Genomic DNA, 144,179 nt, shown 5'->3' with positions numbered 1-144,179 from the left:
GACAACCGAACCTTCTCGATCCACGTGGAAGCCACAAAAGGGACGAATCAAACCCTCAGCAGAGGAGTGCCACATTTGGTATCACCGGCACTCTTTAATATAGTAATGGCCACCTCGCCTTTGAGCTCCACAGGCAGAAGGACCTCGGTTACAACATTTACGTGGACGACATCTAAATGTGGTCAACGAGATGTACAGTGGAAGAGCAACAAGAATCCCTGCAGAACGGACTGGATGCAATTCGAAAGTTTTCGCAATGCGTCAACATGGAGTTGTCTGCGGAAAAGCCAAATTACACTATAATTGCCAGCGTAAGAAAAAAAGCGAAGTGCGACACTTATGCGACTAGACGTAGAAGGGAACGCTAACCAGAGGACGGCGGACGTCAGCATTTTCGGTGTGGTTTTCCAACCTCGTACAACTTTGTAGCAGGGCTACAAAGTGGTACGAGGCAATAAAGAAATATTGAAAGAGCACCATCCATACCGTTCACATGGTCACGAACCAGTCCTGGGAGCCCAGGTGCAAATCCTCTGGAAACTGGTAGGTGCGCTACTGGTGTCCAAATCTATGTATGGCTGGAATTACCTTTCCCTTCCTAGCGCACAGAAGGAAGGGCAGGAACGGCTCAACAATAGTGCACGGGGGTTCATAAGAAGGCTTTCCAATTGTACCAAGGTGGGGGATCTCGAAGTGATTGCCGGCATTTACAAACGCAAGGAAATAGCTCCCGAAGACAAGCAGAGCCAACTCCTCCACCTGCAAAAAATGCTATCAGGAATGAAGATCCTGAAAAAGTTGGAAAGAAATGACGACTCCCCTTCCCCCCCCCCCCCCCCCTTAGCATATAAAGCCTCAACCCTACCCAGGGAGGACACAAACATCAGAAACTCAAGAGCCATCACGCAAGGCATGTAAAAGCAACATACTCAACGCAGGGACACTAGGACAAGCAGTCACCCAAGAGAAGGGAAATGAGAGAAAACTCTGGCAATGCTATTTATTACACTGGTCTAGTGACGATCAACGCCGCCAACTGAAAATTGGTAGTTTCCAAGCTCAAGGAGACTATCGCTCCCAGGGAAGCAGAACTCTGAGCTATCCTTATGGCTTTCGACAACGCCGATCTACAAAATGACTGCCTCACATACACAAACTAAAAAATCCGCATTCGAGTTGTGCATAAACAGATTCATGTGCAACGAAACAGTCAAGGCTATCAAGCCTAAAGCCACGTACAGACCCAGCGAAGTACACGTGAAGTGAAGCCCAGGCCGCCAGGGGATACCTGCGAACGAGATAGCTCACGCTGCAGCACCGCGTATTCTTCCATCGCCCCCTTATAAACTCGGTCATGGTGGCCTTTTTCCGTGCTCCTCAGAAAAACAAGATTCACCAGCACTCAAGGCCACTGATCGGACAGCACGCGGGGAGAGACTGCAAGTATTCTGCAAGAGCGTCCCGCAACCTCTGCCAAAAGATACATGCTCCCACTGGGATAGGGTATGCCTTAGGAGCCAATGCACAGGGACCGCCCCCCATAACTAAAAAAAACAAAAAAAAAACGGCTAAGTTTTAGCGCTTCAAGAGAAAAAGAGCGGCCCGGGCAACTGGGTTCTGACAAGGCAGCACAGACTTTGTATATGATACAGGGCAGGTCTATGCAAACACTGCAAAGTAGACGCCACAAAAGAGCACATCCTCTGGGAATGCAGGCAAAACTCCACCAAAAGAACCGAAGTCCTACGGCGAATCCCCGCGGACCACAGACCAAAAAGTTGGGAGTACTGGGCTAGATTGTCCGGGCCTCCCAGGCGTCTCACCCATTTTATCTATTCGCGACTCCAGCGACCTATAGGAGGCGCTACCACCAAACAAACATGGCGGCTGAGTCCAGGTAGCGTCGGCTCGGCCGGGCCGCCTGTACAGGTGGCGCGCTCAATTTAACAAATTTTCTTTTGTTTAATACCCAATTTTATAGGTACTTGAACTCAGACGGTTAAGTGTAGCCGGTGCACATCAACTTGCAAAGCATAGCTTTGTTTTCCCGGTGTTTTTTGTTCTTTTCATGTCAAACTTTCGTTTCGAAGATTTCGTTCAAAACCGAAACTATGGGCTCCGGAGAGACGTTAATAGGCTCTAAACAGTTTTGATCATCTAGGGAAAGCGGCGATGACTACAGAATTGTTGCACCGAGAGTAATTTTCAGCTAACCCGCATACCTCGACAATTCGACTTATCCAGGGGTTTCCCCAGGATTCTAATCAAGGGGGGGGGGGGGGGGGGGTGTCCCAATGGCTCGGGGGGGGGGGGGGGGGGGGGAGGGGGGGAGGGGGGGTAGGCGATGCGAGGCGAGGCTAGATAAAATATAAAACTGTTTCTTTTTTAGTCCACTAACTTAATTACAGACGTCTATTAACCGAATGCTCATACCCGTAATGTATGTTTCCCTTTCTCTATATATACACCTGAGAGGTGGTGTTTTCTACTTAATCTGAAAAAAAAATCTTATTTTATTTTTTCCTTTTCCTTTTTTTTAGATTAAAGGGGGGTTTTCCAGGAAAACTAGGGGGGGTCCCAACCCCCCTAGGGGGGGTCTAGGGAAATCCCTGAACTTATCTGTCCGCGAAATCCAGCTTGTGTGCGTATCCGCGTTAAAGAAACAGCTCCAGTCGTCTGCTCGGTGAACAACACAGGCTGCAGGACAATTACGAAAATTAAACAAGCGCTTCTTGAGCCCAGAACCACGTTAATCCGCCGGCGCCCCACTAAGCAGCTGATACTCGTATTTCATTCAGGTTTTAGTAGCAATCGAGAAGTAATTTTGACGGGCGGGTTATGTATTATATTACGTAGTATAGTCCCACTAAAGCGATATTATTATATTCTTCGGGTTGAAATATCAGCCTAGTAGACTAGCAATTAGTTGAACTGCTGAATAAAAGCATATTTGACTAGGGATGCCGCGAACTTTTTTCGAATCGAAGTTTCGATGATCGATTCAAGCGATTTGAAAGGTTCGAAAGATTTCGAATTTTCGACCTTTCCATATCGAGAAATTCGACAAGAGTCGAATTTTCGAACTTATTAAACCAGGAAGTTCGACGCCTTTCGAATTTTCGAACTTATTACGCTGCAAAATTCGAGGCTTGTCGAACTTTCGAACTTGATCGACTAAAAAATTCGATGATTTTCGAACGTTCGAACTTCTTGCACTAAAAAGTTTGAAGCTTTTCGAACTTTCAAACTTCCTACGCTAAGAAATTCGATAATTTTCGAACTTTCGAACCTATTAATCTAAAGAATTCGAAAATTGTCGAACTCTCGATTCCTGAAAAGTCAAAAGTTCGACGAAATTCGAACCTTTAGGGTAAAAGTTCGAAGCCCGTCGAACTTCAAAAGACCGGCGGGTGGTTTCATTTGTATTCAAGCAGTAAGGTACATTCGTAATTTTTTTTTTTTCGTAATTTTACATGGGTGACGCATTCCTTGCGAAAGACAATGCCGTTTATTTCAATCATCTGGCATGCTTGGTTTTAGAAAAATAGATTCCCGAAGGAGCGAGGAAGGACGACGGGTTTTTGACAATTGTCGTTTGTGCCATATTTGAAGCGCGCTATAGCCGGAGGTATTTATGGTAGAGATGCTAAACTCTTTAAGAATGATCTATATATAGCCTAGGTGAGTGTCATCTTAAGATATGATTATTGTTGTTCAAGGCGAGTTTCGAATAAATATCCAAACATGTACCTACGGACAATGATGCCCTAAACTTGGTAATTTTTTTCGCCTACATTGTTTGGGTATCGTATTTGAATTAATACCAGAGACAGTACATATCATTGCCATCTGCAGAATACAAAATAATGTATTTATTGTTTTTTTAACGTTGAGGAATAAATTAACTCATGGGGGAGATTTCTAAAATTGTTAAAGTTCAGCGCGTCATAAAAAAGTTTTTTTTTTTCTTATTTTACGTTTTTGGGACGTGTTTTTTTTGGCCTGTGCACATTTTGGTCGAAGAAACTTGTTTCATAGTTCTGGGCCTCTGAATATGTAAGAATACAACACTTCCGGCGGGTTCTTGACAGTTTTTTTTTTTTTTTCTCCAGCTTTTTATTTTTGAATTTATTGTTGTGTTTATTTATTCATTATTTTTTACCAATGGCACAATTATTTAGGTCGAAAAGACATAGCTTTGAACTTTCGAGCCACCGGGCATGTGACGAGTAGTGCCTTCTGACAACGAGTTTCTAAAGACGTGTTCACACTAGGGTGCCTTCATGTGCGCTTTGCTTAGGGTGGAGACATGTGGCCATTTTATCCCACACTTTTATTTTTATTTTTTGTTCAGAAGCGCGTGAAAGAGCGTGTCTCTGCACGCGTTTGTGGCGCTGACTGTGCTACGGCGACATTTTGTTTTCGTCGATTTCTTTGTATTTTACCCGTAAGCGCGTGCTGTCGGCATCGGGTACTACAAAGGGTGTCATCACCCTAAACAGAAGGACATTGAGGCACCCTAGTTCACACATGCAGCGGAGCGCAACAAGCATAGCGCTGACCTCGTGATAAGCACGCGCCGACGGGAGCGTTCACCAGCTTTGTATCGCACCGACAAAACTGTTGCTCATGGCATACGATAAGTACCTGACGGCACGTGAGCAGCGTTACATCGAAGAGAAGAAGACCGAGCTCTGACGAACGGAAGGTATTTTGACTTCCTCTGTGCTTATTCTCAATAGGCCTTTATTTCTGACCCGTAGGCCTACGGGTCCCTTGCGGACCTGGCCGCAGCCTTGGGACACCCCTACAAAGGCGGTGGACCACAACAGTCAATGCAGGGCACGCCCGGCATTAAAATGACCGACCTTCCCGAAAACCAACTTTTATCCGAAACTCCGTTTTCCGAAGACGGCACTGGACAGCTGGAGAACACTCCGCTCTCGATGCAAGTCAATCTACCCTACCACCAAGTATTGTCAACGCCGGAGGTGAGTCAGCTTTTTCAAGTTCTGGCCGGCGTCATTGAGCGACAACCGGCGTTCCTGGAAGCTCTGCAACAACTCGATGCTCGATTCACGCCACAACCACAAGAAATAGTTGATAACCCGAACCGGCCGACGCTGAAGGAACCAAGGCAAGATCCACGATTTAGACGAAAAAACGAAAGATCTCGATCGCCCCATAGAACAGGTGGGAAAGGCGACGAAGAACCTCGACAAACGGCCCAGGAAATGCAAGATGGCGGCCATCTCACACCGGTACGCTTGATAGAACAAGATGGCGGTCGGCCTCCCCAAGCCAGCACACCCCCGCTCAATGAAGGCACATTTCAAGGACACCCTCTGAAGCAGACGAAACCACCGGCACCACCAAATTTGTTGCCGGCCTCCGAGACAAACGACGACATAGAATGGCCGCTCCTAGGAATTTCCTCACGGAAAGGAAAATTGAGCTCGCAGCCTATGAGAAATGCCAACGAAACGCCGAGGTTGTTCCCGGTGCAAACTGTGGTGCTTCGCTCTGTTGGGAAGAAAGAAGTAAGTGCATTCACCGGAAAAGAAATCTGCGAAGCCATTGAAAGTGCCGGCATTCAAGCCCACGCCGACTACACCGTCCATCGGAATGAGAGGGCAAATGCCCTAGCCATTACTACCAGGGACCCTCTCCTCACAGAGAAGCTTCTGAAAATCAAGGCAATCCGCCAAGGGGAGGACACTAACGCGCTCCAACCCTACAAGGCTCTTGCCGGGAACCAATGTCGCGGAGTCGTGTACCTACGCGGTCAGAACAACGAGGTTACTCCTGAACAACTCCAGGAGGATATTGAGTGCAGAACTCACAAGCTGGTGGCAGCACGCCCATTGGGGACGAAGGGAAACACGATACTTGTCACATTTGAAGGCGCAACTCGCCCCCAACGGGTGAGTTACATGCACGAAGTCCTCCCCGTACGTAAGTACAGCCCGAGACCACTCGTATGCTTTAATTGTCATGCGTTTGGACACAAAAAGGACGTTTGCCCGCGAGAGAAGGAGCGCTGCGGAACTTGCGGCTGTGAGCACGATGGCATGGAGAAGTGCTCGCAGATTCCGAAGTGCGCAAATTGTGGTGGGGCCCACGTGGCCACCAGCAATGAGTGCCCGAAGAGCGCCATTCCTCCGCGGCGCCCCGCCAAGAAAACAGGTCAAAAATCGGCGCAAGGGATAGAAAAACCCACTTTCCACCCCCGGCGGGAAGACCGGCGAGCCAAGATTCCGGGACGTCGTATGCAGCAGTGACGATGGGAGCCTCTCAACCAACGGTATCACCGGAGTATCCGGCCCAACGGCTGGACATGGCGACACAGGTCCTACAACTCCAATACGCGGGCTTCGCTCGGATGGAGAAGCAACTGGCCGAACTCACGACAGGCATCTACAGACTTATAGACACTCGTAACGACCGACAATAATCCCCCCAAAAAAGGTACAAGCACCCAAAGTGCCTCACACAAACCCAAACAACACAAACACCGCGGCAAACTGCAACCATGGATCCTCCAATGGAACTGCGGTGGGTTGCAACAGAAACTTTATGAACTCAAAACGCGCCTCACTGCACTTAAAAACAAGACGCCCGACGTTATTCTTCTACAGGAAACTAACGTAGAGAAAATTAAGATTAGGGGTTACAACACTTACATAAACCCCAGTATACAAAGACAAACCTCTAATTTTGGAATTGTAACCACTCTTGTAAAGAAAACACACCCACAGACACAACTGAACTCAGAGGCAGCCTGTTCTGACGACCGTGAAGTTGTTTCCACGAAGGTCAAAATTAAGGACACGCCCATTGATATACATAACACATACATCAGGCCAACCGTGGGCCCAAATGAAGCCAATTGGATCAAAGACCTGGTGAAGAAGGACAAGCGTACTATACTTGCGGGGGACTTCAATGCCAGACATACCGCGTGGGGATATCCGAACAAGAACGCCCGCGGCAAATATCTAAAAAAAGCCTGTTTCGCAGCTGGTCTTCACCTCTGCAACGAACCAGACACCCCCACGCGGCTGGCCCAGTGGTCCAACCAAAACGACACGTCCCCCGACCTAACTTGGACCTCTTCAAATCTACGGGTCCAGTGGCAAGTGCAGGCCGATCCAATGGGCAGCGACCACCTTTCCATTCATATACGACTTCTCATACGCACTTCGTCCCGGCGACAGGTCACTTTCACAAAATGGGACAGCTACCGCACCGCCATGACCCGCCTCGCCGGCGTCCCCTTCGCGGAACGCATCCAACACGCGTTACGGGAGGCCCGCACTGAGTACAACGTGAAAGAAGACACACCGCAACCCGACTTGCACCTTATCAACTTGTGGGACAGGCGACTAAAGGCCCTTATGCACTACAGAACCAGGAGGTCCCTCCAGAACAAGATCCGCCTGAATCACGCCACGGCCGAGGCCAAGAAATACACAATCGAGCTTTGCCGTACCAACTGGCGGAAACTGTGCGACTCCTTTAACGAGCGGATAGGCTACCGTGCGCTTTGGCGGGCCTATAAAGGGCTCGCCGGGAAAACAAAAACCTGCAACACCGGAAGCAACTTGGCCATCCGCCTCGACATTGCCGAAGAACAACTCGCGGCGGAGGTGGGAGATTATTTCTTCCCGCAGCAACCCGAGCCGCCCCCAGCAGATGTCTACGTCCGGCGGCCCACACAAAATCAACACCCGGCGGACGCTTTCTTCACGCTCGCCGAGCTCCAGGACGCTCTCGCGACAGCGCGAGCCAAGTCGGCACCTGGCCCGGACCTCGTTACTATCTCCGCGCTCCGGAACCTTCCGTCGAACGCCATGAAGGAGCTTCTTGACATCTTCAACGCCATCTGGGAGGAGGGTGAGCTACCTTCCGAATGGAAGAGATCTACAGTGATCCCTATTCTCAAGCCTGGAAAGGCTCCATACATGGTGGCCAACCTTCGCCCAATCTCCTTGACGTCAAACCTGTGCAAAGTTCTAGAGCGGATGGTCAATGCTCGTTTGTCCTGGATCCTCGAGTCGACTGGGGCCTTTCATCCCATGCAAACGGGCTTCCGTTCTCAACTCTCGACACAGGACAGCCTACTCATGCTTTACCATGACCTCTACGAGCACCGGCTCTTGAAAAGCCAACCGCGTACGCTTGTGGCCATTGACTTACGCAAAGCATTCGATTCCATACCACACAGCACCGTTGTGAATGCAGCAAAGAGGCGAGGTATTCAGGGCCGCCTCCTAAACTTTATCAAGACATTCCTCCAAGACCGAACATTTCAGGTGTCCATCGGTCAAACCAAAAGCCAGTGGAGAACTAACAACATTGGAGTTCCCCAGGGGCGGTCTTGTCGCCGCTTCTTTTTAACCTCGCTATGGTGGACCTGGCTCTCGCTTTCGAAGCCGTCCCGCAAATTCGCTTTACAATCTATACGGACGACGTCACCCTATGGACGACGGCAGGTAGGGCGGAAAGCCAACAACTTTATATGCAGAAAGCGCTGAACATCGTCACGACCTTCGCCCTCCAATCAGGCCTCGAGTTATCAAAGGAGAAGACCACTTATATGGTCATTCCCAGCCGACGCCGGAGAGCCCGTACAGACATTCAACTGCAGGTGGATGGAGTCCCTATTACCCAGACCGACTCTATCAAAATTCTAGGAGTCACATTCGACCGCAAAGGCGGTGCTATCACATGGCTCCGGCAGGTGAAGTCACAGCCCTATTGAAAAAACCAGCTTAAGCTGGTCCCAGCTTCAAGCTGGGTTATTGCCCCAGCATGCCCAGCTTGGCATGCTGGTCATGCTGGTTGATCTGGTCATACTGGTCATGATGGTTGATCTGGTCCCAGCTTCAAGCTGGGTTATTGCCCCAGCATGCCCAGTTTGGCATGCTGGTCATGCTGTTAAACTGGTCATGCTGGTGAACTTCCCAACCAGTTTAACCTGTTTAAATTAATACACAGAATAAAAAAGCCAAGCTCGTCAGAAAAGCCAACTCGGCATCCAATTTATTATTTTCGTACTTGCGGCAGCCTCACATGAACTCAAATGCTACACATCCTCGGCGCTGACACAGTACTAACCGACGCACAGATTCTCGGTGCAAATTGTCTACAATGTTAATAAAACCAGATTGCTTATCTCTCAACACGAAAAAAATACTAGACACAGGCCAAAAACAGGCAATAGCAGACGAAAATACTACACGGACGAGAGAAGCGAACCTGGGTCCCGCCAGCGATGGGGGCGAAGCGGCAACTTGCGTGGTCGGCAGAGGCGAGGAAATCCGTGTGGCTTGGATGGCATTGGCGATACTCCTCGGCACCGCCGTCATTCTTGGGCACACACACGTTCGAAGACACGAAGCGACGCCGCAGTCGGGACGTCTGACATCTTCCCGCACTGAACGGACTGCCGCTCGCTGTCTTCTCAAAACCCGCTTCGCTTGCACCGTCGTTCAACTAGTCTCCAAACAACGCGCACACAGCCGTCCCTTCGATCTGCCCTCTGCCCAAGCTATCCAAACGCGTCTTCGATTCTCCGTTTCTACCACTCTCTCTCTCTCTCTCTCTTTTCTCGCACACAAAGGTAGCTTGCAGCGCGCCTGACGCGCCCGGTGGTCTACCAAAAACGAGAGGACAAAGAACAGGACGTGGCCTCGTTCCAGCAGCCGACCTTGTCGCGCGCGCTCCCAGCAATGCCAGTTCGGCTATCTCTAGCCGACCTTGGCGTGCGCGCTCCCAGCATGACCAGCTTGACCACCACGATTATTATTTCGACCAGATTCACCAGCTTGTCTCCCAGCATGACCAGCTCGTCTCCCAGCTTGACCACATTGGCTCCATGGAAAACCAGTTTGACCAGTTAAGACCAGACTGGCTCCCAGCTACACCAGATTGAATCTAAAACCAGATTCGAGTGAGACCATGCTGGTTTTTACTTAGACCAGACTGACCAGCTTAAATTCCAGCTTGCCCAGCTTAAACCAGCTTGATTGCCAGCTAAACCAGTTTAATTACCACATTGACCAGTTTGACCACCTTGATTACCAGCTTGACCACCTTAATTACCAGCTTGACCAGTTTGATTTTCATGCTGGTTTTTCCAATAGGGAGTGGAAAGAAGGCCTAAACTTACTCAAGGCCATCTCAAACAAGGCATGGGGTGCACAGGAGGACCTCCTTCGACGCCTCGTCCGTACCATCCTGATCTCTAAGGTGGTGTACGGACTTAATTATCTTCGTCTCACCAAGAAACAAGAAGCTGCACTCACCACCATGTTACGAGCAGCCATGCGAGTTGTCACTGGACTTCCCCGCTTCACGCAGGTATACCAACTCGAGAGCATCGCTCAAATGAATACTATCCGTGATATCGCCGATGAGATGCGGCTGAACCAAGCTCAGCGGCTGCCTCGCACTCCTCACGGTCAAATCATACTCACGTCCAGTGGTCGCGCCCACCTCATCAACGGCCCGCTCATGCCGACACCAACTCCACCTTGGAACGCGGAGGCAGTCACCCCTGTCAAACCCCTTCCAAGTCACGAAGAACCTAATCGCCCCGAGAGACGAGCCACGCAAGCGGCCATGCATAACAAGGAAATCAGGCAGTTCCACAAACACGTAGAAGTCTTCTACACGGATGCAGCGAGGGACGATGGCGGCCGAACTGCAATAGCATGGCACTCACCTACTCGCAACGAGACGAGCAACTAGCTTACCTCACGTACACGAAGCACCTGCATGGCAGAACTTCTGGCGATTCTGTTCGCAGTGGAAACGGCCACGACCATGCCACGCCCAGAAATCTGTGAGACCCGCATATACACAGACTCCCAAGAGGCAGTGCGCGCCCTTGGGCAGTCGAGCACGTGCAACGTTACGGTTGCGCACATCCGGGAACTGGTTCGCCTCGCCGGGGCTAAACAGAAGATCACCATCGCGTGGATTCCTGGCCACGCCAACATTCCGGGGAACGAGCGGGCGGACGGGGCCGCGAGGGCACTGCTAAAAGCAAGTATTCAGCCCTCACAAGGCCCGGTCCCTTCGCCCGTTCAACGAGATGTTTCAAGCAAAGAAGTCTTCGACCTCCATGAGATCAAAAAAGAAGAAAGAAATGCCCGGAAGGCGCGACTTGCTGCGCTCCTCCCTGCTAACCCCCCTCCGATCCCTCGAGGGCTTCCAAGATGGGAACGAGTGGCCCTGCACAGACTTCAAACTCGCACTATGTTAACTCCCGTTTGGCTTGCCAAATTCCACAGGCCAACAGACCAGGAGGACACGGGACCTGACCCAAGATGTCCCCACTGCGGTGTCCCCGCGACTTGTGACCACCTCGTATGGTTCTGTCCAGAGACGTCAAACGAACGGGCGGCGGCGATCAACAACCTGCCACCTTCCCTTCGACCGAAGACCCTATGGGAATGGGCCCACCCGAAATCCTCAGAACCCGCGGATAGAACAGCCGTCTTTTCATCCCTCATCTCCTACCTCCGGTCCTCCGGAATCGGACGGTACATCTGATCCATCGTCATCGCTAGCTCCCTTTTCCCCTTCCCCCACGCCACACGAGGCCCACAAGCCAGAGGCGTGGTCTTTCAAATAAACGTTTCAATCAAACAATCAGCGTTACATCAGCGCTTCGCTGCATGTGAGAACCGGCCTTAACAATGACCATCTACGCGATCTTTTATGCAGTGAAGAGCGACAGTAGCCATACATATGCATAAATACTTTCAGATTCAAATAAGCTCGACCATGCCCTCTTTCCCCGTATTGTTTTCTTTAACAGTCCGAAATATCTGGGAGGGGGGGGGGGAGACTGGAGCTCCCCCCTCCTCCCCCGTTTTTCCTCTTCCGACGCCACTGGTATGGTAGAACGCTCCTCGACCTCACGTTGCGTCAGCTTCTCTGCGTTTTGCTCGGCGTTTCTTCCGCCCCAGAAAATAAACCTCCAAAGCAATTACAAACAAAAAAATTGTCAGGTGCAGGCGAGCTGGTGTATGTTGATCATGATGCAAAATCCCGAGACTGGGAATGAAATTCGCAAGAAATAGTGTAAGAAAAAAAAAAAAGGGGGACTGGACAACGTCTCAAACTCAGCTGAGTTGAGTTTGAGACGTTGTCCTGAGCTGAGTTTTGAGCTGAGTTGAGTTTGAGACGTTGTCCTGAGCTGATTTTTCAGCTGAGTTGAGTTTGAGACGTTGTCCTGTCCCCTTTTTTCTGTCTTCTTACACTTTTAAAGCGCAGCTCTTAGGCGCCTGTTTCCGGCTTGAGCGGCGTCGGCGTCGCCGTCGCCGTCGCCGTCGGCTTAACCGCGCGGTGCATTAAGGGTAAATTTTTCCGAAGGGACCCGACTACTCCCGAAGGAACCCGAAGTCGTCCCGAAGGAACCCGAGGTCCTTCGGGAGGACCTCGGGTCTCTTCGGGAGGACCTCGGGTTCCTTCGGGAGGACCTCGGGTTCCTTCGGGAGTTGCAAGCACCCGAGGTCCTTCGGGAGGACCTCAGGTCCCTTCGGGAGGACCTCGTGTTTCTTCGGTAGGACCTCGGGAGGACCTCGGGTTCCTTCGGGAGGACCTCGGGTTCCTTTGGGAGTTGCGTGCCACCTGGATTGCATGCAGCAGGTTGCATACAACTCGTTGTATGCCAGTTGCATGCAACAGGTTGCATGCAACCTGTTGCATGCAACTCCCGAACGAACCCGAGGTCCTCCCGAAGGAACCCGAGGCGCGTCCGCATCGTCATCGTCATCATCACTGATGACGTCATCAGTGACGTCACTGATGACGTCATTGACATCCGCATCGTCATCGTCATCACCACTGATGACGTCATTGGCATCCGCATCGTCATCGTCATCATCGCTGATGGCGTCATCAGTGACGTCACTGATGACGTCATCAAATCGTCATCGTCAAGGTCACGTGACCTCCTGAGGCCTCGTCTCTACAGTCGGCAGAGATTCGTGGTTTTGGAAGGATTTGCAAGGGTCCTCTCGAGCGGTGTGCTTTAACACCTTATGGACTGCCCGCTGATGTGGTGTGTTAACTGTCGAGACCCCTACCACAGTGAAGAGCTCTGCGAGCTCTTTCTCAGAAAACTCCCCAGACCTTTTTTGGCAAACTGGGCTGGTGACCTAAACAGCCCACTAGAGAATATATTGAGGCCTTCGCGGAAGCCTTCCCGAAAGGTGCTCCGCTTGTGAACTATATGACTCCCTTGGTCTGTTTTTAGAGCGCAGCTCTTAGGGGCCCGTTTCCGGCTTCAGCGGCGTCGGCGTCGCCGTCGGCGTAACCGCGCGGTACATTATGGGTAAATTTCCCCGCTAAATCTAGCGGAAAAAATTCCCCGCTAAATCTAGCGGAAAAATTTCCCCACTAAATCTAGCGGAAAAATTTCCCCGCTAAATCTAGCGGAAATTATTCCCCGCTAAATCTAGCGGAAAAATTTCCCCTCTAAATCTAGCGGAAAACTTCCCCCGCTAAATCTAGCGGAAAAATTTTCCCCGCTAGATTTAGCGGAAAAAAATTCCCCGCTAAATCTAGCGGAAAAATTTCTCCGCTAAATTTAGCGGAAAAATTTCTCGGCTAAATTTAGCGGGAAAAATGCCCCGCTAAATCTAGCGGAAAAATTTCCCCGCTAAATCTAGCGGAAAACTTTCCCCGCTAAATCTAGCGGAAAAATTTCCCCGCTAAATTTAGCGGAAAAAATTCCCCGCTGTCTAGCGGAAAAATTTTCCGCTAGATTTAGCGGGGAATATTTTCCGCTAGATTTCCCCGCTAAATCTAGCGGAAAATATTCCCCGCTAAATCTAGCGGGGAAATTTTTCCGCTAGATTTAGCAGAAATATTTCCCCGCTAAATCTAGCGGAAAAATTTTCCCCGCTAGATTTAGCGGAAAAAAATTCCCCGCTAAATCTAGCGGAAAAATTTCCCCGCTAGATTTAGCGGAAAAAATTCCCCGTTGTCTAGCGGAAAAATTTTCCCGTTAAACCTAGCGGAAAAAATTCCCCGCTAAACCCCCCCCCCCCCCCCCCCCCGCCCCGAGAACAGGTGACCCTCAGTACCCTTCCCTCCTCCTCCTCAAGAGCTGCGCTCCAATTCGGTGTTACAGGGAGTTGTAAACGGCTTTCATTTTTTGTGAACAATGAAGTTTATATTGCTGAAGTTATGCACGCGGAATCTGATTTTATATTGTCCTTCACAGATGAATAAATGGCACAGCTCGCGCGTGCTCGAGCGTCAGTTAAAACCGGAAATCATACGGCCTAGCTATATCCAACTATAACTTCTATTTTACAGTGGTAATAGAAACGGGGCAACAGTTACGTGAACAAGAAAACAACAATTCGCTCATACTGCCAGCAGAATGGAGCTTTAACGCGCAGCCTGCAGCTCAGTGAGCTTTTCGCAGAAAGAATCATGTGCTTTTTCTTTCAAATTTCATTCCCAGTCTCAGGATTTTGCATCATGTACAAACTAAACTTACTATATGCCAGCGTCACTCGGGCGGCGTTCGATCGGATTACTACCAGCGTGCAAGGGAGTAGGGGGGCAGTTTGCCAGATCACTTCAAGGTTTTTCTGAACCTCAACCACCTGCCTGCCCCTGGCCGCTTAGAACTGGATGAGTATCGTTAAACAGTGCGTCCGTAGGATCACTATTTCGTAATGCACGTTAATGACCACCCCGGGCTGGCGGTCACAATTACTGATCTATTGTTACACGTCACTGCACTGGCAAATATTCCAGCACATGCGGGGCACTCGTTGTCTCATTTAATTGCCTGACCAACTTTGCGCAGTATCACACCCGAACTTTTCTAAACCTGATTTCGTGAAAACCAGTGAGGCGTGAAAACGTTATTTGAAACTGAAACTGGTGGCGGAACATGAAAACCGGTCTTCGAACTTTGCGCACTTGACTTCAAAGAAATAAAAAACCTTCGAAGTTTTTTTTTCGAATTTAGCATTAAAAGAGAATCGAAACCTTCGACCTTTATGTAGAAAGAAATTCGAAATCTTCGAATTTATCGAACTTTATATCTTTAAAAATTCGATACGTTCGAATTTTTCGAATATTAGATCCAAAGAAATTCCAAACATTCGATTCTCTCGAATTTCAAATTAGGGAAGTTCGAAATCTTAGAATTTATCGAACCTCAAGTAAACAAATATTTGAAATAATTGAACCCGAACTTTTAGAAACCGTGAAACCTTCGAACTTTTCGAATTCGAAACCCCACGATTTTGGAAAGTTGCGAATTTTTCGAATTCGGACCTCCCTACGGTCGAAAATATCGAAACCTTTCGAATTCGAACCTAGGGTGGTTCGCGGCATCCCTATATTTGACATACAGAGATACTACTTAAACTTGGCCAAATGGTTCTATAGCCGGCAGCACGGAGACAAGCTGAAGAGAGTCTTCATTGGAGATTCACGCGGAACCTTTCTGCATTGAACTCTGCTTCGAATCCTCAACGAAGAAAAGGAGCATTTTTTGTGGCCGGTCAACCTGACCAATCCAGACGTATATTGCTGCTGGCTTCGATGGGGGTATAATATAAATATTGGAGGCGCGATAGATCAAAATGCCGTAACAGCTTCTAACGTTGCGAGACTCGTCCCCCACCTTTTGAAAATAGATAATTTCCCTCATTCATCATTTGCAGCGAGCAGGTTTTCCTGAATCAAGTAATCAGCCCAACTCTTTCAGTGAGGTGCAGAGGCTTGTTCGGCGAAAAGCAGCCAAGATGAATAGCCAACGCACCGACCGGCGTGGGTGGCTCAAACTTGAAGCTAACCGAACACAACCAAACCCAAGAAAAGCAGCTAGCGAACCTTCCCATTCACTTGACTGCAACATTGATGTTCCCTCCAGTGAAATGACTGGTCTGTCGTCCTTAGTCCACTGTTCTACATGCTTATAAGGAAACCACTTATCAGTTACCAAGTATTCGTCACTTTGAATGTGATTCGAGACACGCAAGAAATCAAAACGTTTTTTCCGTGATTCCTCCTCATTCAAGAAATCGAAAGCACGCGACCGTGTGCTGTGGAGTAAACGGGCTTTCAAACACGTAATAGAAGACAATCTACTGAGGCTTCACCACACTAATGATCAGTCGGGCAAACTTAAGAAATATTTGGACCTTCGTCGAATTACATTGTTCGCCACCGCGCCGATAACACGTGTCCGCGAAAGCCACCAGAGACGCGGAGGGGCGCGGAGCGACCTGGTCCGGCTGGTTCCCGGTTTTCCCGCTTGGTGGCGTCCGTTTTGCTGGAGTCGCGAATATCTCGTCCTTTTTTTTTTGTTATCATAATGTAGAAAACCCGAGACTGTGGTAAAAGCAAGGAAACGGAGTCGAAGAAGAAAGACAGGGGAAAACAACGTCTCAAACTCAGCTACTGCATTTATTTCCTCAGTCTTATATACCTACAATCTAACCATCGACCACCGACGTCACAATGTCATCCTTGTGACGTCGGTGGTCGATGGTTAGATTGTGGGTATATAAGACTTTGAGGACATAAACGCAGTAGCTGAGTTTGAGACGTCCTTTTCCCCTGTCTTTCATCTTCCACTCCGTTTCCTTGCTTTTACCACAGTCTCGGGTTTTCTACATTATGATCAACATCCACCAGCTCGCCTGCGCACTCAGTTTCTGTCTTTTTTCCTTATTGTTCCAATAAAGACACTGCAACAACAACTCCATTCATGAAACGCTTTTCCAACTTTTTCCTGTTTAGCTTTCCTTTTCAACTCATAAATCGCGCATTCTACCAAACAGTTCAACAAAACGGAAAGGGGGAGTCCCCTCTTGCTCGGAATGTCGTTTATGTACCGGGGCACAGCCATTCTCCCCCTAGAAGATTAGCCCGTCGCTCAAAATTCAGACAAAAGTTGCTTTCCCCACCACGTTCACCCCGAAGCTGGCAGTGCTGTGGAAGCTACGTGCTCGTTAAGCCAGCCACACTTTCGCCACGTGATCACGCTCTATCGCGCATACTCACGCACAGAGAATGAGGTCAGGTAGTGGAAGGGAGATGGCTGATTGGTCCGGCAAGCGTGCAGCTTCGAGTACAATGTCAGCTCAGGTGTGAAGGGATTAAGTGACGCCCGCTGCCGTGTGACGTGCGTTTGGGCGCGGCGACGCGCTCCGGGTCCGCGGACAGTGTATCACAGTGAAAAGGCAGAGAGCTTACGAAGGGAAGGAGGTACGAAATGGTCCGCTGTGGTTTCAAATTTTCGTACCGAAAGTCAGGCTTTTGACTTTCTACCTTTTTTTCTTTTAGACCACTGAACAATGTGCTATTAGTAAAATTCCGAAATAAATTGATTTATTCCAGGCCAAAATTCGTTTCATGGGCCCTTTAACCAAACGCTGGTGCAGATTGTGGTTACGCTAGCCGAATTCTCCGTCAGAAGAAAAAGAAATAATTTATATTGATTGTCCCCGCAGCTGAAGTTAAACACTGGAAGGGGAACTCTTCGATGACCTGTTCAATACTAAAATCACTGGCAGCTGTAATAAAACCCGTGACGTGCCTTATTGTTATCAAGCTTCTTGCTTCGTGATTCGTCCGTCTGCATTCGTAAACTAAACGCCAATGCCACAGCATCATTGTATACGGAGTGAAACTAGCCCGCCCAGGACTCACGACTCTATTTGTTCCCTGAGCCACAGTTTAAGTAACTGGAGGGTTTATAGTCACGAATATATCGACGACTTTACCCTATTTCAAAATGTATGTTAAAGGCAACGCCTCGGAAAAAGTTGAAGATCGCTCTCAAAGGACTGATAACGATTGCCGAAAGAATTCATTCAATTTGATACTGCATTCGCTGCATGCGTTTCTTTTTTTACGTCGAATTCGCAGCAAATTAAGAAAAATACGGAGTTTACTTACGTCCTGCGCACAGTGTGTTCAATACACACACGCAACAAGCCTCAGCACTGAACACCAGAACTTGAAAGACTGCACTTTCCAAATGATTTTTCTTTATCGGAGAGAAAACCTGAAACCGCTTTCCTGATAAGACCAACCCGAAACTCTGCGGGCTTATCCCCGGACTGACACCGCCGAAAACAAGCAAGAAGGCGACGCTATTCTCTGTTCCACGCGAAGCGCGACCGCAGCAAACCCAGAATCTGATGACCGCCTAGAGTTCTTGCATACAAGCTCTCGGATGGAGCAGAGTTGCGCGTTCATCCATCCAGGAATCCCAAGCTGTGAGGAAAAGCAGCTCTTTACGCGTGCAGGAACCGTGCTCCGACGAATACGGCTGTGTGGTTTCCGCCCGTTATTTGAGTTTTCATTTTCACGACAACATTACCCTCGATAATAAACTTGTAGAAATTATTTCGTCGAGGTATTTAGAAAATGCGTCAGGCAAGACGACACGCTACAAACTTTTCAAGTACACTTTTTCTCCACCAAATAAATTTCATGATCAAGCAGTTCTGTACAATGTTTTTTGCTTCTTCCAATGTTAATTAATTATCACAAAAATTGTATTACAGTACGTACACTAATTCCGCCTGCAGACGTCAAATGCCGGGGTTGTAATATGAGGGGCACAGTGCTTATTGAATGCGGGCTAATTTGCAGTTTAGCTTTTACGTCGGACTGTGAATCGGATATACGCGAGCGTGCTACTAGTAATCTACATAAGGAGTATTTATTACGCGCAATTAGAGCTGGGCACTAGATGAATAAACCTACCGATTAATTCATTAATGATTTATTCTCGATTAATCGTTTAGCAGGTTAATCGGTTCAATTTTGACAAACAAGACAAAAAATATACACGCTTTTACCGCGCAAACGAGGACGAGTACACCTGTATGAAGGCAAACTTCAGGTAAAATGTCTACTTAAACTCAACTGTAGGGGCGATATTTGTAACTCCAAACAAGTGGAGAAGGCTATACATGTACCAGCCACCTCAACGCCGAGCTAGTGTCAATTTAGCGAAGCAGGTACTGTTTTGGACGATGAAAGGAGTCGGCTATTGTCGGAGAATATCAACGAACCTCTTTGCATCTGCGGCTGATGTAATAATTTGTGAGTGTGGGTGTCTTGACTTTTCTCAACTACACATCAAATTTAATTTAAAAAAACAAGTTTGGTGCATTGTGCCGTTTATCACGTATTCACCAAACACACGAAAAGAGAGAAACGCATGTGTAATGTTGCCCTTTAACTATTATGCACGGAAATGAGTGAAACGGATTAATCGATTTAATATTCGATTAAATCGTGGCGATAAATCGGGTTGAAAATTTTAATCGACGCCTAGCCCTACAAGCATTGATTTTCGGCACGCGCCAGCCCTCCAAAACAGCAGGAAACAATTATTTTTTTTTTACATTAGGGCTATTTTATGTTTGCTTAACGCAGAGGGCACCTGCTTTAGTAGGTGCTTGGTGAGTGGCGTCACTACGAACCCCGAGCCATGTGGGTACTCCCACCACGCCTGGCTGTGCGTGGCTTAACCCGTGTCCGGGGAAAAGAGGATCGTGTTCGTCGAGCTGAGCCCAAGGTACTTTTGGACCCTTGGGCGAAGCAATATATTTCTTCCTGTTTATTTATTGTTCTTATGGTCACCACCCGTAACAATATACCACTTCGGCCCCTGCTTCTTGAAGACGGGTGTCCTGGCTTGGCCCGATCAGGATGATTCAGTCAGTCGCCCCTTCTACACTTTTCTGCCTTCTTTCCCTTTTCCTTCCACCTCTTTTTCTTTTGTTCCACACTCTCTTCCTTTCTTTTTTCATCTTTTTAGGCGGCAAGGGCCAACCTTGAGTGGAAACAGGTCCTGTCCCTGCAACCACGCTTGGGTATAGCGCCCGGGCAGCACTGGTAGAGTAATTGTGTGAGCCGAGCCTACACTCTAAAAATGGGAGGTGTATAGGGGTCCCATATAAAATAGGGGGTGTAGGGTTTTTTTTGTCCCATATAACTCCCCAAAACAACAATTCGATGTTCAGTCCACAGACGTCGAACCGACGATACCAACTTTCAAGAGCGTCTTGATAGTCGACTGAAAAAACTTATTAAAATAGATAATGTACGTGTTAAAGGCTGCAATAGGACAATCAAAGTTTTTTTGGCCCTGCTGCAGAACCTCAGTGTTTTTTTGTCTAAGCTTATATTCAACAGTTATATGATAAGTTATATTCAACAGCTATCAAACCGCTCATAAAAGTTAGTTTCGCTAGCTCGACGTCAGTGAACTGAACGCCCAAATGTAGTTTTGGGGGGTTACATATGGGGACAAAGGGTGCACTCCTATACACCCCCTATTTATATTAGCGTACGGCACATTACCTACCCCCTTCTTGGGCTCCGCGGTGGGCACCCAGGCACTGAATTTCTCTCCTATCTTTATGGGTTCCAGGCAATAAATCACTGATCGGGCCCTTAAAAGGGTCCACACCGAAGTAAAAGACCATCCCGCTAAACGTACTGAATTCTTAAAATTCCCAAATTTCCTAGTACTTCACTCAAAAGACGAAAAGCCACTTGCAAAGCTATTGATTTTTCTCGTATCAAAAGCACTTGAAGGTATTATTGAAATGAATTTTAATACCAAAAGATGGCATCGGGTGACAATTTTGTTGAAATTAATACAAAACAACAAAGTGAACTCTCCTAGCTTTTTACTCCGTCGCAGACTACAAAGTTATCATAACACCTCATCGCAAGCTAAGCACCGTACAGGGAGTAATCTCTGAGGATGACTTGCTTGAAACATTCGAGGCAGAGATCGTTGAGGGCCTTTCTGGTCGAGAGGTTGTAGCTGCGCGCCGCATCACCATCCGTCGAGACAGTTTTGAACGGAAAACCTAGCACGTTATTCTGACTTTTGATTTGACAACACTGCCAGAAGGTATGAAGGCAGGCTGCCTACAGTGCCGTGTGCGGCCTTATGTGCCGAGCCCTCAGAGGGGCTTCAAGTGCCAACAATTTGGCCATGGGTCACGGAGCTGTCGGGGAGCCGACATTTGCGCCCAATGCTCCTGCAGAGAACATGCTGTCGACACCTGTGAGAACGATCCGAAATGCGCCAACTGTGACGGTCCTCACCCGGCATACTTTCGCTCCTGCTCATTGCGGAAGCAAGAGAAGGAAATCGTTACTCTGAAGGCAAATGAAAATATTCCCCACAATAAGGCGAAAAAACTGTTTTCTTTCTTGGCAAAAGATGGGTATGCCAAGGTCTTACGTAGGGGGCCTGCACGGCCAGTAATGGCATCGGCGGGAGCCCAGACGTCTCCGGATGATCTGTGGGTCTTACCGGAGTCCCCACCCAAACCCACGGGAACGGTGCCAACGGCGACATGTCCCAAGCCCAGGGAGGGGGCTGGCCCGCCAGCATTCGCCCCAAAGCAATGGATGCCCCCCCCCCCCTGGCTTTGTGCTCCTTCGGGGCCGGGACCAGCCATTCCGAACCACTGCCCCGAGGAAGCCCCGTGAGTCGTCGAGGCAGTTGACTCCTAAGGGTCAGCTGACGGTATCACCGGAAGAGCCCATGGAAGAGTAGGGGCTCAGGTCCGACGACGAGGCTATCCTCTCAGGATCGGAGTCCTCCCCTGCTGCTTCCACTATCTATAATGACTGCGCAAAAAAAAAAAAAAAATACCCTGCGCATAAAAATTGATTTTAAAACTTTGCAACCTGTTTCTGACCGATTTTTGCAGTTTATAAATTAAGGTTTCTTTTTATTTTAGCACTGCTATGATTAAACAGCTAGGTGTCATGCAGTGGGACTGTCGCGACCTTCTTCGTAATATAGATGACGTTAATTTTTTTTCTCACTGAGCTTCGTCCTGTGGCATTCTGTTTACAGGGGACTTATCTGAATGACAAACACAGACAGGTTTTACGTCGTCACCAGGTTTTTAGGAAGGACCGCCTTTCTCCGAACCCTTTCGGTGGTGTCGCAGCAGTAGTGCAGAGCGGAGTTGTCCAGCTTCCTTTGCAAACGCCACTCGAGGCAGTGGCAGTTCTCATCCTCTTTGACCGTCTCATCACCCTCGTATTTCTTTACCTCCCACCCAACGTTCCCCAGCAGCTCCATGAGCTAGCTGCAAGGTCTCATAGATAAGCTGCCTAAACCTTCTTTTTTTAGTTTTATGTGATTTTAACGCCCACCACCCTTTGTGGGGAAGTTATCGTCAGGAATCTTGCGGAGGAGTTATAGAACGACTTTATCACCCGGGCTTCGTCTTCTGAATAAAAAGGATCCAACTCTTTTTTTGTGCTGCTCATAACACCTTTACACCAATAGACCTTTCCATATCGTCACCAGTTTTACTTCCGTGCTTTTTATAGAAAGTTTTAGATGATCCATTTGGCAGTAATCGTTTCCGCATAATTTTAGAAAGCCCCATACCCCTTCCTTCGTTTTCGACCCGCCTTCCAGAGTGGAAGTTAGAGAAGGCTGACTGGGCTCTTTTCGGTTTAGATGCTGTACTAGATCCATCGCTCTTTCGTAGTACGCTCTCATTTCATCATGGAGAAAGCTCTCGAAGAGACGATAATGTTAACCGCTTCGAAGCTTTTTTGTGACATGGACGACGCAGCGTTTTCTGAGATGGCTCCACCGGCTCCTTCTGCTTACCTTACTTGTGGGCTGTATACTGAGATCAAAATTACTTATTCCTTTCAGTTATACATCAACTTTTAATCAGCGCGATCGCTGTAAGCCTAGTTCAGGTGCCCTAAACGCATATGTTCCAGGCATTCGAATTCGCAACAATTACGTTTTGCAGAAATTGCTTCGTTCCTGTGTAGCGGTAGAGCGCAGGCGCTTTCTCAACAGTGATATGTAACTTACGTTCACTTTGACGCGAATGTGTTTACTAAATCACATGAGAACCTCGAAACCGCTATATGCAATTTCTGAGGAAGGGAGATGTGCTGGGGTTGTTGACTAATTATATACATGAAATCTTCAATTCCTTCACTGCTTTACAAGCGTTGTCCTCATTACACACACTCTGGGGAGAGAAAGAAAAAAAACTTCCACATCACCTAATTTGTTTGAACATTTTCATTCTTTAACGTAAAAATACGCAGTTACATCTTAAGTGACTGTTATTTAGACCTAAGGCATCCACTTTGCCGGGATGAATGTATCTCGGGCGAAACTATCGCCACAGGGAACCCCAATGAGGTGGAAACCTAATAAGTAATCATGAGTAGACTATATGGCGTTTCTATTTGCGTATTTTTTATAGACTGACAACAGACAACGATTGGTTACAGAAGAAAAAGCAATTGAGCACCTTTTTTTTCACCGATCATAAAACATCATGCTTTTTAATGGCTACAAATTTAACATTTTTGACGCAAAATCATGGTATGACTTCGAGTACATCACTTCAGCTTCGTTCAAGTTGCCTGGAATCAAACCTCGTACTTCGGGAGTGAAGAGGCTTCGTCATTCGACGGCAGAATAAAGCGCCACAAATCCGCTCTTGGTGCCGCTGTCATCCGTGTGAAACCGGAGCAGCAAGGAGTCCGATGATGAAGTGATCTCGCTTGGTAGCTGTTGAGGGTAAGAAGAGAACGAAACAAAGACGAGAATTTTATACAAGGCGATGGAGAAAAAATCTGGTGTTGTTTTAACACCACTCTGAAATCTCCCCACGCGTCTAATCTCGTGCTTGGTTGGCTTACGGTCAATAACTGCGGTGAAAAGATACAATAGAAAAAAAAGGTGTGATTATGACACTTTTTAAAAAAATGCCACGTGCCCTTAGAGTTAGCACCTGACGACTTTCCTAATAATGTAGTTCAGATTGCATGCTGTTTTGTAGGGACACCATCGACGTAACTCTCCGGTCTCAGTAGACCAGTGATCGATACTGTGCACTTAGGAAGAGTGGCGGATATTATATTTTTTTGTTTTGTTTTAGTTGCTGACAAGTACAAACTACAAAATACTAAATCATGTTTTGAATTGCTTGTTTAGATCAACTTTGTTTGTGCTGCAGAGTCCGGGCCCAGGGAAAAGTGAAGCAATTTTGTTTTCTGATATCAGTTCTTGGACCTCGACCGGTTATTTAAAGTATACTTAGTAGGAATATGTGTAAACAAACTATCGTACATAACTACACCTCGTCCTGTAATTGTTCATTTATGAACAATCCCAAAAGTACTTCCCAAAAGTTACCGTTATAAATAGGAAAAATTAAAAATTATATTTGCCTTATTTGTACCTTTCACAGGCAGAACCAGGGTACGATTACAAGATGTCCTTGATATATATATATATATATATATATATATATATATATATATATATATATAGTGAACTTCGTTTACCAGCATATTTACCGCAGCTTCTATCAAAGCATCAGTCTAGCGTAAAATTGAATGCTAATCAGGCAAGCTACGGCTCCATTCATAAATATACATACTTCATGTACAAAAACAATGTGCACTGTCAGAGGTTCTAGTAGTATGCAGAAACTTTAATACGACAGATGTGACCGCTCCTTGTTAGGTGAAATGTACCGCTCGTAAGTAGTTTTAAGCCCTCAAGCCTAAAGTAGGAAAAGAGCAAAGACTATAAAAATAAATCAAAACAAAACAGGAGACGCAAGTGAACAAATACGTGGAGTCCACATAAAGAAGGCTCACTTAAAAACAAAGCATACACGCGCACGTTCGCGTTAATTCAACCATGCTCCTACAGACATGCATTCAATAGATGACTCACTCACATCAGGCAGGAACAGATAAGCAAAGCTCAAAGCACGAAGAAAAAAAGTCATACAAACCACAACGTTAGAGGAAACGGAATGTCTATGCGTGTGAAGGGAGATGGACGAATGTGTGCCCTTCCCGAGCGCGAACATTTGTACACGTTTCACGAAAGTTTGATATACACGAATAGCTATACCTGATATCTTACAATGACCGAACATATGTTCTTAAATACTTTATCACCTACGCAACTCGCTCCCTATATAAGGCTGATGTGAGCAACACTGTCTTTTAGTCCAACCGTGCTCCGAAAAGGATGCATTCAATAGATGACTCTCACATCAGACAGGAACACATAAGCAAGGCTCAAACCATGAAGAAAAAGACCATACAAACCACAACGTTGAACGGAACGGAATGTCTATGCGTGGGAAGGGAGATAGACGAATGTGCGCACTTCCCGAGCACGAACATTTGTACACCTCTCACGAAAGTTTGATATACACGAATAGCTATACCTGATATCTCACTATCAGGAACATCTTCTCCTAAATATCTGTTCACCTACGCAACTCGCTCCCTATATAAGGTTGGTGTGAGCTACACTGTCTTGAAAATAAAAGTGACTCACAGTCGTCAGGGCAAGTAGCACATTTCGCCCCTTCCACTACTGAGACTTCAATGCAGTCACTGAACGCATATGTTTTCTGGCTAACCACCGCAAGCAGAAAAACTACCATACCCAATTAGATAAACTATAAATACTAGGGATGTATGTTTCTTCTTTCTTTTTACTTTTTGTTGAAAACAAGTCCGCTTGCACACACTAAGACGCAGACCGCTCTATCCCGCTCTCCGCTTTCACCCTTTTATCTCAATCTGTTAACACCGAGTCAAACGTAGTCGCAGTTTTCACCATCCTATAGACCCCTTTCGAAACACTGCCCTCTGTTGGCAGCTGTAAGATCTCTTCACAAAGACGGACTAAAACATCAAAGTCATCGCACACAGGAAAAGCACACCCACAGAAAAAGGTGATGAGCGCAGTGACGTTGCACTTTCGACGCTGTTTGATTGGCTCGTCGGCTCGTAGTGTTGGTCGACGCTCCGACGGTCACTATCCTATGGAATGACTTGCACGTTACTTGATGCAGTTTTTCCGCCATTGTGCAGGGGTACCGACCATCTAATAATCGGCGCGCGAATTTCGAAAGGGGGTCTATACGACGATTTAAGAAAAACAGGAAGCTCTCCTGGAAGGCAGCGTTCAACTGCTCTTGGGAAGTGGAATCGGCGTCGCACGAGGCATTGCCGATTTCCGAGAAGGACGTGAAACTGTTCTCGTGACAATCATTCGACGGGAGTCGCAGTACCTAACGAAGGGTACCGCCGTGGACTACTTCGAGCAACTTCAAGCGTCAGCCGCCATTATCGCAATCTACGAGCAACCTTCGCCGTCACAGTCCAACAGCACGCCGCATTCGCAGCTTGATGTCAACGCCTAGCTGCCCGCTTCAGAACGGCGACGGCTAGTTGAACTTTTCAGCGAATTCAGCAAGTGCTTCGCGACATCATCAAGGGTGCGGCAAACCACGGTAGCGAAGCATCGCATGGTTACTAACGGCGACGCACTGCCTATTTACCAGTCGCCGTACCGGGCCTCTTTAAAAAAGAGGTGAGTCATTCAAAAACAGCTATAAAAAATGCTCGATGACGAAATTGTCGAAACTTCAAGTAGTCCATGGGCATCAACAGTTCTCTTCGTAAAGAAAGAGGACGAAACACTGAGGTTCTGCGTGGACTACCGTGGACTAAATGCCGCGACGAAGAAAGATGTCTACCCGATTCCTCGAATTTACGACACCCTAGACTCTAAGAAAAAAATGGTGTAAAAAAGTAGCAACGGCGAGTCTTTCTCCCTTCTACTGACGCGCCCCCAAGCGGACACGAGAAAAAGGGAAAAACGAAACTTTCTTTTCCTTCTCCAGGCAGACGGCAGAAAGCTTTCGCCTTCCCGGCTCATATTCTTTCGGTTTCGATTTTCGAGCTCGCCGCGCACGTTGTTTAATAAAAGTTGTTGAGTTGATTGAGTTTCAGCGGCAGCGAAGGCCGCCTGTAATTCCGTCTTCTAGTCCAAACGTGCAGAACATTTCGGTTGCATTGACGTTTTTACCACTAATTTTATCAAACGAGCAAACGAAGCCGCTAGGAACAGCGAAGTTCCGGAGCAGTGCCAGCAGCGCTACGTACACTGGCTAAGATGGCCGTCTCCGGATTGCACGACCACCAAGGAGGTTATAATGGGCAGGAGGTGGCGTCCCTGTCCCCAATGCATGGAGCGAGGTGTAACGGAAGTAGGCGTGGCTACGAGCCGCAACGAGCATTTCTTGACCAATGGGAAGCCTAGTGAGTAGGCGCCGCCATTAATTTCGGGGCAAACAACCGCGTTGCCATGACATTTCCGTGGCAACGCGACTATGTGCACCGAAAGTAATGGCGGCACCCACTGTTATTTGAAACAGCGCTTAACGGGAGACTTTATGGTCGGAATTGGATGAGATTATCATAAGCGAACGCCTGGTTGCCCAGCAGAAAGTAAGTGACTAGAATTGAGACGCTCTAGACGACGCACCGTGAAGGATTTGGCGGAGCGCAACGCATTTTTTTTAATAAACAGCAGCAGCAGATCGCACGAGCGCGCATGCAAGCCAGGAGCGCACAGAACAACGAGCTCCCGCTTCCAGTTCTGACTTCGCTCGCACATAATGTGGAACTAAGTATAAACACTCACGCTGCAAAGCATTTGCATCGTGGACGCCCACGGCGGACGCCGACCGCATCGAAAGCTAGCCTCGTGAAGCACACGCCGGAACAGATTAGAAAGCAGACGAACCGCCGGTGCGCTACCCCGCGGCCTCGGAACGGGTGCGCAAGGCAGTCTGGGATTAAACGCCTCTTCCGGCTTCACTCAGGCTGACGTCATGCCGGGTCCTGTCTGTTTAAACGTCCTTGATGACCACTGATCTCAATGACAATTGCTGGATAGCGCTTCCCGCACCCGCAAGTGAAGCCACCGGACGCAGCCTCGCTGAAATACGATTTGCGGTTTTGCCAGCGTTTTGCTGCGGTTTTCCAGCGTGCTGTAAACACGTTTTCTACTCGTTCGTCGTCATTCGCCGAGGAAGTTTTTTAAGACTCTGTGTATTGTTGAGACTTGTCGTTGTGGACACGTGGAAAATTTTACGAAAGCGTAGTGTCGCAGGAAAAAGGCACAACTCGTCGAAAGCAAGGGTCTGGCGGCGTGTTCAAAGCTTCCTTGGCACGCCAAAGTGCCGTGTCTTTGTGCCTTCGCGCGCTTGGATACCGACCAAAAATCGACGCCGTGTGGATGTATTTTGCGAGTACAATGTGTGTAAAACCGTATCAAAAAGTACAACTCGTCGAAAAAAAGTGTCGCCGGGCTCGCCGCGTGATCAAAGCTTCCTTGGCACGCCGAGTGATGCATCTTTGTGCCTTCGGACGCTTGGATACCGGTCAAGAATTGACGCCGCACCAAAGTTCTGAACGTGTGTCGCGCGTAGATGCCTTTAGATCATTTATATATAAACATATATATATATATATATATATATATATATATATATATATCGGCCACGGAGTTCTGGGTCGTCCAGCTGTTCCGGTGAGTTGCTATCAAAAAAAAAAGGTGGGAGATCTGTACGTGTTCTTATGTACTATTAACCATGGCTATGTTCCAAATCTACTCTAATGTATTACGTAGGAGCACGAATAGGGCAACGCTGTGGAGCAAGGAGGGTTTTCGAAAACAAAAGTACAAGACGGCGAGAATAAAAATCCTTGAAGCGCGGGCGATATGGCCGTGTGCAATCTGTTGACCAATTACAATTAGGCGAGCCGCGCTCAAACGTCAAGTGCAATTAAGTAGGTTGATAACAAGCCAGCACTGATCAGTGATGAGGAGCTGTTGTGCACGGTATTGTGTAAATCGTCTAGGGACGAAAAAAAGACTTACTTTCCCCCTATCTTCCGTCGCTAATGGACGCTGGATTAAGCTCGTTCCCAAACCGCGAGGACTGCAAGTATACAGACGTCAGAGTAAAGTAAGACGCTGATCCAGAGGCACACTCAGCTTCACGCACATTGCACTCGCTAAACACATTCACACGGCGTCGATTCTTGGTCGGTATCCAAGCGCGCGAAGGCGCAGAGACACGGCACTTCGGCGTGCCAAGGAAGCTTTGAACAGGCCGCCAGACCCTTGCTTTCGACGAATTGTGCCTTTTTCCAGCGACACTGCGCTTTCGTAAAATTTTCCACGTGTTCACAACGGCAAGTCTCAGCAATACACAGAGTTTTAAAAAACGTCTTCGGCGAATGACGACGAATGAGTAGAATACGTGTCTACAGCACGCTGGAAAACCGCAGCAAAAGGCTAGCAAAACCGCTAACCGTATCCCAAGCGAGTGAAGTCCGGTGGCTTCACTCGCGCTGCAGCGAACAAGCGGGGGAGCGCGATCCAGCAATTGCCATTGAGATCAATGTGCATGACCCACGCGGAACTACAGTAGCGGAACCACGCGGACCTGTGTCGACATTCTCGACGTTATGAAAATCGCAGGAACTGCGTCTATAGACAGGCAGGTTTTGCTGCCGGCCGCCTGGGTGCCTTCCGTGTTGAGTTCGGTTCTGTTTTCCGATGCCGAGTGCCAACCGGCAATCCATGTGGTTCTGTATTTCTGTGTGTCAGCAGCATAGCAGCAACATCGTGACGGCAGTGTTGTGCGTTGTGAACAGAAGACTGGAATTATCGCCGATGTGACCGTGTGTTCGCGTATCAGTGGTGTAACAACAAGATGAGATCACGTAAACTGTCGGGCATTGATGCCGCTGGTCGGGCCGTGATCGGAGGGGGTGGGATGTGGCAGGTTGACATTCCGCTTTACATTAAAGAGTTTAAGACCACTTGAGAAATTAGGTGCAATCGATCGACGTGCGAATAGTAATGTTGGAACGCTGGTCTGAACGGTAAGCTCGTATCGTACAGTGGCCAATGTGACTGGCGGTTGTCTCCTACTCGAGAGCGATTGAGCTCTAGGGAAAGGACTAAACAGTACGAGATTATGCAGGAATGAACCTACATTTACAGTGTGGAGTTTTAGCATTAAAAAGAATAGGTAAAACCGAGAAAAAAAATTTACCTTCTACTTTTTTTTTAAATATACTACGGCTCCTGGAGAAACCGTCCTCCAAGTGGCGGGCTGGGATGAGCGCTGGAAGTTTTCGAGCTCGCCAAGGCGTAGCTCTGTACAACTAACACCTGCCGCAAGTCGCGGCTCTGACTGCATTCGGGTACTGACGTCGTAGCCAGTATCCTACTGTAGTGTTTGTTCTTCTTTCTGTGCTGTTCGCGCACGACTGCAATTGCCGTCTTGAATTAATCTCTGTAGAGCGGATATTCACTCAGCTGGAAGTGATGCTTCACTGGCAAAAAAATCGCGTTTCGATCACGTGCGAATAGCGAATAGCGATAGCGATCACGGCGAAAGAAGATACTGGCTACGACGACGAAACGCGATTTTTTTGCCAGTGAAGCATCACTTCCAGCTGAGTGAATATCCGCTCTACAGAGATTAATTCAAGACGGCAATTGCAGTCGTGCGCGAACAGCACAGAAAGAAGAACAAACACTACAGTAGGATACTGGCTACGACGTGCCGCAAGGGGAAACAAACTCATGGCTTGGAGCCACATTGGAGCGGCTTGATTTATTGGCTTTCAAATAATTACGGCATGAGCGAGCGTTTCGTTTTTATTAAGAGATTCATCCCCTGAGCCATTCAAAATACTCTCAGAGATATGACATTGCTGGAGAGAAATCAACATGTTGGGAATAATTTTTATTTCTAATGCAATCACTGAGAAATTCTGTGCGTTCAAAACGACCAGTATAAAAGACGGAAACGCAGAGCTCGGGTGTAGTGATGGGCTTCGTGTGCCATTGTATTGATTAACGAGAAAAGAGTCAAAGTACAGGCTAGCTGGTGGAAGTCAACCATTTCGTCGTTTACCCTGAGACTGGGGTTTTTTTTTTTGAAGAGCAGAAGAAGAAACAGAAACAGAGACCTGTCTGTTTTTTCTGTTTCTTCTGCTCTTCAAAAAAAACCCCCCAGTCTCAGGGTAAACGACGAAATGATTGTATTGATGTTTGTATGTGCCATGTATCTGTATGCGCTCAATACATGTTCACCTGATATTTGTAGTATACGTAATATGTCTACATGTGTGTATAATAAAGGCAATAAAGGTTTTCGAAGCGCAATGATAGCGTGAGGAAATAATAATATTTTTGTAGAACATGAATTGGGCGGGAGCTAGCGCCACCTAGCCCAGCAACTTGCAATTACTCTGCTTGACCCTGCCATCTGGTGGCAAGCGATTTGACCTTCTTTCATGCTACGCGATAAACAGCTGCTTCGAGTTTGTTCTTTTGAGAGCTGCTTTTGGTTTCGCGGATTGGCTTGCCATTCCTCCGTGATGTGCGGTTGAATACGGAATCGTAGCTCGAGGAACAGCAAAAGGTAAGACGTAAGGTGCGCGAAATAACTGGGTAACGGTTGTCTCCGTTCAACATCGCAGTGCTGACGACGAGAAGACCGAGTAATTGCTTACAAAACGCAAGTTTTTGTACATGCGGGGGGAATCTGGCTTCGGAAATAAATACAGTTTCCGGAAAGCTCGTGTTGCGCTTTTATTTGTTGCTCCTCTCGTCTTGTGCAAGAGACGTTGCGTCCTCGTTAAGCTTTATTGAGCTCGATTTGCTCGATTCAGGGCCGCCATAATGAGATGTAGGCGACGGAGGAACTATTTGCTCCCCTGCTTCAGGGACGAAAGTGTCTTCCTTTCTAAAGAAACATAGGTTACAAGTCCGTTCCTTTCCTTAGGAAGGACTATCGATACCCTTTTTTCTAAGAGTGTAGAAACGAGAACGAGATCCTCAGAAGACGGCGTTTGTTACGCCTGACGAACTGTAGGAATTCAAAGCAATGTCGATCGGACTATGCACAGCACCGCCAACATTTCAGCGCGTAATGGACACCGTGCTGGCTGGCCTTGTATAGCAAAGCTGTCTGGTCTTCCTTGAAAACGTTGTGGTATTTTCAACCGACTCCGACAAACACTAGATACGGCTTTGGATCGTGCTTCAAACCATCAAGACCGCCGGACTGGCACTCAAGCCGACGAAGTGCTGGCTCGCCTATGCTAAATTGAAGTTTCTATGCCATATCGTGAGTAGCGAAGGTCTACGGCCTGACCCAGCAAAGACGTTCGCAAAGCACAAAGACATTCCCAAAATGTTTTTGTGCTTTGCGCCTACTATATACGCTTCGTTTGGGACTTCGCCGAACTCCCCACCCCCTCACACACACCTTACAAAGTGTGCCGTAAACTTCGTGTGGACAGAACAGCGACAGCGGGCCTTCGACGAGCCCAAACGAAGACTCCAGACGCCTTTGATTCTCGGCCACTTCGGTCAATTTTAACCCACGGGAATTCACACGGACGCGAGTGATACAGGACTTGACGCAGTACTGGTCCAACTGCAGGACGGTATAGAAAGGGTAATTGCTCTTTCTGAGCAATTGCCCTCGAAGGCAGAGAGAAATTACTCAACGACCGAGAAGGAACGCCTTGCCGTCGTCTGAGCGATAGGCAAGTTCTGCCCGTACCTGTACGGAAGCCCGTTTCGAGTGGCCACAGACCACCACTAGCTTTGTTGGCTCGCAAACCTGAAGGATCTCTCAGGAAGTCTCGCGCGGTGGAGTCTTTCAGTTCAATATTTTGACGTGAGTGTGGTCTACCAATCCGGCTGCAAACACAGCAACACCGATAGTTTCTCGAGGGCACCGTCAAGTGGGTGTATGAGCGCACCGACGACCGTGATGACGACGACGTTTTTGTCGGCGCGGGGACGGTGAACAACATGCTGCACTTCAATGAGACTTTCCTAAACTGCGAGCACTCATCGAGCAGCTAAATGGACAAGGGAGTGCAGTTCCACGTGCATTCGCACGAGCCCTGACAAGCTTCATGTTAAAGAAAATGGGCAGTACAAAAAGAAAGAAAAAAAGACAACTTCGGTGGCACCAACTCGACGTGGCTGTTGGTTATCCCGGCCAGTCTTTGAGCGGAAGTGTTCCAAGCTTGCCATGATGATCCGATGGCGGGGTACCTGGGCTACAGCAGAGCACTTGCACGGATTCGAAAAAATGCTACTGGCCCAAGCACCCGAAGAGAGTCCCGCTCTATGTCCAATTGTGCCGCGAATGCTAGAGACGCCAGAAACCACCGACGATGCCGGCAAGACTTCTGCAGCCAATCACTCCCACGACTACACTGTTCCAGCAGATTGCACTGGACTTGCTTGGACCGTTCCCAGATTGACGCATGGAAACCAATGGATTGTCGTCGCAACCGATTGATAACATCACAAGGTATGCCCAGATAAATTAGCCCTTCCATCGGGCGCGGCATTATGAGTCGCCAAATTCTTCGTCCAAACCATCATCCCCAGGCACAGTGCCCTCAATGTACTGATTACAGGCCGAAGGTTGTCGTTTTTAGCACAGCTAACTCAAGAGACCCTCCGGCTCAGTCACACCAGCAGTCGTCGTCATCGCCTACATGGTCGCCATGTACGTCGACGTGGAGCAGAAGACGTGTTACAACGTCGTACCCTACGTCACGTTTGCCTATAACACGCCAGTTCAATAGACCAGAGTAGTTACACCTTTCCAGTTGGTACATGATCGGAAAGTAACGACCATGCTGGACGCTATGCTGCCCCACGTGCCAACAGACGATTGGAGCGATGACGCCACGGTGGTTGCTCAGCGGGCCTAAGAAGTGCGCCAGCTCGTCCGACTCCGGAATCAAGACCAGCAGCGTACCGATGCTGGCCGCTACAACCTTCGTGACAATAATAGTTAATAGAAAAGGGGAACAAATGGGACAAAGGAGAAACACAAACACAAATCTTCAAATAGAGCTATAGGTAACTGGTGTGCGACGCAAAAAAATCTGCCTGGTCCGGGTATCGAACCCGGGACCTCTCCATTTCCAGTGGAGCGCTTTACGAAATGAGCTAACCAGGAGTTAGACGCCAGTAGAGCAAACGGGTGTTATCAGCTGCCGCCAGACTAAAACCAAGAACGGGGAACGGCTTGCAATTTTTAAGGTTATGATTAAGATGCAATGAATGCAAAGGTGCAACTGAGCTGGACAGGAATGGCAATAGTAATCCCTGGAGAAGGGGTACAAAGGAGACAAAGGACAAACACAAATTTCCAAACACAGCTTTACGTGACTGGTGCGCGACCGAAAAAATCCGCATGGTCTGGGTATCGAACCCAGGTCCTCTTCATTTCCAGTGGAGCGCTCTACCAGCTGAGCTCACCAGGAGTTAGACGTCAGTAGAGCAAACGGGTTTTCTCAGCTGCCACCAGACTAACACCAACAACGGTGACCTTGTTGCTCTACTGACGTCCAAGCTTAACATACTGCCACATCCGTTCGAAATAAATTCCCATGACGCTCTCTTAATCCTTTCTAACCTGTTAATATTATAGCTTGTGTGTGGGTCCGAAACAACATCGGCAAACTCATTTCAATATCTTACTAGTGTCTTATATGCAATTAGATTTGCATGACTCAAGAAGTCTTCCAGTCGCCTTTTCATGATACACAATCTCTTCATTGCTTTACTTTCAATAAAGTCTACATGTTGGTTCCAATGTAAATTCGATGATATTACTAGTCACAGTTGTTTGTACCCGAATACTTCATGATCTCTTAAAGCGCTTTCCGTAGACCCTACCATCTAAGTAAGATAAACTTACCTGGTCTCCGCAGAATATTTTCAGAAGTCGAGCTGACTCGTCACCTCCATCGAAGACCTTGACGTAGTCGAACCCGCAGGAATCGTGGGCCTCAATGTCAAAACGAACGAACCTTAAGCGTACGTGTCCATCTGGCGCTTTTATGACCCAATGGCGATCAATGTTGTTTTCATAAAGCTGGTTTGCGTACTCGGCATGGGAGTAGATGCCTTGCTCACTGCCTCGTCTCGCCACAAGGGCCATTTCCAGTTGTGTGTAGGTTGCAGAGAAGCCTTTTCCTTGCACCTCGTTATCACTCACGAAGACCTGCGTTGAGAGACTGTACTTAGAACCACCCGTGTATCAACGGTGTATATCCATCTTCCGGACACACCAAGAAACCGCCGTATCCTCGAAGGTACGGGACGCTCAGTTGTAAATTTTTAGAGTCTCGCCAGACATTTATTACATACCACCAGTCTACTAAACATAAATGTATATATATATATATATATATATATATATATATATATATATATATATATATATATATATATATATATATATATATATATATATATATATATATATATATATATATATATATATAACGGGCATGGTGGCGGGAGGCCGACGGCGTGGGTATAAAACTGAGAAGAAAAAACCCTTAGTGAAAAACAGCAACAACGGACGATTTAAACTTCGACGTTTCGGCCGGAGTCCGGCCTTCGTCAGGAAGAACTTTTACAGATGAACGCGGGTGGTATTTATACAATGCTACGGTCGACCGTAGCATTGTATAAATACCACCCGCGTTCATCTGTAAAAGTTCTTCCTGACGAAGGCCGGACTCCGGCCGAAACGTCGAAGATTAAATCGTCCGTTGTTGCTGTTTTTCACTAAGGGTTTTTTTCTTCTCAGTTTTATATATATATATATATATATATATATATATATATATATATATATCAGGGTGTCGAACCGGAACCGAACCGAACCGAAAACCGTAACCGAACCGGCATTTTTTCCGGAACTGAACCCGAACCCGAACCGTTATATTGTTATCGCGATGAACCCGAACCGGAACTGAACCGGAAAAAAAAAATAGCGGTTACCGGCTCATGTCAAAACGGTTCGGCCACGCGCTGTTGACAATGAATGTGCTATCAATGCCATTTGTTTTTTAAGTGCCGTCAACTGACACACACCTCGCTTACATATTTTTCTTCTCCACTCAGTCTTAGGAATATAAACGCTGCATCCACGAATCTTGACAAACGCTGCATCCATGAATCTTGCCATAGGAACCAGTATTGCGCTGGTCGCGGCTTGCACGGTAGAAAGAAAATTGAAAGGCTGTGCAAAAAAAAAAAATAAAAAAATCGCGTCACGGGATTTTATTTTTTTACAATCTCGTAAATCCTAAATGCTGCTGTGTGCTCATTTCATAACACGTTTCTAGAACGCGCGAGTTCTTGAAGCTTGCTTCTATCGGAATGAGAAAGAAAAGGCTGTGGAGTTTGATAATAATGCATCCGGTTTTGTATAGGCACTTAGAAGCTAACATATTTGTGAGACAGCGAACTCTTTCATTTTAATATTTATCCTATTACGTCCTTCTGGGGTTGCGTTCGGTGAAGCGTTTTTCATAATCCGTATCTTGTTTAATGAAAACTTCTTTAAGGGTCTAATTTGAGTTACCGAAGGCTAGTTCAAATAAAGAAAGCTGTATTTTCTCCCCACTGTTCCTTTAATTGCTTACACGCCGAGGTGGCGGGATAGTTAGCGAGTTCTACTTGTAAGGGGGTTTGTAAGGAGGTCGCGTATTTTACAGCTACTGCGTCGGACCCAATCAGATGAAGTCCGAATGCGTAAACGTCGGTGAGGTAACCTTTGAGTGCACATAACGAAACCATTCCTGGTAGAAATCCCTGAGCCTTACACTACGATGTATCCCGTTTCGTATGTGCTGATTTCAGATGTTTTATTTGTAGTTTATTTTGATGTTGCAGTTTGTCATTTATAATTTCTGAACCGGTTCGCGAACCGGTTTGCGGACTGAATTAATCAAACCGGAACTGAACCGGAAAAAAATAAATTTACCTGAACCTGAACCGTAACCGAACCCGTATTTTTTTCGGTTCGACACACTGATATATGTATATATATATATATATATATATATATATATATACTCACAAAAATGACTCGCACACGCAAACAGGTAAAGGATAAAAAAGAGGTGGTTGATGTATTTTTCCATTTTAGTAATAAATCACACTGAAAACAAAAACAACACTAATAAGAACAACTAATAATAACAACTCATAATAATAATAATGTTAATACTAATAATAAAGCAGTTAATTAGTCAATCAGTGTTTATTATAGTGGGCAGGAACAACCAATAGTGGGCAGGAACAACCAATCGAAAACACACATATGCAAATAAACATACACACGAGTGTAGAAGGGGAACCTAGTTCACCAGTCTGAGAATGAAAATATTAACAAGCACAAAATACACTCAAATCAACGAGGGAAATCAAAAGCACAAAAATGAGACATCACCAGGTGTGAGAGCAAAGAGCAAATGCTTGGATATCGGACTGACAAACATCAACCCTTCAACTGATCAGGCCTTTTCGTGCAAGAGGAAGCTTAGAACAGCGTTTCCGAACTTGCTCACGCATGAGTTACAAATATCAATTGTATAAGAGCGGATCAGGTTTAAGTAATAATAACAATAAACATACAGTGCGTGGGCAAATGTGCCCACGCACTGTAGAGCCTGCGGATGTGAGCCATGCATCGGTGGCACCAATATTCTAGGTAGAAGTAAGATTCAAAGAGCGCGTAGACTGCAAGATGCGCTCTCGATCAGGAAGACCCCAACGCGTCAGCGACACGTCGATGGCCTTTTATAATGGCAAGATACGTTTTTTGTTCGTTTTTATTTTACATAAATTTGTGCAAACGGGTTAAATGGCGTGTATACCAGCGCATAGCCCTGGTGACGATAGTTGTATCAACATATGACACGCACGTCCATCTTTTTTTTTTTTTTTCAGATATAGCTTGGAGTAGCGCCCGTGTTTGACATTTCTCTTGTGTTCGTCTCTTTAGCGCTTTAACCATGGTTCAAAACATTCCTCACCAACTAGCCGAACAACACATACTTTCCTAATAAACGAATTGGCCGAGAAATTAAGAGGAAGAAGAAGACGAGAGGCATGCAAGAACGTCAGAATGCTCAGCTCTGGTTTGAATGATTAGTGGGTAGACCTAAAGCTAGCTGCCTGTTTTCACTGCCCTCGCCAAACGCGTTAGAACGCAAAATGCCGAAGTCCAGCATTTGGCTTTCGAATTCGAAAGCGTTCTACAAGTGTACTTTAGAGAGCACTGCACTCGTCGTACCCAATCGAAAATCCGGCGTCCGGCGTTTGGCTCTGGCATTCGAACGCGTTTGAGGAGTGCAGTGGGTGCAAAGGCAGCTGGCTAGCTTTAGGTCTGCCCACTAACCATTCGAATAAGAGCTCGACATTCTGTCGTTCCCGCACGCTCTCATCTTCTTTTTCCTTAAGTTGCTCGGCGTAGAAATCTCCGCATTTACAGTTTTGTCAATCCCGTAACTTTGGAATCTATCTCGCATATGTGGAGAATTGCGGAATGTAAATACTCCAGAGATGCTCATATTCGACTCGAAAAAGAAATGAGGTAACGAAGAGTGGTGGCTTACCATGTATACTTGGTTGGACGAGGAGAGTATAGGCAAGGGCGCTGTGTTTCCGCAGTATGTTCCGAGAGTCGGAGCGTTCGTGTCGTTGCCGTCATAGACAGACACATAGTCGCTGATACATTTGTTGTCCTTCTCCAGTTCAAAGTCGTTGAATACCTAAGGTAGAACAATCCCGAGTCAGTCTAGAAGGCCTGGCAGGTTGCACAATTTGCGGAGCTCTGCAGTCCCCACTGCACTTGTAAAACGCGGTTGAATGCGAAGACCAAAGGCTGTACGCTGGCGTTCCACGCTTTAACGCGTTCGACGACTGCTGTGGAGACGAAAGTTTTTAGGTCTGCGCACTAAATCTTCGAAGCAAAGCTCGACGATCTCACGTACCCGCACGCCTCTCGCCTCCTTCTCCTCGTTCTCACTTTCTCGCCGCATTGCGATGCACAGATTTTGTACCCAAAACAGTCATTCACGAGGAAACCGATATTGAAACTGAATGAATGTAACTCTACCTTTCACGACAGCTAGTGTATGATATTTCGGAACTACATCGTTTGCCCGCGACCAGCTCTCTTGTTAGAGCAAGAAGTTTACTTTAAATAATTTCCGCAATTACCCTGGGCATTAGTCTGTAAAATTTTATTATCACCTTGATGTTTGGGGCAGCCGAAAGTGGTTGATTTTTTTTTTTCCAGTAGGGTGCGCACAGCTTTTCCTGTTTTTCTTTTAGGTTTACATTTCTTTCGGTATTATTCCACCGGTGTATACTTTTTCCCAGACATTTCAGAGTTTTTCGGTATAAATTTTTGGTGTCGGACGAAATGTTTGGATTTATCAAAGCTTATTAGAAGAAACACGGGCATTTAAATTTCTAAAACCCAGAAGACAGATACGCGAGCCGAAGTGCAAAGACCTCCCCGTTACGACATGTTACGACAACAAAAACAAAAACAAAAAATTAAGATTTTGTTTTTCTTCATTTAGTGTGAACACTAAACGAAGCTGTAGAAAAATATGTCCTTTTTTTGTGACGCTTGGATTATTTTTCTTATTCGAGGAAAGCTCTCATACGGTGTTCATATGTTTTCTACGATTTTGATAAAAGCGAATCTCGGATTCATTTCTGAGGATTATTCAAATTTAACAAAAACGAGGGAACTTTAGTTATAAGAAGAAGCACCAAGCAGTTGGCTTTGAGTTAAGCCGGGAATAAACATGCTATGTCAGTGACACTTTTTTCCGCCAAAAAAAGAAAGAAGTGCGAGCCTCGAAGATAGGCAGGCGGTCATTCTGCAGAAGGATTGGACCCCAACGTTGCTCCGGACCAAGTGCACCAGCGCTTGGCCTCGCTTCAGCGTCGCTGGGACACTCCATATCCTGCCACCCAGATTGCCGCTGGTGCCATCGCCGTATGGACTGCTGGGGGGCTATGTTGAACATTTTAAATTCCCAGGAGGCTAGGGAGAAGGAAGTGACGTAAGTGTGAATGAACGTATCTTAGCAGCACCACGCAACGCGTCATCAGCGACTCCACCAATCAACATCCAAAGAGCGTTGTTGACGTCACTTCCTTCTCCCTAGTCTCCTGGGGTCCAAAACGTGCAACATAGCCCTCCTGGTCCCAAAGCTGCAGGAGAAAGACGCGGACAAGAGGCGAGGGGAGTAAAGCTAATCGGAAGCAGCGGAGCCTAGATTTTGGTGACGACCTGAAAAGGGGCGCAGCATCCGGATGGTGCCCCGAAGCCTCTGAAAAGAACACGGCCACTTTCCGGGGAAGGCTCGGCGTCCACCGAACAAGAGGAAATAAGGGCATTGACGCGCCGCTGGCGTGGGACTCTCAGCAGCGACCCGAATAACCACAAGGGTGCCGATGAACTTACGAGTGCATGACGCAGAGTCCGTTGTCCTTGTATTTAGTCAAAGGTTACATTAGTGAAAAGTGGCATTCTTTAGGGTTCTCACCCTCTCCCCCCTTTTTTCTTTTGTATCGAAGTGCCTATATAACCAGATTTCGGAAAATAAAAATTTCAGCTGTGTTAAAGACTTTTTAGTGTTGTGTCGTTTACCCGCAGTCTCGGGGTTTTTTCAACCATGTTACAGATTCGGCGGTGACCCAAACCAGTGGCACCCACTCCCGGCAGTGACACGAAACGAGACCACCACTGGGTATTTAAAGACGCAGACTGACCTGTCCAGCCCATATCATCAACAGCACAGACCGAGCATCAGATCATCACGTGTAAGTGATTATGTTAGACTATTGATAACTTTTGTACATCTATATATTTGTTTCTTCTGCCTCCTCTGTGTAACATAGCTTTATTCCTTCCATCATCGTGCACTCGTTCTTTCCTCGAACGTCTGGTCCCTGAACAGTGACATTTGGCGAGCCTGCCAGGATACAATCGCAAGATGAATAAAAGTTTGCATAATTGAAGGCTTAAGATCTTATCTTATATTGACATTGATACATAATTTTATGTATTTTCGTATTCGTATAATTCGTATTCGTATAATTCGTATTTTCAGATCTTAGATCTGAAAATACGAAGCAATTTTTTTTAATCTAAAACGAAGTGAGATATCGTTTTTGAAGCTGGACAGATACTTGGGGTTTTGAACTAGACGGTTATAAAAAGGTTGAACAGGAAGATGAATGGAGTTAAGTAGGCTTACTGCTGCAGAGAAATTATTATGATTGGAGCGCGGAGAGTTAAATGACTGGATTTTATGTGAAGTAGCATACCTGAAAAGCTGGACTGAAGACAAACATGATTTCGAAAAAGCTTCTTGGGGAGTATCATACTGTAGAGGAAGAATTGGCTCAGTTCAATACAAAAACGATCAATCTAAAGTTGCAGTACCACCGACTGAAGGAACAAACCTAGCTGATGAGAAGAGATGAATCACTGCGTGATAACAACAATGAAAGTGCTGACGAGGCCTGTACGGGCCTGCACTCGGTTTCAACAAAAACGGCAGTCACAAATCAGACAAGGGAAGTGATAGACGTGTTTCGGATCTTAAAGGGGTCATGAAACGATTTTTCTACTTCTTCCCCCTTAGCTTTAATCCTCAACTCAAATGCAAATTGTGAAATAACGTCGTCGTGACATTCTTCGGCACCGGTGCGATGACTCCTGGCTTCTACCGTGCTTTTTATGCACACCATAGAGCTTGTCGTTCCCCAGTGACGATAAGTTTCGTCAGGGCGCTCATTGGCCGCGAACGCGAATCCAAATATTCGTCGACGGATTGATTGTCGACGAGCGCATACGTCCGAGTGACGCAGTTCTCGTGTCCATGCGTGAGCTGGGCTCGGCTGACGTCAGGTTGGCACCGCTGACGCGCTTTTAGAACCACGGATGTATCATAGTGAAAAGGCGGAGAGCTTTCGAAGGAAAGAAGGTACAAAATAGTCCGCTATATTTTCAAATGTTCGTACCGAAAAGCTGGCTTTCGACTTTCTACCCTCTTTCTTTTGGCCAACTAAACGATATGCGATGAGTAAAGTCCCAATTTAAAATCATTCGTCCCAGCCCAAAATTCGTTTCATGGCCCTTTTAAGACAACTGTGGGTGAAGGTATTGTGCGTCGGGATATGAACGGAGTGGCCGACAGTGGCTCAAGGGACTCCCGCAAAATTAAAGGTCTGTTGGTCACTAAATAACAAAAAGACAGGTTGAAGACTAGAGGTGTAACGTTATGTCCTCGCAGAAGGAAATGCCGAACGCGTCAAAGTCCCGGCACAGAAGTCGAAAACCGCTCGAGGACGATGAGGACAAGTGCAGATCGGCTCAGATGAGACAAGTTGGCATAACTAGCAATCGCAGCCGAATGATTCCACATACCAAAAAGAGTGAGGGCTCAGAGCGGTAGGCAAAACCAAGAGTGAGGCTAAAAGAAGACACAATGGGAACACGCGGATCATAACTCTGAAGACAGGGCAGAGCAAAGAAGAGGCGGTCATATCCCTTGTAGCGCTAAGAGGACAAAAGGCCATGTTGAATAAACCTGGGACTGGGCAGAAATGAACACATAAGTTGAAAGGACCGCAATACACAGAGCGACGACGTCGTCCTGCCCTTTTTCGTTTTTCGACTTATAAGTTCATTTCTGCCCCTGTCTCAGGTTCATTCAACATGGTTAACATTCACCAGCTCGCCTGCGCCCTTACTATATTATCTATGGCAGAAGAATCCACGTGGGATTGGCAAGCACGCAGACCCAGACTTGGTGAATAGAGGTGCCGAGTATGCCTGGAATGTCAGAGGTCATTATCCTACTGCTAATTTTTTGCTTGTGCCACGAGCTTCATCTTTTGTACGTTCCTACGTTCCTCACAAAGTCTTCTTATAGTAGTGTAAGAATTCAGAACGGGGTATTATTTTTTTGGCTTATAAGTGTCAACCTGTGTGATGTCAATGCGGAGTTTAGACTCTATCTCGAATTGTCGAAGCGTTGTCTTTCAAGAGTTTTTCGCATTTAGTTTGTGTAAATCATAGTTTAGACATCTAGGCTCACTGAACGCGACATTGACAAGGTCGAGGAGAGGTACGAGTGTATACCCAAATGCATTGGGTATATTAGATCTGTTTCTTTTTTTTTGGTTGGGATGGGTTGAATGAATGGTGAGTGAGTTGTGGGGTTATCGGCTGGTGCTGTAAAACTTGACATTGCGGGCGACTTTGCGGAATCTAAAGATCATTTGTAAGTGAAATATTTCTGGGCGTGTTTTAGAACAAAACGCTCCTTAAGGTGAAGCTGCTTTGAAAGGGTGGTCATATGTAAAGTGTAGTAGTGCGGCAGTCAATGACAGGAAAGCTTATAGACTGTGCTGCTATGGCATCGGTGTTAAATCTGACTTAATTAGAGGAGAGCACCTCTCTGTAAAAGTGGTCTCAGAAGGAATGACATGTGGCGAGCCTGTGCGTAGAAGCCTGGGGAATAATATTGATAGAAATGTTTTGCTTAATCATGCTGCCGTGAATGAAAAAGTAGCCTGCTGAGTGGGCTACGAATGAAATCAGTCTGAGGTGTATTAGTTGGTATGGCTCAGACATGGTACTAGGCGAATGGACAACGTAAACTTTGTGTGTTGTGGCCGCGCAGTTTGACGGGAGGAAAAGATAGTGTGACTAGCTCATGAAGAATCAGGTGATTGTCCCGTTCCACGGCCCAAACAGAAAAAAAAAGAGAAGCGCGAACGTCACAGGACGGCAAGCGGCCATTCTGCAGAAGGACTGGACCTCGGCGTCGATCCGGGGAAACTACACCAGCGGATGCCATCGCCGTATGAACTGTTACTCCTAAAGCTAGAGGAGAAAGAAGCGCACAAGAGGCGGGTAGTGGAGAAATAATTCTAAGCAGCGGAGTCCAGATTTCGTCGACGACCCGAAGAGGAGCGTAGCTTCGGGATGATGCCCCGAAGCCACTGAAAGGAACCCTGTGACGACCGAGGGAAGGCTCGGTGGCCACCGAACAAGAGGAGAGGAGGGCTGTGACACGACTTTTGCGTGGGACTCTCAGCTGTGACCCGAGCAACCACAAGGGTGTCGATGAACTTACGAGTGACAGATTCGGTGGTGACCCGAACCAGTGGCCGTGATTCCCGGTTGTGACATCAAAAGTGATCACCACCGGGTATTTCAAAACGCTGAATGACCTGGCCGACCTATATTATCAACAGCACCGACCGAGCATCACATCGTCACGTGTAAGGGAATATGTAAGACTATTGATAACCTTTGTACATTTTTATATTAGTTTGTTCTGTCTTCACTCTGTGTAAAATAGCTTTATTCCTTCCATCCATCGTGCACTTTTTCTTCTTTTCCAATGATTGGTCGTTGAACCGTGACCGCCACTATGCGTCCAATGTTCGCCGCCTTGACGAGAAGGTTGTAGTTTGTCTTTGCGGTCCACTTGAATCTAGAGGTACTGTCTTGCGCGTTTCGACTATGGACATCTTAGGCCAACATTAAGATACTGTGGTACAACATTTTACCCTTACAATTTTGGAGTGGCGGACGTGTATAAACGAACAATACCCCAGGTTAAAGAGTGTTTAATTAAGACTTGAGTGAGAAGTCAGCCCCTCACACAGTCCCGGCGAATTTGAGTGTTATGGAGTTTAAGTAGCGGGTGCGGATGAACTCGAGCTGAGGAAAACATACTATGGAAACAACGTTTGTCATGGGTAGAATCTGGCGCTCCGCGGTACACGAAACGTGTTGCATAAACCTGGCTTCAACGCAGTTGGCGCAGCTATTACATCCCTGAGTGGTGATATTGCAACCTGAGTAGCGAGTGGGCGTAAATATGTCAGCTGCGCGCTTGGCCCCCCCGCAGTTGGCCGGGTGCGAGCCCTTCCATCACCTCTTGTTTTCATCTTTTCCTAGTTAATAGAACATACAAGAATGGTGAATAATGATGTATTTTGTTCATGCACACAATGTATATTTGCAGGACAATTGAAGTCGGATGTTCTAGGCTTATTGGAAGCCTTGAAAGGATCTGTGCCGTGCAGCGCATTCAGTCTTGCTCCAGCGCCCATTGACGGTACTATGCCGCCTTCAACGCCAGCGAGTCTCTCTTTATTTTTTTTTTGTAGCATAAGTTTGTTACACTAAACGTTTAGCTTCTGCCTGTCCATTCGTTGCCTATTAATTGTTACTCGTGACATATTGGTGAAGGGGTATTGCATTTTATGCCCGTGAAGCGTGCCCTTCAGAAGACACGCCAGTCAGGTGAGGCACTCAGTCTCCGCAGAAGACGCCAAAGCCCGAGCAAGCCAACATACCAAAGGTCAACCCCGGGAATTCGGCCCCCTGCGACAAAGGCTAAAAAAACAAGACCGCGACGGTAGCTATCCTACCCGCCGTCATCGTGCCTGCCACTCCCCACACTCTGATGCCCTTTCAGGGCGAAACCCATGAGTATGTAGAGGACTGGCTGCAGCATTATGAATGTGTAGCCCGCACAACGGATGAACTACTCACCAGCGAATTCAGATCCTGTATTTCTCACTTGAAGCCACTGCGAGGCACTGCTTTGAGAACCACGAAGCACCATTTATACTATGAGCTTCCTCCGCCGTCAAATTGAATCGGACGTTTATAAACCATCGCAGTTGGCAGCGGGCGGTGGACCTTCTTCGAGCAAGTACGCAAGGCCGCAACAAAAGCGTGACCAGCTTTTTTTGAAGATTACCTGCGCCGAGAGCCGGATTAAGGCATTTCGGCGCCCTAGGCTAAGGACGCTTCAGGGGCCCTAATGATGATGATGATTGCGACGGTGAGGATGATAATGATGTCTGGTTAAAGCAATGAACCTGGGAAATACGGCAGTTTCCTTTATTTTTTAATCAATAAAAAGTAGCCTCAAGATACAAAAAAAAAATTACCATTCCCGTCTGGTTTCAACTAGGGAGCATTCCGTCAAGACCACCGCGGAGGCGGCATGCAGCTTTGTTCTCTTCCCCAGCAGCGTCGACGGCCGCACTTTCAAAGTGTAAGCGCTGCTCAAAAACACGTGTTTGCGCGCACGAGACATGAGCCCGAGTAGGGTGAGGGGGGAGGTGTTTATGACATTTCCCTTCCTGACAAAAAAAAAAAAAAGAGGAGCGAAAACCTCAAATCATGGGGCCCCTCGAATGTTTTCTTCGTTTGCTCGAAGCCGCTTTCAAAAGAAAGCGGACAAGCACCCTAAGGGGCCGGTCACCCACCCAAAGGGCCGGCTTTGTACAGGGATAGGAGTGTGCTACGCGAAGTGCGCGTTCGGCCTCGCTGACATCGCCATTATCTTTGTATATCCCTCTTCTCGAATGCTGCGGCAAAGCAACATCGCTTTCCAAAATATTTTTTTTTTTTACGAGCTGCGCATGGGGGCCTTCGGAGAGTCGGGGCCCTGGGCTGCAGCCCCCTTAGCCCGTACCATAGCCTCCTCCCGTACATTAATCCGGCCCTGCCTGCGCCTAAGTGCCCGAGTGAATCCAAAGGCCGCCGACCTGAAGATACTTCGCGCCCTCATGTGTGGCGTGAAGAGTGAACTTTTCCGAGGCCAAGTCCGCAGTGCCCCGACGATTAAAGACGGTTTTGTGACCGAAGTCACCAACATCCAGGGCGGAATGTCGGCCCAAGCAAGGCATCACCGCTGAATCGCCGGTGTGCCCGCTGCCCCAACCATCGCATTTTTCTGACTGGAATAAACACCACCGGTGTCGACGGCTGGAGGACCGTTCGTCGAATGAGAATTCGTCGCACGACAGCTGGTAGCAAGGCTATTCGTAACATAGGGCGATTCGCCATATGTTACGTCGTCACTTCGAACTATGAAAATTCGTAAAACATTTCCTTTTGATAATTTTTTATGGGTTCTGTTGCTCATTGAGCATAGTTTTTTTTGGTGAGTGCAATTACTAGTCACCCTGTTCCTTTATTTACTTATTTTTTCCCACACCCATGAAATTAGTTTGTACTAATTTTATGTAAATCATGTAAATCAACCGCGTAGTGTATTATGTACATTCCGTGTACTCTCTTGGGAGCTTGATGTCCTCTCGGCAGGGTGGGAGGGCATAATTAATTGTTGCCCGTTGGCTTTGTCTTGGAATGGTTCGACGTAGAGTTGACGTAGAGGGCAGTTGTAACGCAGCTACCGAGGCTACCGAACACTTAAAAATAGGTCAATGCTAAGAATAGCGTCGGGTTATAACTTATAATACCTTTGGCGACGCTTTTCGTCGCATTTCCAGATCCTTCTTTGAAACCCTGTAAGCTATAAGCTGAATGAAAACCTTTGTCAGTAGGCGAACCAGAGAAAGACTGTGAACTCGAAGTGGATGACAAAGTAAACGTCAAAGCATTATACATAGTGCTTCCAAGGTTAGCTAAGATGTTTATCAACTTAGAACCAAACAGGAGATTAATCTTTCTAAACAGGATACTACACACAAGCTGAATAACAAAGCTACCGAACACTTAAATATAGGTCAATGCTAAGAATTGCGTCGGGTTATAATACCTTCGGTGACGCTTTTCGTTCCGTATCGACAAAGCGCTATCTCAAAACTCCCGTTTTTCGACAAGTTGCCCTAGCGACGAATCGCCCTATGACGAATCGCCCTGTGCGACGAACGGCCCTGCTAGGAGTTGCCCTATTACGAATTGTCTTTCGACGAACGGCCCGTACCCCGGTGTCGACAGCCTTTGTGCGACCGTCCGCGATATCGGCACGGAAGAGCTCCGCAACTGCTACCCACTGCTGATCACTCGTTTCAATCTCACTCGCCGAGGTCGTCCGAGAGAAGGTTTACAGAGCCTTCCAGCCTGATGCTCCCGTCACCGTAGTAGTACCGGAGGAACTCGCACAAAGCTACGCCGGAATGGGCCAACGACCATCACCAGCGCAGCGTTCGTACATGGGAGCCCCCCGACGTGAACGTCTAGCGCCACAGTATCCCAGACGCAAGGAAGATCAAGCCTGCCAGCTGACACGGGGATCCCGCTCGCCGTCCCCTCGACGTCAAGCGTCGATCCCTCGTCGTTCTCGTCGTTAGAGCCTGTCGTCCTTCTCTCGCTGGGAAAACTAATCGCGGCAACCCCTGGAGGTGGAGTTGCCGTAGACCGACGGCGTAAAAATACTCCAATAATACCGAAGAACTCCTACTCGACCGACGCTAGGCATCGGATCGACGCTGCGGCAACAATGCCCCAAGCCTTAACGTGAGCATCGACGACCACAACGCGTCGGCACTCAGGGACACCGGAATAGACTATTCCGTTTTGGGTGAAACGCATTCACGACGTCTTCAAAAAGTAACAACGCCGTTGGATGGCCCGCAAATACGAACCGCCGAAGGTCATCTAATGGGGAGTGCAAGTTCGTCCGCTTCTGTTTGCAGGGGTTGTGGTGACGTCGGAACGCCGAGCTCTGATGGGCTCTGATTGAAGGATAGTGGGTAGACCTGAAGGCAGCTTGCTTTGAGCTCTACCCACTATCCTTCAATCAGAGTCAATCGGAACTCGGCGTCGTTCTTACGTCACTGCAACTCCTACGAACGAAGAAGACGACTTGCTCTCCGCATAACGCCTACTGGAGTGAGCACTGCAGAAGTTGAGAACCATGGTGAGACCTGCCCCGTGAAGTTTGTTATTCTGCAAGACTGTGCATGCCTTACATTGTGGTTGACCACTGTCAAAGCCTGGCGGAAGAGAGTTCTGTGGTACCGCGCCATTCTACTTCGTGTGCTCGTAGCATGCCGACGGCCACACCCTTTTTTTTCTTAGAGTGTAGGATCCTGAGCTCCGTCGGAGCCTTTTCAACGGCCGTGTCATGCCGCTATTCTGCTTTTGATGTGCCACAGTACTACGAGATTCTCCTGCCACCCGCTGACCTTATGTACTGCCGCCTTAAATTAGCTTTTTTACACTTTGATGTCTTTGAACGGATCTATAGGCTAGACGACATTCGGAATGAGGTTGCGCGAATCGCCATGCTCAAGACCATCGTGGCATTGGTCGCATTTTACATGAATCCCGTTTGGATGCTAACGCTGCGATCCTCAGTTGCGAGACAGAAGATAGTAAAGGAAAGCAAGCTCAAAAATTAAAAATAAAAAACCTGCCTCGTCTTAGACCCGGACACCAGCGACGTTACCCTCAAGTTCTACTGGGTGCCGTTTCACGTGCTCAAAGATTTCGTAAGAAGGGCAATCGAGCAGTTCGGCAAGGTCTTAGACGTCGCGCAAGAAAATAATCCCTCAATATATATATATATATATATTTTTTTTTCTTTTTTTTTTTGAGGGCATAGAAACGAAGACGACGCTCGTTCGGATGACCTTGAAAGTCGGCGTGAACAAGGAGCGCCTCCCTCGTTATCTGAGAATGCCTGGAGCGAACGCGCTCGTGCAGGTGCCCGGTCGAGCCCTGCTCTGCCTCAGCTGCAAAAGGATATCCGCAAAGACTGCGTAATCCTCGCTGCTATGATTAATACAATCTATATGGTCACAAAGCCGCGGACTTTGTGCGCACGTACGCCACAGCTAGCAACGTCGAGGAACCGGAGGAAGTTAACGACCACATCATGAAAGCTGACGAGGCAGAGGCAACCTACGGCACCGCCAGCGACCCCACCCACCCACGTGACCCCCTGGCCTAGGCGGCATACGTCCTTCATAAAGGAGGGGGGAGGGGGGGGGGGGGGGTATAATGCCGCCTGTGGAGCCGAGTCGGTGTAGCCAACTCTTGCAATAAGTAAAAAAAAAAAAAATGTCTGCGTAGGCATGTCGGCAGCGTGTTTGGCTCCCACACAGGTTGCCTAGGTTCGATCCCTGTCATACCCTGTTCTTTTTATCTTTCCCCAAGTTAATAGAAAATTCTAGAATGGTTCCACAAAATGCAGGTCGTTACTGCGCACAATGTATAGTTCCAGTACAATAAAGGTCGAATATTCTAGGTTGCTAGGAAAGCTTTAAAAGCTGTGCCCCGCCGTGCAGAGTCAGTCTAGCTCCAGCGCTCGATCCCGCTACTACGCCGGTATGGACGGCTAAAACGCCGACTTTTCTTCTTTATTTTTTTATGTCCTGCCACAAGTTCGCCACAATAAACGTTTAGTTTCTGTCTCTCAATTCATCGCCTCATCAATTGTCATTCGGGAAAATGTTTTTTGGTACTAAATAGAACGTTGAATAGATTTGATTCAGTAATAAAGTTAGCCTCCGCCGACTAACCTTGTCAACACCAAGTGCAAATAAGCCTCAATGTTTTCTTCACTTCCACGCAAACTCGGGCCGAGGGGGGGGGGGGGGGGGGAGGGGGGAGAGAGAAACCTGAGGTTATTGGTTTAAGGTTGTTAAATCCCAAGGACCAATCTAATCGTTTTATATGGTGACGTTCTTGTATTTCCTCAGTAGCCCAAGTTGGTTGTCTGTTTAATAAAGCAAAGGTTGAGTTCTCAATAACATAGTGGAATGACTGCATGGCCTAATAACTCCCCTTCAAAAATGCTACTCCTCAAAAAGCAAGATTTTCTTTAAGGTAAACTGCAGATATGTACGCGTCGTTCTGTGAATTTTAGCTCAATGATCCCTTTTGTGGCGCTCATCTCTTCGCCATATCACGATGCACTATTTTGTATCCTTGTTTGCGTGTACATTCATTCACTCTTATTTTACGGATTTGTTTTGGGATAAAACTCCCCATACGACGAGATGAACATTGAAAGCACATCTTTCACAGAAACATCACTTGAATGTGCTATAATGAGTTCATTAAAAACAATTGTTTGGCGGAAACAGCACCGAAAAAAAGTAGGACAAGGGCCCTTAATATGGACACTTGGCGAAAAAGTCGGCGAGAAATCGCGCGGCTATAATTGGCTGGAACCAAGGTCAATTGTGGCGTTGGCCAATCAGGGCCGTCGGATTTCTCACCACCTTTTCGCTAAGCGTACAGATTAGAGCCCCAGGAAGAGGAAACACACAGATAGTGCGCTGACTTACAACTGAAAGTTTTTTGCTGTTCATGAACCAAAATAAACACAAAAAGTAAGGGGGAGAGAGCGGGGGGGGGGGGGGGGGGGGAGAGGGCAAAGAGAGTAAAGAAAAAAACGCGACTGACTGGGAGAGATAGACGAAGCATATATCTTATGGCGACTCAGGGAGCGTACTCGTGCGTGATCGTTCCTTCTGAAGACCTTGTACACTCTAAAAAAAGTTTGTGCGTCTACTTTCACGCACAACTCTCGGAAAGCCAATCACCGCAACTTACGGAGGCAGCTCAGCGAATGGTGATGCCGAAACATATGTTTAGACCAAAAAACGCAGTCTGACTTGTGACGTTAAGCAATGCAAAACGTCACGCTTCCTCGTCCCCGTGTTCTGCGTTGTGTCCGTCAAGTGGGACGGCGGACTCCAACAAACAGGCTGTCTGTCGGTGTCGCCTGTCGCTCGTTGTCGTGTGTCGCGGTCGTTTGTTGCTGTGTGTCGCTCTAGCGGGACGCGGCTATTAAGCTCGTCTTTCTGTGAACATTTGGAGCTGAGCTACACGAGTTTATGTGGATACGTGCACGAGTACTAGAGCGACTTCAGCATGGACTGCAAAAAACAGCGAGAACGAACATCTGTTCTGCATCAAACACGACAAATCTGAAGTAGAGACATTTGAAATAATTCAGAAGACTTTTGGTGAACTATCAGAGAGTCCCGCGAGGTGTTTTGGGTGTCACTCGCGCTTCAACAACTGTAGATTAGCACTGGAAGACGAAGACACGTCAGAAAGGTCGCCTTACCAATCTGCGTCTTCCAGTGATGTTGTAATATTCTTGAAGCGAAAATAGACTATAAATGGAGTTCCGGGTTTTTAAGCTTTATTCTTATTCGGGTGCGTATTTCTTTTTCTTGGGGGGGGGGGGGGGGTATTTTTGTTTTGTGGAAATTTTGTGTTCTTGGTGTTCTTGGTCTTGGTGGAAGGCTGTATTACTGATAAAAATATAGCTGTACATGCCAAATTTCTAAGCTCATCTTTTTATTCCAGGACAGCTCCAATTTTGTCTCCGATTTTTGTCGTTTTTGATCAAACCACAACGCGTATTATTTTTTAGCGTTTATACGTATTTCTAGAACACACGAAACTACAAGAAAGTACACGCGGTGACCAAGCTAACGATGATATGTAAAATTAGAATAACGGAGTAAAATTCAAGCTTACCAGCCTTATTCCGAAGCTTGGAAAGGTTTCGATGAGCCACGAACATGAAGCACTATTCGGGTATATGTTGGGATAATTTGGACTAGAAATTTCGCCACGAGGAGCAGTGATGTTGTAAACGCACGAATCTATAAGAAACAACAACATTCAACTTACTATTTTTCAGAGGCACCTTTAACAATAAGAACAGGTTTGCAACTTGAATTTCACTAAACTGTCAACCACCGTATACAAACACATCTCGTCAATGTGGAGGACTATTGAACCGGCGTGCGTTCGTGTAATGCACACTGCGTAAAGAGTTGTTCAAACGGGAAACAGCAGATTCTATGCACGGCATTTGATGTAACGGAAGTGAAGGTGTTTCCCCAAACCCAATCAACCTTATATATATATATATATATATATTGGTGGTTTTATCTCAACTCTGGCACGGATTTCGAGTCGAATTTTTAGTTTTGACGAATAAAATATATGTTTTGTGGAAATTACTTCGGTGACAGGGAGTGCAAACCGCAAGTTCGGGCGATCTTTCGTTCTCGAGGTATGGACATTTTAAAGAGCCGAGGTGCAAACTGACCTTTATCTCGCCTGTCGGAGGTGTCATGTTTCATTCCTTTCTACTTTTTGCCCTTTTTCGGTAGTGCAGTGCAACTTTTTAGGCCACTCTCAAAATAGATATTAATTATGGTGAATAATTTTATTGTGATTATTTATCGTGACTTTTGCTTTAAATATTCTCAAAGTATGTCCCTTTAATAATATTTGTCAACGTTTGACCAGCTCTTTCGTGTGATCTATTTGAGATATCTTAACATATTTAGTATTTTCAGAAAACGAAGAGTATACTCTTTCTATTGGTAACAAATTTGACGTTGCGTGTAAAAGGGGAAGGGCAGTGTATTCTTGTAAAGCAAGGACTGTTTCAAAATAGTGGCAAATTGGAGGTCCATTTTCAAAAAAAAACAAAAAAAAAACCTTTTGTTGGGCATTTTGTTTTTAGCCCGAGACTGAGGCAGGAAAAGAGGAAAGTTTCAAAGTAGAAGAAAAATGAGCAGTCGAGGACACGTCTCCAACACATCTAAAGACAAGTCCATTTGGTCACCCTCTTATATACACTCCACGAACTTCACCACAGAACCATCTCGACCTCCAAAGCCAAAAGATAACAAAGGTCTCATCTCTTTCCACCACAATCGTCAAACGACCTTGACGTTTTCCACAAAGCAACACACCCTAGCTCCCCTCTCCCGGAAGATAATTGACTGAACCTTCGGTTACATAGCACAGCCTCCCCCTCTAATCTCCGGCCCACAATCCTAAAGCATCCCGGCAACAAAAGATACCAATCCACCTGATCCCCACCCTACGACACAAAGGAGGAAACCCCTTCCACCCTTTCACATTCAACAATCCCTTTACAAAACTCTCAAATCCGCAAGAATGTTTTTGCACTGCTGCTAAGCTGTAACGACACCTGACTAATGCAGTTACCCTTGAATTTCATTCTTATTGTTTCTTTTACAACCCTTTTGATGTCGTTTAACTCCCTGTGTATTATCTCTGTTTCGGACCAGCGTGGTATACAATTATTACATTCTGGTCCGAAACATAGATAATACACAGGGAGTTAAACGACATCAAGGGTTGTAAAAGAAACAATAACAATGAAACCCATGGGTAATTGCAATAGTCAGGTGTCGTTACAGCTTAGCAGCAGTGCAAAAACATTCTTGCGGATTTGACAGTTATGTAAAGTGGTTGTTGAATGTGAAGGGGTGTAAGTGGTTTCCTCCGTTGTGTCGTAGGGTGAGGATCTGGTGGATTGGTATCTTTTGTGGCCGGGATGCTTTGGGATTTTGGGCCGGAGAGTAGAGGGGAGGCTCTGCTATGTACGTGAAGGTTCAGTCAATTATCTTCCGGGTGAGGCGGGTTGGGGTGTGTTGCTTTGTGGAAAACGTCAGGGTCGTTTGACGATTGTTTTGGAAAGAGATGAGACCTTTGTTATCTTTTGGCTTGGAGGTCAAGAAGGTTCTGCGGTGAACTTCGTGGAGTGTATATAAGAGGGTGACCAATTAAACTTGTCTTTAGCTCTGTTAGAGACCTGTCGTAGACTGTTCATTTTTCTTATACTTTGAAACTTTCCCCTTTTCCTGCCTCAGTCTCGGGCTAAGAACAAAATGGTTAACATCCACCAGCTCGCCTGGGCAATCACTACGTTACCTTTTATTGGGCAGATTTTTTTCCCTAGCTAGCTGTTGCAGTGCTTTATAACGTAATATAAATAGAAAATGTAATATGTTTGTGCGGCATCCATAAGAGCTTGAATTCTGATTTTGTTTGACTGTTTTGTCAGTAAATCAACTTGCTCGCAAAAATGCACTAATTCAAAATTGGCGTCTCTTATTTTTTGAATAGATACCTGTGAACACACTCATTCTCTGAGAAATATTTTATTGCGATTATCTATATATATTTTACAAAATTTGTTAATATGACGTTTTTGAACGATAAATGTGAAAGTTTACCACCTCTTCCGTGCGACCTATACGAGGTGTCTCAGCTTATTTATTATTTTCAGAAAGGTTAGAGTATACTCCTTTTAATTATAACAAATTTGATGTGTATAAAAGAAAAAGGGCAGTTTTTTCGTAAAGCAAGGACTATTTCAAGAATATTGAGAATCGGAGCTAGATTTTTTACAAAGCTTGCCTTTTCTTTTGGCTAATTGTTTTTTATAGCTACCTATTGCAGTGCTTTATAAATTAAAACAAACAGAAAAAAGTTATATTTCTTTTGTATGGCGGCTATAGGAGCTTACATTTTAGTTTTTGTTCATTTGTCGCCCAGTAATACAAGTAGCACAAAAATACACTAACTCGTAATTAACGCATCTGAAAGTTTTAGTAACTACCTGTAAATTTCTTTATTAAAAGGAGATGCAAACGGCGAGTTATACTAATGATGTGTATAAGTCATAATATGTTTAATGTTATGATTTTTTTGTTTTGTTTTTTAATTGTCAAACCGCCTCTCTGGAACAATATTTGACAAAGTTCAGCAAGCTGCGCTGTGCGACCTAATCAATATGTTTTATTTTCTTCAAATCACCTTAAAGATCCATTAAGCTCTTTTTTAAAATATAATTTGCATGTTTCGCGCTAAACATATAACGCGGAACATTTGCCTGAAAAAAACTAAAATTTGTAAAGACTTGCAAGTTTGAAGTCGATTTTCTAAAAACAACCACTTTTCATTTCTTTAATTTTTTATTTACAGTTAGTCTTTCAGGCACTACCAGCAGAAATTATAATATATTGTTTGTATGACCGCTATTAGGACTCGAATCTCGTGCTATGAAAGTTTTGAACCGGACTTCGCAAAGTTGCTCAGCTGAGCAGAACTACGTGACGTTTTGTATTTAATGTTAGTACTTACCTCAATATCTGAGCGTAAAAGCCAGTTAAGCAAGAATATTTCTTTACTTGGCACTGGCGCGATTTGCAAGGTATGTGAGCTTGGTTTGTATGTATTGACGGAAAATGTACGTAATATCTAGACTCCTGGACAAACGTAAGTCAAGAGGAACATGTCTAAGTAGTCCCGGCATGAATCACTGAAAATAGAAATCAAAGCTAAACACCTGACTAACACATTTGAAGGCTTACACGCTACGAAATGCTCGTTATTATACGAAAGAGTCCGTACTAGCACAAAATAAATCGTACTTCCTAAGCGTCACTTACAAAATCACACATGTGTATATGCACTGCATATCTCTCACATAAGAAAATATGACAATTGCATATCAAGTTCGGTCTTTCAAACTCAAAGCCGAAAGCAAAAGGCCTCAGAGGAATTCTCTAACGATCTGCATTCACCCGTATTGAGAGGAAGTAATCGATGTGCCCACACTTGTGGATATAGACTTCTAAGTAGCTTTTTTTAAGTACACTACTCCAATTTTGAATAATATTTACGGCTGGATAATCAGGTAACTGCTAACGATAAGTACAAAACCTTACATAGGCCAAAATTCTGCTCAGCAGAGCGTCTGTGCGAAGTCCCGTTCAAAACGCTCATAATACGAGATTCGAGTCTTAATAGCGGCCATACAAACAATATATTACGATTTCTGTTGGTAGTTCCCGACAGACCACTATATTACCTAACTGTGAATAAAAAGAATAAAAAATAGAAGGTGGATTTTTTTGGAAAATCGACTCCAAACTTGCCAGTTCTTGAAATATTCGTTTTTCAGGCACATGTAGCGCATTATATTTTTATTTCACAATATCGAAAATATACTCGAAAGAAAGAGCTTAATTGGAGCTTTACGGTGATTTGAAGATAATAAAATATATTGATTAGGTCATACAGCACAGCTTGCTGAACTTCGTCAAATATCGTCGCAGAGATGCGGTTTGACAAATTAAAAAAAACACAAAAAACCTTAAGAATTTTATGACCTAAACGCTTAATCAGCATAAAAAAACGCACATGTCGAGAGTGTTCCCAAAAAGTTATATTGAAGTAGCGTAAAAAGTGGGGAAAAGGAATGGAGTGAAACGTGGCACCCCCGATAAGCTGGGAAAACGTCACTTTCCACCTTGGCCGCTTCAACGGTCCATAACTTGAGAACTAAAAACCCGACAAACTTCCCGCTTGCGTCTTCGTTTATTATAAAATTTGCCCGAGAACTTGTGTTAAAAAAATATTTAGAAATTCGATTCAAAACCTGTGCCTGAGTTGAGAGGAAATCACCACATATATATATATATATATGTGTGTGTGTGTGTTTGTGTGTGTGTGTGTGTGTGTGTGTGTATATACAAGGGTGTTTCAGAGAACGCAGGGCAAATCGCTCCTGCAAAAGCTACTCATCTCAACGAAAAAGGGCTTATGGCGTTTTAATGCTGGGCCAGGAGCCCATTAAGAATATGATTAAAGTCCGGGATAATTTCGTTGTTAATTATTTTTGCGTAATTAACTTTTTTAATATTGTGTTTAAGGGCATGGTTTATATTATAAAATTGCTCAGCATCGTCGAAAAACACTAAATCAACAAATTGCAGAACGATAGAAGGCACGCGAAGCATTTTACGGCTTTCTGAAAAACCGCACAAAATCGACGGGTTTTTAAGTTTCGGTTTGTTATCGGAGCGCTGCTGTTCTCCGTCCCCATTCTCCCGAAAACAAGAAAGGGGAGAAGACGACAGCAAGGTGTTGAGAAGTAAAGTCGTGCTGTTTTGGCTCTTTGTCTAGTTGCTCCTCGGCGAAAACGTACGCACGCGACGAAGCTTCACGCTTTAAAAAAAACACACACGTTTTTTTTTGTTTTTTTTTTTTGTTTTGCCATGCACGGCACTTGCTGGGTGTTTGGGCAACCCTTGATATGCTAGCAGTCGTACTACACCGTCAGCATAGCCCATCTGTAGCGGACATACCAAATATACCTAGAGGCAGACTAACCTTTCTCTAAGTATTCATGCGCCCATTTTGACCGTGAATCGTTGTAGGAAGCGGAACTGCACAGCGAAAAAATAAAATGTTGCAACCGAGCTTAGAAAAAAAAAAAAAAAAAAAACACGAAAAAAAACCTAAACTTCTCTGGAAAATTTTGATAAACCCGGGAGCACAGGATGTGTTATACGTGGAATATGTGTGTGGTATGTTTTGCCGCTGTGCTTGGTTAAGGGAAGCATTCAGTGGTTTCGTATATGCGCTGCATACGCGACACACTCTTGTGCTCTCCGAGTTTATTATAATGATTAACACAAGTTTAAATTTATGCAGGAGTGAAGTGTGTCACGTGCATGCTTTAAGAAGAAGAATTCTATTGAGTTCTGCTTTTTTGTGGATGCGTGTGGGGCCTTACAATTCTATTGCTCCTGGGTGGCGGGGAACCCGTTGTGGTATTTGAAGTAATCGGCAAAGGGGGGGTATATATACCGCGCAATTACGCTACCTATGCGCCGAGAAAAAGGGGTCATAATAAAGAATTAAAACCATGAGACAAGGATCGTAATTTTGATATTTCACCAGCTCGTTTGTGTTTTGACTCTTGGTTCGGTAAATTAGGGGAGAAGACGGGAACGAGTAGGGCACGTCAGAACGCCGAGGTCTGGTTGGAACGATTAGTGGGTAGGCCTAAAGCTAGCCGCTTCTGTCCCATCTGCACTCGTCGAACGCGTAGGAATACCGAAATCAAACGCCGGACACCGGCGTCCCGCGGTTTGTCTTCGTCTCAGTTGAACGATTCCAGCTAGTCTTACTTGATTCATTTCACTATGGATGTTACGAGTCGTTCTTGCCTCTGCTCGAATCAGTTGTTATCCCAGGTTTCGGCACTAAATTGTGTTGGTTGTATATTTAAAGAGCCTCGATGCTAGTACGCATCAATGGGTAATTTGTTTCTAAGCTGTAGATGAGAAATTTAGTCCATGCAGTACAATCGCTAACCTCGGGGTCCGTGCACCACGCAGTGGTGATTATGCGAAAGCGTGCCGGTGCGAAGCTCACTCAGAACGAAACGGGCAGGCGTGAGGATTGAACCCAGGGCCCGTTTGCTCGAAGCTCGTTACCTAACCGCGGTTAACCGGATTTCTCTACGAGGGGGAATTTCGGGTCACGTGACCGGTAGAGTAAGGACGGCGGGGAAACATGACGGTGTCCCGGTGAGCGAGCGCCGCTCGCTTTGGAACTAATACGCCTCGCAAGTTGGCTCATATTCGTCTTCTGCGCATGAGAAAGGTAGTAGCGGTGACGTCAGAACGCCGAGCCGTTAGTCAGCAATGAATGGTGATGGAGGTTTTCGCGTTGCCTTACCTCACTTAAAACGCAAAACATGAGAAATGACCTCGCCGCATGTTTTGGATAGACTTTCGACTCCGGCCATTCCTAAGCCTAAATGATCGCGACAGTTGTCGGCATGGCAACGTCTTTAGAAAGTGGATTGCCTTGACTCAATTGGCCGGGTATTGATAGCACACAAAAGCAGACGGCGTTCCCATCAACGTTGCTAGAACCACTCAGTTGGGAAACTGCCATAGAGACTGCTCTGAAAAAATGGCCCCGATCTGTCCTCCAGAACCAGCTAATGGCGAATACAACGCCGCCATTCCTTCCGCAGCGCCCACTCGAAGAACTGCCCGTTAAATCTTTTTTGGCTTTAATCGGCCATTTTGGCGCCGAAACAGATACAGCGTTACAGGGGTTCCACCCCCGTCTCCCCAGCAGACGCGCCGCGAATTACTACCGAAGTTAAAATGCACCTAGGTCGGGACGCGCTACCTCAAGCACCGCTGAGGCATGGTTGTATAAAAACAATATTAATTGTTCCGCAAAACCCTGCAAACTAAAGATTTTAAAAACGTCACGCGCGCATCATTTTGTACTATACTCTAATGAATTTCATACAAAAAGAGTCTTTTCCGTTTGTTTTTACGCAAAAACATGCTTTCTAAAAGCTCAAGGTGACCACAGTACGGACAAATGATAAAGAGTGGCGCTATTGTCGTATTTAGCTCGCTCTCGGTGGACGCCAGCGGCCCAAGTTTCGACGGCGAGCTTCCCAACTGAGTGTTCTAGTAACGTTGGTTCCCATAGACCTTTTGCTGAATTTCAAAAGCACCGAGGTGCATGCTACGAATGTAGTTACACGCGCTGCACCTGCTGGCGTCTGCAGTAATAACTGTTCTGAAGCAAAAAGCCTAAAACAAATTTTTCCGTGCACGCGCGTTCGTCAAAGATTTATTATGATTATTTACTTCAAATCTTTTATAAGTGGAAGGCCAGCGCGCGCGGATCGAAGAATTACACCTCCAGCGCTCTTCTCGATGTGCGGGTAATTTACTAATAGGTCAATTTTCAGTGGAGCCGAGTTACAGGTTTTTCAATTTATGACGGTGTTATATACAGTTGTTACATGCTGGCCAACCATGCTGCCGGTGTACCGCCCGCCTTTCACTGCTCACTTCTTCCTTATTGTTTCTAGGACTGTACTTCGTCGTCCTCTTTCGAACTCGAAAGGAAATTTCGACGAGGCTTTTCTTCAGTTCATGCAGCCAAATATTTAGAAAATTTCCAAACAAGGGTTAATTTAGTTTTACCTTACCGATTATTTGTACCACGAGCAATAAAAATTGTTTCTTAATTGCTCAAATGTATGCCGCGCTGCGTCGCAAAACCAGGCAGCGCGCATTTTTTGGGTTCCCCCAATTTCGGGAACCTTTCCACGGAAGCCACGCATATTCGCTACAGCCAGTTGGTGACACCAGCTACCACCCCAGAATAAAACACGGAGCTATCGCTCATCCAGCCCTAGTCAAACTTGGCTAGGTACTTGTAAGTACCTAGTAGGGAAGAGCGGTTAACTTTTAACCCCGCTTAAAGTTAACCGGCTTCGAGCAAACGGTCCCAGGAGGTTCTGAAGCGCGACCTTTCGCTCAAGGCTACGAGCTAAGCCGCGTTAGCTGCTGAGCCGCATAGCTGGGGGAGTCGGCCACCGACTCCCGAAGCCTTTGGCACCAACGTTTTATCGCTTTTAAGCAGAACACGTCAACGTTAATTTAAGGAAACTGATTTATTCACCGTATTGACAATTGAATCTAAAGAGCCCACCCGCGCTCAATCATACCTCGGCCGTAGTTTCGATGTCGTTCGCTTCTATCTTCAGTGAATCTCATACTCCTTCTTTGTTTTATTCTTAATACTTTTTTTACACTTCGAAAGTACAGAAACTATAACAATTGCAGTGGGGACAAAGGCAGCCTTTGTATCCACTGCACTCTTCGAATGCGTTAGAGCGCGGAACGCCGGCGTCCGGTGTTTGGCTTTCGCATTCGAACGCGTTCAAGGAGTGATGCGGAGACAAAGGTCTACCCGCTAGTCATTCCACCCGGAGCTGGGCGTTCTGACGTCCCCAAGACTCCTTCTCTCCCTCAGTTTCTGTCCACATAGGGTAGACGAGCACGTGCAGCACGTGTACCTACGTTTCTAGCATTCTCTTTGGTGCTTGGTAATCTAGTGAAAGGTCTATTCTCTTGGGCTAGCCCAATTCATGTTCTCCCCTATACGACCAATGAACTCTCCTGTGCGATAAAAACCTCTACTACGCTTTAACTACGCAATCTCCTTCCCTTTTTCTCTTTAATTAGTTCGTAAACCTACGAGTCGTCGGCACCAGGGGCAATTCAGAAAGCATCGCTCGCGCGCTGCGCATGAGTATGCCATATCGAGGGGCGTTACGTGAAACCAGAGCTGTGTATACCGGGTGATTCAAGGAGACGGCAGGCTCTTTAAATCGACCGCAAAATTCGTTTCTTAACCTATCGCGCTACGACTTTGTGCAGCGTTGCCCATAGAAGGTGAATTTTTTTATCTAAAATTTGCGAAGAGCGAACTTATTTGAGGAAAAAGTGAAGAAGGAGAAAGGCTTAGCTCCTATAGGAACGCAGCGAAGCCACCGGTCTTCAAACAACACGGCGCCGTTTCGCACGGGAGACAAGAGATGGCGCAAGCGATCGCGACGCGAACTGCCGTTAACGAACGAGCAGACGACGCCGAGAGCCGGCGTATTTAGCAGACAAGGAACTACAGTTCCTTGTTGTTACCGCACCTGTTTTTATTTCTGCGACTGTCTCCGTTTGCAGAACGCGCGCCGCTTTTGAGTCGAAAATATTGTCTGCTAAAGACGCCGGCTCTAGGCGTCTTATGCTCGTTCGTTAACGACGTTCGTTGCGCCATCTCTTGTCTCACGTGCGAAACGGCGCCGTGTTGTTTGAAGACCGGTGGCGTCGCTGTGTTTCCATAGGAGCTAAGCCTTTTTCTTTCTTTACTTTCTCCTCGGGTAAGTTCGGTCTTTGCAAATTTTACGAAACAAATGCACCATCTGTGGGCAACGCTGCACAAAGTCGTAGCGCGGTAGGTTAAGAAACCGAATTTTCCGGTCGAATTAAAGAGCCTGCCGTCTCCTTGAATCACTTGGTAGAAAGCATTTAGTCAATGGCAGGCGCGGGCAGAGCCAGGGCGTGCACCAGACTCAAAAAAAGGGCTTGACATGCCCTCTTGACCAACCAGAAGCCGAAAAGAATATCCTAGCGGTTGTGGAGAGAAACAATTTTAATCCTAGGTATATGGTTTAATAAGTGCGTAAAAGTTAAATGTAGAAACCATTCATGCTTGAAAATAGGGTGCACGTGACGGTTTAATAATGATTATGCAGAAAGCTGTAAAAAACAAATGCACCGCTCGAACTGTTTTTCCCATACAGAGTGTGACAGCTCGGACGGCAGATTCCCGGCCCTCGACGCCTGGCGTACGGATTATGTCGATCGTTCCGCTGGTCGCGCTCTTCCACGATGATTTTGGGTGACTGTGTGTCGATAGCCACTGGGAAATGAAGAAGAAGATCGCGTGAAATTAAAGAGCCAGATCAATTCGATTTCGGAATTCATCAGACGTAGTCGCTTTTCGTCCGTTTGTCTCCCTTTAAAGGGCCCCTGAAAAGAAAAAAAAGTTTTTTTTAAACAGTCTGGTTGGGACACGCGTGTCAAAAAATGAATTTTACGCGAAAAAAAAAAAAATTTTTAGAGCAATATTGACGGCGAGAGATTTATTTGAAATTTTGCGCGCAAATTCCAGGTCATTCAGCTCGGCTTCTCATTGGTAACCATGGTCATTCAAATCGGCTTCCAATTGGCCAATAGAATGAGTGACAGCTTAGATGTTGGTTATAAAATCTTCGTGATCTCTTGAGATCGCCTTTTGAATGACATATTTTTTGGTTTAAGAAAGAATCCATCGAATGAATGTCGCAATTGCTTACAAACGTTTGACGAAATCGTAACTTCCGTTCGGATACTACAACAAAACAACAAACAAACGCTTCGCCATTTTGTTTTCTGTCATGGTCGCCGTCGTTGTAACGCGTCTCGCGTACCTCGGGTGGTTTTATAGTTTTATCGCGTTTATATGTGAAAACCTTCAACAGAGGGCTTGTTGCTTGTGTTAGTTAGTCATCCTAAGTACTTAGGAAGTGGCGCGGTGTGACAGGTTTTTGTTTTCCTGCTTTTCTTTGCGTGATTCGTGTGCCCCGTTTACCCCATCTTTTGTATGTTTTCTGGCGCGCGCCAGTGCCAATTTTTTTTTTAGATGTCGGTTCCCGTAAAGAGTTTAGTGAAGGCACGCGGCACCGCACTCAACGTTTAATAAAAAAATGAGTCACCACTGCATGTCCTCGCGGCGGCTTGAAGGGTCGTGCGGCTCGGACGAACTCGTCGAGGCACCCGCTTCGCCGCCTTCCGCGGCGAAGTAGGTGCCTCCTCGCGAGCGGTTGTCTCGCGGCGATCGGAGCGGACGCCTTCCGGCTGGCGAGGCGTGTCCTCGTACGGGCGAAGGCCCAGCTGCTGGCAGCGTTGAAGGGTTGAAGCAACCGACGCTTCAGGTCGGGGTCCATCGTGCACGATACGACGCGGTACGTCGTGCGACCGGCAGACACAGGGACTGTGTTCAAATCTCCAAATGGATCCGAGTTATTCCGGCGGATCGTATCACGTGACAGCACAGATTGAAAAACGCTGTACGCGGGTAGGTTTTAGAACGCCAAGGGTACAAAACTCTAACCCTGGGGTAAGATCGAGTAAATTCTGGAACACGGCCAGGAAGTAGCAATGGCTCTCGTGCGGGGCGCAGCCAAGCCGGGAAAGTAGCCAAGCCGATCCACTACGAAGAGGCGGGGTGTACCTCTCCTCCACGCGCCCGAGATGCTGAGAGAGAAAAAGGTGGAAAGGAGGTGACTGCCGACTAAATTCCGTCTGGCGCGGTCAATATTGCTCTAAAATTTTTTTTTTTCGCGTAAAATTAATTTTTTGACACGCGTGTCCCAACCAGACTGTTTTTAAAAAAACTTTTTTTTTTCTTTTCAGGGGCCCTTTAACCGTGACTGAAACATATTGCACAACATTTTAAGTCACCGAGAGTTACTCCAACGCGCTTATTAATTTTGTTTCTCGCGACCACCGCCAGGGTATTATTTCCGGCTTCTGGTTGGCCACATTCGAATTTCTAAAGACTTTCTGGAACACGCCCAGCACGCTTTCGGCCAATGGTGCCTCCTCATTTGTCTACTATGCTTCCCAATGAATGTCCAAACTCTCTACATATACGGCTCTGCGTGAAACCAGTGCTGCCGCCAGCCTTCTTTGTCCTTTATGAATCTACTTAGCACCGAGTTAGTTTCTAGAAAGGAATCTGATCAAATGCGTTCCTTTGAATGGACGAAGTTAAACGAAAGAAGACTTGACTGGTGAACACTAACCGTCTTTTCCAGTTGATACACGCTTTCGTGAGGCTGGTCCCAGAAGTTCCCGCCCATTGGCGTCTCTCAGGCCTTCTCGTACGTCGACTGTATACGTTGTGCCAGGCATCAGGTCGACGATACTTACCGACCCGGGCGTGAAAATTGTTTTACAGACGCCATCTTTGTTGCAGTATCGCACTTGATAGTGAGAGTAGCGGCTAGGCGCAACCCTCACTTCGAATGAAGTCATGGTAACGTTTAGCACTTCGAAGAACAGAGGATCTGAAACACCAAAATGAAAATATGATATTTCAATTCTCTATTTAAAATTGTTATGAAGATGAAGACCGCGTAGCTGTTAGCTCGCAAGACCATCGTGCGTTAGGTTTCTCGTGCTGGCCCTGCCGCCATAAAATACATTTAATTTTTCAACACCTCATGGCGTTCTGCCAGTTTCTGCGATCCGCCTCATAATTCTTAAAACGCAATACCTTCCGAAAATTTTGAACATATTTTTTGCAAAAGTAGTAAATATTGAGCTTGTTAATGTGGAATCATTCAGTTTTCCGCCCAAGACCAGGCGGTGTTTTGAGCTACAGGAGCCTACTAACATTAAGCGATTCACTAATAAGGTAAAAATGAGACCTGATCGATGTTTTTTTTGTTTTTTTTAAATAATATATTTGTTGACACTGTCACCAGATCTGAGGAAGAGTTCAAATATGAAGGCGCTTTGTGCAACACCAGACTATTTTGTAGAAATATCGTACATGCGTGTGTGACTGAGGACAAAGAACACTTACGTCGGATCGGAGAGGTTTGTCGCACATGGGCCTCGTGTTTTAGGTTACATCTACTCCGTGCCTATGATCTGCTTCGCCTGCCCGCTGTCACGGCTGGCTTTCGGCACGATCGACGCAACAAACCAAGTGCAGATACACGCGCACATTCCTAACACGACGGAAGACAACAAACGCGTGCTGGAAGCAGGCTTACTCAAACCGGTGCCATTCTCGGCGTTCCTGCATACGGCGCATGACACGCTCACTTTCTAAAGCCTCGCTATGACGACTCGCTGTAGACGGCGCTCCCGGCGCGATTTCTAGAGCGTCCGCCACTTGCCGACTTCCTACTGGAGGGGCGAGTATTAAATTCTGAAATTCACCTGTTCGACACAGACCCAGGGGACGCTGCCATGTAAATATGGGGCAAACAGCCGTGTAATGTGCCAATGCCATGGCAAAGCGGTTATTTGCGCCATATTTACATGGCGGCGCCAATTAAATGAGTATCCAAAATAACGGTGAGTTTGCATGCGGGCAAGCTGATGATAGGTAATGATGCTGCAACACCTGAGAGTTTGGTACAAAAAGATTAGCCCGTGTTCTTGTGGTAGGGTTTAAATGTCAAAGCAATAGTATAAAAAGGGTCAATGCACAGGTTTTTATTATGTAGCGAAAGCACGCACGGTGCTTGCAAGCTTCCTAGGTTTAGAAGCATCGAATAAAAATGGTGAAGGTGAAAAATTGTCATTGCTCTTCCATCCAGTTTCATTTTGGCGTGTCCATTTCCGTGACATTCCACGGCTTAAAATTTCCTAACCGGAGGTACTTTGCAGAGTTTCTTTGTCGAATGTTGAGCTCTCATCCGTCGAATTTAATTTCTAAAAGCGTTTGGAATAGAAATAGGAAGAGCCAGTGCTCCCATTTGCACAACTGCCAGAGGGGATGATGTGCGAAGTGAGCATCACGTGCACGGAGCGCCTATTCTGAAAACTAGGAAAATCCCAACAAAGTAAAACACTGTGCGAATATAAAGTGCATACATCGCCAAAGTCAGAGCAAATAGCAACATCTTCAACGGTGCACACAGGTTTGCGTAGTAAGCGGTGACTTTCAGATGTGTAATCATCGCCTTAATTGTACGGCCGCGACGGTCAAAAAGTTAGTTAACTGTTAGGCAAAAGAAAAAGATCAGAGTATCAAGACAACAGGGGGAGTCTTTCTGTCCTCGGCTACTTCCGTTACACTTCGCTATATATAGTGAGTGCAGGCGAACTACTGTTGCATGTTAAAGCTTGCTATATTGAAACCGATAATACAAAAATTACAAACTGACTAATATATTTTTGATACATTTGAAAAGACTAAAGCAATTTTTAAAAGTCGGGTGCATAAAATTAAGCCGTGGTTCGTAAATAAATTATTTCGATTGCAAATAATGCAATTAACTATAGCACATTATGAGCCCGTTCTTGAAGGAATATACCAAATATGTAATATAGTATATGTAGTGGCGCTGTTAGAGCGAAATTACATAATTGACATCACCTGTGTAATTGTCCTCTAAGACCGTAAGTTTACCAGCACGCTGTATTTCCATGAGAATATATTTAGTCTTTTAAATACTATATTAAAAGCTACTGAACGATATTTGATTTATTTCGTGCAATCATTTGTTATCGAATTTAGGATTGAAGTAAGTATATTTTTGGTGGCAACGTTCTACATGTAGTATAATTTGTTTTTGCTTACTTCGAAAACTTCTTAGCGTATGCTAATAGGTGTCTGGTTTTCCAAATATTAGTTCTAAAATTAAGAACAATATATCGATTTTTTTTAAATTATTCTAGTAGTCGTTAGACACGCATGACTATTAATTTTAAATTTAATACGTATCGTGGGTCACACTAAAAATAAAATCTTTTTCAACGTACGATCTGATGGTTTGAAAATGGGCGTCACAATTCCAGGCGTGCATTTTCCCATGCCACAGCTCTTAACACGGACTGATACAATTGAGGATGAAATCAGCTTATGAAACGTTATGTTATACGCTGGCGCCGCATTGTGTTCTGCCGTCACATTAATGAGGACTTCCTGTGGACTCAGGAATGCATTGTTACTTGCGACCTGTAAAAGAAAATGTGACGGGGTAGAGTTAGGCGACAGTCATCGACGTCTGCGAATGTCACATAACTATAGGGCGACCACAGTGGATCTTGCGCTCTAAAACTAGCCGGAAATTCAGTGACTGCACATAAAAAGTTCGAAATTTCACCGAACACGAATTAAACAGGTGGATTATAGCAGCTGGTGAATTTTAAAGGTATCGCTTCCTTACTGTAATAAATTAGACCAAACACCAGTGTCAATGACGAGCGACACGCACACGACCGAGCTAGCGATGGGAATTGCTTCTTGCGCCATGTCTCCATAAGGGCTTTAAGCAGATAACTTGAGCCCTGCGTGGATAAAAATTTGATCATCCGATCCACATGTGCTGACTTTGTATCCGCAGCCGAACCGCATCCGCAAAATTCGGAACCGCATCAGACCCTCAATCAAGGCATTTATTAGAGCGCAGCTCTTAGGCGCCCGTTTCCGGCTTGAGCGGCGTCGGCGTCGCCGTCGCTGTCGCCGTCGGCGTAGGCGTAACCAAGGTCCCCCCAAGGTCACCTGATCCCCAGGACACGTGACCCCCCAAGGTCATGTGACCCCTCTCAAGGTTACCCCAAGGTCACGTAACCCCTCCCAAGGGCACCCCAAAGTCACGTGACCCCCTAGGTCACGTGACCCCCCAGGTCACGTGACCCCCAAGGTCTCGTGGCCCCCAAGGTCATGTGAACCCTCCCAAGGTCACGTGAACCCCAAGGTCTCGTGACCCCCCGAGATCACGTGGCCCCCCAGGTCACGTGGCCCCCCTCCCCGAGGTCACGTGACCCCCCCCCCCCCCCCCCGAGGTCACGTGACCCCCTCCCCCCGAGGTCAGGTGACCCCCCCGGAGCATATTAAAGAATGAGGGGAGGAGGAGGAGAAGGAGGAGGAGGAGGGGTCTACCCTCCCCTCAGTATCCTTCCCTCCTCCTCCTCAAGAGCTGCGCTCCAATTCGGCCTTACAGTGAGTTGTAAACGGCTTTCACTTTTTTTTGCTTCATACCATTAGGCGGAAATAAATATAAATGAAAAAATTTTTTCGATGGTATGCTTTAAGCCTTATGCTTAGCTTTGTATAAAGAACTCTACGTGTCAGAATACGGTGAAATCACTTTATCATATTCGATTTTATAGTATTTATAACATAGGCAATCATCCGTCCAGAGAAACTTCGCATCGCTCGAAATATTACCGCAGATATGAGATCATCTTAGAAGTCCGCGACACTGGCACTTTGTCCAGAATGTGCACTCAAAAGGAAGGATATTTTAATACTTATTTACTTCTTTTCTTTGTAAAACCCACTTTAAGGATACATATATTTTATAAACGTGAAAATTAGCAAAGCGCGGGTTAATACCTTTGTGCTATTTTATTTAGGCCAAACAATACAAAAAAGGAGGCAGAAAAAAGGCACTCACTCACCGCAGAAAAATACTCGCATGTATGTGAAAAGGCGCGAGTACACCACTCGGAAAATAACGCAATATTCAATAATGGCGACACCTCATATCAGTTTCAGTTTTGAACACGAACCCTCACCTGCACGCGCGAACGCGAACCTCGCGTACGAAAACGTTCTACAGACACTTTAAGATTTATGCGACGAGAGTTTTTTCACACAAGACGGTCAGAGAGTAAAAGAATTCGCAAGCCTTGAATGATAAAGGAGCCTGTGAAAAAAGTACATGAAAAAATAGTCTGTTTCAGCATTTCTTGAAACAAAGACACCCAAACAATTTAAAGAGCTTTAAAACGTACTGAAATAAACTTGTTAATCTACAGAGACGTGCGAAATCCAGCTATCACATAAACCTCTTCAAAAACGGAGATAATAAAGAAGGTACTTTTGTGTGTGTTCTCTGTCGAATTCAGGGTTGGGCAGTATCGCGATAGTATTTCAGAAATACATTTCGTATCTGTATTTCTGTATTGCGATACATTTTTCTCACCGGTATCTGTATTCCTGTATCGAAATACATTTGGAATGTTTTTTTTGTATCGCGATACAATCAGGATGAAGTGTATTTCGTTACAGTTCCTGAGAAATACTCCCCTCCGAAAAAAAGAAACAAGTCCGAACGCATTTTTGTTCTACTTCTGAGGGCACCAGAGTCAAGGAGATGCTGGGGCATTGTAACTATGCTGACCAAGGTTCCTTTTGATTCTGCAAACTATTTTTCTATGCGTCCTCTTCTTTCTCCTGAGCATTGTTGCGTAGTCGGGGACTCGAACCAGGTGGCGTGCCAGGAGTGGAGTCAGAGCATCTTCTGCCGCAGGTCCTTAGGTAGGGATTTCTTGAGTCATTGTCTGCAGGCATCCAATGCCCGCTGCTAACCGTCTCTCTCGCCTTAGCGTACAGAGTACACCCAGCCGGCAAAGCTCAGTCACATTCCGTTGCAGCACGAGCCTGGCGGTGGTTGACTTGAAATAGTAGGAAGACTCACGCTGTGAAGTTCAACACTTGTTCGAATGCATCTGCGGCTGTGCCCGTAACATTGCGCGGCTCAAGGGTACGTCATCAGCCGACGTGAACGTGACCCGCTTCTCTGGTGATCCGAAACCCAGGAGGCCAGAAGTGGCCTCGCTGTGCCACCCCAGACTACGTACTCCCGCGACTCGTCTCGAGACCGCTGTTTCTCGGAGAGCTCGCACCTTTGCCGGCAATATCAGCTCGCACTCCACGAGGTCTCTGTTTGGATAATGCTAGGCAAAACTTGAGGACTGCAATCCGTGCGTCGGTGGTGGAGGGTCGGCAGTAAGGTCCTTCAGAACAGGGATGCTACCGTATCGTTTTTTTCAACCGTAACAGAAGAAGACATGTATTCCAAGATACTTCAGGTGGTCTACTATTCTCAAACATTCCAAATGACACTGCCTGCACGATCTTCAACTAGGTAACCTACAACGAAAGTACCTATTGTCCTTTCATACAGCAGTGTGGTAAAGTTTTATGTTCAAGGCCACACCTACAGATAAAGAATAGTAGTTTATTCCACCGTGACATCACGTGATCAATGTTGACAGGATTCCCTCATCAGACAGACAGGACGTCATGGAAGGGACCGCGGTCAGCCCTTGATGGAACGTTTTTCTGGGCCCATTGAAGACTCCTTGTCGTCCGAAACCACTACCTTCAAGACAAAGTGCCAAGCCTACAGGAAAGTAATTTCGGGATCGAAAACATCCACTTCAAGCTTCATCTCAGTTGGCGTCTCAAAAAATTTTGAAAATGTATTGCACTATCAGTATTTCTGTAGTTGTATTTCTCCCCTCCCTAAAATGTATTCCTGTATTTATATTTCCACATACTTTTTGCAACTTTTTAAAATGTATTTCCGTTACGTATCGCGATACATTTTTACAGATGTATCTTAGTATCAGTATTTTTGATACTATTTTAATGTATCCCAGTATTTGTATTTCCAAATACATTTTTGAGTATTTCTGCCCAACCCTGGTCGAATTGTTTTAATAATTACCTAGCAGATGACGTTGCTGCATTTGAAAATGAACTTGATCTCTGCAGGTCATATCAAACGTTATTACACAAAGTCTTTATTTTTACATCCAACGGATGAAAGGGAGGTCTGTGCCATGTTCAAAAACTTAAGAAATTGCAAGAGTAGTGATGTTAATGGCTTTTACATTAAAGTAATCAGGTATGCTATAGACATAACTGCGCCTGTATGAACGTATATATTTAACGTGTACTTTTCAACTGGTCTTTTTCCAAATGCCGAGCAGATTGCGAAAGTTTTGCTTATGTTTAAAGGAGGCGATAAGAACCTATCTAAATATTATAAACCGAGTTTCTTATTGTAATTTTTTTCTAAAGTTCTCGAAAAAATAATGCGCCACAGACTTTCTTGTTATTTAGAAAAACGACACATACTCTGACTTTCAACACAGTTTTCGGAACAAGTGTTCCACTGAAACAGCGCTGCCAAATCAAAAGAATAAATAATAAAATTTATTGAGGATAAAGATCTTATTCTAGGTGTGTATGCTGGCCTTTCTAGGGCCTTTGACTTAATTAATCATAGCGTACTAGTAAAAAAAGTTAGAGAACTATGGTATTCGAGGAACTGGACTTAAACTTCTTGAATCATATTTGGGATATCGAAAGCAGTTTGTTAGCAAAAATAATCATAATTCAGCAACCAAAAGAATTGTGAATGGAGTCCCCAGGGGATTGTACTTGGGCCGCTGTTGTTTATAATATTTATAAATGATATCAATCAATACGCACCAAACGTCAGGTTTATTTATTTCATACGCGGACGATACCACTCTTTCTATTAAAGGTCAAACAACTTCTAGGATCGAAAGTGCCGCGGAAGTTGTTCTCGGAAACCTACACTTGTAAACGCAAGTTAATGTACTAAAAAAAAAAAACACAAACAAAACTAAATACGTACTGTTTAGGCCACAAACTGTAAAGCATCGCTGACTTTAAATATTTCAATCAATTAATAATATTTAGATGTTGCGAAATCCGTTTAAATTATTGGTGTAGTTTTTACTGAATCACTTTCTTCGACTGAACACGCTGAGAACATGCATCGAAAAGTTTTCAAAGCGATAGGAATAACATCTTAAACTCGTTTTATGTTTCCCACAAGAGGGAAGTTGCTCTTGTATTATCCCCTGAAATACACACATTACGTGTATTGTCACCTGGTTTCAGGGAAGACAACCACAGAAAACATAAAAACACTCTTTCTAACACAGAAGAAAGTATTTCGCATAACTAAATATGTTTCTTATTTGCTATCGTCTGAGGAGCTTTTGCAAAAACATAAAGTTGTGACAATCAATCATTTATACAAATATCGTTTGATGCAAGTCAACAAGATGGCAGTAAAACAAAATAACAACTTTTTTCTTAGCGTGCTGTCGGGCTTGGTGAGAACAAACCAGACGTATGGAACTAGAGGTAGCGAAAATTGGTGTCTTACTACTCCCCGTACTAACTATGGATTAAAGGGATGGTGAACCAAAAACTTCAGTGTTTATAATAAGTGGCGCACTATCTTTCCATGAGTCAGCAGCCGCCGGTGTGCGTGAGCACACGCGACAAAATTGACGTCATCATATCCCCCATTCGCGATATGTTATCAGAAGCAGAGTGGTAACGACGTTTGGAGCTAATCGATGTAATAAGGTGGAGTGTTTTTTTTTTCGTGTGTAGTCCGAAATGGTTCTGCTGCTTTCCTTCCACAAGGGGTAGGGCCTCGTCAAGCTGCAATCCATGCAACTTTTGGCCTATCTCTCTCCTTTGTATATAAAGAAAAATAAAGAGATCATTGTTGTATACTTGAAAAGAACTCAGTACCGACGGTTGAGAAAAAAGAACTCACACACTAACACGTTTCATTCGTCGAGGTTGCCATGTAGAACAAACAGAATATCGTCAACATGGAAGTATTCAGAGTGGTTCGTCTCTCTTAAAATAATACCCGCTAATAAGAAGTCTCTTCCCGTTAGAGCACTTGATGCTGGGGTGCGGAACTGCGCTACAAGAACGGGGTGCGGAAACACGTGCTGGCGCAAGTTCCACCTTCCAGTAGATCAAATTCAGTCTTTCCAGTCTACTTGTAGATGAAGAAGCCACTTGCTTCTCCTAGTTACTTGTTGGCTTGTACGTTTAGGAAAAATTTTGCCCAAATAACTTTTGCACTCTTTCCCTGACAAACAAGATTACGCTTTTCCGTGAAGTCTGATGCTTCTGTATTCTTTTTCTAGGGACAGCATTTTTGGCAAGATAGAACGTTCTGAAGTTATTTTTGGTGTGAATCAAATCTTTCTTGACGCAAAAAGTAGTTTTCTTCACAATTGGCACCTTTTATCAAAGAGAGTAGTTTGCTCCCGGAATACATTCGATAATACACCTGATGGTATCACTCAGTTATTCACTCTTCATTTTGTAGTCGCACTAATGTATAGGTTGCTTCGGCAAAAATGTATATTCGGACCCGCTGACATCCCCCTCCGATCCGGAATCCGCCAAATCTTATTCTTTTTTATCCACATCCACCAGTTTACTGAGGATATCTGTGGAACATTCGCGGAAAATCCGCAGATAAACCGCACACATGAAGGGCTGTACAGATAACATATTCGATCGCTTGCTCCAGGCTCCTATCGGGAGATGGCGCCGAACGTTGCCATTATCGTTAACTCGGTCGTCGGTTAACCTGTCCTTCATTGAGCCTTGCAAGGTTTCGGTCTAGCGTTTTTACAGAAAGGTACCCTAAAACTTCACCATCTAAACTCCACACCCTCAATACTTCTTTGTTGAAAATTTAAGCTACCTATGTAAGTGCACCTAATTATCCGCCTCGTTTTCAAGGATAATATCCACTGTGACCACTCTATAGTATATAAAGAGCATTACAAAAAGCAAGCTTAGGAATGTGTTTGTTCCTGATAACGCAATATGCACAGGGTTTTAATGACATCAAACGTGATTCGAAGCGTCAAATCATAATTTTTATCTTCGCGTGAAAGATGCTCATGCGTACTTTTTTCGTAAGGATCCTTTCGCAGAGTGGGCAACGTGGAACTATTCCACTTGAAATACACCGTAAAAAGTAGCTCTGCTCGCCATGGTCGTATAATTTTTCATGAAATTGGGGCTGAGTGGTGCATTTGCTTTGTGAACTTTTTGAAAGAAGAAATTGTCTTGGTCAAGACTCAACTATAAAAAAGTTTCCAGTGCCGCAAAGAAAGTTAAGTTTTTTTTAGTCGTGAGTCATTAGAACGCATGATATAAGAAAATAGAACAAAAAAAATATTACTTTGAATCTACTCTAATTTCTACTTTTCCTGAATCAAAGTCTCAAACGTTCCCCCAACACCTTTTTTTTTTCACTCGAGTATGAAAAAGATTGAACTCATTATTCAGACATTCGTATTTGTTTTTTCTTGTAAATTACATTGTTGTCCCACGCAAAGAGCCTTTTCGTGGTTTATTTAAACTTGAATTAGATGCACTGAAACCACGATTAAGATAGAAATATTTGGTAACCCCCGCGCTCGTGGGAGGTAACCCCCGAGCTCGTGGTAGGTTCGTACGACGTGAAAAATCTTATGGTGAATTCAGCTCGCAGATCTCGAGCGCTCCAAAAGCGCTCCATTCAGAGCGCGGATATTCCGCTCGCAGATCTGGCTCGAGTTGGTCATCTTCCGCTCGTAGATCTCTGGCAGCGCCCGCTCCACGGAGCGCATCAAATCCCGCCGAACTTGCTCTGCGGGATTTCACAGATCTCTGCGGAAGTTGACAGAGCGGCCCACATGATTTCCCTGTAAATCGGCAGTGCGCATGCGCGGCGAGGTTGGTGAGGACTCGGCGTGCCGGTGGGGCCGTCGAGTTGGATCTGTGTGGTTGCGTCGGTTGTTTACACGGGATTGTGACGGCTCGAACGCTTCTACCTCGCGTAGATCAGGGATACAAAGCCGGGACTGTGGAGCGTTGTAAATCGTAAGCGCTGACCCCTGTGATCGTGAGAGGAAGAACAGCAGAAAAGCCGGCGGCAGACGCAAGGTTAGGACTGTTCATTCTGCAGCCATGATTCTTTACCTTTTTACACTGCATTATGCCGGCGTTTCCCCGTGAAATAAAGCAGGAAGTGATTAGGCAACGACCGCGCAAGGGATTGTTTGTTACCTCTGTGTTTATTAAAGTCGTACCAGAAATCTGAACTCCGCCGCTGGCAATCGCTGTCCGCGCCCCGCCGCTTCGAGGCGGCCGAAAGGTATGTGACGGTGCCGAACGCGGACGTATTCGTGATTTGTGACATGGGCGCCGTGGTACGTATAATTTCGCCCCGCCTGTGTCGCGTGTTATTTCTGCAGCTAAGCAGTGACAATCGTCACTGGTCGTCGGAAAGATCAGTCGGTTGAGGCGTTCGTGGGCTTGTCAAGTTCGAGCAGCGGCCATTTTGAACGGCGGAGGGGGAAGCCGGGAAGCGGTGGGGAGGGGTGTGTGGGAGGTCGCTCCAAAAATGCAAGTTTATCTTCCCCTCATTGATTCGGAGCGGGTCCCACGGAGCAGAATTTTGCCTCCCTCGCGGACTTGGGAAAGCGGTCCGAATCTACGAGTGGAATTCACCATTAGAGAAAACACGAAGCACGTGAAATCCAATTGGCAACGGGCGCGAAATACAGGACGCGCTTCTCTAGCTATCGTGGAGATGTTTTTGGCGTTTGAAACGTGTAGGGCTTGATGAGATGACGTATATGTGATCCAAAAAGCCCCTACACATATCTTAATATTCTACATAAAAAAGAAAAATTAGTAATGCAGCGCGATTAGCCGGGCATTGTTCACTACTGTTCTTGAGGTGAAAACGAGTTTAGATGCCTATTTCTTCGCTTGGACGTCGCGAAACGTGCGAAATCACCTCAGCGACCAAAGCCTGTAAGATCCATGTATAGTACATAAGTTGGTGACACTTTAGCGTCGCTAAAACGAGTTATACACCCGCTACGGATAACGACCGAGTGCATGTTTGCTTTAGCAGACTTCAAAAAATCTCGAAGAGTGTGTGCTTCGCTTTTTAGCGAGAGCTTCTAAATTTATAATAAATCATTATCGAAGACCAGAAAAATAACTAACTAAATGCCTAACTTGTCGGGTCGGGTCCGGAAATTTATGAAGTCATGGAAATGTTATAGTTTTCTTCGAGCAGAAGTTCCGATGTGGCAAACTACTTTGCCACATGTTCGATGTAGGAGAGGTGAAGTGCAAACAAAAATGTTTCAACTTGGACGGCGCGTTGCCGTACGGGTTCTAAACAGGATCTCTCAACTCATACTTGAGGAGAAGCGTCGGTATCGGCAAGCCTCATAAGCAAAAAACAGGTGTGCGGCACCTGGCAACAGAAGGGTGCGCCCGTGCAATCATAAGGTGACCCCGTACGAAAATGTCATATATCGCCCAGATATATTTTATATACTGCCATATGTGATAATATAAGGAGTCAAATATGGCCACATATGCTGAAGCAAACATGGCCAGATATCGCCATATAAGTGGGCAAATACTGCCAATATGGCCATACAAGTGCGTAAATACGGCCATACATCGCCATATACGCGTGCAAATACGGCCATATATCGCGGTATAAAAGCTCAAATACTGCCATCTACAGCCCGTTCAGGACATATATCGGTAGAAATATATCCCCTGATACAAATATTGGGGCCCGTTTCGTCGTGCAAGCAAAAAGGCATATGTACTCGCGAAGACACTAGTTGTTTTATCTACATTGCATGAGTCTGATGTAATTGGTTTACTATTGATAACATCCTTAAAGTGAAGTTATTCCAAATATTTGGACCACTTAATCAATTGTTCATTTTGAAGTTTGAAAGACAAATTAAATTTTGGTGTATGTTTGACGTGTACAAATATGACGAAGTTCAAAGATCGGAAAGCGAGTTAAACAAATAATGGATTTTATGTCGCAGCTCTTAGACGCCCGTTTTCGTGTCAAGTGGTGTGGGGGTCGCCGTCGGCATCGGTGTAACCGCCCCGCTAAATTTAGCGGGAAATTGAATTGGTGCTTAGGTCACGTGACGTCAATTTTCTCGCTAAATCTAGCAGTGAAACTAATTTTGTTCATGTTTCCAAGCTAAATTTAGCGGGGAAATACGAACCGTTAGCTTACTGAAGATGCTAGAGGCTACTTCGTCGTTGCGAATCCTTTTCCCTTCGAAGAGCTGCGAAGCCGTTGCGCCCGGAGTGCCCTACGCAGCATCTTTCGAAAAACGTTGGCGCAGCATCGCAACGTTCCGTTTGCGAGCGTCGGCGATTGATCTTCATCGTGTGTTGGAAAGTCGAAAGATGTGATGTCCGTGGTGTCTTTTACAAGTAACTCTTTCGTAAAAACTTGATCTCTTTAATATCTATTTATTTGTGGACATCATGCGCAAAAAAATAGTCGAGCGTAGTTTTTCATTTAACATTATAATGTCGTTATACAGCGTAAAACATAGTATCTTCAAACTTCATCGTTTTCGGTCACTTATGGGCTGGACAGCTTTTTTGGAAGTTCGAAAGCTGGATTTCATACAGCTGTCCTGTTCACTCGGTATTGACACCAGGGTAGACGCTCTGCGTGTTTTAGGCCAACCGTGTCTCCGGTAATGGGTCACGTGCCTACAGTCTAGAAGTTGGTGATAAGGCAGAACACGGCACCTGCCTGAAGCCCAAGGCCCATGCATGACATTCACTGCTCTATCAACCTTGGGTACAAGTGACAAGCCCTCTCGTTGTGGTCATTGTTGGGATGCCTCAGAGCATAAGCCTTTTGTGTGTGCACTTGCGTTTTGGCCTTTCCTACTCTCCTGCTCTCTTTCTCCCTAAGCTGAAAGCGTTGTAAAAGGTGCACACTTGCCGAACCAATCAGCCATAGACGTTTTATCGCTTGAGTCCGCTCTCTGTGTGCAGAAAATGGAAGAGGCGTGTTCGCGTGGAATAACGAATGGCGCATTAGCCGTTCGCAATCTCGGAATTCCTGTTTGCGGGCCTACACATAGTTTCGTATGGTGCACCCAACGTGGCTGCTGTGGATTCTGCTTCTGTATTCAATGGTATCTCGCTCGAAAAGTCCTACAAGTATATCGGCAAAAACGATTTCTTCAAAAAGGCCTAAGAATTTTTTGTGATGCGTTTAGTGTTCGGTTCTACAAATGACAGCTTGCACTAAGTCGTGATAAATATTCACGGACACCTTCCTTTTCGATTTTGTGTTTGAGTGGTTGTCATGCCCGGGTCGGACATATATCTCGGATTACACCTATCAAATCCGGTATCGTGAACGTAAGTGCGCTTTCCTACAGGGAACTCTTCCAGATTAGCTTTAGAATTAGGCCATGTCTATCTCCTGGCAGCCGGGAAAATAATTTCCCCGGAATTCTACCAGCAGTCACCCGCCATTGGCCGTCTGAAATCAAGTCAGAACTGCAGGAAATACTGTTTTTTTTATTCTCCCTGCGTTTCGTGATAACACGTTCCACGGCCACCTTCTCGTGGATAAACGTTTCATGGACACACGTTTCGTCGACATTAACGTTTCATCGACATTTGTTACGCGAATGTCGATAATCCTGCTTTCCCTGGGAACCAAGCTGAGCGAAATCAGGAGTGGCATAAAGCGTAAGGCTCGTGCTCAATATCCAATTGGTATTTTTCTCAGGCAGATGAGAAGTCACTTATGGTAAATATTCATAGAAAACAACAATATATATATAAGGTTGCCCTATTTGATTGGGGCATATCTGGCCTTATATGGGAGGCAGTTATACCCCTATTAAGCAGACCCAGATATGGATATATAAAAAATTGGGCATATCTCGCCAGATATGCCTTATATGAACTGATATGCTTTATATGGATACATATGCCCAATTTTTTATATAACCATATTTGTTTCTTTTAATATAAGCCCAGATATGCAATTTTGCAATCCTACACTATGGTGCCCACGAAAACCTTTGTTTCTAGGACAGTGAACACAGATCCAGCAAAACAGCAAACAAATACAAAGTGATGCGCGCCACGCATGCTGCCGTGTCAAGTTCGAAGCTTATTTTTGAACCTTTTAACAATCATTACTATCAAAATCTGCTTGGAAATGCTGGAATTCAGTAGAAAAGAAAATACATATGATAACTGTCCTGGCTCAGCACTGTTATCACCAGAAGAAAAGACGGTGCTTTCACTATTCTGACCTTGATCAACTTCCCCTTCTTATTAAGGAGTAAAAAGCAATTTCCTGAGAGTTCCAAGTAACTGCCGAGAAGTATGGTTGTCTGGGAGCCCTTCACAAAAGGCAATGGTAAGCCCTTCCCTCCTTCACCCCTCGCCCTCTCCCCTTTCCCTCTGTCGCGTAATGAGGTAAGCTTTTACAAATACCGGAACAGGAGAAACAAAAGTCCTTGAAGGCATAAACCTGCTTTAAAATTATTTGGAGTTCACATGTCTCCACTAAAAGACGAATTTTCTGCTTGATCTAGCGAAATAAGATAGTTTTAAGGGAGTCTACCCGACAAGCATCAGACCGGCTCCCACGTCTTTGAGCAGACCAAGAGAAAACACGTACGGCTTCATCGTCGTGCGGTACACTTTGTTCCTTTTTGTCTGTTTCAGAGGCATCCAGGGCTACGGCTGAAATCTGGAAATAACAATTTTAGAACCGTGTAAGAGATTGACGTATAAAAAAATATCACGTATTGCTCACGCTTCCGAAAAGCCTCATATGCATGGCCGTCTTGCTAAGAAGGAATACAACATTGCGACATGAATGTTTAAGCATCTGCATTGTAAGGAGGTGGGCAGTGCCGCTGCTCATGTTACATGCTTGATTCGGTTATTTTACATTCACTATCTATACGCGAGGGACTACCAAAGAATCCAAAGAAAGAAACCAAGCTCATGTCAAGATGAAAAGGCAGGGGTGTCGACCTCAATTCAGGTGGTGTTCGTGGGACCAATCGCGATTGATTTAGTATGGTAAAAACAGCACCTATTTCCAAGCCGTTACCCGTGATGTTCTTGAATTATAAAAAAGTGTTACGAAACGTCTGTTTTCTATAATAAAACCCAAATAGAAATGTACCGTCACCAAGAATAAAGAATAAATAAATAAACAATAAATACCATCGGCACTCACAAAGTGAGTGCCGACGGGATTTATCTAACTGAAGCCAAAACAAAGGCTATCACTGAAGCGCCAGAGCCCACCAGCGTCACGGAGCTAAAGGCGTATCTGGGGATGTTTAATTTTTATTCCAAGTTCCTAACGAACGTTTCACGCGTAGCAGAGCCTCGTTATCGGCTTCTAAAAAAGGGGCAAAAGTGGTCGTGGACGCGGCAGTGTAGCGAAGCTTTTGCTGCTACGAAGCAGTTGCTTGTTAACAGTAAAAAGCTAACTTTTTATGACGTAGGGAAGCCGATTGCATTGATTTTCGATGCGTCATCCTGCGGCTTGGTGCTGTCATTTGTCATAGAACACCACATGGAGAAGAGCGACCAGTGGCGTTTGCGTCGCGAACTCTAACCTCAGCAGAAAAAAACCATGTACAGTGTGAGCGTGAAGTTCTAGATTGGTGTTTGGTCTTAAGAAATTCCACCGTTACTTGTACGGGAGAGAATTCATCCTCTACACAGACCATCAGCCACTCCTCTGAATCCTGGATCAGGACACGTCAGTACCTACCTTGGCCGCTGCCAGAATGCAGAGATGGGCGGTTTTGCTTTCAGCCTACAGGTGCAAGCTTAAGTATCGGAAAGAAAAAGACGTTGAAGTGGCAGATGCTCTGTATAGACTGCCGCGCCCAATAACTACGGCTGAAGAACCTGCTGAGCGCCTTTTTAATTTTTGACAGCCCTCCCCTGAGCGCGGAGGACATTGCAAAAGTGACTAAGCGCGATTTGATTTTGTGTCGCGTGAAAGAGTTTATTTTAAACGGTTGGCCTTCGCAGTTCCCAGACGAACTAAAGCCGTATCACGTACGTCGTGACGAGTTGTCTTTCGAGCAAGGGTGCGTTACCTGGGGCTCACGGTTGTCACACCGGAACAGCTAAGGTCAAGTGTTTTAGCGTTACTGCATGAGGACCACCCTGGGGCAAGTCGGATGAAAACGCTAGCCAGGAGTTTTGTAAGGTGGCCTGGGTTGGACTACGCAGTTGAAACCCACGTACGCGAGTGTCCCACTTGCCAAGCAGTCCAGAACGCTGCCCCACCTGTACCGCTCCGGCCATGGAGCTATCCGACAAAGTGTTGGCAGCGTGTACAGATTGATTCTGCAACGAAACGCTTGTCAGGCCTTTCTACTGCTGGTGGACGCTTTCTCGAAATGTATCAAAGTGTGGCCGATGTCTTCCACAACCACGACCCGAACAATTGATGAACTTCGAAGTTTGTTTGCGGCCTACAAGTTTCCGCAAGAACTGATTAGTGATAACGCCCCACAGTTCCTTTCGGACGAGTTTTCCGATTTTTTAAATGCTAACAAGATTAATCATGTGAAAACATCACCCTATCACGCTGCTTCAAACGGCGCCGCAGAGAGTCTTGTCCAGCCAACGAAAAAGGTGTTGCTGAAGCAGGTACTAGATGAGGAGCTCACGGGAGTGAAACATTCCTTGCTGAAGCGTTTGGATAGTTACTTAATGAGCTATCGAAACACGCTCAACAGTACCACTAGGACTCCAGCCGAACTTTTTCTAAAACGCCAACCGCGAGTAAAACTCTCATTCCTCAAACCAAGGTTTGTTGAAACCATGCGTGATCAGCAGAATCGGGTGAAAGAGCGAAGGGATATTTCGGAAAGTACAGACCGAACTTTTGCCGTGGGTGATCTTGTGCTGATAAAGACCGTGCGAGGTGAGGAAGTTTCTTGGGAAGAAGGTGTTGTTACCCAAGTTGTCAGTGATGTGACCTATTTAGTGAACGTTGGGCAGCACGTGAGGTTCACACACGCCGATTACATCAGGCCTCGCTTCTGATGTCAAGGGGCAAAACTTCCACTGCTGGCTCCTGCTCCGCCCACCGCCGAGCTGCAACCTCCTGTCCTACCAGTCACTGCGCCCTCAGTGCCGGTGCCAACCGATCCAGCGACGGCACCTACCACTAGTTCGCCGGAACGGCCGCTCCCATCGCCTGGCGCTACAAGAACGTCAGCACCTTCACCGGCGCCACCCTCGGAGCAGCCAAGTGTGCGACGAAGTGCGCGTGCAAGTCGTCCACCTGACAGATACCAAACAGCGGACTTTCGAAACTGATCTGCGGGGGAAGGAATGTTATAGCGTGACGTAGTAAGTTACTGCGTGCTGTATCGCGGACCAATCGGCGCGTGCCGTGCAATGCCATTATTTGTATAAAATCGCCGCACTTGAATAAAGCCACGCTTCTTGTCTGGTGGAACGCTGTCCTGACAGGTTAGTACCTTGGCGATAGTTGCTTATCATGCTAGGACAATTAGAAAACACTGTTGGGAACATTGTTCGCAAAGCTTCCACCCTGTCTTCCGTCCTAAGATGCGACAATGGCATGACACTTGTCCAGTCAAGTCCTTGTCCAGTCACTCCAGCCAATTGCGCCCCATGAGCGCGGGCATTTCCTTGCCTCGACTTTTCACTACGATCACGGGCAACTTCATCAATTGGTTTCCGTACGTTACCATTACCTCACATTGCCTTTTAAGTGGTATACACTCTCCAGTGTAAGTTTTCAGGGCTACCTGAGATGGCTCACACTTGACATGGGGAAACGCTTTTTTTAGAACTCTCTCATGGACCATCGTAACACCGGCTCCGGTGTCAATTCGCATGCAAACGTCCTGATCTTCTACGTTGATGTTCACCTCGTAACCCGAGTGCACCAAGTTAACGCAGTGGTAGATATCCATTTAAGAGTCTGCATCTGAGCAGGGACGCCTTCTTTCCATTTGGGCACATTTTCTGTAAATGTCCCAAATTAGAACAGCTATGGCGAACGGCATTCTTGTACCAGCATTCGCTTGCCGAATGTGCCTGCGCGGCGCTCTGACAGCCTCGTCGCCAATGTACTAACTTGTCAGGACAGCGTTCTAACAGACAAGAAGCGTGGCTTTATTGAAGTGCGGTGCTTAAATACAGATATTGGTATCGCACGGCACGCGCCGATTGGTCCGCGATACAGCACGCAGTAACTTACTACGTCACGCTATAACAGCTTTCTCCTTTCCCTTATGTTTTGAGCGTGATACATTCTGTTGATAAACATAGGAAAACAATTTTACATGTCCTCGTATCTTGCATAAGCCATAAAATAAACACATGGACTAAAAAAAAAAAAAAAAAAAAAAACTCCTATCATCCCAGACCGGGTTTCGGACTGCGGAATGACAGTTACTGATTTTTCCTTTAGAGCGTAATTGTCTTAAGCGACCCAGAATATGGCTAACAAAAATCGCCAGCTGTATTTCTTATCGAGGTCCTATCCGCTCTTTCCACGTAAGTTGAAACGTGGTGGCGCCAGTTTGCAAATAGCCCCAGACCACTTCCGCTTTTAAGCTGGACGGCGGGTTTCGTAGTATATCTGAAGTCAAATATACACGCTACCTTCTCGAAATGGCCACTTATAGCCCTGTCAGACTTAATTCACTCTTATAATAAAAACCGTGATGAGTAAAAAAGTTAGGAAATATACATGAACCCGAGGTGTGCCGGGGCTACTCAACGGTTGGCGCCACTGAGTTTGTCGCAAAACAAGAAAGGGCGGATAATGCATGAGATGTAGTACATACAGGGATTGTTTCTACTGCTTGGTCGATATTAAACTCACGTTGCGGGAGTAAAGACTTTATTTTTATCAATTTTCAAGAAACTTGTCTGGTATGTCACGTGATCATGGTGTGGGAAGGCGAAGGAGGAAACTGGAGAGGAAAAGAGGGCACTGTAGGAGGGTGAGGGGGGAATTGGGAGAAGAAAGAGGAAGAGGGAGGGAAAAAAAGGGAAGGGATCGAGGGGCAGGGCAACGTAGGAGACTGGTGAAATAGGTACAGAGCCCGAGGGGAGGGAGAGGGAGGGAGCGGAGGGAGACGTAGGGAACTGAATGTAGGTGGAGAGGGAATCGGTGCGTCGCGTCAAGTATATTCCCTCGCGAAATTTAGCGGAATACCTAAATTGTTGTATTGGTCACCTGTCCTCATTTCACCGACCATGTTTAACGAAAAAGCATAATTGGTTTAAAAGTTACGTGACGTCAGTTACTCCACTTGATGTATATCTCACATGAAGTTAGGTGACGTGGCGTCAATGTCCCGCAATATAGCGCGGAATATGCACGAACGGACGGACGAACGGACACAATTTTGGGATTGTGTTCTCCATTAAAAAGCAGTTCATGTTTAAAAAACTTGTACCAGTTCTCCCAATGTTTATCCGGTGATTAGTGACTCACCGCCATTAGGGAGTTTTCGTACACCGCGGTTACCCTTCCGTTAAGCCCTCCACATCGAAGAAGCCGCCACCTCGCCTGCGCGCCCATGGCTTTGACTGTAGAGCTTCGGGTATCGTAGCGGCTTGCAGAGAGCGGTGCCTGACGACGAAAACGATCCACGAAAACTCCCTATTGCCGACTTTTACCACCGCTGGTCGTCAGCGCTAATAAGGCATGACACTCCGGACAAGGTCGATACCCACTTGCGTCGCCCATCGCGAATACTGCCGGGCCTAATCACTCCTTAGTCGCTGATTCTTTGTTTAGTTCGCGACTACGTAGACGCACTACTAACTTTAACACCACACTAGTTTGCCGAACCCCGTGGATGAAACTAATTAGGTATACACAAAAAAACTACTGCCACAACTTACCTCAAAATATTCCACAAAACTTTCACTCCTCCAGGTAACGGTCACATCGTGAGGCCCAGTGGCTATCGCCGTGACGCTAACAGGGTCCGTGCACGGAACTAAAGATAAAAAAGTAAGATATCCTCTTAGTCGATGCAATCAGTGTTCATTGCACTGAAATTTACGCAGAAAACACTAGAATTTGAGCTAATCTTTTTATATCAGGCTATCATGCGTCAGAATAATACTACAGGCGCCTTTAAGCAACTGTGCGTGGGCGCCGCCCTAACGGACCTTCAGTTTTTGTTTCCTATAATTCTGTTCACGTCACCTCATTAATACCACAGCAGGCCAGGTTATTACAACTTTAGATTGTATTGTGTCCTTCTTCCCAGCACTGGACTTTGTGGAGGCTTGTCAACGCTAGTTTCAGTGGCTGGGCCTCTCCGTAAGACAAGAGAAGGTCAGCAATGGCGGCTGTAATCTGGCAGTAGGCACCACCACAATGCGCAGACGCGACCCGTAAAGCGGCACTAAAACTCTCAGTCATCTCGTTTCTGGTGTCATAAAGGTTAGTTCAAAAATTTGCTTTTGAGCGTGATCGATGCGTTGCGAACGTTTTTAACTGCCCACGACAAGAGAACATATTGGGACACTGGCGCCACCAATACGGTAGTCCTGGAGCACTTCTGACCGCGGGTACACACCCAACGAAAGTGTTCCAGAAATACCCGGTAGATTTCTTCCAGTGCGTTACTTCGCCTAGAGGGAATACGCGAGCGTTGGCAACGCAATCGATCACACTCAGACGCAAATATGAAAACCAGCCCCGACGGTGTCACCTTCCACTAATCGAACATAGCATAGAGAATGCCCTTTCAGTTTTTCGTCGGAGGGCGTATGGTTGAAATAGCGTTACATAACATCCCTTATGCACTTCACCTCACAAACATTAGCACTGCAAGCAAAGGCATGGGCACGAGCACGTGTCTTTCGAAAGTGCCTCGTATCATAGCTATACTGACAAAGCCTGGCAGATCGCGACGAGGGGCGGCGGCCGAAATTTAAAGGCAGAGCGGCAGACTACGGATGAGAGGAGAGCCAGGTGACGGGCACCCCGCTGCGGCGAGACGCCGAAACACACTTCTCCCGAGCGATGGAATATCCGCTCGCGCCCCTCGCGTTCTTCGCGCTAACCCCCCCCCCCCCCCCCCCCCCCCCCTCCTCTTGCCGGGTTTGAAAACCATGTTTCAGGTCCTCGCCGCTACAAAAGCTGTGCGCTGACATCCAGATTCCCCTAGAAATGCTCAGAGCTACCAGATCCTCGCCCTCAAAATGTACGACCGGGCACTCTATGGCTCCGTCATCGAATTGGAAGGCTTTGTGAGTACAGAGGAGGCCATGCTTGTGTATATGCACGAGGTCTCGTACAAGCAAAAGCATTCACCTAAACTAACCTCACGCGCATGTTCATATGTCTTTACTCCAGACATTTGTTAGATGAAGTATAGACCGACACGCGGCGCGGCTGTGTTTACCAACACGGTCGGAAGGCCGCGCATGCGCAGAAGCTACGTAGGCAAAAGCGGCCAGGCTCTCCGTGTTTTCGCCAATGCGTTGTGTGGCGTGCACTCCCTGTTGACGTTGTAGAGACGCTTCCAGCTTTATTTGTGCGTCGTATTTCCTGCCAACGTATGTCGTATGTTATGCCCGACGATTTCAGCTCGCTAGCCAAGCCTGAACGGCGGCGGTATCAAGAAAAACAGTGCATGGGCGGCGTCTTAGACGATCCGTACACCGTGAACAAGGCCTCCTGGAGTTCCGACGTGAAGTTGCTGCCACCGCCGTCGATGACTCACGTCATCGTTTATTTAGTTTTTTCGCGAAGCCAGTTCACGGCCAACACGGAGCAGGCGTACAAGTCTCTCGAGGTCTACGATTACTTCTAGCCGGTTTCCGCACTGCCGGCGGGATCAGCAGACTGTGGATCTGCTCAAATGTATTTATTAATTTATTCAATAGACACAGCGTCTTCAAGTGAAAGTATGATATTGTTCCTACCCTCATTACCACATGGTACGACAAGCGGCAACGCTTTGTCCGTTCTGTTGCCGATCTCGTTCCGCTTGGTAGCACGGGCGTAGCGAGCCACCGACGAGCGCTTGACCGGTGCTTTGTGTGCGAACACGGTGGAAACAAAATCTGGGTGATATCGATCACCACGACGGTTTCCCTGCACATAAGCAAGCTTCAGGATGGAGAGTGAAATGGAAGCCACACTTGCCTCCAAGAAAGTGCTTGTCGCACAAACGGTCGTTCGCTCGAGGAGAACACCATTTCCAATGCACGGATATTACACATTCTGCGCCTTTCAGAGTCCTCTGGGAACTTGTGGAAACTCACTCTGCTACTTTTGTTTTTACCTTTCGTGGCAATTAACGGCTACACGGCTTTGCGGCATGTTCATGAAGTGCTATGACGCCCATTTGAAACATGCGCCCTTCTGCCTACACCACACGGCTCCGGCGCGATCGCAGCTCCACCGTAGCTCCGTGACGTCAAGCCCGCGTGTCGCTGTATAGGTGGGAATGCCCTCAGATGGATGAAAATGTCGCCCCCGCTAAAGAAAAAGGAGGAGCGGACGGACGATGGATCGATAGATGAGGCTAAACCATTTTTTAGTCGGGTGGCGGTTCGCGCTCCAAGCCAAAATGTTTAATTCAACAATTATTAAATCTCCACTTCAAAAAATGAAAGAAAATCCAGTAAGGGTAAGTTTTTTAGCAGTACATCTTTAATTTCGGATATAATGGAGCATATGGTAAAGATTCTTATACCTCTATTAAGGACGATAATTCATTTGCCATTCTCTGCAAACGAAAGTTGCAACCAGTGTGACGGTGGTGCATATATTCACCGCCTCGTGCGCGCACTTTCCGTCCTAGGCAAATCTTTCCTTGACCTATACCCCCGGCTTTATAAGCTGTACTTGCTGATCTCCGCTTTTACCAAAGTTTGAGTTTCTGTCGCTGCCTGTAAAGCCAGAAACCTTTACTAATTCAGTATCGACTTGGTGAACTGCGGTGTGAAAGCCTTTCCTATAAAATATCAAGTGTTCAGGTGTCTGATGTTTCTTCCAAGATGCTCCACACACTGTATCTATGTCTTGATATCTTGCACTGTATGGCATGTAGTTCGTAGCGCCCAATATCAGCGCCGCACATCAGAGCCGCCACTCTTGAAAACACATTAAGGAACATATTTAGTGAAGATGATTTACTTTTTGGTTATGGCTACCACCTGCACGGCTTTATCCTTACCAATAAGCAAGACATGCGCGGTGTTATTTTTTCAAGCGACTTATTATGGAGTGGTCATATTAATTTTATAACTAATAAGGCAAACAGCATGTTAGGATTTTTAGTCGTAATTTCCGTCATTGCCCAAAAGAACTGAAGGAAACTTTATATTTTTTCTTCTGTTCGTTCAGTTCTGGATTATGCGTGCACAGTTTGGGACCGTCAAACTTAAAGTCTATCGGATAAATTAGAACGAGTACAAAGTCGCTGCGCCAGATTTGTCTTGAATAATTATACATTCAAAGCAAGTGTCAAGGCTATGAAAGAACAGTTACACTGACAACTGCTCTCATGGAGACGGGGAAATTTAAGATTAAAACTTAAACTTAGTTATTGTATTTATAACGATAAAACTTGCATCAATAAAGAAAATTACATCCGATGTCCTTTCTGCGTGACAGAAAGAGGTGGCCATCAATGCAAATCTGAAATGATAAACTCTTGTTGTAGATAATTTTTTTATTCGAACTGCATTAGAATAAAACATGCTCAATGAAAATGTTTTTCGCTCTGTATTTTCATCTGAAATGTTTTTTTATAACCTCTCCCTGCAATAATGCTTCCAAGGCGATGCAGCTAATCTCAATAAACAAATAAATAAATATAAAATACAACATTTTTGAAAATCTTTTTTTACCTCACTGAAGATATATTTACAATATCTAAATCATACGTTTCAGATACTTCTTTTTATATTACGTTTTAATTACGCGCTGCGCGCGTAGACCGCGCCTGGCGACTGAGGAGCACATGCACATAGCGAACGTTTATATTAGTGAATCAAAAATCTGATACAAATATAATTCCCCCGACACTTTTCAGAAAACTACAAAATTGTTATTGTTTTTGCATTGACAGTATGAAAATTCCTTATATTGGCAATATGAGTATATTCTGCATTGGCAATGTGCAAAACCAAATTGTTGTGTGTAAGTTTATACAGCCGGAAGTTAGTCTGCCTCAGTGAGCGTCTGGTGTTTCAGCTGTAGATGAAAAATTTAGCCAGTGCGGTACAACCGCGCTAGCCTGGGGTCTTTAACGTGCACCACGCAGTAGTGATACACGACCGCACTCCGGTACGATGCTCATCCGGATCGAAACGGGCAGGGGTGGGGATTGAGCCCAGAATCCCTGGGTTCTGCAGCGCAAGCTCGCTGCACGTGCTTTGAGCTAGTGTGCTCTAGCCCACTCGGCCACCGACCCTTGGCACTGTGATAATCTCTTATATTTTTAAAGGCAATATAAGTCATTTTTTTTCGCCCCTTCGCACTTCCTCTCTTTTAAATTTATTGTTCACGACGAATTGGCTGGTGTATATCAATTCACTCGAGCGAAATGCGACGATTCTTAGATCAACACTGTTTCGAGAATATTTCCTGTGCGTGGCGAAGTTGGCAATATACCTGGCTGGTACGCGGAGGAACGAGGTTCAAACACCGCTTGAACTGCGCTCAGGCCGGATCTTTCTCTTATACTTGCACCCTTCCGGAAAGTTCCAGCCCATTGTTTGCTCTCATAGAGTGTTCTGATTCGGAACATTCTTGAACGTACCACGTGCAGTAACGCGCTGCTTCGAGTCAATCAAACTTCCGTCTTCGACGCATACATGATGCTGGCGTGTTCCTTTTTAAGTTTGTAGGCTCAAGGTCACCCCGTTCAACATTAATTTCTAGTTTTTCATTTGTATCTCTACAGCTATCCGTGGCAATATTCCGGCTTGTGCTCAAGAACAAGAAAGGGGGTATCTATGGCCGAATGTGTGAACGCATCGCAGCTTGGAGCACGTGGAGCGAAGAAACTCGCTGCAGAAACCAGGGATTCGGGGAAAATCGCCACTTCGGTCCGCTTCAATGTGAATAAGCATCGTACCGGAGTGCAGTCACCACTACGTGATGCATGTTAAGTACTCCGGACTAGCACTGTACTGCACCGGCCAAGTTTCTCATCTATAGCGAAGACACCAGTTAGCCATTCGGGCTTAACGTTCCGCTTTCACCGGAACCCCAAATCCCAAAATTGTGTCCGTTCGTCCGTCCGTTCCTCCGTTCTTCCGTCCGTGCGTTTACCGATAAATTTAGCGGGGAAACGGAACTGAAGGAAAGGTCACGTGACCTCAGGTTACGTGGTCTATACACCAATTACGTTTTTACGCCAAAACCGGTGGGAAAATTGATGTCACGTCACCTGACGTCATGTGCCCTATACACCCCAATTCCGTTTCCCCATTAAATTTAGTAAGGAAATCGATGCCCCTTTTTCTAAGCACCAATCCAGTTTCCCCACTCGATTTAGATGTGGAAATTGATATCACGTGACTGATGTTACGTAATGTAAACAACTCAGTTCCCCCACTAAGTTTAGCGGGGAAGTTTACAGCACATGACACACAAATTCCCTTTCCCCTATCTTCCTTACACTTCCCTTCCTCCTCCTAGGCCGTGTCTATTTTGCAGCAGGAAAAAGAAGTTCGCTCGCCATATACAAAGTAAAACGCTATTAAGATGTCGAGAAGGTATTTTGTAAAACATTTTCTTTCTTAACTTAATCTTTTGAGCCATGGTCCGAAATATTAGAGAAATGAATACCTTAAAGGGTCACCCTTATTGTGCCACAAGCGCTTAATTCTACCCGTTGATAAATCTTGAAATATGATTGAAATAAAACCTGCTGGCATCTTCAGTTACTGTGGTGGAAAATTGTACTTAATTAAAGTTTAAAGAAGAAAGAGAATCGTCAGTCATATGTGCAATGCTGTAAGTAGTCCCTGTTCAAAAGAACGATTTGTGCATACGCCTGTTTCTTACTCCATTCAGTGTGCTGTCACATCCCTGCGGGTAGCACCAGAAGACGAGGCGGCGTCCTAAAGAATATACGCACACGTTTAAACATTTTCTTGCACTCTTTCTGCACCGCGATCCTAACCACAGAGCCGTACCCTTCTATCATACAGCGCCGGTGAGCAATTCCCACGCAATTGGGTCCATATGAAGTGACACGTGACCTTAAGTTTTTACACATACGTACATGAGTTAAACTTTATCTTCTTGCAAATGTTGCATTAGGACCTTCCGACATGCAGCAGAACTTGCTGAAACACAATGCTTGGTCAAAATACGTATCTGTCAGGCTGCATGGTCCTAAACCTAACACTTGTAGATCTTTTAGCCTGCGCTGCTTCTCCGAGCAGCTCAGGGTCGTTCGCGACTACTTGCCCATGAAAAAAAAAAAAAAGAAAGAAAAGCTGTGCTAAACCATCAGGAGGGAACTGTCAGTGAAAGTCCCGCGGTGAAACAGACGGATACATTATGCTGTGTTACTTTACCAAGCGTATTATTCATGATAGTATTTGCTAAGTTCAAAAGAGTTTATTGCTTCAACAACTCTTAACAGAAATATCTCTTTGATGCGAAATGTTTGACTAGTTACGAATGAAATATTCTTTCGTTGAGTCTGTTAATGAATGGGACCGCCATACATTTGCCTCGAGAGTGAATTTCCGTAATACATCCTTACCTACGGCGGAGGTGGAAACTTCGGGGCCCCTGAAGCTTTCGTTCTGGTGGCCGAAATTCTCCACTGAAGTATAGAGCCCGTAGTGTCTTCCAGGTACAAGGTCCACGGAGATCTTCAGGTACTGATTTCCCAAGAAACGTGTTTTAGGTATGCCGAAGTAGGCCTGGCCTCTGCGCTCTGGCAGATTATCCTGGGTCTCCCAGCGAACCCAGAACCCGCCTGGTTCGCCATTCCAATGGAGTGGATCTCGAACTTTCATCGAAATTTTCTTGTCCGCTACAGACAACACTTCGGCATAGGCGGGAGCTGTTGGAGCTGTATGGAAAATATGCACAGAATTATTTTCTGTCGCCAAAGCTTCAGTCCATCGATGTTCACAAAGTCGTTTCTGGCTCAGTGATGCTGCGGGCAAGTGTATTTTAAGCTGTGGTTGTATAAGTATGCTTGCGTGCAGCGCGTAACTTTGAATCCCAATGCCATTTCATGACTCATTTAAAAAATAAGCTTGTGGTTAGTGCTTAGTAGCCGATTCGTGAATGTTTGTTAGAACTAAATTATCCCCGAACGCTTTGTTCAACGAACTAAGCAAATATAACTGTCGTTTGTATTCTGTACCAGAATATGTTTTACATTCATATATACAGTGTGCTTCACGGAAGGCGGTGAAATTAGATATAGCGAAAACTACATATTGCACCAAAAAAAGGCGTGTTTTTTTGGTCCTAGGCCAGGGGCCTATTTAGGTAAATTATAAAAGTTCGTGATAATTAAGTTGTTAATGATTTCCACGTAATATATTTTTTTTAATATTGATTTGAAAGACATGGTTTTATTTGGAGACTTGCTGATCATAATCGAAAAACATTAAATAAGAAAATTGGAGTGCAATAGAATGGACGCGCTACATTTGACACCTTACTGAAAAACACAGCAACTTCGACGGGTTTTTAAGTTTCCGTTTTCAATCGGAGCGCTTCTCGGCATGACGGTACCGCGCCCCGTGGAGTGATAGTGCAACCAACATCCGCATCGCTGTTTTCGCGCAACGCAGCAGGGGCAGGTTGCACTATTTCTCCACGGGGTGCGATGCCGTCGGTGCCGAGAAGCGCTCCGATAATCTCTTTTTGAAATTCAGTGCCATCTGGTGGCTAAAATGGCGGTTTAACTTTTGCCACACTAATGGCGGCAATGAACCTTGTAGCCTGTAGTATTTTATCGGGCACTGTCACTTTCGCAAGGCAATGGCAAGTGAGAATGTGCTATTCACTGTACAGGTTTTTCTCGAATTTCTCTTTCAGTGTAGATGGCCACAAAGATGCAACCAGTAAGAACGAAGCACCAACCCAGATAGACGCCTTGATAAAGGTCTACACGTCAAGGGCTTTGATGTCGATTCTGTGCTACTAACAGATTGACTGGTCCAGAGTTATAGAAATGAACACTTGCGCAGCTCTTGCACTCAATTCTTGCTTCGCATCGTGCTGAGGTCTCGAATGTATAGGCCTTAAATCCTTAGCTTAGGAGTATCGTCAAGAAGTTCCTTCATTAATAAACAGAAGGCTGACATTAGTACGGCACATATGGCATTTTTTCAGATGATGATGATAGCGATCAATGTGGCCAGAATGAATTTCGGAAAGGGTTAAATGCAGCGCGTGCCTTCTATTGCATTCCAGTTTTTTTACTGTATTTTGATGATGTTCAGCAAGCTTCCAATAAAACCATGCTCTTAAACTCAATATCAAAAAAATAATTACTCAAGAATAATTAAAAATTCAATTATTTCAAAGCTTAATAAATTTTCGAAATAGGCCCCTGGTCTAGAACGAAAACATCATAAGCCTTTTTTTTCTTGAGCGATGCGTAGCTTTCGCTATATCGAATTCGTCCTCCTTCGTGAAACACCCCGTATATACTATAACAGAGTGTTTCACGTAATAGTGAAAAAATAATCCTACAATTACTGCCTTCCAAGTAAAAGATAATTTTCTCGGGGCCGCACACTCGAGGTGACGGACGTCAGAAAATGCGTGATACTTACTAGTGGGTTCACGAATTAATGGACCATGACTAATTGACTTTTTAATTCGTGCAAATAAACTTATGCTTCCAATTAGAAACTAGCTGAGTGTCATCGAAAACCGCTAAATTAGTCATTTTCAGGAAGACTTTAAGCGCGTGAGATGCGTAGTAGTGCACCAAAGTTACCACTCGTGGAGCATGTACACAAAGCTGGCGGTTGCGGTAAGGCGCCCGCGCGATTCTTTAGCCTCTTATGGGAGCCCCAGTCTTGTACCTGCTCCCCGAGTGGTAACTTAAGCGCACTACTACGCTTCTGACGCGCTCAAAGTCTTCTTGAAAATTGCTAATTTAGTGGTTTTTGATGACGCTCACCAAGATTATATTTGAAAACATATGCGTGTTTTCACTAATTAAAAATTAAATTAGTCATTTTTAAATAATAAAATAGCTGATTAGTAAGTATAGAGTATTTTCTGACTTCCGACAAAGCGAGTAATGCGGTCCCTAGATAATTGTGCTTTTACCTGGAATACGTTAATTTTACGAATTTTGTCACTTACGTGAAACACCCCATACATAGAGAGGGATTTTTTATTTAGGCAAAAAAGGTACAATTGTAAGAAGGGGGCTGGAAAAAAGCGGCCAGTTGCAGCTTGACGCGTTCCAATGCCACTTAAAGTTGGAACAAGCGCTACGAGAATAAAATACTTGTATAGATAAACCTATTTCACACTCACAGGCACAGAAACTTTATACGTGCATAAATTACCTCCGCCATGTAGGTCATATACAACAGCGTGGATTAAAATGTCACCGAGTAATAATATAAAGAAAGAATGACGATAAAACAAATCTTCTAAAATAGACTAAAAGGAAAAGTTAGAATGTAAGAGGAAAAAGAGTATTAAACAAATCTTCAAAAATATTCAATAATTTACAACTTACCTGTGGCTTCGCTCCGGTATATCTTATATGCTGCCTTTCCAACTTTGTAAATTGGTTGAACAGAACCATCAGAAGTGTAGTACGGTCGTAGAACTATTTCGTACAGTGTCCACGGCTTCAGATGCGAGACACGGTATTCATTGACTTGTGTCGTAAAAGTCTTCCTAAAGCTATGATGATCTGAAGTTCCGGAAAGTACGTATCCAGCCAAATGCACGTTTTCGCTGTCCTCGTTGTCGCTCGGCAGTTCGACTTCAGGCTCCGCTATAGCGGAGTCTTCAAATGACCATGAGATCAACACGGTCAAATTGTTTTCGCTTTGCGTCCTCAAAACCAATTCTTTGGGTGGTAGATATCGTCTTGTCACTGAAAACCGCGAGAAAGAGAGCATACAGTGTAACAAATACGGCAATGGTCGGACATTTTTACTGAATTTCAGGAAAATTCAAAATCTAATTTTACCGACGAAGGAAAGGTGGGCAATATGATTTAGTCTTTGTACTATTGCACCACTGAAGGCTGATACAAATATTTAATTTAGAGTGACAGACATTCTTACAACCCATCGACATCTCTTTCGACGAGAGAAAACACTGGTGCCACTTAGCGGGAGTGTCAGGAGAACTTACGATCCGCATATACAGAGTGTTTCTTCAAATCCTTCGTCATTTTACTCATGCAAGAAGCACGGATGATACAGTGAAAAAAGGTTGCTGCCCTATTAGTTTCTGCCAAAGGAACTACATATAAAATTTGATTACGTTTGTTATAATTAGGTTCCAATATCTGGTTTTAAGTCATCGACGTTTTATTCGATAAATTTAGAGGTATAATTTAAACAAAAAAAAAACAACATTCTCAATACCCTCGGAATCAACTAAATCAGCGCACACTTTTACAGAATACAAGACAGGCAAAACAGTTTAAAGCGTTAAAAAAAAAAAAGAAACGCGTCCGGTTTGGGCGCATTTTAGTATTCCGGTTTCCCATCACAACGCACCTACGCCCCACCGGTCCACGTCTCCCATGACCAAAGCGACCAACTAATGTGCGCCGACGCGCATTCTTCGCGTGAAAAAAGTCGCTCCTCGCGTTTACTGCCTATCTCAGCCATTTGTTTTTTGTTTTCTCGCTTTTTTACTAATTTTTAAGAATGAACTAACTTATCAGAGGTCGACATATTGGTGAAACCGAGATTGACAGTTTATTCTTGCATTGTCATTAAAAAAGCAACGCGTTTTTATTTTGCGGGCTCGCGCCACGCTTATACTTGTCTCCTACGAGGAAGGGGAGGCGGTACTCATGCGGTTTGGCCACGGGTATCAAGAGTCACGACCTCTGGCGCAAAGAAGCGCTTCGATAGAAAGCCGAAACCCAGACGCGCGTCAAATTGAGTACTGGATTTCACGCGAACCGTTGTCACGACCGAGTGTGACGAAGAAGCATTACACGCAGCGCAGGCCAAAGCAACATAAAACATGCATTGCACACATCAATCAATGCATAAGTGTCCAAGACATGTAGAAAGCATGTTTAGTCATCATGACATATAGATCACCATAAATGGGCACAATTAATCGCAACGAGCTTGATTTTCCAAAGGGATCACCGGGAGTCGAACCCCTGATCATGCGAATAGCTGTCCAACTTCTTTGCTCGGTGCCACAAGGATTTTTTTTTTTTTTTTATAGACGCAACAAGGATAATGTGAAAGAGGGAACAGGCAGCTGGACTAATACCCGTGCGCTCTCAACTCCGATTCAGTCAATGGTAACTGACTCGACTCAATCGCTATCGGCCAAAGTTACAAAGCGGCTCCAACTGTCATTGAGCTGCTAATGACAGTTAAGTTCAACTGAGCTCCCTTACCTCAGTTGAACTGAACGGACTTCCCCAACGGAGGTAAAATGGTGCCTCTCCGCGGGGCCGCTGCCGCCGACCATCGTTTGCAAGGCACTTACTTTTTCGGAAGGCAGGGGGAAGCGTCTAGAAAGAGTTGTAGAACCAAAATATACGGAAGGAATAGGTTTAGGCGTCCCAGCTGCCGCTAAAACGATCCCGGCTAGCCGGCAAACCACCAAACGAGCGAAGATGGTGGACGGGCCAGCTATAAATAAAAAAATAGTAATGGGTGTACCCATCGTAGCGGGCGGTAGCTTGCGCCACCTAGCCTAAAATATGCGCAACCTAGCCTTGAATCTGCTTTGGTACTCGTGTAAACGCCGCAAAAAAGCAACAGCTTCTTGAACGTATTGTAAAATATATTTCTAATAAATAAAAGGTGTGTCTCCAAGTAAATTACTTTAACAATTAGACTGATCACGTGGCACCAGAACTAATTTTGTTTTGGCTTCAACTGGGTTCTAGAGAGCCGTGCAGCACCATCTCAGTTCAGCTCAATCACAGTTGGGGCCGATAACTGTGATTTAACTCAACGACAGTTTAAAGTGCCCGTGTAACTAGGGTATTAGTATGACTTGCTATCGAAGGTCGCCTGCGGTAGCACTGCACCCTGCGCAGCAAGTGTTACTTTGCTCAGCATACTTAAATCGCAAGCGACAATTGGCGGCAGGTCGTACTCAGTCCAGTATACTTTGCCAACGGGCAACCATCGTTAGTGAGTCATACGTGTCTAGCCTGCTTAATCCTCAGACAAGCGTACGCGGCGAATCATACTTAGTCCAGCACAATCCGGAGGTGGCTGTCGCTGGCGAGTCTTACTTAATCCAGCATACTAAAACCGCAGTCAGCCCTCGGCGCGCGGGGCTGGCTCTCGAATGACGAAGCGTAGCTTAATTTCCTCGTGAACTCACGACATCATAGGGCGGATTATAACGGACCAAGGGATATCGCAGCGAGTGTTTGACGTCACACCTTCGAACAAAATTCTATGGGTAGCGCAAAGGGTGCGATAAACCTCTTCGTTTGTGATTACTTCAATTACTACCCAAGGGGTTTCTTGCACTCTTACAGCACTAAGATTTCCATGCCTTCACGCATCCATAAAAGCAGAACTCACGAAGGCCGCCTCATTAAAACATCCTCCTGACACACTTTACTCCTGCAAAAAATTGAAAATTGTGTGGATCGTTAAGATAAACCCGGAGAACGCAAGAGTGTGTCATTGTGCGCAGTGCATCCGAAATTAGACAACGCTCTCCGTAACCAAACAGAGGAAATCATAATGCACCCATAATGCCCGTACGAAACATTATGTGCTCCCCGATTTTGCCAGAATGATAGAAAACTTTAATTGTTTAGGAACACCCATAAACGCTGGAGTGCTTTATATTTCTGTAAAGTGCGCCAATTAAGTGGTTTTCTAATATGATCAGAAAGCAAATTTTTAGTTACTCAAACGTTATTGGACACACAACATTTTACCGCGGCAGAACTTTTTGAAACCTTGATTCCTATGCGTTCTTTGGCCTACCGGTGGATCCCCTGTCATTTCCCTCGGGTGCGCCGACAGATAGCACGAGCGGTCTTGCGGTTTATGCAGTGCCATACTCTTTGAAACTTGCCGAGCCATCTTAGGGCTACTTCGCGTGACACATCGGTGGCCCACCTCGCACCGTTCACTAAAAACAAATGTCGACGAACGCTTTGATATTTTGCTTTGAAATATTGAAGCATTCATTTATTTTCTATGTAGAAATCATGAATCTCGGTACTCCGAACGCCTGAATACCGGTTATGTTCCACAGTGGTATATTTCATGACACATTTTACTGAAAGCTCCCTGAAAATACTTCGGAGAATGAATAAAACTAAAAGTAGTTCAAATTGAGAGGTTTTCGCCAACAATACTTTCCGTATCATCATATATAGAATGGCTGCGAGAGAGTTTTTATGTTCAAGGCCGTCTACTTAGTGCTCAGTGTTAAATCCGCCGAAACAATAGACGCCTCCCTTGGATATTCTTCACAGAATATGACGACTTTCTTCGCCATCACACTAGCCTTGTTTTAGATTGTGCTTTTCCTGAGCGATGCATAGTAATCAATGCACCGTCTTTGGATCTTTGGTGCAGTTTCATCAGCTTTCTCGAGCCCGTGGGCACGCATTTTACTGTATGTCATCTCGGAATAGCATTGTGGTGCGCCGAAAAGGGAACGTGCCACGTCCTTTCAAAATTAAAACGAATGGGAACCTCTTTGAGAAATTATGATTGTAATAGGGTTTTTCAATTTATGAGAGAAACACTGTCTGGGCGCTTTGCTATAACAATAAGGTGAATCGCTCCGGACAGCCGCGACCCACGTCCCACTGGACATCATTTGTTCTTTGGGCTGTGTCGTGGGTCACCGGTCGGTCGCGGCAAGTCTGCCCAGCACAGAGGTTAGTCATGTCTAATACAATCGATTTCAGAATGTGATTTTCTCCGACTTTCATATTTTTTAAACATATGGAGCCCGGACTACACATAAGTACTGAATATTTGACTCCGCGAAGCTGGCACATACGGCATGACCCACCGCTGACCCCCGTCGCGGTGAGCCGCTCAAGCGTACTGAACGTTACTAATTTTTTTTCTAAAAATAACTGCAATTTCGCCATACCTGTGTATCGCAGAACATTCTTTTACCACCTGTGCTTGTAATATTTGGAGAAAAAGTTATAAGCGAACATTTTTCGAAGGTAGTGAGTTGAATTGATCTCGCAAATAGGGTAGAAACCATGTGTCTAGTTATACCTAGATCAGGAAGGTTCTAGGACTACTTGGTAGATGGTGCCAATATGTTCTTTATAGTCATTGAGTTTATAAGCAGTCGTAACGCGATCGATTTCTCTTAAACGCAAACGTTGTTGCAATTTTCCAAGTTGTTTTGCCCATTGCTTTGTGTAAGCTTAGGGATGTTGGTTCACGCCGAGCGAAACTAGACCACCGGCACTTTTCGGCTGAGCTTTGCTGGTGAACGTTGGCAACTTTATGGTTGAGATTCCGCTGAACTTAAGCGTACGCGTCGGGAAGGTGGTCACCAAAAACTTAAGACAAGCTGTATCGCGATGCTCTTCTATTCGGGGCGCTTATAAAACGTTTCGTCTATTGGGCCGAAGCATAACCCGTAAATGAGGTCTTGCAATGACTGTTCATGTCATTACAAGTTCTTGTGTCATTGTTCCTGCTCTATTGCTGTTTCATAAGGCTTCCAAATTGTACCCTTTTGCATTTCTGCCTTTGGTATAAATATTTTCTTCGAACAGCCTTATTTATTTACATAATAAGTGCTAGTACCAGAGGACATGTTTCATGGCGAAAACCAAGAATTAAGTGAAAACGCAAAAACGAAAACCAGGACACAGCCAACAATAAAGGTAAAAACGCATGCCCTAACACATTAAACATGCAGACATTTTAAGTTCAAGGGCTAAACATGAAATCGGAAATTGGATTTTAAAAACCGAAATGCATGAGGCTAAAAATTATTATTTAAAAATATTTCAAAGGAATGCTTATAAAACAATGAAATTAAAAAATAGGGTTACTCATTGATTTATATGTTAGCAGAAAGGGTGGAACCGGGTCTTTGAAGGTCAAAAGGACGTTCAATGTAAGGTTGTGTTTGTTCACTTACCACACATTTCAGAATCTTCATCGTCGGCACAGAAAGACTGCGTTGTGTCGTTGGGACAGTGTCGTTTTCCATCGCACAAGAAGATTTTTGAGAATTTGACATTTCCACCGCACTTAAAAGGCACATGGTCGTTGTACCATGTCGCATCTGAAAAATTTAAACAATGGTGTCATTGTTAGGTGTCCAATTCGCTCTCAATTCATGATTAGTCAACCTAAAAAGTGCATCAATTTAGAGAAAAATGTGATGATTAAGAATACAAACGATGTTTGTTCAACCGAATAATAATATTAATAATAAGAAAACTAATAATTAGTGACGAATCATTTGCAACATGACATAGTTTTGTCGTTGCTAACAAGGGCCCTTGGGAGTGAGCCAGAGTTGCAAAAACGAAACGTTAGTTAAAATAAATGATCAAATTAAATATCAAATCCTGAAAAAAGGTACAAGGTATGTTCGCTTGCGTTCTCGCTAACAAAAACAAAAAAATCACCATTAAAAAATAAAACAAACACAATTTATTCAAAATATTCTTCTGTCGGAAATACATTCATTTGCAGTGTAAATGATCTAGTATTTTTTGCAAAAATTAGTGGTCGGAATTGGCACACAAGAAAGTCTGTTACTCGAAGTGGGGTCAAACAAAATAAAAGCTACGGAAGAACGAGAATATAAACAAATATGTATTTTGCTGGTTGATATAGGCATGTCGTAAGGATTTCATGGTTTATTTTTAGAAGATATGAGATTAGAAGGACTATTAAACAAATAATCAAGTACCCGCACTTCTTAAAATTAACGCATGCGGGTTTGTAAAATACAGCATAAAGTGTGCTGGAACGAGGTAGTTCCAAACCTTCCACGGTTGCCGCGATGGCGGTCAACAACTTTAAAAGACACTTTTTTATTTGTAATTGTGGAACACTCCCAATAAAAAAAAAATCAAATATGGGTACTGAGAGCATTGAAAATTACGCAAATTACTTAAGCGTTTCTGAGACGTTCTTTTCTTTAAGGCAGGTGGTGTACATACTGTTACGCCTGCCTGCCAGAAATCTTGAGCATTTGCCAAAAACAGGTAGGAGATTAGGCGCAAACTGCTGCAGGCTGATGAGCAAGGAGTGACCCGAGCAGACTGTCATGGTTCTGCGGATCCATGCCGTAATGGGAAGTAGAACGCAAAATACAGCTGGAGGGTAGAAGAAAAAGAAGAGAGGCCAGAGAAACCTGGGGTTTGGTCGGAGGAAGAGCTCCGAAAGGAGGTGTATGGCTATGGTTCAGGACTTGCCCGACACTTGCTACGCCCAAGCTGCAACGTCAACTCTTTACTTCCCAAGCCTGCAGGATTCCAGTTGGCTACGGTGAGCTGCAACTCTTCGCGGTTGGTCCACGCAACGAACATTCAGGAGCATTCGGTGGGAGGGACTGAGGGACGCCTCTTTGTCAGTCGTTAAACTCCATAGTTAAACATATTTTTTTCTATTGAATTTTATTGTAATTCGCCTCTTCACCTTTCATTTGTTCATATTTGTACTTTGTAAATATAATGCAGCAATTTCTTTGACGCTTGACGTTCTCTTCATTCCGCTTGCGATCACTCTCGGGCGAACCGTGACACAGACTAATGTATTGGTATTACAAAACCAACGGAAAGCACCCCTTAACTTAAAAAAAAGAATGTGTGAGGCGAAAATTTTATAGTAGCTAAAAATGTTCGAAGATACCTCACAGTGCCTGAATTTGGACCTCTACTACGCAGGGACAATGTGCAATATAATATCTGTCGCTAAAAAGGAATACGTCAAAAAACTGCTTTTAGCTAAATGTGAAGGAAGATTAGAATTTCTTTAGAAACATTTAGGTTAATTAGCGTGCGAGAAAGCTAGTTCATAATCTTATGAGGGAGGCGAGGCGGTAGTTGCGCGCTTTGGCCACATAACTTGCAGGACAGTTAACGCAAAAATCCGCTTGAAGAAACTGGTAACCTAGAAAAGTGTCAAAATTTTGTTCTTTTCAGAACTCCTTAAAATGACGCATATGCCTTGTATTACTGTAAAGTGCGCTGATTCAGTTATTTCCACGATGTTTAAAACGTTTCTAATTCAAATCAGACATTTAAATCTATCAATTAAATATTTCATTACTCAAAGGTAATTAACAACTTAACTATACTGAGCGCTATCAATGCTCTCAAAAAAGTTCCTTTGGCAGAAACCAATAGGGCATTAATCATTGTTCTGTGCGATGCATACTTTTTGGTGGTGCGATTTGGCCCACGTTTTGAGCAACACAAGCTTGTGAGTACACAGAAAAAATGCGATCCCTCTGTTTTTTTTTTCAGAGCACTTGAATAGTATTTTGACGTTAATCTACAGAGGAAACCAGAGCGAATGACTCAACTTAAACTATGTTTTCTATTTAAAAAAGGCCAAAACGTCTATGCGAAAGAGAGCATGAAACGTTGTCCTCGGTTTCACATTTCAGGTTTCAACGTTACTGTTTTGAATTTGAGTAATCTCATAGGAGTCGTCGAAAAATAGAGTGCATACCTCAGTATATGGACCGTACTACATAATATGTAGCACACAACAAAAGTAGGGATGAGAAAATTACTTTCCGTCGAGGAATCAAATTACGTCACCAATTACTTCGCTGAAAAATTTAGCAATGGAATTAAGTTATATTAAAAAAATTGCCAACTAAAAGTAATGACATTATATACAGATTAGTGAAGTCTAAAAGGAATTACCGTGCATTAAGCTTAGACTTAAAAATTAAAGAAAGAATTTCGAAATTAATTTTTAATTCTTTCAGGCAGAAATTTGTAAACCAGTTTTCTTCATAGTTTACATAGACACCAACACTCAGATATTCCTCTTACACCGCAACAGCCACACACACACACACTAAAAAATCTGTCCGTGAAAAAAACTCTTAGGTCCTTAAGCTGAGCAAGTTGATTCATTGCCTGTGAATGGGGCCAGTTGAATATTTCATGTTGAGCTGGCCCCATTCACAAGCAAAGAACTCTTAGGGGTTCGTCGGCTTCTCCGTATTTTGGACCATAAAAGGTTATTTTAAGCATCTCCTTCAAAGGGTCTTCCTGGAAAACCTATAAGAAGTTCTTTTAAGCCCTTTTTTATCCAAAAGAGTTCTTCGCCGCTCAGATGCCTTTCTGATGCGCTAGGCGGTAATAGTGCTTGAGGCGAAACCGTTATTCACGAGCAAAAATAGGTTTTGGGGCGTCGAAGAGTCTTTCAAGAACGGATTTTTTGTACAGTGCATGCGCTTCGAAGTGAGCATGTAAAACGTCTTTACTTTTGAAATACGCGTCCTTCGCCGTTCTGGACAGTCGCTTTTCTGGCGCAGGCGGCGGAAGTGTTAGCCATGATGAACGGCATTAAGATACTAGTCGCATGAAGACCATTTCTTTTCGTAATAATGCTAGCCTTGACCATATAATGGAAAATTAACATTCACCATAATATTGCTAATGCTAATCGGTTGCTTCAATATTAATATTAGACATGCTAGCCTCGGGGTCACAAAATTACGTTTATTTAGGGCACTACCACATACAAAACCGGAGTGCGCTGCAGCTTTCTGTGTGGTCACACAACCCTCGTGTCAAATCTTGCGGCAAACTTCTACGTAGTTCAAACATTGTACTCAACTTACTGTAGTTTAACTAATTTTCTGAATAGTTCAGTGATTTTCAATTACATTTTTATTTTGGTGATTAGTAGTTTACTTTAATTACTTTTCCCGAGTAACTTCTACTCAAATTACAAAGTATTTTCGAATTTTAGTGGTAGGTTTGTCTATCAGCCAACATTCCTGCTCAAGACAGATAAGGCGTTCGAGGATCAGCTGATGTTGGCAAAAAAAGGAGAAGCGTGTGGCGGGGGAAAGGGGGGGGGGGGGGTTTGGAGGATCCGAAACTCTCTAAAATTTTCATAAGCCCCCACTGCAACGATTCTGCTAAATGGCGCGGGGACCGGACATACACGTCTCAAATGAAGCCCAGTAATTGCGGGATTTGCGCCGAAGAGTGGCGTTTCTTTGTGTCCCGAGACTCAAGGAGATTTGACGCATTTGAAGGGAGGGCTTGTCCCAGCATCTGCCCACCGTTCGAACTCTCGCCCGCTACTGGAGGTGTACGCACTGCATCCTCACTCAAAGGAGGCAGCAAAATGCAGCACCCTCTCAGAAGCTCACCTATTGTTCCCGTAGTTTGTGCTGTACTTGAAGAATCGCGTGCTAAAAGACAACGCAAGGGTGACCCCTTTGCGTTGCCTTTCCTCCCAGAACTCAGATTATCCAGGTCTTCCATGATTCGAATATCGTTCGAGAAACCTCAGTAATTCTCCCACGTTTTTACATAAATAAATAAGATCAAGAAGTGTTGGGAAGTACTTTAATTACATGGTACTTAAAGTAGTGCTTCAAGTATGTTTCGAAAACTTGTACTTTGCTACAAGTAGATTCTCTGAGCATGTACTTACTCTTTACTAAATACTTTTTGTACTTTCTAAGGAAAGTACAACTCCCGGCTTTAAAGTACATTCCCCGATTTTGAAAAAAAGGGCATATCGTCGTGTGAAAACGCGCTATAGTCTTTCTAGACGTCATATGGTTATTTTTCCGAGTGAAATGATGGCAGGTATAATACCAATACAAATAAGTGCTTTATATGTTTACTGTGTTCAAAATTTCATCAGCTAGAGTAAAATAACTAATATGTGGCGCTTTGACTTTAACCAATAGTTGGCCTCATTTCCGAAAAAAAAAGAACTTATGCAGTTTCGATTGCCCATAAAGCCATGAACCAGTTAAAAAAACTGTATAAAGGATGAAATAGCACAATGAAAAATCGTGTTAGAAATACTTGTACATACTTTACTTTGAAACTATAATTTTTTAAAGTACTTTACTTTACGCAAATTGCGCCCGGTTACTTACTACTTTACTTGAAGTACATAACCTTTCATTTACTTTGTACTTTACTTGAAATCCTTTTTAGATATATTTTAAGCAAAACTGTAAGCAAGCAAACACTGTCTGCAAAATGAAGCTCAGGCCGCGCTAAACCTCAATGTAGGAAATATTGTCACGGGTGGTGAACAATAAACAAGAAATGAACAGGAAGAAATAAACGTTTAATATGGCGAACTTGTGCCAAAATAAAAGGGTACAAAAGATAATAACAGAGCGTCACGGGCGTCGAGGTCGGCGAAGCAGCAGAGTCGAACGCTGCGGCGAAACTGACTCCTGCTTGCCAGGCGGAGCCGCTTTTGTACACGCGTTGGCTTCTGGAGCATTCGATGTAGAAGGTTCGACGCGTAGAACATTCCAACCTCCAATAAGCCGCAGCCAGGAATCGAACCCTGGCCATTCACGTGGGAGGAAAGTGTGATAACCTTTAGGCTACGGCCGCGCTGCCTACTTGGCGCGCGGCATTACTCCCCCCTTAAAAAGTGCATCGCCTCGATGCAAAACAAAACAAAACAAAGCACATAAAAAGAACGGCAAACTAAAGAGTCCTTTGAAACACATAAGATCCACAGTCTTATCGAGCGTAGTACGGCTTCAGGCGCACGACGTGGACGACTTCAGGTCGTGGTGGGCGGCGTGATGATGTTTTTGTTCCGTCGGGCATCACCTCGTAGTTCAGCTCGCCGAGGCGACGAAGTACCTTGTATGGTCCAAAGTACCGTTTCAGCAGTTTCTCACTGAGGCCGCGGCGACGGATGGGCGTCCACACCCACACCCTGTCTCCGGGATGGAAGTGAACGTCCCTGCGACGAAGGTTGTACGGCCCGCGTCGACGCGTTGCTGGTCTTGAATCATGAGTCGGGCGAGCTGGCGGGCTTCTTCGGCGCATTGAGCAACCGCCTGGGCGTCGTCGCTCTCATCGTCAGATGGCTCATGGGGCAGCATTGCGTCCAGCATGGTCGTTACCTTCCGACCATGTACCAGCTGGAAAGGGGTGAATCCAGTGGTTTCCTAAACGGCCGTATTGTAGGCGAACGTGACGTAGGGCAACAACTCGTCCCACGTCTTGTGCTCTACGTCGACGTACATAGAGATCATATCGGCGATTGTCTTGTTGAGTCGCTCGGTCAGCCCGTTGGTCTGCGGGTGGTATGCAGTGGTTCGACGATGGCCGGTGCCACTGAGACGAAGGATCTCTTGCGTCAGCTGGGCTATGAACGAAGATCCACGGTCTCTGATGAGGACTTCAGGGGCGCCGTTCCGGAAGACAATGGACTCAATGAAAAACTTGGCGACTTCAACAGCCGTGCCTGCTGGAAGGGCTTTCGTCTCGGCGTACCGTGTGAGATAATCGGTGGCGACGATAATCCAGCGGTTTCCCGACGTTGACGATGGGAAAGGGCCAAGTAAATCCATTCCGATCTGCTGGAACGGCATAGACGGGGAGAAATCGGATGCAGAAGTCCTAACGGCTTCGTTGGCGGTTTCTTGCGTCGCTGACACTCGTGGCATGATCGAATGTATAGGTGAACGGTCTTCGGTAGCCTCGGCCAGTAGTACTTTTCTCGGATTCTGGCGAGCGTCCTGCTGTAGCCAAGGTGTCCAGCCGTTGGGACGTCATGGCGTCCTTGGAATATTTCGTCTCGAAGGCTGGCTGGAACAACCAACAGCCATGATGTGTTGCTGTTGACGAAGTTCTTCTTGTACAGCACCCCTCGCCGCATGGAGAATGTATGCAGGATTCTTAGGAAAGCACGGGGAACCGAACTCGCTTGTCCCTCTAAGTGCTCGATGAGCGCTCGCAGTTCAGGGTCGTCTCGTTGGAGTGCTGCCATGTCGCTGACGTCCAAAGCGCCGAGGAAACACTCATCGTCGTCGTCTTCGATACAGGCAGGACCGGCCTCGACAGGAGCTCTTGACAGACAGTCGGTGTCATGGTACTTCCGGCCGGACTTCTAGACAACGGTCATGTCGAACTCCTGCAGTCGTAGGCTCCACCGGGCGAGGCGTCCGGAGGGGTCTTTCAGATACGCGAGCCAGCAGAGCGAGTGGTGGTCCGTGACCACGCGAAAAGGACTTCCATACAGATATGGGCGAAACTTCGTTATTGCCCAGACGACAGCAAGGCACTCCTTTTCAGTTGTAGAGTAGTTCCTCTCCGCCTTAGACAGCGTCCGACTCGCGTATGCGATGACTCGCTCTGCCCCATCCTGCCTTTGAACGAGCACCGCGCCAAGTCCGGTGTTACTGGCGTCCGTGTGAATCTCTGTATCAGCGAACTGGTCGAAATGGCCAAGAATCGGGGGCGTCTGGAGTCTTCGTTTCAGCTCATCGAATGACCGCTGATGTTCGTCTGTCCATTCGAACTTTACGGCGTCCTTCGTGAGGTGCGTCAGCGGTGCGGAGAGCTTGGTGAAGTCCCGAACAAATCGTCTGTAGTAGGCACAAAGTCCGAGGAATCTTCTCACGGCCTTCTTGTCAGACGGCGGCGTAAATGCAGCCACGGCGCGGGTGTTCTCAGGGTCAGGGAGAACACCTTTGTTGCTCACGACGTGGCCAAGGAACTTAAGCTCACCGTAGGCGAATCAACACTTTGTTGGCTTGAGTGACAAGCCGGCGGTCTTGATGGCTTGAAGCACGGCTCGAAGTCGTTTCAGGTGCTCGTCAAAATCTCGTGAAAATACCACGACGTCGTCGAGGTAGACGAAACAGCTCTGCCATTTCAGACCTGCCAGCACTGTGTCCATGACACGCTGGAAGGTGGCTGGCGCAGTACAAAGCCCGAACGGCATCACTTTCAATTCGTACAGTCCGTCGGGAGTGACGAAAGCAGTTTTCTCCCGGTCGCGTTCGTCGACTTCAATCTGCCAGTATCCACTCTTCAGATCCATCGACGAAAAATATCGGGAGTGGCGCAGTCGGTCTAACGTATCGTCGATGCGGGGGAGCGGATAGACGTCCTTCTTCGTCACAGCGTTCAGTCGACGATAGTCCCCGCAGAACCGCAGGGTTTCGTCCTTCTTCTTTACAAGGACGACTGGGGACGCCCATGGACTTCTTGAAGGTTGAATGATGTCGTCGTCGAGCATTTCTTGGACTTGATCCTGAATCATCTTCCTTTCCTTTAAGGAGACTCAATACGGCGACTGGTGGACAGGGAGCGCGTCGCCGTCGGTAATAACGCGATGTTTCGCCATTCTTGTTTGGCGAACTTTCGACGACCTGGCAAAACAGTCACGGTATTCAGCGAGGAGATCAGCCAGTTGCCGGCGCGTAGGAGCTGGGAGCTCGGGGTCAATGTCGATCGGCGGCGGCGGCATGCTGTTCTGCGAGGAGGTTTCTTCGGAGATTGCGGTTACCACGACTGGCGCCTGAAGCTCCTCAATGTGACCCACAGTGGTACCCTTCGTTAGGTGCTGCGGCTCCTCTCGGAAGTTTGTCACAAGAACAGTTGTACGTCCTTCTTGGAGATCCGTTACGCCTCGTGCGACGCCCATTCCTTTCTCAAGGAGCAGTTGGACGCTGCCTTCCAGAAGAGCTTCATCGTGTATGGCTGCGTCGGTTATAACGGTGACGAAAACACTCGACCGCGGCGGTAAGGTCACATGGTCGGCGATAACTCGGATTGTGGTTGACTTCGTGTTGGTCTCCACCGGCGGTAAAACAGGCTTTCGCAGCGTCAGCTGGTTTGCCCCGAGGTCGATGACGGTGCCATACTCGCAGAGAAAGTCCATTCCGAGGATAACGTCCCTTGAACAGTCTTGCAGAACGACGAACTTCACAGGGCACGTCTCACCGTAGATCTCGACGCGAGCAGTGCATCTCCCGACTGGTGTGATGAGGTGCCCTCCGGCGGTTCGTAGGAATGCCGCGCGCCAAGTAGGCAGCGCGGCCGTAGCCTAACGGTTATCGCGCTTTCCTCCCACGCGAATGGCCAGGGTTCCGGCGACTTAATCAGATCTCGGTCTGGTCTTCGTTTAATTCTTGGGGGCTTGTGTTCGGACTTGCACTGCGGGAACTCGGAGGGGAGCGCTGCACGGGCATGCGGTTACCCCGCACCTCCACCAAAATGTCCCGGGTGGTGACCATCAAACAAGAAATGAACAGGAAGAAATAAACGTTTAATATGGCGAACTTGTGCCAAAATAAAAGGGTACAAAAGATAATAACAGAGCGTCGCGGGCGTCGAGGTCGGCGTAGCAGCAGAGTCGAACGCTGGGGTGAAACTGACTCCTGCTTGCCAGGCGGAGCCGCTTTTGTACACGCGTTGGCTTCTGGATCATTCGATGTAGAAGGTTCGACGCGTAGAACATTCCAACCTCGAATAAGCTAGACGGTTCTCGAATTTACTAGAACATCACATTACAGTGTAAACAAAAATGCGTAGCCGCGGCCAGGAATCGAACCCTGGCCATTCGCGTGGGAGGAAAGCGCGATAACCGTCAAGCCACGGCCGCGCTGCCTACTTGGCGCGCGGCAATATATAACCGCAACACATCATTGACAAAAAAAGTACAAAACTATTAGGTACGCAGCCGCAGAACCAACTCTTGAAGGAATTCTGTGAGAACACATGCCGCTTTATATTTAGCAAGCAGAATTTCGCTAACGGATCCAATCTATGTACTTTATTTTTAATATAATAGAATGTATAAAAGTAATTTCAAATGTAATTCGCTACTTCTTATGGTAATTAGTAATTTATTCAATTACTTTTAACCTGGTAAACTTCTACTCTACTTACACTAATTCTTAGGCCAATGATGAGTAACTTAACTTAAATACTTGTTTGAGTCACTTGTATATGTCTGCCCAGAGGCGGTCCTAATTCGCGTTGCGGGGTTTATGTTTTATAATTCTCTTCGTACCAGACTGTCGAACTGACTTCTTTATCAGTTGGGGTTCGTGGTCGGTTTCGGGTTCACGGCTTTCGGTTTAGTTCCGGTACAGTTTGTGTTGGCAACAGACACTATTTCAACTGTGAAACAAGAAACTTTATAGCCTATTATCATTCGTGCAGTCCACTTGTATTTTCATGTATCAAGAATAAGAAATTGCGGTATTTAATTTTAACCAAACAGTAAAAAAAAAGCTTAATTAACGTACAAAACGTCGTGTTTATACGACTTCACATCTATTTATTAACCTCAGTCGCGTATATTTCACCTGAATCGAAAGGCTATCAGTGTGATAGTTCACCTAAAATACCCGTGGTTGGTATGATCTTGCTTGGCAGTATTCTAGATTGAATCCTATTTGTGCTCTTGAACTGGGGAATTAATTACAGTGCATAAAATCATATGAATAGGCACCTCCTCGCGTATATATCATAAAATATAGTTTAACAATTATGTTTAATAATACATATCATGAAGACGCAACTCATCTAAAAGAAATACTATTTCAAAATGTCACGAAAGGTTTAGCACAAGCCCTTGCAGTCTACCGTTTATAGAAACACTGAGCGGTAGCCGCAATGCTTGTTTTCTCGACCTAAATTGTTTACACTCAGCACCGTGATGCAGGCGAATAATCGCGCAGGAAAAAGTGACCGAAATTTTTCACTCTAATCTATACGCACCTTCGTACTCAGATCGAGTCTGATCTAAAGCAGCGCGCACTGAAGTGAACATTTTCGGCATAGCTTGGCGTTTGAGATTTGTTATTGACAAGATACCGGCCAATTCAATATGCAAATAAGCATCAACCTTGCTAATTGGTGATTTTCGTTAAATAGATCAAAGTAGTATTTCATACTCTACTCGACACTACAGCTACTCAAATGGTAACTTCTTGACGGTCTGCGTGAGGAATCGTCATAATACGCAACGCGCCCAGTGTACTTTTTTCTTGTCCTGTCCACAGACATAAAATTGATGTTCCTCACATAAACGAGGCAATAACTGACTTCTAGATGTTTTAGCAGTTTTATATATACCAGCAGTACATAGTTATTTAAAGCAGGTTCAAGATCAGAAATTTGTTTAAGGCTCTCCCAAATCACTTATTGACATTCCTATCAAGAATAAAAACGCAGAAAAAGGTTTGCAAAGCATATTTCAGATAATCTGGGATACCTTTACTTACGGTGTATATATTTAGGGTGAGCGGCAATTTATATTTTAATTACAATATATTTATTACAATATAAATTTACAATTTATATTGTAAAATCTTCAGTCAGTAATTAAATCTATTTTAGTGCTATAAACAATTTTGACTTCATGAAGTTCACATAACAGTTTGAGACTTACACGGGAGGAGGATACCTGAAAACGCCAGCTGTTGAGTGTGCGGAAACGCGTTTTTTTTTCTCGCTGATTGGCATCGTGAAACAGAAAGTCACGGGGTATGCCAAAAAGAATTGTGTCCTCATATAATAGATCTGAAAACAAATACCCCAAATGTCCAGAAAGCGAGATAATAATTCATATTCTTTTTAATAATCTTATACCCAACACTTTACGTCAAAAAGAAATAAATAGAGATGCATTGAATAATATTTCGAATTACACATAAATAGCGCGAAGGACAGATAATATATTTCAAATATAAATCACATTTGAACATCGGCTTTCACGAACTGGAAACTTCGTAAAATACTGTCTCGGGAGGCTAATGCCATATCCGGTTTTATGTGTACTAATCCTTGGGGTTGATAACTTGGAAAAGTACCCATTAGTTTCTATATTAGCTCAATGGTAGACGCAAAAAAAAAAAAAAAAAGAAACAGCTTTTTTCCCCTAGTCTCTATTATAACAAGCTGCGACGTGATCTGACGCTAATTATATAGCGTCAGTGTTCATTATAGTCGTGAGTTGGGGTAGGCAAAGAATAGAGCATAGGTAGAGCTTTAGACATTGTTAGATTTCGTCTATTCCCATCCTTGATTGAACACGAGACATTACCCGAACGTTTGGCATTGCTGATCCTCATGAATCCGAGCACTCGACTCGGGCTCACGCCAATCGAGTACGTCACAGTGTCACGTGACTCGCGGTGAGAATTCGTGATTATCATTTATTTATTAGGGACAGTAGTAAATCTAGTGACGCTCTCAGTTTAAGTCGACTTGACACAATAACTAACATGACCACGTCACGGGGCCACTTGACGTGTCATTAATTGTTAGCATGTATTCACACCACGACGTCACGTGACCACGGGACACACTATTGGTCATAGTGCCAATACAAGAGCGCCTCAAAAGCCCACAGTTCTATATATGTTGCAATTCGGTATATGGTTAGAGTTATATGTTTTTCCGATTCAGTTGTGGCTCAGCTTCAAGATGGCGTCGAAGATTTCGGTTCAGTTCAATTCCGGTTCGGCTAAAAATAATAGATCGGTTCCGGTTTTCGGTTCGGTACGTTTGCGGTTCGACACACTGCTTCGTATAGCCGATTCCTAGCCTCTGAAAGTCAACAATCTCGCTTTTGTTTCTTTTTTTCCGTCGCGAAATATTTTTTCAATGGCTGTTTTTCATTAAAAAAATATTACTGAAACCTTGCCTTAAAATGTAAGCTGCTTATTTCTCTTCGGTACATTTTTTTCTGGGGGGGGGGGGGGGGGAAGGGGGGGGGGGTGTTCATCGTCACGCTTTAGTTCTTTTTCTGCACCTGGTACATTTCCTTTTACATTCATCATGAGTTCAAACACGGATATTTTACTGTCGTAGCGGGTCGATCTGCGACGACTCGTTCATACCCAGAAGGTCAACCGAATGGTACCTCCTTTCCGAGTTTACGCTTTCAATATCATCGATGGATTTTCCTAAAAAGGATGTAACGAACTACTGTTTAATGCTTGCATGCCATATTTGTGTTAGTCATGTTCTTCGCTCGTATTGTATTGTTTTCCTTCTCCGGTCCATAATGTCCCGGGGCCCTGATAATTCTAAAGGGAGTAAATGAACTAAATAATCAATATTTATGAATATAAAAATTGCATTTGTTTAACAAAGTGAAGAGTCGTCATGATAATTGTACTACGTTAATTGAGGCACGTCTAAAAATAACTGGACGAAAATAACTAAAACATAAAGAAAATGCACAAGTTCAATACTTACATACAGCGGGGAAAAGTAGCCAAAGCATCAGGGCCAGCCTCATTCTTGTAGACTATGGCAATCAATCTTTAAAAAAAAGCTATTCGCAAGCTTCTGGAAAAAAAGATCAACACGTTATAAAATTTATTTTCCCATAAAGCAATTCCAGTTCTGCCGTTTACTATACTATACACGGCAAGTAACGAAGATTGAAGCAAGTAGAAAAGCAGCGTTCTTATAAATTGAAGATGGCGCGTTGAAAAACAAATGCCAGGTTCATTAGGAAACTTCTTGCAGTTCCAAAAATATCAGCATATACATTGTGCCCCATACATGCCAAAAACGAGGTACTCATATTTGTTTAATCAGCATACCGAGAAAATAACGAAGATACATTGCGCTCCAATTTTTATGCGGTTACCTTAGAGGCTGTCGAAACGGGATACGCATTCAGTTGTGCACTGTAATAAAAGCGTGCACACTTCCCGAGAAACGTGAACGTGTGGACGCGCACGTGTATATTTTCGGTGAGGACATCAACCACGCCAGCAGCGCGACTCTTCTCCTCGCTCCCAAAGTACGGTGGCTATAGGGGGGAGGTGTGCCGAGGAGAGGCTCAAATGCGCGCCACTTCTTCCCACACGCACGAGCCACGCACAAGGGTCCCTGTCATGCGGCGGGGGATGCGGTAGAAACGCGCTGCGTGCCTGCGCATCTCAGGATTACCCTCATAATACAAAAAAGAGTTTTCTTTGTTTTTTTATAAACGTGATTCACAAGTTTAGACAGCGTACCAATATTTGAACACACACTAGGGTGAATAAAAAATTCAAAATAAAAGCCAACTTTCCACCTTTCTGCAAGCGCTGTGGGCGTTTCTGTACATATTTATTTTCTAAAGTTAGACTAGGTTTTATATATGAGAATTCCGCCGAAACCAGCAAACTTTGTCTTATTAAATATTAGCAACTAACCCGTGCCCGTAAAGTAAAACAAAAACTATGGACTAAAGTAACTGAATTTATTTGATCTGAACTTCACCTAAATATTTTCACATCTTAAAAAAACAAAGTCCTTCACAGCAGTCAAAACAGCACGGTTTCTCTAAAAAAAGAGTATCTAAAACTCCCACCAGAGTTTTCACAGCACCTGCCGCATCTTCAAATAATTTTTTGCCTGTCTCGCACTTTCTCTGAGCGCATTTTTTCTCTTGACAGTGAAGTGGAGGCGAGTGATTGAGTAGAACTACACGATGTGGTTGGTTAGGTAAACCTTGTGCTGCTCAGAGCCTATAAGGGCAGGAGGCCTTAGCTGTAGGAATGAAGCTAAGTTAGTAAGGCTGTTTTTCCTCAACGGTTGCACGCTGAAGCAGTGCGTGAAATTGTCCTCCAAAGATGAGACCAGCTTGTTGAGTGCTTGCGAGGGGTACAGTAGCCAGCCCATGGTCACGTGGCTTGCCAATGAAGCTTCAGCCGGATGGGGAGCTCCTTTCGGCCACTCTAGAGAGTGAAAAGTCCTCCAAAGATGAGACCAGCTTGTTGAGTGCTTGCGAGGGGTACAGTAGCCAGCCCATGGTCACGTGGCTTGCCAATGAAGCTTCAGCCGGATGGGGAGCTCCTTTCGGCATCAGCAAGTGGTTGAGGCACTCGTCACATCTGCATTTTGCTAGGAACTTCCTTGCGACGTACTCAGCAACATAGAAAATAAACCTGGAGCCACTCTTTTCTGTTGCCAAGGGGCTGTGACCGAGGTCACAACCAATTAGCCCATCGTGTGCCACAACCAGGTTTCCAACGTCTAGCAGCTGATCCACTTCGCTCTGTACGGTCTTCTCTCGCATACAGGAATTCTCAATCTGCAAGAGAGTGCTCAGCAGCCCAGGCGAGATGTTCGCAGACTCAGGAGACTTCGACAGGTTCATGAAGCTCAGAGTGTTGAGGGACGGCGGGAACTGAACAGGTGTCGGATGATCATTGCCTCCCGACATTTGTCGCTCGACCCCGAAGAGTTGCTCAAGAGTGTTTTGGCTTATTCTTGCTGTCATAAGGAATCTGAAGCCCACTTTCGTTGTTAAACACTCTAAGAAAGCGAGGGTGCTTCAAAGTGTAACCCTCAGCCCTTCGGCTGTGCTTGCAGACAATAATCTTTTCTTGTCTGCGGTAGTCTCACAATCATTCGGATATGGGAAAAGGAGAGCAATCTTTTGAGCTTTCAGTCCCTTGGGGCCTAGGGCGGCAGCTGAAAACCTCGATGTCATGATGATGGTTAGTTCCTTGAGCATTGTCACAAAAGCAGGCGATGCCTCAAGAGTCCCCGTTATTCGCTAAAATATCGATTCGCTCAAATGTCGCTGTTCGCTAAAACGTCATTTGCTCGTGTGATATGGACCCGGGTAAGAACTCCTTGTTTCGATTCGCCGAGTGTCTTGTACAGTTTCAGTCGCTTCCTAAGTCTCCTGAGCTTCCGTCAAATGACTTACATCTGTTGGCATCATATCGGCCGTCATTTAATAACGGATCAATGTGCTCAAAGCCCGATTGTAGTATGTGTTTACGTTCGACAGCTTACATCGAGGACTCGAGATTCGACCGGTACTTTTACGGAATATTCATACAGAGTTCGTGTTGCCCGTGTCATTCCTCTCACGGGCGGAAATGACGTTGAGTGCTGTGCCAGGTTGCTAGGTTAGCTGGTCTTTCATTAAACAATTATATTACTACGTCTGGGCAACAGCAAATTTTTCTCAGTTTTGTTTATGCTGTAAAGCATATTAAAAAAAGCGAGGCGTCACATCTATCCATCTAAAAAGACGTGCACGTGAAAAACTGTTGACACGCCTGTTCATGCACGAATATATTATTGGACACCTGTACCTCATCCGTCACGTGGGAATCAAATAAAAAGTGCTCACAAATTGCTGCCAGTAATACAAAGGCAAATTTGTGTTTCAGGTGTGCGAACGTCACTTCAAGGAGAGTGACATTCTTCGAGTAACTTAACACATGTGTCATGCTACAGTGTCTCAGGTGACCGTTCCATCCAAGCACATCCGCCTGCACCATGGGCCAGTGCCGAGAAGGTCCCCGAACTGTACCGGCTACCTCTCTGCAAAATCCGTCACAAGCAAGAGATGCCCCAGAGGCTCGAAGAACGCGCCTCGACTTAGGAGCCGCGAAAACCGATGTGGTCGACGGCATGGAAACGTTTGCCAGCGACAAAGAAGGATATGAGATTCTTAGCCCATAGGATCTTGCCGACTACATAGGAAGCAAGAAATATGCGTTTCGGCAAGCTATTGAAAGCAATGGTCGGTTAATTTTAGTGCACATTTTTGAAAACCCAACACCATGGATCAAAAACTCGATCGTTGTAAACGCCGACCTCAACATTACTCTTCATGTGGGGAAAACGGCGACAAGACTGGGATCAAACTGCCTTTCTTGGTTTACGTGGCAAGATACGCGGTTCAGGCCGCGTTGAGAAAGCTGAAGTGCGACAAATGCAAGGCTGCGTTGACGACGGACATGGCATTATCAGTTTCCGTCCCGGAAAAGCACTATGATCTTGTGTTGGCACTTGACAGATGAGAGCTTGTACACCCACAATATTTTCCGTTAATGCGGTTACAAACAGCTACGTCATTGTGACACAACTGTCGAAGCAGTCGAAGTGCTTGCAGATACCGAACCAGCGCCAGCTCGTCGCAGGCCTCACTGTGGAATTCCTAGACGGGGACGATTCATCTGACTTTGACACATGAGAGGACGGGCACACAAGTGAACTTGTCCTTAAACACGTACTGTAGTGCAGAACAAAAATACCTCGCTGGAGAATTTCAGCCAACGATTAAATGTTGTGCTAGTGTGTTGACACCAACGCAAAAGCAAGAAGGAAGGCTGGAACTCAGACAGCCAAATAAATGGCTTCCAACTCTGGCCTATTTCCTTATAGATCTTGCAGGGAAAATTCTGCTCACCTATGTGCTTTTATGGGTTCCACGCCTGTTGAAATGGACACACAAGTTAACCAGTCAACCTGTACTGTGAAATGTGTTATGTTTTAGTGTGAAACATTCGTTTGAGAACATCTTTCAACACATTTCTTAGGGTGGATTGACTCATCAACCACAATTTCTCAACTTTCGGGAAGATGTACAAATGAGTGTGCACACACCGGGATATGTAGTACATTTTAGTCGAAACATTTTTTCCGTCTTTCAACTGTTATGTTTGTGCTTAAACACTAAGTTCACATGCCGTGCAAGTGATATGTCAGTAATGTTCTGTATGAATACACAATATTTTATTCGCAGATCATAGGTGAGATATACCATAATTTAAGCTTGATTTTGTAGTGTAGATGCTAGTAGCTTTTGACGAGAAGCTCTCTGAACTGCTTACATTCACAAAGAACATTGATTTTTGAGGCTGCCTTGTTGCCCAGACTCACTTAAAAGCACATGCCATTGGAGATCGGTATGTTTTGTACCGGGAGAGATGTTTAGAGTCTTCGTCTAACTGATTGCTGCCAGACATAGATAAGTTTATGTGATGTGACAAGTATGTAGCAAACCACCAATGTATCCACAACCCATTTTTCGTGATTACATTACTGGCTACTCAAAAATCTTCATACTTTTTGGCAAGAATGGGATTAAGGACGCTGTAGTTTTATCATGTTAATGTTGCGGTGTAAGTTTAAAAAAATCTTTTATTGGAAGCTAAATCTCTAAACCTTGAAGTCAAAGATATATGATAAGAGTTCAGGTAATTCCAGCTGCCAAAAGAGGTTAGAAGTTTTTTTTTTTTTAATAAATCGCAATCCTTGTATAAATTCCTTGAACGAAAACAACTCTACGCCAAAATAAGTACCAGACCACTAGTTTTTGCTTTTAAATACACCGCTTAGTTTCAGGCGCGAATACAATTATTATACATGCATTTACTACGTCAACCGGTGTTGGTACTGTGATGTCTACTGCCTTTTTCAATCATTCTTTATCATGTTATTTTTGGCAAGTATTCTTTATAAATAATCTATCTTACCGAGATACTTACATCATTCACAATTACGCGCTTAAAAGTAAACTCTTCTAGCTCAAGACCTAGAAACACTGCCACCCTGCTCTTCGATTCCATATCAATGATTTTATGCAGCAATAATTTGCCAGTCTAATAAAATCTGCTTCCTAATCCAAACGTTGTGCACTGTTGGCATTTAAGGAAATGAACAAACATGCATCAATAATAACTCGTTCCTCTTCCGCGCCCCGACGGCCTCTTCTTTCGGCTATGCGGAGAGAGCACTTAGGCCTTCCTAGTCCAGGAGTGGTTGCGCAACACCGTTGGTCGCGCGATCGATGACCTCACACCAAAATTTGCGCTACGTTGCAGACACTCTCTCCCATAGCCTTGCTGCGGCGCGACCAACACCAATAGGAGTAAGCTAAGCCCTTGGATGGTTCCCGTATCAAGTTACCATTTTAAAAGTAGCTCTCCGGTTGTATTGCTTCGCAAAAAATGATGCATTCATATCTGAGAATCAAGAATGTAATCTGAGTTAATCATGTTACAGGTTAAAATGCTAAACATTTAGAACTTCTATAATTAGTGTTTCGTGTTTTCGGGATTTATTTTTCTTGGAAATCTGGGGTGTTTATTGGGGTTTATATTTTCCTACCGATTCGGTGTTTTTCGATGTCAATATTAGGGGTAAAAAAAATCGGCGTTTATCGAGACTTAAGTTGCAGAAAATAAGACACGGCAATGGGACTTCCCAAGCTACAGAGAACATCGGCTGTGATCTGAATACTTGTGAAACGTATTTGTAAAGCAAATAAATGGAAATGATATAGAGGATGTGATTCCAAAGTACGAAACTGTAAATTATAAAACAAAAAAAACACAAATTTTCATCTAGCGTACCCCTGGTTTTCCTTAGTCTAAAACAGCTCCCATTCAGGGTTTATCGGTGTTTACCGAAAACACGCAGCTCTATCTATAATCTAATAAATATCCTCGCGTATTCTGTCTCGCGGAGCATTGAAAACCTGAATAATTTATATTTATTACTAGGAAAGCTATTACAAATCGAACTAAAAGTGAGAGTTGTGTGTTCTGTACTTTTGCTTCCTTGATTTCTTATATTACACTCCAACTAAGCGCAGGTAAACATTGTATAATTTTGGTTCCACAATATGTGCGGGAACATCCGCCGGACGTGAAAGCCGGTGAAATTATACTGGTTCAAATGGTGTTAAACAAAAAGTGAAATATTACACATATTTGAACCCACCTGAATGTGTGGCAACATTGTAACAATTTTGTTGCAGCTTTCTTTCACTTTTGGTTTAAGGGGATCGCTTGGCTTGAAGAGGCAAAGAAATATTCTATAAAATATGATACATGTTGCACAAAAATTTATTTACTGCTTGGTGAGATGGCATGTTTAATCCCGGTACGTTTATTCTGTATGGTGCTAGGGCGTGTTTTGAATAATCATAAAATACCTATTTTAACCTCTTTTCACGTTGCCACATTGATGAGTTTCTGGGTGTTGTCGAGAAAGTAGCGTTTGGAATAGGTATATTTTTAATACGTGAATCGATAGATCTATCGCTTCCGAATTACATTGCCCTGAATCTGAATTTCGCAAGCGTCATTCTTAGTGAACTTGTTTGATGAAAGGACCTGCAACCGAAAACCATTCAAGAAGTTACCAACATACATTTATTAGGAGGTTACAGCCTTTGTGCTCATTTACAATTGAACGGGTGCCTGCAGTGCCGAATCCTCCCACAGCGAGGCTGCCGCATGGCGTCCGAAAAAACACATGATCATCCCGCTGTCTGCGCCACGGAGGGTTGCCACCAGGGCATCGAGACACTAGGTCTCAATTTAAAGGAAACTACCCGAGACTGCAGCGCATCCAGCTGTTCGAACCAAACTAAATCTGTCCGCCCCAATGCCACTGAAGTTCTGCAGAGCGATAAATGTATTTTCTACGTTACCTGAGACGCGTCGTCGACTGGTGTATTTAACGCCCTTTTACACAAATCATTAAAGATGGTTCCAAAGTAGCAACAAATGACGTCCCAGAAGGCGTTGTGTCATGCTATCTATTATTGCTATCTTGGTAGTTTATGCTATACAAGTTCCGGTACCAAATACGAACGAACGCGAGTGTCTTTGTTGTTGCGGCGTCCCAACTGATGGATGCTGAAGCATCCATGTACAGTAAAGCTTGAAAGCAAGCTGCAGCATAACAGGTGCCTGTCATATCCACCACCAATGCCCTGACACCTTAGGGTTGCGGCCGGCGACAGCATGAGTCTTCTATGACGTTGTCAGGCAGAAAATTCAGAAACTACTTTTTGGAACGCGGTAAACATAGGAATCGAAGGTGCGTTCCAGGTAGCAGATACTGTCACATATGACAAATGATGAGGCGAATAATGACTGAGGAAACTAAGCGTTTTATGAGGCGAACGTGTGTTCAAAACGAAATAGAAGTTAGCGTCACAGGTGTCGATGTGGCGAAACAGCAGGATCGAGCGCTAGAGCGAAACTAACTCCGGCTTCCCACGCGGAGCACCTTTTGTACACGCGTTGGCTCCTGGAACAATCGGCTTACAATGTTCGCTGCGTAGAACATTTTTACCTCGATTTTACTTCTCGGAGGCTGGTAGGGACAACTAGTAGCCAGGTTTGTTTTTCTGGTTCCGAGACTGTTTCTGAAGAGCACGCCTCGCCGCCGGACGAAGCTCGATAGGTCCCGAGAAAAGACCAGTGGGACTTAGGCTCCTCGACATTCGAGGCGTCGATCACGGAGCGATGTTCCGTGTCGTCGCGATGAATTGCCGTCATGTCGGTAGCGGTAACTACGCCCAGAAAAAGGCGTCGTCATCGTCGTCGGCGCCGGCAATGGGAGGTTCCACTGGAGACCTAAACAAAGTCAGTGTCATTATGCTTGCGGCCGGACTTATGCACAATGGGTACGTGTAATTCTCGCTGTCGAATACTCCAGCGGGCGAGGTTTCCTAGCGGATCCTTGAAGTTGGGGAGCCAGCAGAGGGCGTGGTGGTCTGTGACCACGCGATTGGGATCCCATACGACTACGGACGGAACTTGGTTATCGCCCAGACGACAGCAAGACATTCCTTGTCGGTCGTCGAATAAGTTTGTTCTGCTTTGGACAGCGCCCGGCTTGCGTAAGCAATTAATTTCTGCTCCCTCTTGTCAGTGAACGAGTACCGCACCGAGACCGGTATTGCTGGCGTCCATGTGGAGTTCTGTCTCGGCCGACTGATCAAAATGCCCAAGGATGGCGGGCGACTGGAGCCTTCGCTTGAGTTGGTCGAACGCTTATTCTTGCTCCTCCCCCCACTGGAACTGCACGTCGTCCTTCGTCAGATGCGTCAGCGGTGCGGAAATCTGTGCAAGGTCACGAACGAAACGTCTGTAGTAGGCGCACAACCCAAGGAATCTTCGAACGGCCTTCTAGTCTGATGGTTTCGGGCATTCGGCGACAGCGGACGTCTTTGCAAAATCAAGGCTTAGAGCCTGAGCACTTACGACGTGTCCCAAGAATTTCAGCTCACCATAGACGAACGGACATTCGGAAGGCTGTAGCGACAGCCTAGCAGTGTTGATAGCCTGTAGCACGGATCGCAGTCCTCTCAAGTGCTCGTCGAATTCGTTTGCAAACACAACAACGTCGTCGAGGGAAACGAGACAGCTCTGCCATTTCATGCAGGAAAGGACGGTGTCCACAACGCGCTGGAGGGTTGCAGGTACTGTGCACAGCCCGAACGGCATTACTTTAAAATCATACAGTCCGTCCGGCGTGAGGAGGGCTGTCTTCTTACGATCTCGTTCGTCGACCTCAATCTGCCTGTAGCCCCTCTTCAAGCCCATGGACGAAAAGTATCGGGCGTGGCGCAGCCGATCCAGGGTGTCGTCAATGCGGGGCAGCGGATAGACGTCATTTTCTTGTTACTGCGTTCAGCCGGCAATAGTCCCAAAGTTCCGTTTCCCTTATTCGCCAGGACTACCGGGGAAGCCCACCAACTGTTTGAGGGCTGGACGATGTCGTCATCAAGCATTTACTGAACTTGCTTCTGGATGATTTCCCTTTCTTTCACGGAAACTTGGTACGGTGGCCGATGCACAGGAAGTGCGTTATCATCAGTAACTATTCGATGCTTCGCAACCGTCGTCTGGCGTACCTTTGACGACGTGGCGAAGCACCCCTTGAACTCAGCGAGCAGGTCAGTCAGCTGTCGTCGGTGGGGAAGGGGAATGTTGGGTCGATGTCGAGTTCTGAGGGCAACGCTGTCTCGTGTCGTGACGAAGGTGAGTCTTCAGAGATTCCGGTGATTGTGGCGGTGTCCTGGAGCTCCTCGATGTCTCCCACGGTTGAACCTTTTCTAAGGTGCTGAGCCTCTTGTCGGCAGTTCGTTACAAGGACAGCGGTGCGTCCACCTTGGTTCTTCGTTACGCCTCTGGCGACACTGATCCCTCTGCCTAGGAGCAGTTGAACATTACCTCCCAGTGGGGCATCTCCGCATATTGCTGTTTCGGTTCCGACGGGCACCAGCACACTCGAGCTGAGGCAAGTTCACGTGGTCAGACAGTACACGCACTGTGCCTGAGGCGGCCGACGTTGTTTCCTGATCCCCGGACGTCATAACAGGTTTCCGCAGTGTCAGCTGCTTAGCTTCTAGGTCGATGAGGGAGCCGTATTCGCAGAGAAAGTCCGTTCCGAGGATAACGTCCCTCGCACAGTCTTGCAGAACGACGAACTTCACAGGGCACGTCTCACCGTGGATCTCGACGCAAGCAGCGCATCACCCGACTGCTGTAATGAGGTGCCAACCGGCGGTTTGTATTTGAGGGCCTTCTTACGGCGCTGTCACTTTTCGCAGGCGGCGAAAGAGCGTCCCACTCAAGACTGAGTAGTCTGCTCCGGTGTCCACGAGTGCCGATGCGTCGTGGCCCTCGATAATAACGTTTAGGTTGTTGGGCACCGATGCAGGAGCGTCGTTTTGATGCGTAGCGTCTGGACAGTGGGAGCGCTCCATCGTTCTTGGAGGCCCTTCGCTTCGGTCGCCTTTGGCAACGTCACCTCCAGGCGTTGCCACACTTAGTTTTCCCGACGACGCAGGGGAGACAGGCTCTCTCGGTGTGGTCATGGCAGGAGGAGCTCGGTTACACCATCTACGCGGACGACATCTTACTATGGTCAGTGAGATGCACGGCGGAAGAGTAACAACAAGTCCCTGCAGAATGTACTGGACACAATTGTTTAAAACACGTAAGGATGGAAATGTCTGCGGAAAAGAGAAACTACACTCTGATTGCCAACATAAGAGAAAGAGCGATGCGAGACCATGCGACTAGAGATAGGAAGAAAAGCTAACCAGAGGACGCCGGAAGTCAAAATTTTTGGGCGTGGTTATTTAAGAAGACGGCAGGGGTACAAAGTGGAACGAGGTAACAAGGAAATATTGGAACAGAACCATGAGCACCATTCGTATGGTCAGGAACCACTCCTGGGGACCCAGAAGCACATAAGCCCTCTCGAAACTGATAGGGGCGCTACTCGTGTCCACAACTAGGTATGGCTGGAATTACTTTCGATTTTTTAGCGCACAAAAAGAAAAGCTGGAACGGCTCGACAGCAGTGCAAGGAGGCTCATAACAGGACTCCCCAATTTCACCAAGGTAAGGGATCTGGAAGTTATTGCCGGCATTGACAAACTCGAGAAAATAGCTAGAGAGGACAAGCAGAGCCAACCCCTCCGCCTACATAAAATTCCATCAGGACGGAAGATCCTGAAGAAGTTAGAACACAAAGATTACGCCCCCCGCATGTGAAGTTGCAAACCCACCCTGGGGGGATAGACACCATCACAGGTTCGAAACCCATTCTCCAAAACATGGGAGAAGAACATACCAAACGCAGGGACACTAGGGCAAGAAGCCACCTCAGAGAAGGGAAGTCGGAGGAAGACTCAGACAACGATATGTATTACACCGACGCCGCAACAACACCAGGAGGCAGTGGTCTATCGACGATCAGCACCACCAAAGCGAACTTTGTAGTCTGAAATTCAAAAGGGACTGCCTCCCACAAAAAGCCGAACTCAAGGCTATCCTTATGGCCGTGGACACCGTCGATCCGCAAAATGACTGCGGATCGACGTTGTCGATCCGCAGTTACAGAGACTCAAAATCCGCATTCGAGGAGTGCGGAAACCCCTCCACCTGCAACGAAACAGTCAGGGCAATCAAGGCTAACGCCACAAACAGACAAGGTAATGTACAAGTGAGGTAAATCTCAGTTTTCCAGGAAATACCTGGGAACGAGGTAGCACACGCCGCTGCACGAAGTATCACCCTACGAATTATCTCGTACAAAAACCGGTCCCCTTGGTTTACTGTATCTTTAAAGCACCTGCGAAATAAGAAGAAACGACTGTTCCGCAAAGCAATGCAGTTCAATAAACCTAACTTGTGGTGAGCGTATCGGAATGTTGCACGGTTTTTTTAAGAATGAAGTGGAAAAAGCCAAAAAACATATTTTTTAATGTTACCCTACCATCCTTGTTGACAAATGACACTAAGAAATTTTGGAATATAATTGGTGGACAAAAAGAGAGTGTAATATCGCTAGTTGACCATAATGGAGTCCCAGTTCCAAGGTCGGTGTATTCATCTTTAGTAAATGGCGCGTTTTCTCAGTCTTTTTTGCCACTGTCGTTTGTTTCTCGCTCCGAATATGATCTTGCAGATTTCCAGTTATGAATCCTGTTATAATTGATTGCATTTGTGTGCTTAGTTTATTAAAAACAAATTTAAAGTTTCGTCTTCATTTAGAAGTTACGGGATTAATACTAAATTTTTGAAAAACACTGAAATGCACTCTTCTGTGATACTATCTAACTTTTCTCGCAGTCCCTAGATCTCTGTATGTTGCCCAGCGATTGGGAGGTGGGTAAGGTGGTGCCTTTGTTTAAATCAAGTGATGCTCACTTTCCTCTTACTTACAGGTTTATATCTTTAACTAGTGTCCCATGCAAAATGTTGGAGCATATCGTCCATTCTAGCCTAGCTAACTTTCCTGAATCCAACTCATATTTCACATGTCATCAGCATGGTTTCTGTAAATTATTCTCATGTGAAACGCAACTGGCTTGTTTCACGAACGATATTTTTTTGCGATAGACAATAATCTTTCAATCGACTGCATATTTCTTGATTTTTTGAAAGTCTTTGATCTAGTTCCTCACCAACTGCTGTACTTTAAATTTAAAAAAAAAAACAAAAAACAACTAAACATTGACTTTAACATTTTTGCACGGATCGAAAAGTTTCTCTCTAACAGAACACAGTTTGCATCTGTAAAGGACTCAGACTCTCTTCCCTGCCCAGTTAGTTCGGCTGTGCCGCAAGGTTCCGTCCTCGGCCCAATTCTTTTCCTTATATTCATAAATGACCTCGTTAACAATGTCCAGTCATCCATAAGGTTGTTTGCAGATGATTATGTCATTTATCGTGTAGTCCATTCTGACACTGATACGTCTTTCCTTCAGACTGACCCTAATTCAATTACTAACTGGTCTGACGTCTAGAAAATGCTCCTTAATGCCAATAAATGTAAAGTAATGCGAATTTCACCGGAAGCTGCCTGTACTAACCCTCCCACTATAACACTGTTTATGTTCTTCAACAGGTGACATCGTACCAGTACCTAGGTGTTCATATAACATCTGACCTCTCCTGGCGAACTCACATTAATTTTATTGCTAACAACGCTAATCGCTAGGTTACTTGCGTCGCAACTTCTCAAGGGCTCTTTCATCATTAAAACTACAACTGTACAAGACCCTATTTAGATCCGAGCTTGAGTATTTAAGTTTGATGTGGGACCCAGGCCATGACTTTTGTATTGACCAAATCGAATTCATACAGAATCGTGGGGCACGTTTTATTTTTTCTAATTTCTCACGTTTCTTCAGTGTATCATCCATGAAACAAACTTTACATCTTCCGAATTTTAATTGCGTAGAAAATTATCTCGTTTGTCCTTATTTCACAAAATTTATCATCGCATCCAGCATCTAAGTGAAGGGCTTTTTTTATGAACCATCATATCTGTCCCATCGAAATGATCATCACCATAAAGTCAACGTGCCTTTCAGACGCACAAAGCACTTTTTTTATTCTTCTATCCGAAGGACTAGTAATGAATGGAACCGCCTGCCCACCTTCATGGCCATAATCACAGACGCTCCTGCATTCAAGTCTACCATTGCAAACTATTATGCAAACGATTACGCCCGGGTGTCGGGCATCGCTAAACAACACCCAGACTCCTGCTTTTTGCTAAATAAAGTGTTGAATTCGGCTTTCCTGCCCTTATTGTCCCAAAACGACCTTAGGTCAATTATTTTTAGCCTTAAGCCTAACAAGGCTCCGGGCATTGATGGCATCTCAATTAGTGAGTTACGCAGACATTTTGACGTACTTAGGCATGTGCTCCTTTCGCTTTTGAACAACGTTATTTTAACTGGAATCATTCCGGTACAAATGAAAACTGCGGTGGTTACTCCGCTGTTTAAGGGGGGTGCGCGTAAAAACATAGAAAATTACCCACCTATTTCAATTTTGCCTTGTATTAGTAATGTGTTGGAGAAACATTTGTACATTTCTATGGAAAGTTTTTTAGACAAGCACAGTGTTCTTTCACCTCATCAGTACGGTTTCATTCAAGATCGAGGGACACAGACGCTTCTAAAGGATTTTTCTGATATACTGAATTTAACTTTTGAACGGAATCAGGTTGCTTGCGCACTGTTCTTGGACGTCAGCGAAGCATTTGACAGCGTATGCCATCGACTTTTGCTAATGAAACTTTCTAAATTAGGATTTCGTGGCTCCTTTTTAGTACTCCTAGAAAACTTCCTAAGCGATCGACGACAGTGTGTTTCAATTGGGCGTTTTCAGAGCACATTTTCGTCAATCAAAGCTGGTGTACCGCAGGGGTCAGCTTTGAGCCCATTACTGTACAATATTTATGTTAATGACCTCCACAACGCTGTGCCAGTTTCATTATTTCAATATGCTGACGATACGGTTATTTTATCCAGAGCTACCAATTATGTAGATGCGATCTCTTCTCTGGAGGCTGCTGCGAATAAAACTATGGACTGGTTTGCAGCTAATTTAATTATTGTTAATGCTTTGAAAACGCAGCTCATTTGTTTTCATAACCCCTTAAAAAAAGTTCGACCCACCTATCCTTTACTGTTACATGCGTCCAATTGTTTATCGTGTGCTTGTGAGCCGGTAAAATATACATCAACTGTGAAGTATCTTGGTATTTTTTTCGACGGTGATCTTTCCTGGAACTCCCACCTTGCTTATATTTGTAAGAAGATTCGTTCAGTGTCTTGTCTGATGTACAAACTTCGATACTATATGCCGTTATCAGTCCGAAAAGTTATTATACATGCTCCGGGCTACAGTGTACTTCGTTATGGCATATCTGTGTACGGTCATTGTGCCCAACGTTGGCAAACCAGAATTAACACAATACTACGTTCTATGTTACACAACATTTCCTATGACTTAGGCCTCGATAAAAACATTGATGTGTTCGCGACTCTATCTATGCCAAATTTTAACTCATTATTCATTGAAACTGTCGTGCATACACATTTCTGGGATAGCAGTTTTAAGACTCCCTACGTCCCTGCCCGTAATCTCAGACCGAAATAGCGATATTGGACACCTCGGAGTTCTACAAGATATGGTAAAAGAACCCGATTGTATTATGTTCCAGCATGCTTTAATAAACTCCCGTCGTGTGTTATTGATGCCACAACAAAGTAAAAACTGAAGAAAGCGCTGAGAAACATTACTGTATAACCTCCCCCCCCCCCCACACACACACACTTTTTGTTGTTTTTTGGTTTCAGTTTTGATTTCGTTTTGTTTTTTTATTTTTTATGTACTCTATCTGTGTGTGTTTTGTTTGCCGGCTGCCAGGCGCTGCCAGACAAGCCCAATGAGGCTTTGGCAGGTCTGTATTTGTTTGTGTACTTTACATGCAACAAAAATTATTATTATTATTACTATTATTATTATTATAACTAATGTGTTGAATTCTATTTTTGTACTCTTGTTTTTCCCCACTCCCTTTTGTAACGCCGTGTGGCATTGAAGGTTATAAAATAAATAAATAAGTATTCTTTCATCGCCCCCTGCTATTCTCGACCACGGCGGTCCTTTCCCGTGCTCCTCAGAAAAACAAGACCCACCAGCACTCAAGCCCGCTGAGCCGTTAGCACGCCGAGAGGAAATGCAAGCCCTCCGCAATAACGACCCGCAACCTGTGTCAGAAGGTACCCAGCTACTCCCGCTGGGATAGGGTCTACCTCAGAAGGCTAGGCACAGGGACCGCCATGGTTCCAAAAAGAACGGCTAAGAGAGCTCCAAGAAAGAAAGAGCGGCCCGGGTAACTGAATTCAGGCAAGGCAGCACAGGCTTCGTATATTATACAGATGCGGGTCTATGCGAACACTGCAAAGGAGACGCAACAAAAGTACACATCTTTTGGGAATGCAGGCACAACTCCGCCAGGAGTAACGAAGTCCTCGGGCATATCCTCGCGGACCACAAGGGAATTCTAGACGCCGTCCTTCGCTTTGGGAAGGAGGCTCATCTCACTCATTTTACCTATATCCGATCACATACCACGGGAAGGTACCACTGGTTTAAGCACAGTATTCGCCGCACTCTTTTCTTTATTCTTTCAATAAAGACATTGCAACAACAACAACTCAATTGAACAACAGTTCTCACCAAACGCTGATGCAGATCCCGGTTGAGTCACCCGAATTCCGCGTCAGAAGAAACAGAAGATATAATCTGTAGTGAATCGATTTAATAATCGATAATCGAATTATTATTCAATAATCGCTTTAATAATTGATAATCAATTTTAGACTTATTTATAGTTAAGCGCTCAAAGGGGAACTCTTCAACCATCTGTTCAATACTAAAACCACTAGCAGTTTTAAGAAAACGTGTGACGTGGCCTATACGCCTCGCAAGTGGGCTCATTTTCGTCTTCTGCGCATGAGAAAGGAAGTAGCGGTGACGTCAGAACGCCAAGCCGTGATTGGCTGATAGCGACCCCCTATCTAACCGTCGACTGCTCCTTTGCAACGTCGTCTGCTCGAAACGTCGTCTGCGTCTGTCTTACCTTTCCTGCGACTTTCGGAAGTGCAGGTCTTTACGAGCGAGCTCGACTTCGCCTTTTAGAGAGGGCAGACGAAATAACTCGAGCGGTACGTTGTTTTTGTCTAACAACTAGCTGACGCGCATCAAGGAGAGAAGTCAAAGGACTCACTGGCGAGGTGTCTCGAGGCGCCGAGGTTTGTATGCTGAGAACCGAGAGTGAAGGTGGTTAGTGTCCGCAAGTTCCTTTCCCTCCTTCCGTGTGCGGCGATACTCCTCACTCTTTAACGGCGTCGGCGGGTTTGCGCAGTTAACGTCGCCTGCTTTACGTCTGCTAGTCAGAACGATGGCTGCTTTACCTTTCCTGCGTCTGTCAGAGATTCACCGCTTTTCCACCGGCGAGAGCCACCGCTGCCTCGGAAAACAAGGAGATGACAAGAGGAAGAGATTGACCTCTTAATCTAAAATTGAGGTCAGCGATCAAAGTATAACACGGGAAGGTTTCACAAGGGTCGCGCGGGCATATTCCATTCAGCAAGCCAGCCGGTCGTGGGCAGACGGTCTAGGCCCAGGACCGTAGGAGCACCGCTGCGCCGAGTCGGAGTGCCTGCTAGGCCTACCTGCCGAGCTCGTTTGGTCGGGATCAGTGGATTCGTAGTCGTTGGAGCATTTCCCGGGTGTTTGTGGATCCAGCGTTCTTGTTCGTCATGGTTTATTTCAAGTACTTTTTTACTTTTTTTCTCGCTGCTTGCAGTCAGGACGCGTGAGTAGAGCACGTACAAAAATAAACGTCCGTTGGTCGTCGCGACCAAGTAACTGAGCGACGCTGTCGGCCGTGCTAATTTGATCTTAAGAAGTGCGTAAGACAGCTTCGGAGCTGTCGTGGGATTTCGTCGTAACCTGCGGAAAACTTTCGATAATTTTGTTTCGTGAGTACGAATTTGTTCTTACGTCTTGTTTTACGCACATTTCTGGCGTAAGATCGTTTCGTGAATCTGGCCTCTGCACTTTCAAAAGTCGCAAAAAAGGTGAGACAGACGCAGACGACGTTGCGAGCGGACGACGTTGCAGAGGAGCAGTCGAAGTTGCAAAGGAGCAGACGACGCTCAGATAGGGGGTCGCGATCAGCCAATCAGGGCTCGGCGTTCTGACGTCACCGCTACCCCCTGCGCAAGAAGCAGACGAACTTGCCCTCCGCATTGTGTTCAAGCTTTTTGCTCCGTGATTCGTCCTTCCACATTTTTATACCGCCAGTGCAAAAGCCTCTTTGGCTACCGAGTGAAAACAGCATACCCAGGAATCACGGCTCTATTTGTTACGCAAGCTGTACGGTAACGCCTCGGAACATTATTTTAAGATCGCTCTCATAAGATCGAGAATGATTGCCGAAGAAATTCTTTCAATTTTCTACTGCATTCGCTGCATGCGTTTTTTTAGGTCGACTTTGTGGCAAATTAAGAAAAATACGGAGTTTCACTCACGTCCTGCGCACAGCGTGGTCAATACACGGCCCAGACAAACCTCAGCACTGAACACCACAACTTGAAAGACTGCGCCTTTCCAACTCCTTTGCTTAATCGGAGAGAACACTTGAAACCGCTCCCCTGATAAGACCAAACCGGAACTATGCGGGCTTATCACCGGACCTACTGACTTCGCCGAAAAAAGGCGAGAAGGCGACGCCATACTCTGTTTCACGAAATGTGAGACCGCAGTGAAACCTGCAATCCGATGAAGTCTAGAGTTCCTGCATACGCGCGTTGCGCGTTCATCCACCTTGGAACCTCAAGCTGTGAGGGAACGCCTTTCTTTACGCGTGTGGAGCCGTGGTCCGATGAATGCGGCTGGTGATTTCCGCCCGATCTTTCAGGTCTCATTTTGGCGACCACATGTCTTTTGATTATAAACTTGCAGAACATATTTCGTTCAGGTATTTATAATATGCGCCAGGCAAGACGGCGCGCAACGAAATTTTTAAGTACACATTTTATCCATCAATTCACTTTTATGATCAACCATGGCTGTGCATTGTTTTGGGCTCTACCAAAGCTAATTAATTATCGCGAAGATTTTTATTGCAGCATGTACATTATTTCCGCCGGCAGGCGTCAAATGGTGGGGTTGGGGCCCCCGAGGTCCCAGTGTACATTGAATGCTGGATAATTGTCGGCTTTGCGTCTACAACGGACTGTGAATCGGATAGACGTAAGCGTGTTACTGGGAATCTACTTGAGGAGGATTTATTACTTAGAATCAGGGCTTGGCACTTTATCGATTAACGTACGTGTTATACCAATAATGCTTTTATCGCCGTTTTTTTTAACCGGCTGATCGGTTAAATCTTGACAAACTAAACAGAAACAAAACAAACATTAAACGCTTCATCCTTCATCACACTCATTTATCCTTCAGGCATGACACTGAAGACAACAGGCGCAAGCATCTCAAAGCGTTTAATAATATTTAAAGTTGCCGTTATAACTTTGTCTTAGAGGTGCAACAAACGTCATTCTTTGCCGCAGAGGGGTAGCTCTGTGTTGTGACAAAAGTAGACACCACTTTGTATGTCCAAGCATGTAAACATAACTCACGTCGAATGTTTCATTTAAATGACTGCTTCACAGTCTGTGTAAAGAATGTTGTACTTTTTTGCGATATGCAAAATCGTGCTCACAAATCCTCAAAAGCTAGGTTCGGAAACATGAGGCTCAAAAGAAAGAAAAAAAGCGTACACGCAACTGGACACAAATAAGGCCAGTACCAAACCTAGGTGCTGGCAGCATAAATGGGAGATGACCGATTTGCCTTCGCACGAACAGTCACCGCTGCGAGGCTCCAGGCTTCCTGAACTGCAGCGCGATTCATTCATCACGAATAAAGGGGTGTCCAAACAGTACACTACAAAACGCACGACCCTTTAAAATCCTGAAAATTTAAGCGGACGCTCCCCCTTCAGTTTTCACGATTTGTCGGAGTCGTGCGTTTTGTAGTGTCCTGTTTGAACACCCCTCAACGCGCAGAAACTCATGTTTCTGTCCGCCTTTACGAACGATTGGGTAACGCTGTGCTTTCCGAGTCCCTAGCCAAGTATTTTTCTGGACAGGATGCTTTAGCTGTAGGGGTGATTTGTGCTAACTCATATGTGTGAAACTGAAACAAAAATTGATGTGTGAAAGATATTTATTTATTAATGTATGTAGATGTTAAAACATTCCTCTTCTCTATTCTCTATTTTTTTGCCAAAGTACTAATAATACGAAAGAAAGTGAGGAGAAAACACGCGCTCTATGAACTGAAAGGAGCGCGGTAATTTACCATGCCAAGCGTAAAACGATACCACGAACCGGCCAAAAAAAAAAACAAAAAAAAACAAGGTGAAGCATAAAACGAGAAAACACAAACCGAACTTCGACGCCAAAGAGGCAACTGACTCCCTGCGGTCGCGGCAAGCAAGCGAGCTTTGCTTTGCTTTCTTTGCGCATTTAAAAACGTGATCTTCGCACAGTCTCACGTGATTGTTTACAGTCGAGCAAACAAAAAAATATCTTCGAAACCATTCCTCCCTCAGGCTCGCTTAGAATTTTAAAGGGATAGCTTTATGGGCGACACTTAGCAAAGATTTCGTCCTCATTGGTTGTCGTCCCCGCGCTTGCCGCACGCGCGAAGAATGGACAAACCCCATTTCCCTTTCCTCTATGCGCGAGGAGAGGGTAGTCGGGACTTCCCGTTGTTCGTGCCGCGCGAAGAGAGCAAAGAGGACAGCCCTGATGTCCCGCCAAAAAAAAAAAGCGACGAAGAGAGAATCTCCGTGTCGTCTGCTTGAAAGACTTGTTTCCCAACATTAGTCGCGTTACGCGAAATCTCTCGTTGGCAGTATCCAGTTGCTAAGCACAATGTTGGATGGTATTAGAAACTTCGACCGCTCTTACTCACTTACTTAGCGGATCACCGAGCACTCGTGGCGGTCTTCAATGGAGTCCACGTCGGCAACCACGAGGGCTACGAGAATTAACCATATTGCCACGCGCGTCGACGAACAAGCGCGTGCGTGGCCGACTGGTTACAGCGCTTGAATGTCGCGCGGAAGGTGTAGGTTCGATTCCAGTCAGCGGACTGTCCTTTTATTTATTCTCTCAACTTGACCATCTCGTAAGGTCAAGTTCATCAAGTTCCGAGTGTTCTACGCACCGAAAGTTCTACGCCGAATGATCCAGAAATCTACGAGAGTACATAAGGGGGACTCCGCAAGGCGAGTGGAGTCAGTCTCGCCCCAGCGTTCGACTCTGCTGTTACGCCGACTTCGACGCCCGCGACGCTCTCCTGTTCTTCCGTTTCCTTTTTATTTTTGGGCACAAGTTCGCCCCATTAGACGTTTCATTTCCCCCCTGATATTCTTTGTTTCCTTGGCTGTTCCTTCGTGGCAATGTCACACCTCCGTCCTCAGGTACGTGACGCCACCATTCCACCCGGATTGAGCGACCGTGCTGCAGCTATCGCTTTCGTTTCTGCGCTAATTGTTGGCGAAAAGTACGACTCTTGTTTTTACAAAAAAATTCGACGAAAAGAATTTTGGAACTGTGAGGGGGCTGAAAAACAGGCGCTGTTTGGAAATAAATATAAAATTACTTTTAGAAAAGAAAAAAAAAAGTCAAGTCGCATTTTTTGCCAAGAATGTGCGGAGACGCGAGAACGATAACTGTAGCACGGTCGCGCAAAGCGGGTGCAATGGTGCCTTGACGTACCAAAGGACGAAGGTTCGACGTGGTAAATTTTCATAGCCACCGGGTTTAACGTCGTGGATGTCACTGGCAACCGCCACGAGTGCTCGGGGATTCGAGAAGTGGGTAAGCGCGGTGGAAGTTTCTAAAAGCAAATACTTTACCATGGGAATACAAGACATTCTCCTCTTGATCGGCGAAACATCGGCGAAACAAAGACCTATCATGAACGGATTCGTCAACACAGGGCTAATGTGCGCAACTTCGATAAAGAGCGCACCGCGGTTGCTGAACACTGTAAACAAATGACTACCGCATTGACTTAGAAAGGGTAAAAACACAGGCGAGCTGGTGAGGTCTTCCATCGTAACCGGAGAAACGGGGGAAAGAAAACGGACAAAACAAATCAATTATGGGATACTTGTTGTTGTTTTGTCCTTTTTCTTTATTTTCCGTGGTCTCCGGTTACGATGGAACCATTGACTTTCTTAACACGCCCATCCTGGACATCGAAACTAACCCCCGCCGGAGGCTCTTCATTAAATCTTGGCGCATTCAGACAGATCCAGCAAACATTAATAGGTCTCTTAGCATACGGCCATCTGTGTATGTGAACGGGTTCCACCAGGTGTCATCACAAAACGGCCGAAGAGGAAGCAGAAAGGACTCTGCCGCATTTGCCGCCGCTGTGATGTTCCTGACATACGCACTCTTAAATAAAGAAGAAGTGTTGGGGGAGCTCGAGAGATCGAGGCAGGATCTCGGGGCACAACGCTTATGGAATGGCTATGGTTGTGGTCTCAATCACTGACGTCCTAACATAACAAACTGGCGACGAGGTACTCCGTCTAGGATTGACTTCAAGGAAGCCGCTCAGCGCTACGATAAGGGCCATGTCAACGCTTGGAAGCATCGAACCCTTCGATGAAGCGGAAGGGGACTGGCCAACGTATGCCGAAAGAATCGGCCAATTCTTCATCGCCAACGAGGTGAAGGAACCGAGACGAGTGGCGGCATTCCTGAGCATCATCGGCGGAAGGACCTACGCGCTACTCAAGAGCCTCGTAGCGCCGGAAGCCCCATCAAGTAAGACCTATTTGGAACTTGTCGAGATACTTCGGGCGCATCTGTCACCGAAGCCAATTGTGATTGCTGAACGCTTCCGCTTTCAAAGAGGGACCAGAAGGACAGCGAAACTATCCTTGAGTATGTCGCAGCACTGAAAAAGTTAGCTCAAACCTGCGAATTTGGAACAGCGCTGAGTGAAACTTTGCGAGACCGCTTTGTATGTGGCTTATGCAATGACAGCATACAAAAAAGGCTCCTTTCGGAAGAGGATTTGACTTTCAAGAGTGCGCTTGAAATGGCGGTAGCAATGCAAGCCGCATCCTCCAGTGCGAAAGTTCTGCACGGCTCAGGGTCGTCCAGCGCGGAAGTTCTTAAGGTGGGAAGCAAACCTTTAGAAAAAGAAGGTTGTTCACATTGTGGTTACAAGAATCACGAATCGGTCAATTGCCGCTGGAAGGGCCTGGAATGCAGAAGATGCGGAAAAGTAGGGCACCTGCAAAGAGTTTGTAAAGGCTCAGCTCCAAAGTGGCAAGGACAAGCGTCTAAACCCTTCAGTAAGCGCAACGAAAAAAAAAGATGAAGGCTGTAACTGTGGAAGATTCCGACGAAGAGATAGAAATGCACGAGCTAAGAAGCGCGCGAAATGATCCGTTAGAAATGACGCTATCGGTCAGTGGAATTCCTTTGAGAATGGAAATAGACACAGGAGCAGCAGTATCTGTTTTGCCATTACAAGAGTACCAGGCTAAGTTTTCGCACCTCAAAAGGCAACGAAGTAATGTCGTTTTGAAGGCATTTAACGGAGCAAAGATTAAGCCGCTGTGGGAAGTACAAGTGACGGTGATGCATGAAGACAAGGAGTCCAACCTGAAGATGCAAGTGGTCGGTTTCAAGGGACCACCTCTTCTTGGACGTGACTGGCTAAGAGTCATGAAGTTGGACTGGGCAAACATTAAAGCGATACACTGTTCCGAAGAGATAGGAAGAAAAGAGATTGAAGGTCTGATGAATGAATATAAGGAAATATTCGCAGATGAGCTGGGATGCGTAAAAGGAGTTGAAGCAAGACTCAATCTAAAACACGGAATGTCTCCACCATTTCAAAAGGCGAGCCAGTACCACACGCATTAAGGCATGCTGTGGCCAAGGAACTGCTGGCTCTACAAGAAAGAGGCATCTTGACTTCGGTAGAAACAAGTTAGTTTGCTTCTCCAATTGTCCCAGTCGTCAAGAAGAACGGCGAGATCCGGATCTGCGGGGATTACAAATCCACCGTGAATCCTTTGATTGATGTGGACAGTTATCCTTTGCCCAGAATCGAAGAGCTGTTTGCAACGCTGGCGGGAGGGCAGCTATTCACTAAACTTGACCTAGCCAAAGCGTACTTACAAGTTCAAATGCACGAAGATTCAAAGAGGTACTTAACCTTGAACACGCATTTGGGGCTTTTTCAAGTCAACAGGCTTCCTTTTGGAGTAGCCTCAGCTCCAGCAATATTTCAACGAACGATGGATCAGGTACTACAAGGCCTGACGCACACCACCTGTTACATTGACGATATCCTAGTAACAGGAAGAACAAAAATGGAGCACCTGAAGAACCTGAAAGAGGTTCTCAAACGCCTTAAAAAGAATGGCATCCGACTTCAAAAGGAGAAGTGCGAGTTTTTCAAAAAAGAGGTGTCCTACCTTGGCCATGTCATCAGCAGCGAGGGACTACGGACACTGGATGACAAGGTGGCTGCTCTACGAGATGCACCCGAGCCAAAGAACGAAGCAGAGTTGCGCTCCTTTTTGGGGTTAGCTAACTACTATGGCAAGTTCATCCCAAACTGGCAACCATCTTGAGTCCTCTGAACCTCCTGCTGCACAAGGATGTCCAGTGGAGTTGGAACGAAGAATGTAGAAAGGCCTTCAAGACTCTGAAAGAGAAGGTGACGTCAGCACCAGTGCTGATTTACTTTGACCCAACTCTTCCGATTGTGTTGGCATGCGACGCCTCAGCGTACGGCGTAGGAGCGGTGTTGTCCCACATCATGAAAGACGGGACAGAAAGACCCGTATCGTTTGTCTCGCGAACACTGCCTACGCATGAGAAGAACTACTCGCAGCTTAAAAAAGAGGCCCTTGCCATTGTTTTTGGTGTAAAAAGGTTCCATTACTATCTGTATGGGTACCCCTTTACACTAATAACCGACCATGCTCCACTTCAAAAGATTTTGGGACCTACGACTGGAGTTCCGACGATGACGGCAGCACGCCTTCAGAGATGGGCTTGCAGACTGGCAGGACATCGATACAACATCGTTTATCGTTCGTCTAAAGAGAACGCCAACGCCGATTGCCTTTCAAGACTCCCGCAAGCTGCGAAGACTTCATACGAATTCGTCGTAGATGAAACCTACGTGTTCTACTGCGACTATTTCAGCAACTTACCAGTGAAGAGCACAGATATTGCAAAGGCTACGTCCCATGATCCTGTCCTAAGCCAAGTCTTGGAGAAAGTTCTCAAGGGCTGGGGAAGTGAAAAATGCGCAGAAGAAATGATACCATTCTTCACACGTCGGTTGGAACTATCGGTTCATCAAGGCTGCCTAATGTGGGGCCTACGAGTAATTGTTCCCCTAACTTTGCAAGAGAGAGTCCTTAAAGAGCTGCACAGCGATCACTTCGGTATCGTTCGAACAAAGGAAATAGCTAGAAGCTATGTGTGGTGGACCACCATCGACAAAGACATTGAGGACGAAGTGGGAACCTGTAAGCAGTGTCAAATGCAACGAAATAACTTAGCACAGGCACCGTTACACCCGTGGAGTTGGCCAACACAACCGTGGGAAAGAGTCCACATAGACCTGGCTGGGCCATTCATGAACAAGATGTTCTTCGTGCTAGTCGACGCACATTCTAAATGGCCAGAGGTATTCGTGTTGAACTCAACGACGTCCGAAGCCGTGATAAAATGCCTGCACCAGTGCTTCGCACGCTTTGGACTGCCTGTCAGCGTGGTATCAAACAATGGGCCACAGTTCGTGTCTCAAGAGTTCAAGACCTTTGTCAAGACAAACGGTATTGTGCACATTACGTCTGCACCGTACCACCCGTCGACTAACGGATTGGCAGAGCGATTCATCCAGACCATGAAGAACCACTTAAAGAAGACAACGTCTGAGGTGTCTATTGACACCAAGGTTTCAAGGTTTCTTCTATCCTACAGAAACACGACTCATCCAACAACCAAAGAGTCTCCGGCCAATCTAATGATGCGGAGAAAGCTGCGAACCAGACTAGATCTTCTGAAACCCACCATTTCGGACACAGTGGCGAGGTCTCAGTTCAAACAACAAAGGGCGAGGCCGGAACACGAATGCACGCTGACAGAGGGTGATGACGTCTACGCGAGGAACTATCGAGGATCGTCAAAGTGGTCGCGTGGTACTGTCGTTTCTCAAACAGGACCGGTATCCTTTCAGGTACAGGTGTCCCCCGGCAGGATATGGAGACGCCATCAGGATCAGCTGATCCCGGCTCAGCCGCAACGAGAACAGTCACCAGACAGTACTCACATGTACAAACCGGTGTGTGTCCCGACATCATCGGAAGAGATTTCAGTGGCCAACAACCAACAGACGCGTCCTAATCCTGGAGCGTCAGCGGTCACCGCTGACGCTCCAGGCCGAGGACATCGAGACGCAGACTCCCACAACAAGGTCGGGGTCGAGCGACGTACCGGGAGGCATGACTGATGAACATCTCAAAGTGGGGCGGTATCCTACTCGAATCCGACACCCACCAAAGCGTTTTGCAAACCAGTAACTACCTTTGGTGGTTGCTTAATTAAAGGGGGAAAAATGTGATGTTCCTGACATACGCACTCTTAAATAAAGAAGAAGTGTTGGGGGAGCTCGAGAGATCGAGGCAGGATCTCGGGGCACAACGCTTATGGAATGGCTATGGTTGTGGTCTCAATCACTGACGTCCTAACATAACAGCCGCCACAGAGGAAAAAGAAGATTGCGGCTCCTCCGCTCCATAGTCACCCTTGAAGAATAAGCCAAACAGGATTCGGGACGTTGGCCCCTGATTTAGGGATTGGTTGGTCGTCCTAATTTAATAATGTTCTCCCAACCAGACAGACTTCCCTCTAAAGTTTACTTTCAGGACTCTCTCCTCATTTGTATTAGACTGAACGACGGCCGTGCCGTAAACCACCCGTGGTGGAGTGGTTTATTTGGAGACGCCCTTTCCCCTCCCCGCCAGAGCAGGTGAAGGCGAAACTTCGGAATGCGGTGTGGTTGACGGGGTCACGAATGCGAAGATGGTGCCGCTGCCGCCGTCACGCGCGTTTGTGTGGATCTTTTTTTTAGAGCGCAGCTCTTAGGGGCCCGTTTCCGGCTTGAGCGGCGTCGGTGTCGGCGTCGCCGTCGGCGTAACCAGGGTCACCCCAAGGTCACGTGACCCCCAGGACACGTGACCCCCCAGGTCACGTGACCCCTCTCAAGGTCACCCCAAGGTCACGTGACCCCCAAGGTCTCGTGACCCCCAAGGTCACGTGATCCCCCCAAGGTCACGTGACCCCCGAGATCACGTGGCCCCCAGGTCACGTGGCCCCCTTCCCGAGGTCACGTGACCCCCCTCGCCCCCCCCCCCCCCTCCGAGGTCACGTGACCCCCTCCCCCCGAGGTTAGGTGACCCCCCCGGAGCATATTAAAGAATGAGGGGAGGAGGAGGAGGAGGAGGAGGAGGAGGAGGGGTCTACCCTCCCCTCAGTACCCTTCCCTCCTCCTCCTCAAGAGCTGCGCTCCAATTCGGCGTTACAGGGAGTTGTAAACGGCTTTCACTTTTTTATGTATTCTCGGGGAGCGGCCTGTACTCCCTAGTAACGTATTTGCTAAAACCTTCCAACATTACAGGAAGCAACTAAATACTCGCAAAGTGGGATGTTGAATAACGCGAATAATCTATAAAAACAAGTCTTTCAAGCAGACGATACGAAGGGCTGCCCTCTTCGCTCTCTTCGCGTGGCACGGCCGACGGGAAGTCCCGACTTCTCTCTCCATGCGCCAAGAAGGGAGAGAAATAAGTTTGTCCATTCTTCGCGCGGCAACGACAACCTGTTAGGGCGATATCTCTGAAAAGTATTGCCCATAAAACTATCGCTTTAAAAAAAAAAAAAAAAAAACTTAAAATTTTTTTTTTCGTGAAGATGGAAGATCAGCGAAGTTGTATGACGGTAAGATTAAAGCATTTATCAAAACTGTTCAGCCGGCGTGGCGTCCTGTCGTCACCGGGCCTCGCAACTGCGCTTGGCTTTCGTGGCACGATCCTCGTCCGTGGAGTTGGCCCGCCGGTGTCGGACACATCGCCACTTTTGCAATGTTGTCATTGACTGTGCTGTAACAAAGCGGGACAAGGAAGTTTTCTAAAACTGCCATAGGAAATTTAATAAAGAATGTAGTAACTTAGATTTGAAACATTATCGAGCTAAAAAGGAAAAATATTCACCGTTCTTTAACCACAAAAAAACAACAACAAAAACAATGGCAGTATAGCAGCATTGAAACCTTCATTTAAGACCTGCCAGACGCAGCATCTTTAATTGACCAAGGCAAACGCAGAAAACGTATTACAAAAAAAAAAAACAAAAAAAAACGGGTGAGGCAGCGAAGTGGCGTCGGCGTCGTTGGAGGCCTCATTTTGGGTAGTTCCGGGCCTCCGCTAGATGGTGGCTAAAAGTTCGGACATCTATTGTCCTCGGTGACCTCTTTGACCCATCTATTACTGGGCAAATTATTGAAAATAAATATAATTATTATTATTATCAATATTATTATCATTATTACAATTATTATTAGCACCTCCCAGACTCCTCCCATAGAATTGACTTCAGGCATAGATACCACCTAGTAACAAAAAACGCCGGCCTGCAGTCCATTATTACCGATCCTAAGCGAAAGCGCACTTTTGCAGTGCCGCATGGTATCCTGCACATACACCCTTACTTTTTATGTTTTTTGGTAAGAAAATGGTCGGTTGTTTTACGGTTAGATTTTGCATTGAAAGTTCCAAAAGAGAGAAAAAAAAAAGACGTCGTAAACTATGGGTGAATATAATTAGGGTGCGGTGTTTTCGGATAAATCCGAAAAACTTCGAAAAACACCCGTCGGTAAAATTTTGGTCATTTCGGACTTATCGGATAAACTCCAAATTTTATACGCCTATATAAACATAACTATACGCCCCCCCCCCCCAAAAAAAAAAAAAATAATAAAAAAAAAGTAACAACTTTATTTATTTTTTTTTTGCAGTTTGATTAACGCAGGGTAAATTGTCTTAGAAAAATGCCACCATAATTATCTTTGAAATCTCGGACCGTTGTCAGAAGGGGACTTACTACTTATCTTATTCAGGGCAACGCGCCATCGTACATATGGATCACGACAGAAGCCAGCCTTTTGGTTTCCTATTTGGGCCATGCAATGTTTGCTTCAGATTAAGGAGAGGTTATGTTTTGTAATAGTGAAGGCTTGGAACCATAGATATTGTATAAGATAGGGAAGAAGGACAATTGAAACTGCTCTGTTACATCGTTAACCCCTCCACCTCGCGCGGCCGCGGACTAGATTGATGGAATAGGATGAGATGGCTACGGGCTTCCTAGCGGCTACGTCCTGAAGTTTATTGATTTTAAGGAATCGACGTTTATCGAAGCAACACATGTGTGCGACTTTTGTCGTGAGATAAATTAGTATTGCCAATGGCAATGGTACAAACTCCTGATTCGGCTGAGGAAATTTTACTTGATATTAGCGCGTCTTACTTTTTATTTGGCATACGCTTGCATCCGATTAATATTGATTCAATTATTTTAATAAGAAACACTGCGAAATTAAACTTCGAATTTCGGATAATTGGGAATCTAACCAAATAAACTCCAATAAACTCCGAATCGTCGGAAAAAAATAAACTCCGAGAAACACCTTCCGAATTCGACGTAAAATAAACTCCGAAAACACGGCGCCCTAAATATATTCAAGCGCGACAATTGGGGACGCCCACGGAAGGCTCCTGTCCTTGTGAGATAAGAATGCTTGTTCATCTTGAAGCGTTTGATGACATGGCCGTTTCGCCACAGTCGTCACAGTAGTGACGAAAAGTAGCGAGCTAGCTGCTACCCAAAGCTCGCATGTAATGTGTAGCGCGAATAATTGCAGCACGAGACAGGGACGTTCGATGGCTGTGAGGATTTTTTTCCTGCCTACTTCTCCGAATAGCGAAGCGAATGAATTTAATATTGAATCGATGTCTTCCTATAAATGTTATTCTTGTACGAAAAAAGCTAGTTTTGTTTTATTTCTATCTTCCATTGATTTTCGTGTAATGACATGAGGGTGGATACAAGGATATCAGCGCCGTTAGGAAAGGTCAATCAACTGAGTTTAAATCTATTAAAAAATCATTTTTAATATTCGTAGGAGACGCCTGACGCTGGGTCGCTCGATGTTTATTTCGCAACCTTCCGTTGCGAAATAAAAGGCTTTAACGTAACGAGTAACGTTAGTGCCGGCGCCGTTCTGAATGCCAGCAAACTCGCAAAACTTTCATCTACTTTCTCTCTTATTTTGTAACCTTCCGGCTTCATAGATGTTCGGAGAAGGAGATTGGTGTTTCATTGTTGAGAGAGTTCGGTGGAGGCACGCGGTAAGCATACATGGCGTAGTCATTCTCTATCAGGAGTAGCGATCGCTTCGATCAAGCCATCCCGTTTGACACGCTGGCGCAAGGTAAAAGCAAATGCAATTAGAATAAAACAAAGCTCCGGGAAACACTTAGATGAAGGGCTTAAGCTCGCTTTGCAACCTGACAGAAAATGGTCTTCGAAAACACAAGCAACAATGGCATTTTCTACGCTCGCCTATCAGAAAACTCCACGAAAAGTCAATCAGCTGCGTATGAGAAGTTGTTATCGTTGCGCGCGGCTAAAATATCAAGAGGCGTCACTTAGAATTAACATTTTCAATATTTACGCGAGTGTAATATGCGCGACGCACCAACAGTCTGTGAGGTGTATGAACGGGCTGGTGTCGCCGCGCGTACGGGGGAACACTCAGCCAAGGGAACGGGGAGCTAACTTAATATGGCTCCTGAATAAACACGACACAGTCCAAACACTGCTAGCGGATGACTTAAAACAGAATAAAGCAGTCGTATGTTAGAGGAAACCGAGAACCGAGCCTGCGAACATAGGTCCTCGACGTCGGTTGGGCTCGAAAATGGCGAAATGGGAGTGGCCATGGCGTTCGCGTGGCGCGTCGGTAGAGAGTTTTAGTAGATCGTTCGGATGACTCCGATAACGATGCCCAATGCTCCGCCGATGCCTTTGCACGTGCATCGTATCGTAGTCGGGTATTGTTAGCGAAGATACGGGAACAATGTACTCAAACTCTCTACTCACGTAGTTGGCGAGCTGTGAGCGAGGGCACGCCAGCTGGCCAAACTCTCCCCTATTAATGGAGCTGTTCCCGGCCAGAGTATGTCCATCTTAATAACTTTCATCGCACGGCTAGCATGAGCTCAATGAAAACTAGCCTATCGTTGCCTAACCTCAATTTACGTCGCAAAATAGCTCCCTTATGTCTTTTTCATAAGATATACCCTACTAACTCATTACTTCACAACCGACTGCTGAGTCATCCGTCTTACATTTCGCCACGCATTGATCATATGTATAAAGTAAACATTCTAAAATGTAACACTAATGCATTCCGAGAGTCATTCATCCCGAAAACTTCAGTGGATTGGAACCACCTTCCCGCATCTATCGCAACCATTGTTCCTGACCACTTATTTAGAACTGTCAAAAATAATCTATACTGCTTAGATTGAGCTGCACAGTGTACTACTGCCACTAACCCCGCTCTCCCCTTTGTAATGCCGATGGCCTGGAGGGTATTTTAAATAAATAAATAAATAAATAAATCTACTGTCCTCCGTGACC

At 45.6% G+C, this 144,179-nt stretch overlaps 1 protein-coding gene and 1 pseudogene across 1 annotated transcript; both read right to left on the bottom strand.

Moving 5' to 3' along the window:
• Positions 1-23,494: 23,494 nt before the first annotated feature.
• Positions 23,495-130,948, bottom strand: LOC8033166. Its single transcript, XM_029988065.3, has 13 exons — positions 130,881-130,948; positions 113,174-113,266; positions 100,108-100,254; positions 94,529-94,894; positions 91,562-91,876; positions 84,711-84,808; positions 79,453-79,524; positions 67,121-67,316; positions 64,423-64,686; positions 52,104-52,231; positions 38,401-38,556; positions 34,683-34,988; positions 23,495-23,602 (listed from the first exon to the last, which is right to left on the bottom strand). The coding sequence occupies exons 2-13, from the start codon at positions 113,214-113,216 to the stop codon at positions 23,495-23,497; spliced, it is 2,199 nt and encodes a 732-aa protein (XP_029843925.2). The 5' UTR covers positions 113,217-113,266; positions 130,881-130,948.
• Positions 114,293-115,658, bottom strand: LOC120840600 (annotated as a pseudogene).
• Positions 130,949-144,179: the final 13,231 nt, after the last annotated feature.

This window comes from Ixodes scapularis, unplaced genomic scaffold, assembly GCF_016920785.2.
Source record: "Ixodes scapularis isolate PalLabHiFi unplaced genomic scaffold, ASM1692078v2 PGA_scaffold3__209_contigs__length_174095766, whole genome shotgun sequence".
In the NCBI taxonomy this organism is placed as follows: Eukaryota; Metazoa; Arthropoda; class Arachnida; order Ixodida; family Ixodidae; genus Ixodes; species Ixodes scapularis.
This window is presented reverse-complemented; position numbering and strand designations above follow the sequence as displayed.

What these genes read in the sequence shown, in the direction of transcription:
- LOC8033166 (XM_029988065.3), bottom strand. Translation starts at nt 113,216, where the DNA reads ATGAGGCTGGCCCTGATGCTTTGGCTACTTTTCCCCGCTGTAT. An exon ending in TGAAGATTCTGAAATGTGTG is followed by an intron (nt 94,895 to 100,107) that starts GTAAGTGAACAA and finishes CGCGGTTTTCAG; the next exon opens with TGACAAGACGATATCTACCA. An exon ending in CAAGCTTCGGAATAAGGCTG is followed by an intron (nt 38,557 to 52,103) that starts GTAAGCTTGAAT and finishes GTTCTACCTTAG; the next exon opens with GTATTCAACGACTTTGAACT.